Here is a 144,179-nt window from a genome sequence, read left to right as displayed (position 1 = left end):
GGTAAACCATTAAGATATGAAAAGTGTTGTCAGCCAGAATAGAATAATAAGATTCTACTGCTGCTGGGGGCTTAAGGGGACCCCCAGCCCTCTGCCTTTTTTCTGTCTCATTGGAGTGATACACATATCACTCCAATGAACTGAATTGTTATAATAGGCTACCTATGTTTTTTTTTTGTTTTTTTTTAAAGAGACCTTGCTGTGCTGTTTTGCTTTACTAAGTTTAACTTGGTTTGCTATGTTTTTTAAACTATTAATTTTACTATACCGTATGTCCTGAATGCATTTTTAATCTGAACTTTCATTAAACTGAACCATTTTAGCATAGCACCACGGCAATTAAAATACAATGACGCTCACTTTATCTCATTACCAAGGTGTGCCGGTAGTGTACCTTCCTATTTCTGTTGTAAACATAGTCATTCTTACGGAAATACCCTGAAGACTTTGGGCTCTTTGTTAATTATTTAAACAGTGCCATATTTAGATCTGCCATCATTAATATCAACGGAACATACCTCACTGTGTATGATCTGCCCGGGAAGCCTGAATATTTTATGGAAACTGTACCAGGTATATTGAGAGAAACAGATTGTCCACAAGGGATGGAGCATGTGAGTATAGACCACAAGATGAAAAGTGTGTTCCAGCAGGCAAGTGGGTTTGCCTGACCACACCACAGCAAACCCTGCCAGCAAGACCAGTTCAGACCAGCCAGGGAGAAATGTTGCCTGCAGTGTTCTCTAGTTATTAGCAAATTATTCCATTTGCAAACATTACTTTTTTTACACACCACAAACTCAACCTTTTTTTCTGTACTACAACAAGGGTACAAGCAACGTGAACAGAACATTGGGTAACTAAATTGGCTGTGACTGGTTCTCTGATATACTATCCCAGTTTTAAATGAGAAGCATTATACTGCATGAATATGTGTTTATTTAATATATAGATTGTCAATTTATTTTGGGGCAACCTTTGCTGTAAACATCCGATAGCACATTTAATTCTACCTTGCTTCTGAGAACAGTTAGAATATGGATGTGTGCCAGATTTTAGTTTTTCTGTTTGGGGCACGTGCAACTGGCTACCACTGGAGCACTTGGCTGCTGATTACTTGTGTCTTAGTATTATTATTATTTGCTTATTTAGCGGACGCCTTTATCCAAGGCAACTTACAGAGACTAGGGTGTGTAAACTATGCATCAGCTGCAGAGTCACTTACAACTACGTCTCACCCGAAAGACGGAGCACAAGGAGGTTAAGTGACTTGCTCAAGGTCACACAATGAGTCAGTGGCTGAGGTGGGATTTGAACCGGGGACCTCCTGGTTACAAGCCCATTTCTTTAACCACTGGACCACACAGCCTCCTATTCACAAGCAAGGTTATTGAAATGAAATGCAAGGAAAAGCTACGCTTCGAATGTGTGTGTGTAGACATACTGTAGCATCAGCGGTTTGATTAAGTTAAAGTTACATTTCTTTTTGTTGACAGTTTATTTCATGGCAGAATCCACCCTGAGTGTTTCAGCACCTTGCTTTAGTGCTTTCACAAATTCTGAATTAACAATTTTATCTCAAGGGGACTAAGAATGGGCTTCTTCTGTCTCTTTAATGCACAAACTGACTCATTCAAATTGACAGCACCAGCACAAGCAACAGCAGCATTATTAAGATCGGACTTAACCTCATGGATGCCAGTATATTCATCGTTGAGCACACACACTAGTTAGAGACATTTTGCAGCACTAAAATAACTCAGATACTTGCATATTATATTGACACGTATTTATAGCAATCATTTAAATCCTATTCATTTTAAAACTATTGCAGCAAATGTATACTGTACACACCCTCAAATCCTAACTATACTCATATTGAAATCCTAAAATGTTGATACTAGTCAGTCATATTTTACAAAAGGTTGCTGATGCTACCCAGTTTATTATATTTATGTATAGGGGGGTGTATATCCCTCTGATGTGTGCAGGTATATCATACTTTCATTGCTCTACATATTTTGATAACAGGTCCATAAGTTGGAACAAAACTTGGTATCGACATTAATTAGCACAGTAACTGAATCCAGATCATGGTAATTAATTAAACTCAAATCTAACAGGCTCCTTTTATCTTTTAATCTGGAGTTACAAATAATAACAATTTAAGATTAGGTTATTGATTTATATATGGTGTCTGGTTTCAATATTTCCAAATCATATTTTACAAACCTAAATACAGTTTATATAGTTCTGTTAACCGATGGGTGATGATCATTTTTCACTTCGTCCAATGACATCATTGACATCATCATCATCATATGATACCTCTCTATACAGAATAAAAGTTATACAAAATAAGAATACTGGATTAATTAAAGCAATATTTCTGTGTAACAATGGCATGGTTAACATGCAAAAATAAAAATATATGTCTTGTCTTTTTGGCACGCTCTTTTGGTAGTACCTTTCAAGTAGTTTGGGTTTACATGTAGTTTTCTTTTAGGGAGAGAAATTCTCCTTCAAAATTCAATGAACTCATTAATATTACAATGTGGGAGGGTATATTTAAATTTTTCTGTCAGGGTTCTAATTTGGCCTTGCACTACAACTGTTATTGTTCAGCTTTCTTAAACTGGGTTTACAAGAAGTTTTTAAGTTGTAAGCTGAAGACCCACAAGTGCAGCCTGCCTCATTTGGCCACCAAAAATCTAATAAAAAAGCATGGGAATCAAAACAAAAACCCAGACAGCGCATTACAGAAATACAAACACAAAATAAATTAGAAATAATAATATTATATACTAACATTCCATAAGAAAGTGCTTTGTACAATACATGCATTATTTGCTAAAAACATTTTTTGACTGCATATGTGTGAACAGGCTGACTGTAGGGGTGACGTCAGACCAGAAATGAAGGCAAGGATACGGGATATGGCGTGAAACTGAGTTGCAATGGCTGTGCTCAGAATTTATTAAACAGAAAATAAACGTTTAAACAAAACACAAAAGAAAACGGCACGTTGGCCAAACAAATAAACAATGAATAGCAACAAGTAGTATGCTGGTTGCCAAGCCAGCATACATAGCAATTGTTATCTTTTTTTTAAATCACTTTACCTCCTAACTCCATGACCATTCTCCACTCTGAGGTTATAAAGACAATAAAAAGAAAGACGCCATATGGTAAGAAATAACAGAACAATTGGAAATTGACAGTATGTCTATCTCTCTTATTTCACCCTAATTTTATTCAAAGTGATGGGGAGCACCACACTCTGGTTTTGAATTAAATTACGCTTCTTTGTTTTAATAATGTTGACCAATAATAATAATCACATTCACACACTAACTGAAGATTTTATTAAAACTGAAAATCAATTTAAAAAGTATATTAAACTAATTATCAGTATTTACAAAGAAATATGTGTAGTTGTATTCCTTTTGAATAATTTACATGTTAAACCAGATGACATATAAACATTCACTGTTAAATGTCTTTTTTTTAGTGTGTGGTGTACCCAGACTATTTCTTTGTAACACTAGCTACATGAATGCAGCATAAGTAATTTGCTGCCTGCTGCTCTTAATTGAGTATCAGAATACCTGGCCAGGTTAAGTTGATTCTCTATTCAATTGCTAAATAAGTAATTTTGTCCTTGTTTCTAAAATGGGCCTTTCAGATTCATAAGGTAAAACTTAGGTGAAGCTATATCAATTTACTGTCAGTTTTTGGTAAGGGGTTTATCTCTGCACTGGTCTCTCTTGTTTTAAATGAATGATCTTTTCCTTAATTTCCACATGGAAGTTCTAATTAGAGTCTCATTTTTGTTTATTTATCAGGGTTTAACACGCACACTGCTCAGAAGTCTCATTTTTTGTTTATTTATCAGGGTTTAACACGCACACTGCTCAGAAGTCTCATTTTCTGTTTATTTATCAGGGTTTAACGCGCACACTGCTCAGAAGTCTCATTTTCTGTTTATTTATCAGGGTTTAACGCGCACACTGCTCAGAAGTCTCATTTTTTGTTTATTTATCAGGGTTTAACACGCACACTGCTCAGAAGTCTCATTTTCTGTTTATTTATCAGGGTTTAACGCGCACACTGCTCAGAAGTCTCATTTTTTGTTTATTTATCAGGGTTTAACGCGCACACTGCTCAGAAGTCTCATTTTTTGTTTATTTATCAGGGTTTAACGCGCACACTGCTCAGAAGTCTCATTTTTGTTTATTTATCAGGGTTTAACGCGCACACTGCTCAGAAGTCTCATTTTTTGTTTATTTATCAGGGTTTAACGCGCACACTGCTCAGAAGTCTCATTTTTTGTTTATTTATCAGGGTTTAACGCGCACACTGCTCAGAAGTCTCATTTTTGTTTATTTATCAGGGTTTAACGCGCACACTGCTCGGAAGTCTCATTTTTGTTTATTTATCAGGGTTTAACGCGCACACTGCTCAGAAGTCTCATTTTTTGTTTATTTATCAGGGTTTAACGAGCACACTGCTCAGAAGTCTCATTTTGTTTTTTTTGTTTTGTGTTTAAACTGTTCTGGCTCAACTGCATTCTCAATATGGACCTGATATAACAGCTTGGGACTTTTAAAGTATTGGTGGTTGTTTAATTTTTTTCTATAAGGACTGCCTGATGGACTCTTTGGTAAACACTTTAATCAACATGGACATCTGTCCTATATGACTGGTATTAATGTGTGTTCTGGTAAACATTTTGACTGGTCCAAATGCTGTCTGATTAAAACCCATGTACACCAAATGTTTGATACCTCTATCTACAAGTATAATATGCCATGCATATTCAATAACATCTGCTATTTGAATTCTGGTGTTGCCTTCTGGTTTAATGTTCTTCCTATTTTCTATGTGTTGTAAACAATCCTGCCTTTACACAGCAATTTTTCTTGGTTCTGTCGCGCAATCCTACTGCTTTGGAGAGTTTATATTGTTCAGGGTAGTTTATTTGTATTTCCATCACAAAATACTAGTTATTGGATGTTGCTTAAGGATTGAGGTTGTTACATCTTTGTCTTTATTTTATTTCGTCTCCAAAAAAGGAGGAAAAGCAGACAGTATTTTCTTTTCATGACTTGCTACAGTTGTGTTTTTTTTTTGTTTTTTTTTTGTATGTACTCGTGCTCTATTTGGATGTCTTTTGAGGTATAATGTTAAATATTGCAATATGCACTACACAGTACCAGCAAAAGACGAAGCAGATCTGGAAGCAGTACTACGACCAAGATTGCCAGCTCCGTGGCAGGGCTGGGGCAACGGGAATGGTGAAAGTGATGGCCGTGGCTGGAGCTGTTGGTGCAACTAGTGCGGGAGGAGGGAGGCTGATGGTTCCAGACGAGTGACCTGATTTTTAAGCGTAACCAGATGATCAGTGACTGATGAAACTGTAGTGTTGAGTGCTAGAATGAGTTGCTTGATGTCTTGGTGATTTGGAGATGCATTTTGGATAAAAAATCTGTAGTAGCAGATGGATCAGGGAAAACAGAGCCTGGGACAAGAGCTGCATTATTGTTAATACCTGGGAGCTAGCGGGTTTGGAAGATGAAATGATGGCAATACTGGAATCCAAATCAGATAATGCAGGAGCTGCATGATAAGGGGCAAGAAGAAAACAGTCCTTTTGTTGATGATATTAACTGTAGCTTGGAATGGGCCCACAGAGAAACTGCAACCTTGAAGGGGAGAACTCAAGGAGAGTTGGCTCCTGCCCCCTGAACCACACTCAAAGGTTACAATAAGAAAATAGATTTTAAAAACTTGGTTCATACTCTAATGTTAGGAAGTGTATTTGACAAGCAATATGTTCTTTTGAAAACAAATATATGACAAGATACCAAGTCAAAAAAAGTATTTTTAAAGTGCCTGAAAGTTTTATGGGAAGCAGACAACTAATGCATTTTTTTTTTTTTTTTTTTTTACCTGAGGGGGATGATGACAATAAATTAGTTGATCAAATATTTGTATTCAACCTTCCTTTTTATATCAATTTTCTTTGCAGGCACTTCAATCACAATTTGTTTGACATCAATGCAGGAACATATTGCTTTAAAAACTAGAACAAAACTTACAGCACATGCTTTTAAAATGAATTAGTAATTTGCTCCCTTATTCCACAGAGCATTTTCAAACTAGGTTGTATTTCAAATGAGGTACAGTATATTGCTCATAGAAATTGCACACATTTAATATAAAATATATTTTGTAACTCAATCTAAAATATTTTCAAACAATATATTTACATTGTACTTTAAATGGAAACTGGTACACAGAATGGCACTTATACTAAAAAAAAATTAACAAACAAGGGGCCATAGTCACAAAGCTTTAACTTATAAGCTATTTAAAGTCAGTAATGCATACTGCATTTGGCTTTCTTAAGAGACTAGGAGAATTCCATGAATATCAATCTTTATTTATAAATGAAATGAAAGTGCTCCTGCTCATTCCAGTGACTGTATGAACAGTGTACTATCTTACAATTAAACAATAAATAAATTTTATTCCATTAGGATACATGCAAAGAGAAAAAAAATGTTTTTGTATAGCATCCAAATGTATTTCGGCAATTAAGAGTTACCCTGCAATGTTTTCATGCTGATGGCGGGTATCCTGCAGCAGGAGACTATCATCAGTCAGAATAATTCATAGTTGCCATATGGTCCATTTGTTCAGTAGTTTCCCTGGTTTGGGGCAGATTTCTCTGCTTAATGTCAGCTTTGCATTATAATTGATTAATCTGAGCACATTTTACCTAGTGACATTTAAAAGAAAGATTGTTAAGGGATTACATTTTCCAACTCTGAGGTCAGGCACCGATCTCTTAAGAAATAATATATAGAGGGACTATTACACAATGGTTCTAATACGTACCAATCAGGGTCCTGCTGAGGTGCTCACTGTCCTCTGGTTCCTCCCCGCCACAAAATTGTTTGGAATTTTTATTAGGTGGACTACTGTCATCACTGGGAAAGTTGGTGCTGTATCAGTTCTCTGGAGTTTCATCTCCAATGATATTAACGAAAATGGGTGGAATGTCACTCATTTTGTGGAAGTTATTTAACAAATACATTGCAGACCTATGCTTTCAAATAAAATTATCAAACTATCTGATTTATTTATTTATTTATTTATATTTCAAAAGTACAAAAGTGGGCAAAGTAATGATTAATTTTTAATCAATATTACAAGAATCGCACAAACTCAGATCGGCTTCTATAATAAATAAATTAATAAATCAGATGTAATGTATACATTACTGCATTAATGTTTATTTTTGTATTTATACTTTTGGGGCAGCCTTGGAGAATAATTCAAACTAGTCTTATTTGACATGAAGGGATGATCGGATCTTTTTCTGGTATCAGACCTTCTTCAGATCTGCTTCGGATAAAGTGATTTGTTGGTACACAAAATATGCTGTTTTACCTGATCTGCGTCTACTGATTCTTTCTCCTGCATGCACCTTCAAATCATTGTGACATCAAGCAACTCATTCTACCACTCAAGCCCACAGTTTCTTCAGTCACCGATGGCCTGGTCCTGCTTCAGAATCATACCAGCCACTCAAGCCATGGCCATCACTTCAGTTGTTCCCGTTGCACCCGCCCTACCGGCAAGTTGCCAATCTTCTCTCTGCTACTGCTTCCAATCTGCCTCCTCTCGTCTGCTGGCAGTCTCTTTCACCACTGCTACAACACAACATTATTGATTCATCCCTGCTCAGTCTCCACACCTTCATCCAAGACTACACGACTGCTGCCCTCACTCCTTCCACCCTCTCCTCCGTGACCAGCTGGTCCTCTTTACCGCCTTCATCCGGTTTTCCCCTTCAACCAGGAATGCCCACGCAAAAGACAATCCATTCCTTATGTTTTGGTGCAGTAACCCCAACAGCCAAAGTCAATGTCAACCAGCACCTCATCAAAAAAATGTTCGTTCCTCTCTCCATGATATTTCTTTTGCCCAACAGAGTATTGCTAGTATGCCTGGAGTAGGGCCATCTCTCCACCAGGACCACCAGTGATTTCCTCCCACATAGGGGGTTTCCTCTCCACTGATTAGTCTTTAATTACTCATTAATAATAATAAAATAAATCTATTCCTTTTCTATTTATTTTCCATTGCATTGGTGGCACAGTTGTGGGGAGCCGGGGGTCTTCTTTTGGGGACAAGTGAAGCTCTCTTCCCAACCTTAGAGGCCCTGCTGCGCTGGCCTCCGTCAAGAAGGTTCTCCACGAGCCAGAGGGGACCCCCCAGCCAAACCTATCCTCTCTTTCTTTTCATTTTTCCCCTGCTCATTGTACCCTTTTTCACCCGTGTCACTCTGGAGAGCAAAGCTTGTTCCCAGCCTCGGAGCCAAGCCACACGGCCTCGACTCCTCGGAGGTGGCTCTTTGACTATTTCTTATTTTTCTTTTTCCAGTGTCCCAGTCTTCCCCGGCCACGTCGACCTCACTCAGCAAAGGTGACCCTTGCAAGCCAGGGAGACCTCTGGACTTCTCCATCTTTTTCGATTCTTCTGCTATTCTATTTTTTCGTTTCACCTTGGGGAAAGCGAAGCTCATCTCCCAGCCTTGGAGGCGGGTTGGTCCAGCCTCACATCCTTGAAGGTGGCTCTCTTTTCTAAGTCACAAGCACTTTTCTCGCATTTCAACTCTCTTCCTTCACGCAGCCCCTGCTCCTGTACCATGAATAGTATATATAAAGGCAAAAATCTTTCAAGCAGTGTAGTGCTATACTTTAATAATTTAGACAAGGTAATTGTTAATACATTGTCACTATGCTGTGGTCATTTGATATCTCAGAGTATTAAGGTTCCAGTATAATTTTAGACTGTAATAAATCTAATAATGGTAAGTTCAAAGTTCAAATCGAATAACGGTAACTGCAATGTTCAAATCTAAAAAAAGTTACCTTCTGTTATGAGCCATCAAGCTTCAGAGGAAAAGGTTTTAGTTTAACTTTATTGTGAGTGACATTATTGACTCAACAAAATCAGGTGCAAACAAAGAGATTAATTACCATCCCCAACTAAACCATCAATTTAATGTAGTGTTGCCTTTTATAAAACTGAAGAAGCCAGATGAGTAGTAATAGAACGTGACTTCCCTTAATCAAAAACAAATTACATTCCCAAACAGAATACATTAAAATATGGGCTTTTCTGGTACAAGTGTTGGGTGCCCTTGACCATTTAATATATAAACATATTTCTGTTTAAAAAAAGGTAATAAAGAAGTACTGTACATGGCTGTTGCACCTGCTAATTTCAGCAATTCTCTTATATTACTTTATGGATCTTAAAGAGTAAGTAGTGTGTTCCGAAAAATATAGCGTTATACTTTCCCATGTGCTGCTACAACTGTTTAAATACCGTACCTATAATTTCTTTTCCTTGTTAACATCCTGACAACTTTTTACACTTATAACTTTAAAGTCTGCTTTAAAGCTCTTTTCAAAATGGCCGCTCTAGTGCACTGAGGTTATAAAACAAACTGTATATGGTGTGGCAAAGTGGGGTATTCTTTGCCACAATCAGGACATTTCACACTGGCTTCTAGTGTAAAATGAAGATTCTCTGGACCAGGTTGCAAAAACAGGGTGGTGCCTGTATATTTATTTTCATTTACAAACACAAAATAAATAATGTAAAAGCCTAACTCCAACAAGGAGTGCTTAGCTAAATATTTTAAAGTTCTAGCTAATAAACTGGACGGCTAAGCAGTTTACCAGTAACCAAACACCAACACTTATACACAAGTATTAAATACCTTTCAAGATCTGACCACAGGTCTCTCCCTGTGTTATAATCTAGGAAAAAAAAACAACTACGTTTAAATATAAATGAACACAACAAAAGAAATAATAATAATGCTTGAATGTGTTAATATCATCGTTTCTTATTGGGTGATTCATACATGTTACTCATGTAAATAAATAGTCATCTGTTCTGCAATGAGTTTGCATTTCACACCAACAAGCAGCACTGGACAAAACTGCTTCATTGTGGTTTTAATAAGTCATAGAAAAAAGCAACAGAAACACAAAGTGAAATCGAGGAAACTGCAACTGATATTAACCACTTCCAACCATCTTAAAACCGGTATTTAGATTACTTTCATACAGATAAGGGCTTTCAGAACTGTAATCAGTGGTAATAATCACATTGCACACTGTATGATGGCTTTGTCCTACTAATTGTCTTATGCTATTGTATAAAGCCCCTGATGTGATTACTCCTGGGAACAAGGAGTGAGGAGAGCAGAGATAGCAAGATAAACTTTGCACATCTCTGTCAAGTTGCCAAGCCACGTACAAAGCTGCCAGAGCTGCAGGATCAGAAATATCGGCCACAGCAGCATCTTGAGGTCTTCGTTCCTTATTCACATTGGTTATGATGATGAGCCTCCTGGTACTCAGAAAGGCTGCTCTTGAGGACTTGTTTTAACACAGTGTGACAGATGGTATAACATTGCACTCATTCCAAAGGATATGACTGAAATACCTTAATCTGTTCAGGGGCTGGTGAAGACACTTATGGGATAAGCAGCATGAAAAATGTATCTGTCAATCAAACAATGGGAAAATTGGCATAGAGCGCTGATGTGTTTCTGTTAAATAACTTCTGGAACCTTTTGGCACTTGGTACCAAACATATTGGACAAGACTTGTCACAGCTGGTACGCAATATAATTTAACCCAACTTGGCAATATTAATAGGATATTAGCTGGAAAACTAGAAAAGTTCTGGTTATGTAAATATCAATACACTCCTAAGCTATGCTCTCCTTGTAACCTGCACTCATCTAGCACCAGTAAGTTAAGGTCATCACCTTCTAAATGGGGCTGCTCTGTAAGCGGTAAGCTGCTTCTGTCAGAAACCAACCATATAGAAGAATATCCAAAAATAAAATAATGGCTTTTAGCTGTCCATGAGCCTTTGCAAAAACCATGGTAAATTAGCACAGTCATTTTGCAGTTCCCTACGCTTATGTTATGTATTTAAAAACAAAAACAAGCTTAATAAGGGGAACAGCATGGAATGCTGTTGCAGCGTTGTAGGCACATCAGAATCAGCACATGTCCATGCATAGGGGATGCAATTCGACATTTACATGGAGGAGTTAACAGAGACTAATACCATGACAGTGTCAACATGGATCATCACAGAGAGTGCATTCCAAGAGATGGTGCCTGAATGCAGCAGAATTTCTAACAGAAGATGGAATACCAGCTCCATCCTCACCCTGCAATGTGTCCTCTATGGCGATATGGGATTTAGTTTCCCATCTTATTATACTGTTCACAAAATCAATGCATTTGCTGCTACACTATGTTAAAGTGGCCTACTTTTATATTCATCCAGAACAGATATTCTACTGATCTAACTAATGGAAACCACTGTCACTTAAACCATTATAACAAGACCCTTTGAGTACTGACAGTATAACAACATATAGGAGTATATCTGAGGGCTCTGCTGCAATGGCTTAAACAAGACAACAATATACCAGTAGATGTGCAGGATATTCCTCAGTGCTTTTTCAAGGCTAGAGTACTTTTAGAGTAAATGTGAAGTTAACTATACTGTTTATTTTCTTTGTACTTATCTGCATATATACATAAAGGATCAATTCATTTTAAGACCTGAATGAAGTCTATAGCCTCGTAGGGTTGTTTTTTTATTTATGGTTGCTGTAGTTTTTATGCAGCCCCAGTTCATACATCCACTTTCTATCAATCCACAAATCACTGTACTGAAGAATGATTTACAACATAAATAGTTAAGGAGTCCATGAGGAAAAATATGCATATACATTCTTCTGTGTAAATTATTAAGGTAGAACTAAAATGTCACAAATGACATCTGTTGCTGTATAATAATAATAATAATAATAATAATACATTTTGTTTTTTAATCAAGTTCCACGACACTCTCAATTACAAAGCATTTACCACTGTTCTTGACAGTTCTGAAACAAAAAATTTGTAAGAGCTCTTGTTTTTACCTTCTTTATTTATTTGAAGCTTTTTAAAGTATCCTTTTTCTAAACATCACTCTTAAAGCACTGTTGTGTCTGCAGGTCAAAAAATACTAATACTTCAGTAGAAATGATTCAAATTGTAAAACTGAGTGTATTATTGAAATTATATAAATATTGTATTATTAATTCATTCATTTCTAATACTTATTTGAATTGATCAGTCATGGCATTACAAACATGTTGAAAAATATCGGTGAAATAAACATCTCTCTTGTCTGAGCCATTACACATTTTAGGCCATAAAGGCCATCCTTATGGGCGTGAAACAGACAGGAAACATTTACTTTGTGCAGTATTATTTGAAGAAAGAGAACATATTGATTTTACCGATGACTTTTTTTCCTCTAGTGTTTTCTTCTTGTTTGCACAGTTCTTATTGTTCTCCATGTGTTCTTGTTTTTTTACTCGGTTTATAATCAATTTACTTGCACTCATTCTATCTCTCACTCTCAAGCTAGCCTGGAATCATCATGGGTACTTGGCAGTTATGAATGTCTTCCCCAAGGCAGCACTAACCTGTACTGCTTGGTTCCTTACTTGGATTTGTGAGTCCACAAAAACTAAGATTAATGCAGCAGAGAAAAAAAAGAGCTGTTCTTTACATGTACCTACCAGCATAAAGTTCTGAAACAAATTGAAGTGAAGCGGAACACACAGTGAATTAAAAAAGCCTATGCACCAGGAGAATAAAGCGTGCAACAGGTTACAGAATAAGAAATGCATTGCAATTCATTAAAATAAATGCAGAACTTATTACCACAAAAAAAGGTTAATCTCATATGCAATCCATTCACACTGCCAACCTCGATTAATTAGTTTGTTTTAAAATATACAGATTATTTAACCCCACTTTACAGTAAAGACAAGTGTACCTTACTTTATCTTTTATTGTTATTGTAATCCAATCAAGTAACAGAAATGGGAAAATAAATAATGTGTTAATTGTGCAACAGGTGGCAGTAGATTTAGTACCGGATTAAGCACATTATTGTCGTTCTCTATATATATATATATATATATATATATATGAAATGTTATTTTTTAAAGAGCAGTCTGTGTTCAAAAAGGAAATTCTAAAATGAAATACCATAGAGCCTCAGCAACCAGGTCTTCACCTCCTGCATGCATGCAACTGAACTAATCAGTCATTCACCATGACAGCATTTTGAACGAGAATGGTGTCAAGAAAGTGAATGGGTAGTAAAAATGCAGCTGCTTGAGTCTTAAATGTTTGGTTTCATGATGTGTGGATTGAGCTCGACGTAATTGTAGTTTCACTGAGCTTTTAACACTGTATTTAATGCAATGATTTGCAGAGGTTTTACCGGCACCGGAAAATAACTGACTGAAAATAATTAATTTCTGTTATTGTGAAATCTATAACCACTACACCAAGAAATGGGAAAGGAGAAATGTACATATTTGACACTTATAATTGTTTATTCCTAATAACGGTCATTCAGAAATGGTTACCAGTAATTGTATCCCACATTTAGTCCTACCTTTCCTTGTTCATTTGAGGCAAATATGTATTTGTGGCAGGGTTGAGGCCTGCCATGGTAAATAATATTCTCTTCTTTGTGCTGTGTTGTGCAGTGCTGTGCAGTGCAGTGCAGTGCACCAGCATGAGGATTCATGACTGTGTGGATAGCCAGGGAGTGGGAACCATCTGCATGACCAATGACCACAGTGTGTTAATGGTAAGGATTAATTTAGGGGATTTTAATCCCACCAAAGTTGATTTAGTTTATGCAGGTAGGAGGTTCCTGAAGCAGGACCTCCCTTTTAGTGGGAGTAGTGCTTGGCCACTTTTTATTTTCTAGTTGTTTTTGTAGAGTTTTGTTTTACTTTTTGGACATGTACTGCATTGTAAATATCCCCCTGCACTAGGGCCACCAATCACTGCAACTCTCTAAGTCCTTGTTTATAAATAAAACCTGGACGCCTGAGCAGCGTTTCAACTTCAAACACTCCTGTGTCTCTCACTTCTCTCAGGGGATACCCACACTGTAACAGAACACCCCTGTTACAGTGTTAAAACAGCCACTGGCATAATTCGACCCACAGACCATGTCAGTTGAAGTCAGTGTCTACCCAGTGACACACACAGGGTAAAACAGAACGTTCCTTTAGGTTGAAAGTAGGGGTGAACTAGATAACAGAAATCAGAGAGGGAATTTAACTTAACAGGGGTCCAACCCAAATGAAAAGCCATAACCATGCACATTGAAAATACCTCTCCAACTTAAAAACATTGTTCATTTGTTTGTTTTATTTGATTGTATAAAAAAAAATTAAAAAAAACTGTTCTACAGCCTGCGCAGTATCGGAACAATTCAGTTTTACAAAATCTGAGCAGGAGGTTGCCATTCAGAGCATTCTGCTTTGTCACCTATCTGCATAATTGCATTGATTTCACAAAAGTGTCCTTTAAGCTTAAGAGCTAATACATTACAGTGAAACGAGCAATGCTGAAAAACTCAGCTGTGGAGAAAATGGAGATGAAACTATTTGTTTTCATAAACTGCAGAGAAGCACTAGACTTTCAAACTGATCCATTAACACAGTAGACAATATTCATGGACAAATTGTAGTCCCCAGACTTTATTTCCATAATGAAATCATCTTATGCTAATGAAGGCATAACACTTGTTTTAATTACAGCTAAAGGTTGTTTGCCAGGAGCACTCGTAGTTAGCATTGTACAGATTTCACTTGGGCAATAGGCATGTCACTGTAGTTTGTTTTGATTAAACTGATAATTACCTTGTGCATATGGAACTTATTGGGTGTCCCTCAGATTTTCCGTTATTTTGACGGTATCATTTAAGTCGATTCATTAACTACTTTAATGTATAAAAATTGAACAAAACATGTTAAACTTGATGTGCTGCTCAGTGGGCCTTCCATAAATTTGCCTTAACTCTGTCCTCATTTAGCCTAGTTCCACTGAGTGGGTTTTTCCCGCTGATTAGAAATGAAAAGGTAAAGGCAGAGAAAACACAATTTGGCAGTGGTGGTAATATCATCACTTCTCAGACAGGATGAACAACCACGACTGTCTGTGCTTTCCCCTGGAGTGTGCCAATCATTGCAGGCTTTTTCTCACTTTGCAGTTGCCCTCGAATGTGATACTACCAGCTTTGAAGCTTAGAATTTTGAAGTGGTTCTGATTGCTTGTTTCATTATTTTATTTACCTTTTTACTTTTTTCATATTTCTCAACTTTACCTCTGAACCTCTTGTGGACTTCTATGACTGGACAAATGTTATACATTACTTATCATTGCCATTCTGGGTCATTTAAGAAAGGCCCCAAAACACATTCCATACATAGTAACAAGGGAAAGGTTTTCTACTGAAAGCCACGTGCCAGTTATATGCAGTAGAAATCTGGTTAAAAGGGAGATAAATACAATACTGACGAGGTAACATACTTCTGAAAGCCAGTTGCTGAAAAATAACCCATGACATGTTAGCAAAGACATTGAGAACTGGTGCTCTCATTTCTGGTTGGGAGGTGTATAGAGTAAAAGTAAAAAGAAAATATGAATCAGATGTAGTTGCATAAAGTGTGATTATAGCATCACTTTTTGACATTACTAAACTGAAGAAGTTATCATGGCTTATTAAAGCCTAGTGGAAAATAGGATCACACTAGAATAATATATAGATTTAATATTAGAAGTAACAGATAATCAGAAAAGCAGTGTAAAATTTACTATACAGTATTTGGAACACTGCAGCTTTAAGAATAAGAACAGCTGTACTTTAATCATCCTTTTGGAAAACTAATAACAGGTTGTGAAAGTGTTCTTTCTAGGGTTGTGGGAATTCACTGGGCAAGGACAAAGAGATAGTAGTTTAATGTTGCCATGCTGCACAGGCACGTAGATTTATTGACAATCACACAATGTAGTGCAGTGGTACATGGCCGCCACTAGGGTACCAACAATGGTATCCCTAGTGCGGAAGAAAACACTCAGTGTTGAGACAGTGTAAAAACGAAACACATTAAAACACAGCTAATAAATAAAAGGTGACCAAGCTCGGGCCGTGCACTAGCTCCACTATAAGGAGTGTCCTACTGTTAAAAGGCTGAACTGAACCCTCGCTATACTATTGGGGATCGGTAACCGGATCCCACAAACTCATCCTGCTACCAACACCACAAGTCCTGGTTCATGTACCCGGTGATCTCAATCCTGACAATCCCGAGTCACACCCACAGTGACTTGTTGCTGTTGCCCACGGTCTTGTTTTATTTCGCTCGCCTGTTTCACTGATAACTTTCTTGAGCCGAACGCTGACTCTTTCCGCCAGACCGGGCTGCACACAGCTGACCTGCTATAGAGGAGATTAGGAGGAGGAGCGCGAGTGTTCAGTGCAACCTCCCTTTATGGTCGGGAGCACCTCAGGATACGCCCCTCCAACCAATTAGGGACTCCTGATCAACCAAACCCTGTTGGTGCGTCCTCGCTGAGCACCTGAGCTGCATGGTAGGAAGTGAAAATTATTGATACAGAACATAAACAAAACACAAACGAAACTTTAATTCCCTGTACAGGGCTACCACCCTGCCACACAGGTCCTGTTATGCGCTTACTGTATTTAGTAATGTAAATGGTAAACAATAAACAAGAGTTCTCACAGGACTGATAACCTCTTTTCTTGGTCCTCACCAACAAAGTCAGTTTTGAGGAAGAGGAATATTGCATCAGTGCTTGAAGTGCTTTCTTGTACATGTCTTCTTTTAAGATACCTGCATCAACATTAAATCTAACAACCAATAATGCATAGGTTGGAAAAGATGTCCAGATTATTTTAACATCATTGTTTGATGTATAAGAAACTGTCTGGTGAGAATGGCGAGTAATCTTTACAATTAATTTCTGCTTACTGCAAGTTCAGAAGTATACATGTTAGGTTTAGCTTGGTTACAGGTTAGGGATTATGTGAAATGAAGTAGCGTTCCTTTTTTGTCTTGTGTGAGATTCAGGGTGACAGAACTGAACTGCCTTTCTGAGTGACAGCTTAATGATGTCAAAACAGAAGTGTTGTGGGATACAGGAGCTCAAGTTTGCATTGGCTAGGAAGCCCCAGCTACAGATGTACGTATGTGTTCGACAGCTGGAAGAATTGTTAGACTTGACCTCAGGGCTGCCAATGGGACCCCAATTCCTTTCAAAGGATGGATTGAAATTCAGTTCCGGCTGGAACCAGATGATGAAGTCTTGACTGTACCTGTTTTGGTGAATAACCACCAATTAGAAATCCCTATTATTGGATATAATGTATTTAGGGAGATTGTTAAAATTAATTGTATTGGTCCCCAAAATACTTCACCCATGCTACCAATTAATAGCCTGGCCTCATGTAAAGCCTAAAGATGTTCACACTCTTCTAAACATCACCCAGAATAATAAATCCAAACATTTGTGTGTAGTTAAAGTTTGAAAACGAGGTGTGACAATTCCCAAGAGTAAAATGGCCAATGTAAAATGTTGGGCATGTACAGGTTTTGACTCGGAGGCAGCTCCAGCGGTCTTTGAACCAGATGTAACTGCCTGTAACCTGGAAGATCTGAACATGAGTGAAATCTTAGTGAGGGTGCCAAAATGGCCAACATGTTGTATAACAATTCCTGTTGGCAATCCTACTAAGCATAATATCACTCTAAGACGCCGACCCATGCTTGGAAAATTGCAGTTAATCAAATCCAAAGTTCCAATTGATGTTAAGAGGGATGGAGAAATGCCTACCACCCAGCCACAGCAGAGAGGTCTTGTAAATACTTTGTCTAAAATGGACACACAGTCCAAGATTGGAAATTTCTCTAGACCAAGGTAAGGCTTACCATCATGGTTTTATGGATGGAGAAAGTCAACCTCTTACTGCTTTTATCGGATACCATTCGAGTTAATGAATGCTCCAACCACATTTCAAAGATGCATGAAGGGATGTTTGGAAGGCCTGAGTGAAGTATGCATGCCTGCGGCCAGTGGTGTAGTCCTACCGGAATGCCAACAAAATTTAGATTTCTTAAATAAAAATGATACAAATTCCTGTTTTATTTGTTCATTGAGCTTGAGGTAACATTTAATAGGTAATGCATGAGTCTTGCATGTGACTTTTAAAGGCTACTTCCCCAGTCAGTGCTGCCAGATTTGGCAGTTTTCCAGCCAAATGTGTCTTGTTTTGAAACTTGCAGGTAAATACTGTCTTTGGTGGTTTAGTTATTTTTATTTTCTTGGAAGGCAAAGGCAGAGATGAAATCAGCTTTGTTAGCAGAAGAGTGACAGTTCCAGAGGGCACCAGAGAGAGTGCGGGAGGGGAGAGAGTGGGAGGGGGGTAGAGGCAGAGGGATGAGGTTAGAGGGGTTAGGGGAGCAGCGGCGGAGAGAGGACAGAGGACGGGAGTGAGAGGACAGAATAACAGGGATGTGAGAGACAGTCATAGCAGGACAGGTGAGACAGATCGGTACAGTAGTAGAGGGAGCAGGAGCGGTGGGGGGAGGGTACAGACCTGTCTAGTAATTGGCGTTTTCCAGAGCGCTGCTAGGTTCGTATTTTCTCCAACAGCCTCTCCTTGCAGAACTCCCACAGCTAGACTCCCGGCTCTTTGGTAGAGAGGCTCTTTGGCTGGCGCTTCGTGCTGGTGCACAAATAGGCTAGCTGTCTATTCTACTAACTAGATGGATAAAAGCTGTGTGTAAACCAATCAAATTGAAAAACAACCTCTATTCAATTTAACCACACTCACCTGGTACTAATCACAAACAGTAGATCACCTAATTAAAACAACACCACCTTTATAATGGTACTTACAAATAGTTAATGTTAATTATTTGAATCAGGATCACTTACCTATCTGCCTCTTAATCTGGGTACCTGTAGACTATTGATGTTGTTTTTAAGTTGTCCCCCAGCCTCTGCATCCACACAGGTGGACTATACAGATTACGTGCAGAGGTGCAAACAACAAATGATAGAAGCTCACGATCTTGTTGTGGAGTGTGCTAAGAAATCAGCCCCCTGTTGCAAGAACTACTATGATTTAAAAGTGTGGAGTACTGTTCTTATGCCAGGAGATTGAGTGCTTTTGAAAAATCTTACTGAATGCGGTGGACCTGGAAAATTGGGATCATACTGGGAGGATAAGATGTATGCCCAAACATGAAGATGGCAAAAGTGTAAAGGATAAAAAACGCTCTTTGTTATATATTTATTGTAAAGGGCTGCATTTTTTATTTGTTGTAACGTCAGTATTATTTATAACCTTGTTTATAAAACAGCTAAGCTATAATGCACGATCAAATGTCAATAATTTAAAACACAGAATAAATTGTGTCACACAAATAATAATAATAATTTACAAAAAAACACTGAATGAAGAGGTCCCTAAACCCTGCCCACCTTGGTCAAAGAAGCTTGCCAGGGCCACTTCCAGCAGATCTAATGGTAATAAATAATTGTATGGTACAGCCTTTAGGTTATGCTACAAACCGGGACCTTCACTGCTGAAATATCGTGAACATGAGGCACGGCTTTCGGACGTGTCATCCATCTGTCTTTGAATGACTATCAGACTTTAGTGCAGTACTTTACTATATTTCACTGTGAAGCTGAAGACTGAAGCTTCAAAGATGAATATTCTTCTGCAGAGGTGGATGTGTGAATGGTTTATTGATTCACCGCTTTGTTGAGCAGACTTGTACATGTACCCTCAACTGAAGAGGTCACAAGCTGAAATAAAACAGGTCATTTCACATAATGGAAATCTCTTGAGTTTTATATTTTATTTCATGTTGAAATATTAGCTTTAAGACATTCATAATAACAGAAAAACTACAATTTTGAACAAATTGCTTTCAGAGATTCATACCAATCCCCACAAGTATGTGAATTTGTATTAGAATTAATACTAATCGTTTGTAACTGCTCAGCAACTGTAAGATAGTACGACTACATGTGCCTCCTGTGGTTAACAAACACAAGCGTTATCACTGACATTGCCACAGAACAGTTGTACAAACCAACGGCAAAATAAACATGAATGACATCTACTGTATATTCTAAATAAATGCAACATTTTTTTTTAACATAAATGTACTTTTAGTGGGCTGGATTTCCCACTTCTCTTTATTAAGTTGTGTGACAATGTCCCTTCATTTAAGTAAAAGGGAATTTAAAAAAAAAAAAAAAAAAAAACATAATGTGTGACTAATTAATTAGTCTTGCCTTATTATTTCAGCACAGTGGAAAACAGGTCCCACTGTAACTCAGAGAAACTAAAGAAATTAAACAAACTAAACAAAGCAAACCCTACTTTACATATAAGGCTGGAATTTTATCAATGGGATCTGCTTTGCTCTTGTGGGTTGACTTTATCAGAAGAATGCCTCAATACAATTACAGCCTTCTTATGCACAGTAAGTTGTATTTTATCCTTCATTTAATAGGTCAGCAGGTTACAAAACAATGCATCTTATTGTTTTTGTTATGGTTAATTATGATTAGTATACAGTTTTGACACTTTCATTTGAGGTTACTGTACATCAATGTTATTGAGGTCTGCTTCCAGATCACGGAATATGTGAAGCTGATGTAAGGTGATTGTTTAGTCTTATTGGGTGCAGATGCAATTTTAGATACCAGAGGCTCATCTAGGCTAAACATAGAACTCCTGTTGAGTAGAAAATAGTCCTAGACAAGGTGTTATGAAGGAGGTTTACATTTAATTAGACTGAATATTTTACTTCTCCATAACTAGTGCTGATGTTTTTAATATCTGATGAAGATGAGATGATAGTTCTCAATTCCTAGCTAATACAAATCTATGAAAGTACAGTACAGATTATTTTCTTTTTTTTGTGGTAAAAATAGTTAGAATCTGCCTCAATGGCTTGGTTTACATATCATAGGAAGTGTGTGCGCAAAAAAATGGTACAGCTTAAAAGGTGGGTAAATAATTCTTGTGCTAAAAAGTCACGCAAACTTTTTTTCTTTTTTTTTTTTTTGCTTGACAACAAGAGACTCCAGCAGTAAAGATCCTGTTTGTGATGAAAACAGATGAGATCGGATGAAATTAGCCTGGCAAGCTGCTTTGATCAAGTTGAAAAAAAGGCATACAAGGGGTTTAGAGACCTCTTCATTCAGTGTTTTTCCCCCCACACCATTTATTCAACCTATAGCAACATATAAAAAAAAAACATATACTGTACAGTATCCTGCACTTACGTTATAGTTCCTTAAAGCAGCCGGTCCTCCTTGATTTTTTCATTGATTTCCTCTTAGACTAACCCTAACCCTAACCCTAACCCTGGGGTTTTGTTTTGTTTCCCTCACTTTTCTATTGAATTTTTTTTTGGTGGCCAAATAAGCTGCACAAAATGAACACTGACAGAAACATTGAAATATACCCTCCCATAGCTTGCCAAAAAGGTGAGACTTATTTTTATTTTTACATGTAAACCAAGCCAATTAAAACATAAATTACAGCTGAAAGCTCAAAACTATGTATCATAATAGTAGCCTCTCAGGTGGTAGCAGGTCTTCAGTTATTATTTCAATAATGCACTCTGTCATACTGTTGCAGCAGCAAAGGTCATTCAAAATGATCTAGACAACATTCAGAACTGGGCAGACACATGGCAAATTACATTTAATAGAGAAAAGAGTAAGGTACTGCACGCAGGCAATAAAAATGTGCATTATAAATATCATATGGGAGATACTGAAATTGAAGAAGGAATCTATGAAAAATACCTAGGAGTTTATGTTGACTCAGAAATGTGGGTTTAAAAGGCATGTCGTATGCAGACAGGCTAAAAGAATTGCATCCATTCAGTCTTGAACAAAGAAGATTACGCGGTGATCTGAGTCAAGCATTCAAAATTCTAAAAGGTATTGACAATGTCGACCCAGGGGACTTTTTCGACCTGAAAAAAGAAACAAGGACCAGGGGTCACAAATGGAGATTAGATAAAGGGGCATTCAGAACAGAAAATAGGAGGCACTTTTTTACAAAAAGAATTGTGAGGGTCTGGAATGCATATTCTTACCGCTGATGAGCGTAGGCACAATGCAATCATGCAGCGAGTTAGAAATTTACAGCTCAGTCACAACACAGTGTTGCGCAGGATCAATGAAATCTCAGAAAACGTGATGGGCTTATTTAAAGCTCGTCTGTCTCGTTCTGTTCCCATCGGCATTGAGCTTGATGAAAGTTCAGACATTCGTGATACAGCGCAGCTGTGTATCTGGGTTCGAGGTGTGGACCCAGAAAGCTTGGAGGCATTTGAGGACCTGCTGGCTCTGCGAGGCTTGCACGACCATACCACAGGTCAGGATATTTCTGAAGCTGTCAGAAGAGTGTTATTGGAAAATGGACTTCCTCTTGAAAACATTGTATCTACACCACAGACGGAGCTCCTGCAATGATTGGCAGTTCAAGCGGTTTTGTAGCACGAATGCGACAAGAATTGACAAATTTGCTTAATTTTCGGAGGAAGTTCACACAGAATACAGTGATCTGATTCTGCTCTCTAAAGTTAGGTGGTTGAGTAGGGGGAAGGGTCTTGAGCACTTCAATGCATTGCTTCCCCAGATCAAGGAATTCCTGGATAGCAAAAACATCTCAAAATATGATGAATTTCTCACAGATATTGAACGGATACATGATCATTTTTGACCAATGTGAGCAAGTTTTGTTGTATTAGTTATCTTTCCGTATTGGATAATATTATACAATTATTACAACGGTATATTATTATTACAGGTATTTAAAAAAAAAAAAAACACAAACTCATAACACATAAATAGCTTCACTCATTTAAAAAAAATGCTTGGGCATTACAGGGTTAAATCCAGGTAATTGTTAGTATAGCTCTTTGGTGGATCGCGGCGCCCATTGAGAGGCGGATGCCATAGCAGGGTGTCCAGGAGCAAGGGGCAAGGGACCATACGTAGCAGCACCAGACTGGATCGCAGGGGTGGTGGTCGGGCTCTCTCTTCTCTGACTGGAGACTGCCTAGAACAAACTCTTCCGATCTCCTATATACCCGCCTGCTAATCACAGGCAGGTGATAGTCATTACAGATTGGAGCCAGGTGATTCTCATCCTGGCTCCCTCCTGTGGCATTCTGGGGGATGTAGTATTTTGGCCCCTCCTGGACTACATTTTTTTCTCTTCCTCCCGCCAGTCTGTCACACAAGGTTTCCCATCTGTCTGTTGGAATTTGAATGCATCCCATTTCATTTGACTTGTAGGTACAGTGATAGATAGAAAATGTTTTCTTTTTTTAAATGGTATAAAAACCTGAAGCATTAGCTGAACAAAAAAAAAAGATTTACACTAAGGACCGACTAGCTGGCATATTTCACTCCATAAACAGATTGCACAGACTGACAGAAATACTCACCTTTTTATAAGCACTGTTGCATAATGTAATTATTTTCTGATTTAGAGATTACTATCAGAGATGATCATACATACCCAGTACCTATAGCACCTAAAAAATAAATATACCAGGGAAAGAGACAACTGTATCCATACAACATGCATTTTCAAAGAGAGTCCATCAATTTTAAATGTACTTCAGTGCTCGGTGAATATGAAATACTGAGTGGGAGACGCAAAGTTTTATGTTCACCTAGTAGCTACAGTACAGCATGTCTTTCATAGCAGTGAAGTGAATATCATCTATCATTGTAGCCGGAGATTCCAAGGTTTCTCTGTTTTCTGTTGAGAATAAAACATGGCGCAGCTGTGCCTCTCAAGAGTACAGCGCTATTCTATGCTGCTGTTGTATTTAACATTGTTTAGCTTTGACCTCAGCTCTTCTCCATTTGAACGAGACTGCAAGATAGATAGAAATCCACTCTTTCACAAGAGGCCTGGAAAAGGGACCTAAAGAAAATGACAGCAATCGTACACATCAAGAGAAACAAGCACAACCCATTTGAGCTTGATGTAGCCTTGTGACTTGGGTACAATGGCACTGCGTTAATGCTTGAGCCTGCTCGCACTGTGGGTCTGTTTTGATCTAAACAGTGACAGGTCTAAATACCACCAGTCTTTAACTCTCTAATAATCCAGCTGGGGTAATGTATTGACATTGCTATATATAGATTGTTTTTACCTGAGCATCTGTGCAATACCACTGAAAGTGTACATGGGAACATTTGAACTTCAAAAACGTTTCTGTTTCTGTGCCATGTATAGTTCTCTGCTGGGCTCCTGCCCGAGGAGTCCTTAGTTAATTGAGCATAATTATTCTGTAGCCTAATTTCAAATGCTACATCAGTTTCTCCTATCCCTGTAACCCAGTACGACTGAAAGCTCCAATTGTAGTCTGGTAGAGTACATGTGATTCCCCTTTCAACGGTTCATTTTATTCTGTAATAACATAAGCACTGTGTAGGGTGGTAATGATCTTTAAATATAGTGCATAATGGGGTGAATAAGCAATGGAAGTCAGACAGAGGTATTATTTTCAGAAACATGAAGAGCTGTTGACTTGGACACAAAGATTTATTTGCTGGTAAATCTGTCAGTAGCCATGAATAAGTAATTGAGGAAGTTGATTGGCAAGCTCATCTTAACCTGAAATCAGCAGACTGGTGGATGATAAGGATGCAACGGAAAGCTAGCTTTTACTGAAATGGAGACCTCATATACAGTATCCAGAACTGTCTGTCAGGACTGAGGTACCTCCTCCTGTAATCTGTTTGGAACATCCAGGTGACTTCTTGGTGTCACATTGCCACCTAAGTGCTCTTCTGTTTTATTTTCCTTGTGTTGATTCCAACACTTGGAATTAAAGCAGACTCTGACTGCAGGTTTGTTTAAGTGTATTTAGGCACTTTTTTTTAAGTTGTCCTAATTTACTGAATTGCAAGTTTGTTCAAAATTTTGCTCTGTTTACATGATGTGAGAAGGAAATGCACCGCGTTCATTTTTAAAAATATATATATTTGAGCGTTCATCCAAAAGGAGTGCTACTAACATTTTATAATAATTTTTCTTACTTCTTATAAGCACCAGCAACATTATCACTGCTGAAGATATCCCTAAAGAAACACTACAAAATTAAGTGGCTGATTTCTGTGCTTTTGCTCCAAAGGTCTTGCTGCAATTACACCCTATCTCTTTAAAGGTCATACATGATGATTGTGGCTTGCTACAGTATATATTTAATGTGGAAAATAATACCAAAATCAATCTCTAAATATACTGTACAATTGCATGGACGTTTCAGAAATAATGGGAACCTACAATTAAGTTTTATTTCCTCTGACAAAAATGACAATTCCTGAAGTCCACATTTTGTGTCTGATTCATGCAGCTCCTGAAATGTCTATTATTGGGGTTTAATGAAAGAATTACAGATTTATTGCTGTTAATCTCAGGCAATATGCAAAATCAATAAAAAATATGTATGCCTTTGTTGGATAAGGTGAAATGTTGAGACATGAAGACCAACTGTGCACCTCGGAAAGATATATCATTAATAATGCAAAGATTGTTTTGTGGTATAAATTCAGCCAATCCAAATCGTAAATTGAAAATGGTAAGGCTGTTCACCATTAGCCTTGCTGTTTGCAACATTTTCCCATGTCTAAAAAAAATGTATATACAAAAACAAGATGCCAAAACAATAAACACATAATTACTTGATACTAATTATACCTCGAAGTGTTAAAGTGAATTATTTATTTTTTTTGCTGTAAAGACTATACATTTAAAGCATAACGTCCATCATAATTACAAACCATCTAAATAATAATATCTACTGTTTTCTACTTCTGGCACAACTTGCTATACATATGTAACTTCTAATATTTAGTAAGCCACTTGTATATCTCACTGTTGGTCATTGACAATTATATCTGCTTGTTACCCAGCAGCACAACACAGTACATTCCAAAGAGATGCCTGAGCTATCCTGTTCTTATAATTGGCAACCAAGTTGGAAAGTACTGTAATGTGAGAAGTGTAAACTCTTCACTCTATTTCAAAAGTCATGTGCTTGAGTGTAAGCTCTACACACTTTGATGCTTTGTTTTTATTTCAGGAGTGCCAAAGCTAGCAGTGAAAAGTTCATACAGTACCGACATGATCTATCGTTGAACCTCCATAAATACCCACCTTTAGTCATTGCGTAGATTAATTATGTATATTTGTGCATGTTCACACACAGGGTACAAAGAGAGCTCTACAGCTACATTTTCAAGCTTTGAGGTTACAAAGTTCTTGAATTCTCATTGGCAATCCCATATACTGAACAATACAGTATATAATGTGTTGCTTTATGAAAACAGATTCTCACAGGAATACCTGCAGCTTTGATTGCACTGATTTGTGCAAAACATCATGCAATATAAGTGTGTACAGTTCAAGAAATGCATTGCATTATGCAGTCTTATATGTGTATAACTGTCTTTTCGTGAGCACTTTCAGTGGGTGCTTCTGTTACCTAAAGTATGAGTGAGAAGACAGTGTTATTCCACCAAAGCCTGAAACCTGTAAAACGTACAAGAACAACTAAACAAACAGCTGTAATAATGATAACTGGTGGTTTGGGGCATCTTGTGTAGTGCTTGCGAGAAGTATTACCACATAGTTGAGGTCAGGATTGAAGTAAGAACCAGTTGAGAAAACATGGGTGCACCTGTTTTTTGTGCATTTCATCTGACCTTTACAGCTTGTTCTGGGTTTGTCTCCAGTTCACATTGGGAGTGGTATATCTCTATATAGTCGTACCATGGCCCTTATCTGCAGCATTCCAAAGAGAATTCAGTTTCTCGTAGGACATTCAGCAGCACAGGAGGGAAAAAAAAGCAGAGACAGAGATTAAAAAAAAAAAAAAAACACTTTCAGCAACAATCAATGCAAGACAGGTTTACAACAAAAAAGGTTTCCGTAAGAGCAGTCCAAAGCAGTCTGTCTTGACTGATGTATCTTGGGGTTATTTATGGGGGATATTCCATAGGGATATGTGGGTGATTTTTTGCCTTTTACCTAGTGGCAATCTTGTTTATTTTCACTATACCATGATTTAATGGGTCTCCATAGATTGCAGTGAGTGATTACCTTTTATAAACTAGTGAGCTTAGTGATGTCTTTATTCCTTTTACCACTAGTGTCTTGGCTTTAGAACTGGATTGGGACACCTGTAAAATGAGCCCCCTAAGGAAAATGATCAGGATACAGTTTTGCACAATAGAATACATATTAAAAGCGTATTATAAGGATAATGGTTACTTCCCTTATTATTATTCCCCCCAAACTAAATTAAACACCAGGTAAACTCACCAGCTTGTTGCTGATGCTATACCAGTTTGCTGATCTTATCCTCCATCACCTCCACTTTATTAGCAGGCTGTGCACTCTATGGAAGGAAATGCAAGGGTTTGTCATGACATCATCAAGTCAAATCCTCTTTCAAAGGACAATGGCTTCCTTCTTCACATGATATGTGGGACCAGCATCCAAATAAATAACTAACACATCATATACATCCCAAAGAAGTGTCAATTATTATTTTTACACTATTTTGGAATAAAAATGACCATTTGATAAAGTTTCAACCAAAGTTGGAAGGTATATAAGGCAGAAAAATGCTAATAATTCATTAAATATTTAGTCAAATAAAAAATAACTAAACTAAGCCAAACAGTTGTTTACTCAACTAATGGCTCCATTATTAAAACATGAATGTATACTGTGCATTTAGTCTGCTCTTTTAATCCTTCTAGCAGTTTTCAATATCAGTCCCCATGAGCCTACCACAGAAATACATAATACTGCTTACTTACAATAAACAGTGCAGTATAATTTGTTTTATAGTAAAGATGTCTAATCCATCATATGCTGGAAACTGATTAAATGACAATCTGATTAAGCTTGTTCGATTTTTTTAAATGTTAATGTTCTGTCCTATTTAATTTTTGTTATTTAAAGTGCCCAATTATTTTACTGATTTTCTCCCAAATTTAGAATGGCCATTTACGTTACCTCACTGCTATACCTGAAGGTCAGTGGTGGACCAATTGCCTCTTTAAACTAAGAAACTTGAAAAGCTACTGGTTTCTGGGGACAAAGGCCAGCCCTGCAGGTGTCCACATGGACTCACCGGGCACCTGGCCAGTAGGATCATCTGTAACCCAATCAAGAGAACAAATTGGTGCTGGTTTTGCCTCCTAAACCCACTGGAGCACCAGAGGCAATGCAACTCTTCCCTCTGGAATCCCCAGCTGTTCTCCTCTGAGTGTATAATTCAACCAGCACACTATGTGGTCATGCTTTTGGCAGGTGAGCTACGGGGGCCCTAGCCAATAACCTGTTTTTAGCATGTGTATGTCAGTTTAGCTCGGCTATCTCCCACACCCTACTATTATTAATATTATTATTTATTTCTTCGCAGACGCCCTTATCCAGGGCGACTTACAATTGTTACAAGATATCACATTTATTTTTACATACAATTACCTATATATACAGTCGGTTTTAAGATTGGGCCCCAAGAGTTTTGTATATGCATCATTAGGATTTATTAATTGAAAACAGACTGCCACTTTAAGTAAATTATATTACATATGTCTATATTTTATTTACAAATCAAAGGAATTTGCACTATACTAGTAGCCTATGTGGAGAAGCTGAAGTCTTCTTTAGGACAGGACAGCATTAGTGTTTCATTTTGTATACAGTATTAAACTACAGTGGAGATCAGTAAAGGCACTATCTGGTAAAATATGAATCTTTAGAATACCACTACCTGTAATTACTATAGGTAATGATAGGGGAGTGAAAGAAACACTGGTATTCTTTCAAGGAAATCAAAGTTGTGCAGGAGTTATGGTAGGGAACGAGTATATGTATTTTAATGACGTACAGTAAATGTTGTACCTCCTCCCCTTTTCACCCCTTAAAATGTCCATGAGGATGGGACTAGTGCCTGCGCCCCCAAGATATTACAAATCCTTTAACCATACTGTGGTGCAAAGACATGACAAGTCGGCCACTGGTAGCTCCGTTATTGCAAAAAATAGCACTGCTGTTGAATAGAGGATATAAAAGGAGTTAACATTATCTTTGTTTCAGTATGTCTTCAACAATTACATTCTTGTTTTTTTTTTTTTTACAGTGGGGGATAAAATACAAATAGGGTAGGTTTGGACGATAATGACATTTTCAGCTATAGATTATCTGTAAATTATCACGATAACCTGAATTATCGGCCAAATAAAATATTAAAAATTCTTGTTATGTATACTTGAGCAGCATTACAACCACCAGTCTAAGTCACTGACTTTAGAAGAAAAAAAAAAAAAAAATAGTCTATGCGCATAGCTTTTAAATTTCTGGTTGGTGCCCTGAGCAAACATGAGTATAAAAATACAACTATTGTAATTTGTATATTAATAAATGATGTCGCTTTCCTATAAAATAATATAGGTTTTAAAAAAATAAAAAATAATAATAATTTGTGTGTGTCTGTGTCGAGTATACTATTAGGAACATACTGAGTTTTGCACATGGCTGCTTGTATGCAGACTGTTTTAATAAAATAAACCACCTATCCTTCCAGTAAAAGTAAACTCTCTTCTATTTATGCAAGTACCCTTTTTCACAATAGCGACGCCATGGGAACAGATATAAGAGGGTGCTGAGCACCCGCTTGGTTCCCCATGCGGTGCAGAAGCTGCAGTATAGTTACTCATTACTGTAGTTTAAAATAAAGAAGCAACAGAAAGAACACAGTTGATCAGGCTATAATAAACATTTGAAACTGATGGGATAGCAGCTTTATCCTAGAACTATTCTTTGTTGTATGTAGACAACTATGAACTTTAACCCACAATGAAAGGACTGAATAATGGGGTTCCTTTAATCCCCATTATGTACCTTCTTTAATGAGTGTTTATCCCTCAAATACACAGCTTAATAACGAGTTTCAGAGGTTTATTAAGGGTTATTAGTCCCTTATATATCCCTGACGTGTCTTAAGGTGAATATTTAAGGGGTTTATATTTCCTAATTGACACCTGAAATGCAGAATATATAAGGGACTGATAAGCCTTAATGAACCCCTTAAATTCACTATTAAGGGGTGTGTTTAAGGGGTAAATATCCTTTATAGAATGCATGTAAAATAAGGGGAAATTCAGATTAAATTAAGGGAAAAAATACATTACTTTTCCCTTAAATATGATTGGGGAGAATTTAGAAAGTAAGGTGAAATGAATGTAATTTCGGAGTAGATTAAGGGCTTTGGGTTCATAGTGATATGGTTGTGTTTTTTGTTTGTTTGTTTGTTTGTTTGTTATTGGGGTTTTTTGCAATTACATTCAATTTACGAAAAAAAAACTGTGTCAAAATGTTTAATAGTCAAAAGTTCCACTTTTCTACAGTAATTTTACAGTGAGCTAGTGATTTTTTGGTTTTATTTTACAAACTACATTTGTGTTTTTATGTTAGAAAACCAGTCATGCTTTGCCAGAGTACAACTTATTATCAAAATGAAACCATGATGTAAAGTTAAAACCTGAGTACATTGTTTAAAATCAATACTTAACTGCCTAATGTACGCAGTGCTCACACAGATCATGTTTTACGCCTCATGCAGACAGTTCAGTGCTGCTTACTGCTCAATGCAGAGACGCTTCCTGCTTCATTGGGTCACGGTCGATAATTATGATTAACGATAATAATTCTTCAAAAAATGATCGCTGTAAAAAAATTATCGTGACTATCGTTATTATCGATTTATTAAAATAGGGTCTACTGAAAGAAAATTTAAGTTTAAATAAGTCATAGATTTTTTTTACAAACAACTATAAATTAATGTTCTAATGCACTCAATACCAGAGCTTCATAAACACAATAATTATATTCTGTAGCTGAGTGCTGGAAATTTCTTAAGAAAAAAAAAATCTCATTGATTTTGGCATATCTTGATGTTTTCAAATTTGGTATTACGTTATTAATGCAGTGCATCTAACAAATGTATAGCTCTCTAATTTAAACGTTAATCCTATTCATTAAGCAGTGATAAATGTCAGTTTATTTATGTTTCCATCTTCCAAAACTGATACAGATTTGCATCACTGCATTCAATGGCTGGTAAATTCTTATCAGCAATTTTCCAAGTGTATTTTACTTTCATGTTGCCATCCATAGTCCAGTGTGACTATTTTTTAAAATGATTTTCCCTTTTCTGCAATTAATGAGTTTATCTTTTTTCCTAACAGCCAAGTCAGAGCTTCCTCTCTGTTTGATTGTGAGACATTCCCCCAGTAGAATGCAGCTTTTGATGTTTTTTCCCTCAAAAATGCATACAGAGTGACATTGGTGTAGTTTTTTTTTTGTTTGTTTGTCAGAGCATTTTTAACATCCATGTCTGAAAGGGGATTGTGATGCCTATTGGTCTAAGGCGTGTGCGTGTAGCTCTACTCCGAAGCTACACGTGTCCTTGCGCCTGAAGTAAAAGCCACTGGGCTCATGTCTTGCATTAAACATAAGACAATGCACTGAGACATTCAAGGATATTCAGTCCACAGTGTTGCTGTTAAAAAAAAAAAAAAAAAAAAAAAAAAAGTACGCATTTTAACTCAAAGAAACATATTTGCACACCCCCAACACTCATGCCGAAGAAGGCTACATGGAGCAACTGAACTTATCAATGGAACATAATATACCAATGCCATTTTAATTAACAGTGAATTGACAAAACCTACACACTAGATCTTAACCCGGGCCTCCAGGACCTCCAGAGGTAGAGTGCATGAATGGTTTGTGAATTAGCCCCCTGCACCAACTATCTCCACATGCTGTCTTGTTATGGTTCAATGGATAATAGCTTAAAGGTACTAAACTGTGTTTGTAGGGAATTCAATCTTATACTGTCCGGACTTCCCATTAAATGTCCTGCGTCCTGATGCATGATTTCTATATTTTTTCCTAGGAATTCATTACAGCTGTCTATTTCACACCCGGCTGGAATAAATGTTTACATGCTCATAATATGTTTTTATTTTTATTATGTGTACTTTCATCACAGTTTGCAGGAAGGCAGTCTCGGCAAGAATGTAACATGTGCAGACATAAAGTATAAAACATTAGCAGGTTAGCTGGCAGGTTTGCAATTCAGTTTAATTACGCACTGTACAGCATTCTTGTCAATCCTACACTTAAGTATTACACTATTGATCTGTGTTCTGAATGGTACCCTTTATCTTTGCTCACTGTTCTGACAGTGGGTCAGGAGAGTATGGCCCTGCTTTGGTAAGCATTTTGTTTCATAAACATGCATTTCTTTTAAAGTGTAGTTTTCAAATTCCCTGAGCTTCTGAGTCAGTTGATCAGAAATCTGAGCAGTATATTCTTGAGATCATGCTATTATAAAAAAAAAAATCCTAACCATAAATTGTTAAATAAATAAATAAATAAATAAATAAATAAATAATCAGGACTTTAAGTAACTAACCTCACTTCAGTGAACAGCAGGGTTTGGTTACTTTTATCTCAAGAAATCTAGACAGCACTAAAAAGAACAAAGCACCCTTTTTTTACGAACACAAAAGACTTCCTTGTCAATTCTGCAAAAGCTAAAAAAAACCAAAACATTATTGGCTTTTTAACATTAACCGGCAGCAAATTATTCTACAACTAATGAAAACTGTTTTTACAAAAAACTAAATCACACACAATCATAAAACCGAGCCTGTGTCACTGTTTCCATTGATGGCAGGGCTTGGGTCACTCTCTTCACATTGCTTTTTCCTGTTTTTTGGATTTCAGGCTACAACAACATTCCAAATTTAAAAAGCTCTCTCTCTTTTTTTATGAATTACTGTAAATGGAGAATAAGTCTCTGTATCTCCAACCCAAGCCTACATGTTCTGAGTTATGTTCAATTCAATTATGTTCTCTCACCCCAGCAATCCCCACAGCTGCTCAGGAGAACTGAAGGTCAGTGGGCATCCTCTGATCCCGTGACCAAGCTAACTGCTTCTTTATACCCAGGAGCTCTACAACAGATGTCAGCAAGCCACGGGCCCCTAGAGGACAAGTATTGTTAGTTTTTCATATATATATATATATATATATACACACTTTTGTTTAAGTACTGTATGTGGTCTATACACTTTATCTAAACAATGGCACATCTAAAGTTAAGCCATTTTGCTTACTTTGAAAACAAAAACACTCACACTCTGTTAAGAGACTCACGCACTGTTTGAGTTCCCTTCTTATAGTGATTTAGTTCAGTTTAGATCAATTGAAAATACCCCTATGTGTATAAAAACTTGAAAGGTACAAATCCCTAACACAAGTTACATTATAGATGCTTTCATTGAGAAAGACATTGAAAACACAGTTTTTGACAGTTTGGGGCTCTATATGGGGTACAAGAAAACCAAGAACTAAACCGAAAAGTTGTTTAACAGGATCCATGGCAAATTATTTTTTAAATGTATTTATTTATTTATTTAAGTCCCATGGCTCCTTCTTTTAATTTTATGTACAGACAGCTTGTGAGACACAAACAAGCCTATGCCATACAATGGGATGGTAAGTGGTATTGCTAATGTATTTTGCCTATGTGCTGTTAGAGTGCTAGAAAGTGCTTTCCTAAGTGGGTATGCATACAGTGATTGAGTAGAAGCTCCTTCATACACACTTCTTAATAACAGATATCAAGAGCAGAACAGGGAACATCTGCCTTCCCAGACAGAGCCTTGTAAGTAGGATGGAAAACGTTAGTAATCAAGTGTAACAGAAATGTAATGACAGGATTCAGCTGGGGCTTTTGTTCAGACCCCATTTACTCCTTTTACCCTTGCTCCATGTCCCACTCTGTCCCTGATCACTGGTATCCTCTCCAGCCCAGGCACTGATTCCCCATTGCTGCTACTGTGACAAACAAATTGCAGGCTTGAGTGCCTGCAACAGCTGAGCTCCCCTTCTAGCTGAGAGCAGTTGGTTGTTCAGTTAATTTGAGGCAGCTTGTGTTAATGATAAGGTTCATTATTTTTCTGCCAAGGCCCGGTGGCAGTCGCTCAATAGTTCCGACTGTGAACTAATGGGAGGTTTGAAGAAATGGCAAAGGGTTTCTTTGGAGAGAGCACTAACGCACCCACACACATAAAGAGCCTCCCTGGGAAGGCTTCATTAACCTTCAGACACACACCTCTCCCTGGAGAATTAGGCACCACTCATATTCTTTAAAGAATAATACAGTACGTGTTCTCACAAATTACAGTATGTACAGGAAGTTCCAAGCCAAGCAGATTCCCTGTGAATATAGAGAGAGCCCCTGTGAGGTACCTCAAATGTATGTATTAGAAAGGGTCAGTCTACATTAAGAATCCAAATGCATGGCTGTTATGCTGTAAAAAGAATCATATTTAGCATTAAAAAAACTATTAAGTCTCACAACATCTATAACTTAAGTCAAGCCTTACACAGGGAGTGCATAGGTGAATGTAAACTAGGCCCAGACTATGGTGGCCCAAAAGGGCAAGTCAGTGTCATCTTAAAAAGGGCAGGCGAATCTACAAAGATGCATGTCAAATTTACAGAGAAGGGTGGCGAATACAGAAAAACATAAAAATGGGGCAGCATTTCATACATTTATATTTCCGTCATGCTTTTTTGTATTCGCCACCCTTTTATGATGCCTCCCATTTTTAGATTCACCTGCACTTATTGAGATGACGCTGACTCGCACTTTTAGGCCACCGTACCAGACTGACTGCTTCTTGATAGCAGCTCGGGGCCCTAAAAATTTTTTTTTAAAAAATCGACTAGTCTTTAACAAAAACGTGTGTAGATGCTATGGGTTCCTGGTTAGGCAGGGAAGAGACAGTTTAACTGTAATTCTGAAAATAGCCCTCTGTCCACAGGTAGTAAATATGGCTTTGTTGAAAACCTCAATGAATTTCAGAGGAAGCCACCGACTGTTTTGGCTCCTGCTGGAGAGAAGACCTGATGTGCCACCAGCAGCTTAAGTTCATTGAAAGCCAGCATGGGAAATGCTGCCGACCCTTTGTCTGCCTGCCACCAAAGGGGTGCAAGATACAGTAAAGTTATTGTACCAGCAAACTGTCCAACGGGAACTTTAACTTTGCATTCAAAACCCTTACAAAAAGTATTACATTAAATAAAAAAAAAAAAAAAATAGGTTACCTGATCTGGCTGTGTGCTTTTATATTAAGAATATGATACACAAACTGGCTCTGATGATATTATTATTATTATTATTATTATTATTACTATTATTAGGTAGCGCAACACAGAGGACTGTTGATTTTGGATAAAGCACAGATTGTTATTCCACCAGCTGTTAGTCCTTAACAAACCTACTGGGGTTTTGCAGTTCACATTGAACAATGAATGCACTCACCTGGATTCTGCATCAGCAGGATTTGCATTTAGAATTTTACAATAAGGAGGGAACTGTCATGTTGAAAAGGAGACAACTTGTTCTTGTTTAATGTGGAAATTTAAATCTGGGGCACAATTACCAGGGAACAGTTTATTTAAATTTTTTTCTGTAATCATTCCTTGAAATTTTAAAAGGGAATTGTTGTGTTATGATACAGTGAACATGTTATCCACTGCAAGCTGTCAAGCAGTAAAACAAAGTAGTAATATTAGAGACTTCCAGAGACAATGTGTCATTGATGTGTCTTTTATACAGTTATGATCATGTGTTAAGAATTTCAATGATTTTTCATCAGATTCTTCAAATAAATCTCTCATTAAAGATATTTTTGGAAAACTAATATCCAGCAGTATTGCTTTGCAGTTCTGTAGATTGTAACAATTTACCAACAAATTAAAGTTTAATTATAAACTGCTAATGGTCTGTATTTTCTTTTAAATGGTTTTCCTTGTCATTTTAGATTAGGTTGTGTCTCCTTACACACAGCCATCAATGGGTTAAGGCCTGCATGGTGCTGCCTTTGAAGCAGTTGTTTGTGTTTTCTGTGCATATTCTGTATACTTCTTGGTAACCATGGTGCACATCCTCATTGAATTCCACATACAGCTGAATTAAAGCTTTCTTCCACCCACTTATACATGCAGACCTGTGTTCATGCCCTGTAGAGTTCTGAATTCTGTACTTGACTAATGTGAAAAATATGGATTTCTTGAAGGGGTTCTATTCACACAATAGCAACAAAAGCCAAACAACTAAATCACCTGCTTTATATATAAAAATGAAAGCAGAACGAGAACCGATTTTCCAACCAGTCGCTCGTGTAGAGACCATTTTTGAATCTCTGTTGTATCTACAGTACTAATGAATCTGGATTTAAGTTGAATTGCTGTTATTTTACTTTGTTCTTTTTAACTTTTTACCTTTTAATTCAGATTGTACAGTGCAGGGAATATGCATCTAGTATAATTACACTGAAGCCTCCATCCTTTTTTGAGGGGGTCCATAATGGAATCTCCAAGTATTCACACCATTAAGCTGTAGCAAGGGAAACTACTTTAATTTTGACCATAACATAAAAGGGCAACTTATCCCAACATGTTTTTGAATCTGACAGTTAATGAGAGAACAATCTGAATTTGTTACACTAGATAATAAGCATTTTGGTGCTAAGGACAACACATTCATTCATAAAGGAAGGCCTGTGGTTAATCCCCAGAAGAGTAAAGCAGGCCAGGCATAGCAGAATGAAGAGTGCATATATCTACCTTAGTAGTATGTCTACTACCACCTACTGGTAGTACACGTGCTTCTGCACCCCCCTTTGTAAAATAAATCACATGAATAAAACATAAGAACATACAGGACAAAGTCACTTGTGGTACATCCAGACATGCTTTAGCTTCTATATCAGACATACAGTGCTGTATTTTGGTGCTGGCAACATACCCTATAAACGATCTAAGACTTCAAACACACAGCTGTTTGATATTTTTCAACATTGAATTCATCACTCTGTCGGCTAGATAAGCAACAGCATGTGTGGGTACACCACAAGCCAAGCAACTTTCTGCCGACCCTTTGTAGTGACATACCAGTCAGGTTCATTAACAGTGTATTTAATGTCACTGATCTCTCCGTTTATCAGCATATATGTTTTGCATTCCTCATCATCTCCCCGTTCCTCTGCAGAAAGCTCTGTTTTGTTTTTGGGTTTTTTTTGTTTGTTTTTTAATTTGTAAGTTTCTTAAAAGTAGAGTCAACATAAATGTCATCTTCAATCTGAATAGTATTGACAGCTTGTGTTGACAAAGTCTTGACAAAGCATCTGCTCTGCTTAGTTGATCCCTTACACCACACATATACAAATCTTATTAAACCTCATGCAAAAACATTGAATTCTTTAGGAAACTGGAAGAGAATTTGAAATCGGTCAAGTTAAAGCAGAAGAACAAGACTTACTTTCGCTTTATAGTCGTTCTTATAGATCTTTTCTTTTGATAGTTTGTGATATGCTATGTATTTATTTGGCTTACCCATGTTGTATTTTTTTTTTTGTAAATTGTGAAATTGTAAAATTCTATTTCTCTCTCCCTAGAATTACTGTGGAACAAATTGTTGCTGTATCCTCACTTGATATGAGTTATTGCTGGGTATTGCACATTTCTCATTCGTCAAATTAAATATTCAGTATTCTTTTTCAATTGGCTAGTCTCCCCTAAATTAAATAACTTTAATTTGTAATTGAAACTCCAACTGAATTGTTGCAGTCAGATTACACTCTTAACTGTACTCGCCAATTAGCTGCTTCTATACCAACAGCATTTGCAACTTTGCTAAATATGTGTCTTTTCCCAGAATGTTTTCACTGTCAGATGCTTTCATGTTATCAAGAAGCTTTTAACATCCAGCACATAGTGAGTCACGGGGCTATTTGCAGTGTACAGTACATTAAAGAGTATTATTAGTCAACTTCAACTGGAGTGAGGAAGATTTTGAAAGGTTTTTAAAAGCAGTAAAATTGTATTCTGGTTAATCCAAAAGAAAGTGCAGAAAAACAACATAGTTTTTGCATTACCATCAAAGCACATGTATTATTTTCAGTTTTAGTTAAATGCATTTATATGCTTGAAGGTCATTAAATATAACCTAAAATATCCAGGTTGTTTGCTGTACATTTTGTTTCAGCGTTAGCTTTATTTTATGTTTAACTTTTGTTCAAACCCTTTCAGCTGAAAATTGGCACAGTTCAAAGGGAAGAATCAGCAAGAAGCTCCAATAGCTAAACCCATATCAAAGCATGCCATTAGTCTGAACCAGTAGTAGAGCCATACTGTACTGTTTGTGTATCTTGATTAAGAGAATCTGTCATAATCCAGAGCCAACCCTTGGAGACCAGCGTTTAAAAAGTGAACGGACTGAACAATTGAAAATCACGTGGTCCGTACTGCAGCATATTTGTTCGTAAGCATGGGCGAGTCGCCATTATGAGTAAGGCCAGGAACAGCACTGATTGGACTTGGATGTTAAGAGATTGCTTCTGTGCAGACATGAAAGGTCACATGGCTGGATGAGAGCAAGGGCATACGAGCATTTAAATATTTAATATAAAAACATGGATTAGCCATAAGCTGTTTCTTCAGTTTGCGGTGTTCATGGTAGCCTGCAACATATATTTTTAGGTTTTTCAAACAACTGAAATATTGAACAAACACTGAATTGCAGCAGTTTTTGTGTCAACATGTTTAATTTCTCTAACCAACAGATAACAGGATATGATCTGTTTTAAGCCTTTGAAATGATTTCTAGGGGTCTGTGGCAGCATGGAAGGGTGAAAGCCCTGCCAGTGCATGTGTGTGTGTGTGGCTCTGGCCACAGGTGTATTTAAAGGGTGATCACAGGTGTTATTGAGTTACTGATGGTGGTATGCTGTGCGGTGGTTTTGTGTGTTTGTTTTGTTTTGATGTATAATGTAAATAAATGCAGTGTAGGCTTAATTGCAACGTTTCTGTTCTTTGAGTCTCCTTGCCGACGCACCCCGTCACAGGGTCACAAAGGGTGACATAATTGTACCCTTATGTGTGGTTCGGGGAACAGTAGCTAGGGCATCCTCTGATCCCATGACCTTTTTAAACCCTGGAATGCCTCCTTATTCTTTGTCTTGCTTTTTCATTTGTGTATTGTCATGCAACTCTCCAGACCCCTCCTTTTTGTTTCCATTTTCTGCTGTATGTGCTTCCCTGTGCTTTACCAAACTTTCGCTTTGCATTGTTACAGTTTTCAATGTTTTTACTGTGGGAAACTTCCACCCCCCCCCCCTGATAAACACTCACTTACTCAATCCTTCCAGACCAACCGAACCATTTCAAAGCGGGAACCTCTCCGCTCCTGGGGTATTTCAATTTAACCATTTGCATTATTCCTCCAGGCAGGACCTTCATATCTGGCCCAATAGAATATTGCTAGTATGCTCAGAGTGGCATCAGAGGTTTCCTCCCACGGAAACGGGGGTCCACATAAAATCAGTAAAGTTCATTGACAAATCTCCTCAATGATTGTTTTCAGTACTACTGCCATTGTATGATGCTCTTAAGCACTGCACACAAATGAGTACACCAGAGAAAGATCCATGTACACTAGACCCTACTTCTCAAACCTTGTTTCCATGGAAACCTTCTTTGACCCAATAATACAATAAAAAATAAGGAGAGCTCCAAGGACAAGTATAGTTCTACAATATGTCAATTCACAGGAGAATGCCAAGGCATGCGTCAGTTTCTCGGTTTCTATAGCCTACTTCAGATTTATATCTAATACAGATGTATGGCACGGCATTAAACTTTATTTAACCCCATAATGATGGGTTGGCATTTTTGAAAGTGACTGTCACTCTGTAAATATTGTTCTCTTATTTTCAGCCAAAACAATAAGGAGACTGATAGAAATATTAAAAGAAACAAGTATTTGTTTATTTAGCAGACGCCTTTATCCAAGTACATGTCACAGGGTATGCTTGAATTGACACAGGTATGTATTGTATTACAGATTAACAGTTCTCTCTTTTCACCTCACCGGTTGTTTGGATCTCGTACTGACCACTGGCCTGACCAAAGAGCGCACAGGAGCCACACGGACCAGTAAGTAAAAGTATGTTTCTTTATTACAATGATAAATGCAGTTAACAATAAAAAAAGGATCACCACTATACAGCATCTATAAATGAATATCCTAAAAATGTTATAAACCCCTAAACGGCACAGTACAAGACTAAACTAAAGTGTACAGATTTTCAGCAGCAAGGTAAGTATTACAGTTATTACTGAACCAGACTATTTCCTCCAATGTTCCGAACCATGTACTTGAAAGGCAAAAGTATATATCCACTATACCGCTGTAAATCACCTGGCCTTCCACGGCCTCAGAGTGTCCCGATTCTCGATTCTTGTGGTCGAAGTTAACTCTCCTTCACTCGTTCTGAACGTGATACCAGAAAACCCTCAATACTGGGGTTTAATTGCAGTTAAGACCCAGTTGCCAACTCGATCCTTCTGGGTCCATGCTCCACTTCCAAGAGGCTCCTGCTCTCTCCCTCCACTCCAACGATGTCAACATGTTCTTTACTGAAGGATCATATGTAAACAACAAGCAAGCTCAAAATTAATCTCTGTTGAATTATTCTCTTTTTTAGTACTGTGTAGCAGCCTTTTCTTCTTTCCAGCCATAATTACAGTTCTCTCCTTCTTAAACAAGTGGGCCAGTCTGTTTCCTTGGTCCAGGATCCTATACCTGCTTCTCCACAAACAAAATGGCCACCTAGTTCCTTCCGGTGCTTCCCCTGTCTCCTCCCCCTTCCTGAACTTTCAGTTCATCTTTTATGGTGGGAATAATCAATTTGTTTCTGATGACCTGCACCTGGCCATCGTTTCAGGCTGAAAGCCTTGCAACCGTGCCTGTGGTAAAACAATTAAAACAAAATGACAGCACACATATTTAACCCAGCTATTTGGGTCTCCCTTTGGGTAATTAATATAACAGTTAAAAAACACATATGTAAAATATAAATAACAATAAATAGTGTCATAAAATACAATAAAAAAAGTGTACTAATTATAACCATAAAAAACACTGTGTAGTAAAAGTATAGTATTTTTGGTCACTTGTGACATACATTTCTTTGACATTTTGACTCTGTGTCTAGTGTGTCAATGTCTTCTAGTCACAATGTTTGCCAAAGAATGTTACTAATTCACAAATGTTAAGTGATTTAGACTAAGCATTGGTTTGAAAGAAAGATCTAACTACAAATGCAACATGTTCTGTAACATTCCAGAAACAATGGTCTACAGCTCCCTCTATTGAAAAAAAAAAAAAGTACATACAGTCAGTTAACCTCTATCACAGAAGCAATGGTTGGACACACACATTTCAAAGAAGATTATTCAAAATTCTCTTATAGATTATTTATAATGCACTTGTCATAACTGAATCAAACAGGATTAGCAGAAGGTTTTAGTTTTTTTGGTTTACTAGACATCATGTTTTTTTGTAAGGATGTTTAAATGGAAAGCAACGTGAATAAGGAAAACAGGATAGAAAACTAAAACTGACCCAGGCTTAAAAAGGTACGCACGTGTATTTCGACAGGTACTTTACCAGCATTCCTGTGTTAGAATATCTTCACACTTTAGGGGAAGGAGGGACAGGTACTGTATGTGGAACAGAATACCAAGAGCTGTACAGCTGACTGATAATAAGACCTTGCAGCATCTGGGTAGAGTCTGGCAACAAGCTCTGCATTGTCAAATGGCTGGATAACAAGGCCTCTACCTGGCTTTGTGTGAGTGGAGTAAAGGAAGAAGATGACTGAAAACGATGGTCATGTAAAAAAAAAAAAAAAGAAATACATCGAGGTCAAGCGTCCAGAGATTGTAACGCAATACAATAAAACAAAATGGGAGGAGTTGACATGGTTGACTGCATCATATCCTGCTGTAGCAAAAGCTATGACCAGGAAATAGACAGTGAAGGTGATCATTCACATGCTGGATTTGTCAGCAGCCAGTGCGTGGTTACAACATGGGCGCCAGAACTGGTGGGGCCAGAGGGCCATGGACCTCCCACTTTTTAACAAAAGAAACACATGTGCTGTTGGAAAACATGATCTCATAATATCTTTGGATCAACTCTGCCTTTACTTCCACCACGCTGTCCGCAAAGGATCCCTGCATGCAGAGTTCACTCGAGCTCTCTTAAACCGGGATCCTTTGTGCACAGCGTAATGGAAGTTCACATTGAAAAGTGGTAAAATTGCATTAAGTTTACATTTTTTGCTTAATAAATAATGTTTTGCTTCTATCTGCTATAGCCTGTTGATGGTGTTTGTTAGGGTTTTTTAATTATATATATATATATATATATATATATATATATATATATATATATATATATATATATATATATATATAAACATTAGAAACAAATCATATTATACTGTGGCTCTTATGGGACACTTGTCTGCTAGTTCGTGTTGCTACGGTAAACAGACTGTAGATGGCATTGTTACATGTTACTAATCCTGTTATAGGTATTGCTCTTAACCCCCGGATGTAGTGGAGTTGAGGAGAGTAAGTGTTTGTTCAGAGTACAGCGAGTGATGGAGAGTAATAAACCAGCCTGAGTGTTAGCAACGCGTCTTCTCTATTTTACCAGTCTTTGTTCCGATTATACCACAGACATGTTTACCTACCCTCAAAGTTGTTTATTATTATTATTATTATTATTATTATTATTATTATTATTATTATATTTGCCAACGCTTTTTTCCAAGAAGATTTACAATTTATGGTTACAATTATTAAAATACGATACATTATATATAAACAAAGACGATTATAATGTTTGCGCACTGTATGTTACAGTTCAGTAATAATATAGTAAAATGATACAATGCAAGTGAAGTACAGTACATTAAGTGCAGAAATAAAATGCAGTCCAATGTTTAGAACTAAAGTGTGGTTTTTTTTGTCGTTTTCGTTGTTCGTAAATATTATAACGTGGCTACATTTTGTATTCTGGTTATTTATGCTATAGTTGTACTCGGCAGGATATTTAAGTAGCATGTTAATATATTTCTGAGAACTCTCTGACCTCGAACGGACGCTACTCCACCAGCCCACCAGCACACACACACACACACACACACACTTTGGTCTTGGCCCCCCACTTCTACAAAGATTCTGGCGCCCTTGGGTTACAATACCGACAGGGTCGCTGTAGCTTGGGGGATAGAAAGAGAGAGGTTCTGGAGTATCTATACTTTAAGGTGGAGCTGGCCCATGCTCTGATTGCTTGCAGAAAGATTAAAAGTCAGACTACAAGCCAGTCCAGTGATGATTCCAATGAGGACCAGCTGGCACACCGGAGGAAGATCACACCATTCCCTGCAAAGGGGTTTCGTCTGCAGGACGCCAGCCACATGCAATGGTAGAAATAAAGAACTCTACATGTTGTCAAAATTTTGGTTGCAGGAAAAAAAACAAAGGTCCGTTGTACTACATATAATGCAGACAGAAATTGTCGAAGAATTTCACAAGTAGGAGGTGGTAATGTGGATTTGACGAAAGTTCAATAGATCTGTGACTCAACTTCCTGTGAACTGAATCTACGTGCTGATAGATGGATGGATGTAACTCATATAAATCAGTCTGCATTCCACTCAACCAGGGGCGCAGTTGAGGGGACGCCACTTTATTGGTTGTCAATTCTGATTTACAATTTAAACAGAGAAAATAGTTGTGGGATTCTCATGTACAGTGTTTGAAAACAGCTTTGATATTCTGTTGTACATTAGAATTTTTGGTTTAAATATGAAAGGAATTGTTAAACTCTGGACGCCCTGTGTTATATGGTTATGTTTCAGATGAATATTTAGATTCCTCTGGAATCTACCACACTCTCTCCCTCTTCCTCAGCTAAGAACCTTGGAGTCACCCTGGACCCCTGCCTCTCTTATTCCCAGCACATCTCCACTCTGGCACGCACTTGCCGATTCTTCCTGAGCAACATCCGAAGAATCCGACACTTCCTCACCAACTATGCTACCCAGCTCCTGGTCCAGGCCCTGGTACTCTCCCGCCTAGACTACTGCAACTCCCTCCTGGCTGGCCTCCCTGCGTCCGCCACCCGTCCGCTCCAGCTCATCCAGAACTCTGCTGCCCACCTGGTGTTCTCTCTGCCTCGCTTCGCCCACGCTACTCCACTACTCCGCTCGCTCCACTGGCTCCCGATCACCACTTACATCCAGTTCAAGACTCTTGTACTCGCCTACAGATGCCTTGACCAGACTGCACCCAGCTACCTCCAGACCCTCATCTCTCCCTACACCCCCACTCGACCTCTCCGCTCCGCCTGCACTAGAAGACTAGCTCTACCTCCGCTACGCTCCCCTGCCTCCAGAGCCCGCTCCTTCTCCACCCTTGCTCCGCAGTGGTGGAATGACCTTCCTACAGATGTCAGGACTGCCCAGTCCCTGACCACATTCCGGCGCCTCCTCAAGACTCACCTCTTCAAAGAGCACCTGTAGAACTCCTCTGTTTGTATCCTGGGACACTATCACCCTTCATGTAAATGTGCTTTATTTTGCTCTTATCTGCCCCCTATTTTACTGCATTTAATCCTGTACTTCAGAATACTGTAATCTGCCAAGTGTTTAACCTGTAGTACTTTGTATTTAATCACATCCTGATGTAACTATCACTATTTAATCATATCCTGATGTAACTATCACTATTATCTGCTGTATTATTGAATTGTGGTTTGTCACACTTGTACTTTGCTTGAACAAAAGTTATTGTATTTCTTGCTCTTATTGTATTACTTGTATTGTAACACTTGAAATGTATTTGCTTATGATTGTAAGTCGCCCTGGATAAGGGCGTCTGCTAAGAAATAAATAATAATAATAATGTAATGTTGTGTTGAACTGTTGTGAATGCATTCTGGTGTGGTTTATTTGTATTAAACAGGGTTTTTATTAATCATTGGAAATACTGAAGCAAGGCCAGCTTATCCATTTAAAAGGATATCCTGCCCCCAAAAAGTAAATGTAGAAATGTTAATTCAGTGACACATATCTGTTAACTCACCCATTAAAGGTCAAGAAGATACAGTTTATTTAAACAAAAAACTAACACGGGACCTTCGGGTCTGATGTTAGTTTGATCACATTTAATTGGTGCATGTTGGAGATATAGCAAAATATATTCTAAAATGCCCAACCAGTGGCAGGTTAATTTTAAAATATACAGTATAGTATATCGCACATGAAGATGCCTCATTTGATGAGAACATTCCAATGAATGGTTAGTGTGCCAATAAAGTCTCAACCAGGACCGGCGCCGTATAGTCTACTGGAATTGGAAAAAGCAACCATAGCAAGGTACTATTGGCGGAATGTCAATGAAAACACAGGAGCAGTATAAGGTGAAACTTGGCGGAGCCCCGCAGGTACAGCTATGGACAAAAGTCACCATGTGTTGCATCACCTACATATTTTCTTTTTGGATTGAGACATAATAAAAAATAGATTAACATAATTTAGATATTTTATTGAACATCATGTAATCAAATAAATTACAGAACGATATCACAAAAGTCTACCGGAAGCCAAAATAGTAGTACAGTACTGTATTTCATGTTGGATTTCGAAATGTCACATTTTTAAATTGTCAGTTTTTCATTATGTAGACTTTTGATTACATGCCCATAGTAAAGGGAAACAAATTAACCATGACAATGCATAAATATTGACTGAATGTAGAAAAGTAAAGAAAATAATATATATATATTTTTTAGACAGTTCCCCTTTAATGTCTGATAAGTGTTTGATCCCCATTCCTGCCATATAATGCCAAAGTAAACCTGGAAATATACAAACAGCTTAATGAATAAATCAATCACAGAGAGCTGCCCTATGTTATTTTTGGACAAGAATAATTTCAAAGTCTTTTTAATACACTTTATTCTTCTTTGATCTGCACACCTTTCATGAGATATCACATATTGTAATTCAGATGTAAAAATACTTCATGTAAACATGACTTCTAAATATCCAACTGCACATAATTAAAGGTTCCATTAGCCCATTATGTAATTTCAAATAGCAAAAATTGTAATTATTTAAGAAATAAAAACAATAATTTAATAATTACTAAGTATTTTTGATACCACTATGCAGGGAATTATGGAGCTGAAAAACCTACCACCAGAAAGTAGTTATATTTTGTAGTAAATTGTGTGTTTTATAATTGAGTTCTGTTTTTACCATGTGTGCTGATCAATTACTAGAAACAAAATACCCTGAGTTTCCACACAGCTGTTTAATTATAAACCTGGCAGTGTATGTTTATTAACTAGGTGTTCACTTGTTTGCTTTGCAAGGTAATATCTGTATTTGTTTTGTGGTATACCTAAGTGTAGTTCCTGTTAGGTGTCTTGGTTAAAGGTGTAGTGGCCCACACTGTTTTAAAATTTGGTTTTGTATAGTTAGAAGGTTGTTACCATTTAAACTGACACACATACACATTATTCTTTTCTTATGACTTTTCAGCATCTGTCGCAGTGGTTTGTAGTGCTATGGCAAGCCAAATGATCATTTAGAGATCTCGAAATGCATTTCAAGATATCTTAAATTGAATTGCAGATATCTCAAACTAACTCAATTTCAAGATATTTCAAACTCATTTTGAGATATCTCAAATTGACTTCAAATTGACTTCCTGTCCTGACTGAAATGTCTCGAATTGAATTTGAGATATCTCAAATGGACTTTTTGTCTAGTTTGAGATATCTCAAATTGACTTCCTGTGAAAATGCTCTATGTTTTGAATGGACTTCCGGCCCATTTCAAGATATCTCAAACTAGACAAGAAGTCAATTCTAGATATCTCAAACTAGACAAGAAGTCAATTCTAGATTAAATGAAATTCGAGATATCTCAAACTATTGTCTACAAGGTGCTAGAATTTTCAATATGATAATATGATAACCTAATTCTAGAGAAGTCTGGATTGTAGGTGAACATTCTTAGAGTATAAAAGGGTTAGGCATAGGATGATTGCTGTCATTACCAATAAGTCAGTATGGAGAAAAGTAAAGAGCTATCTGAAGACCTTAGGTATAAAATGATTTATTGTCATCAAGCTGGAGAAGGATACAAGAGGATTTCCAAGCATTTGAGTATCCCAATTTCAACTATTGTTTCTATTATCAAAAAGTACAAGACTCTTGATACTGTCACAATGCTCCTTCGGTCTGGAAGAAAGAAGGTTCTTTCACCAAGAACAAGTATAAGAATTGTGAGGAAGGTTAATAACAGTCCGAGACTGACTGCCAAAGATATTCAAAGTGAATTGGCTGCAAGTGGGACTGGGGTTTCCATTTCAACATAGGTTGAGTATTGTATGATGAAGATCTTAATGGTTGCAGGCCAAGGAAAAAGCCACTTTTAGGAAAACACCACAAGGACAATAGCTTAAAGTTTGCAAAACGGCATTTGAATGATGGATATGAGTTCTGGTCAAAGGTTTTGTGGAGTGATGACAGCAATTAGCCTATACCTAACCCTTTTATACACTCGAAGAATGTTCATCTACAATCCAGCATTTTCTAGAATTAGGTTCTGCATTATCATATTGAAATTTCTAGCACCTTGTAGACAATACTATCATAGCATCAAAGTGTATGAATACTTCACAATTAGCATTTTTTGAGTTTTGCAAATAAATTGCTGAAAGAAACAAAAATGCTGACCAGACAAAGGTATACTCTGACTTTAGTCAACTTGTAATACAGCATTTCATTTAAGCAGTTCAGTAGTATTTTGATTTGCACGCACGGCTGAATAAAATGATATATATTTTCAAAGAGTGATTTATATCATGTGGTTGGTGCAATGTGAGTATTGACTGCAGGAGAAGAGCCCTGCAGCAATTGACATCCACTGTCTGCTTTGCACGATATTTGAGGACGAGGCAAGTTTAAATGGCAAGATCTCCAGTTGGCTTACAGTATGATTAGATAGCAAGTCTGTGCATGAAATCTGAATCTGGACAGATCTGGAAATAGATTTCTTTGATTCATTTTCTGTGGCATACTGTAAGAGGGGGCAGACATGACAATTGTCCACCCTAGTGTCATTGCTCTCGAGGTTGGTACAAGTAAAGTCATCAATGTCCATGATAAAATGCATTGACCTTTAAACTCTACTGGACACATAATAATAACATGGAGAACTTGTGGCGAATGGAGTTAAAAAGGCACCCAGTAATGCGATTTCGCCAGGGTGTACTGAAAGGGAGCCGATGACGACCATCGCTGCATTGGGATTGTATTAGGCACAGATATGTAGCTTCTGATGCAGAGAAACATTCTGAAAATCCAATACTGGAGCAACAGAACTCTCAGAATCTAGACTTCTTAAAAACGAATCTGGGATAGGTGAAAAAAGAAATAAAGTAACATTCAACGTTACCGCTTAAGTAAGTGCAGCGCTACCATGTGGTTGCTGACCGTGACTGGAGTTATGCCTCCCGGGTCAAAGGGACCCTATTGCTATTAGAAAATGATTTTTCTCTATTAAAAAAATAAAAATAAAACTTTAAACCTTACATTTACCTTGAACTTGTCAGGTACCCTTTCGCTGAGAAGCGCTTTAGAACAATAGTCCAAACTTTTTATATAAAGGATCACATACCCCTTATGCAAGTTTACCATGGTATTTTAGCACAGTATTTTTACACTTTTCCCATGCTTTTCCCATGGTAATACTGTGATTTAACCATAATGTACCCTGGTTTACCATGTTAAGTAATACGTTTTACCATACCTCACTGTTCTTTACATTGCTTTGCTATGCTTTACCATACTTTCACTGTGCTTTATTACAATTTGCTATGCTTTTACTATGGTAAACTTTTCTAAAGGACATAATTAGAGAAAAAATTTTTATTAAACAAATAACTTTTTTACTTGTCAGAGCAGCTTATAGATACGTTCACTTCTGGTAACCATAATGAGCAATATTAAATAAAATATGTGTTGCACGATTAACTCTCTGTTCAATTATGTATGATACAGTACTATCAGAAGGAACGGACCCATTGAAACTTTCAGATAACTGTATCCCATCATACACACTTACAACTGCAAACTCCACAGTCATCTTGTGCAGCGGAACATTTGCTATTCCCTAGACATTTTTATCAGTGATTTTATGCTGACTCTAAAACTTTGTGTAGACATGCTGAAATCTTAATAAATGATCTGCCAGATAAAAATGTAAACATCAATTAAGACATTAGATACTGGTAACAGCCTATTACATGTAATATATTAATGTCAACCATTGCTCCTGAGGGCAATTCAATTCAGGATGTGGCACAGGTTCAATCTGTAAGAGAGTCGTTGCGATGTCATTCAAGTCATCGAAAATAAAGATTATTATTTCAAAACAAGAATCTACACAATCTACAGCTGCCCACACATGTAAATGGCCTTTTCCAAAGTAAACAGTAGGCCAGGCACATCTATACAATGTCAAAGCATTGTGCCAAGAAAATATAATTAACACCATAACCTTTTTCTTTAAATCGTGTTGTATATCCTAAAAAAAAAAAACCCTTTAAATAAATCACTATAGACACTTTCAACTCCAAGATCAGAAAAAATAAATAAAGCGTAAGTAATTACCTAGCAGTGTTATGTGTTGTTTTATATTTGACCCAAAATACATATGTACACCAAGGCTTCCTGTGTGCCCCGCTGGCTCACCTAAAAAAAAAAAAAACTTTGTTATGATAATAAATAGTAAATGTCGCAAAGTGAACAGCGAAAACCGGGCATTTAATCCAAACTGGATGGCAGATTTTCTTTTTATTATGCCATCTCATTTAAACTCAAAACATTTGTGTTTAAAATGCAAACCACTGTAGCAGTCTGCAAGGTCATCAACTTGAGGTGCTGCTTTGAATCAAAGCACAGTAATTTCAAAGTGTCCTATCCTCTTGGCAGTGTCTTAAGACGTGACAAAATTTAAAGTCTGAAGTATTCATATCACACGTCAAATTTGATTCTCACAACATCAGTGACTGTAAAAAGCAACAGCTGCTTCTCTTCGGGTAATAAAAAGAAAAAGCATTTCCTGGATTCTGAGCTTGTGAAGGAGTGCATGTTGGAAATGCTGGACGAGCTGTAGGCCGGAGATGAAAACAAAGACGACATTCTGAACCGTGTGAAGCAAGTCCCACTGTCTGATTCCACAGCAGCGCAGAGTGGTGGTTATTGGTGAGGGTTGTCTGTCAGCACTGCTTTCCGAATTGAAAAATACCAAATACATGTCTCTTGCAGTTGACGAATCGTACGATTTTACTGACACTGCCCAGCTATCATTGTTTGTTAGATTTTATGATGGTGAAATCTTCAGGCAAGAATTGTTGTGCTTAGTACCATTAGAAACCTACACTACTTTGATTCTTAATTATTCTTAATGAAAAGAGAAAGAATGAAATCACATCACATTATGATTAAATATTAAATACATAATTTAAAATATGAATCATTTTTTTTTATTCCTAAACAAAATTAATCGCATCTGCAATGTTGACATGACAACTTTCTTTGCAACAGCAGCCTGAGAAACCACAGGGGACTCCAGCTCCTTCAAGAGCTCAACGTGGTTTACGCAATTTACACAAGTCACAGTGTAGTCACGTACTCACTGCACTGCGCTAAGCGAACCTGTCTTGCTCTGAAAAACGATCTACGTTCATCATTTGAAAATACTGTGTCCCAATTAAACGACATAAATACCATTGGGAAGAACCATCTCCCAGTTGTATCCCATTTAAGCAGCAATCACGATTATCAATACAGTAATCTGTCACATATCCGCTCATCACATATCCACCCTAACCGTTTATCTGCCATGATCAACCTCTTCAGCAACGTTAGTTCTTTATTGAACAGAGAAGATTAGTTCAGATATTGTAGATCCTACCAAAGTTTTTGTTCACTGTTGTATGTGCTCCGTGCACTGCCATTGCTGGTAGTGTCACGTGAGCTGTTCAGTGTGTTGATATGTAAATAAATCCTGTGTGCCTGAATCTCAAAGCAATAATTGTGTGAATATAGTAATTGTACAGTGGTGTATAATGGTATTTAAAAGAGGATTCATTCATCTGACTTTTTACATATCCGCCCTTACTCTGGTCCCACCGCAGTCAGATATGCGATGGATTACTGTATCTCGATTAGGCAGCACCGACTGTATATTTAAAAAAGTTATTTAACAAGAAAGCAAAACATACATAGAACTAAATAAAGGACTTACTAAACTGTGAAAAAGGGTATTGAAAGAGCAAGAAAATGCTGTTGTATATAAGTAACAGCAGAAAAAGTACAGTACCAACAAACAAAAATTGTTGGATGAAAAAGTGGCTAATCAAAAAAGTGCTGGTAATTATTCGTTTTTTTTGGCTGTAGGATTTGAGGCAAGGCAACTGTGGAACACTTTGATTTACATTAAAGTTTTCCGAACTGTTCTTATTTTTTTAACAGAAATCCAAATTGTTTTTTAAACCATCAAAACTTAAAAAATCAGTATTTAAATGATTCAGGCTTCAGAAACAGATGAATCTACATTTGTATGTAAATGTAGATTCATACTGGCTTGTTTTTAGTAGAATGGTTCTTGTTTAGGTCGACAGCCTTTTCCTGTTAGTATGTATAAATGATTTAGTGGTTCAGAAATACCTGCCAGGTTCTGTGATGTGATTTCTTCAAACTGTTTTTTCTTTGTTTTTATTTTTATACCATTAAAGTACTATTGTGTGTCGGTGCCAATCTCCCTAAAGCACGCGGCTAAATACTATGCATGAACAGACTGATGTCTTGTTAATAACAGTTTCCCACCAAATTCCATTCTTCTTTGCTGCTGAGAAATGTATTGACCTTGTTGACTAATTGTAAATTGCTCTGAAACTACATGCTTGATATGAAATGTTTTATCTTGTTACAGAAGATTTGTTTGATGGAACTTTCTTATGGAAACCTGTTGTAATTAACTTGTCAAGTAGTTTCAGATTCACAGTGAAAGAGAAAAATATGAAAGGAGCCCATAAAATAACTATTGACGTGTCATGCAGAGCCTCCAACATGAAAGAAAGTTTTTAAGAATAGAAGATTTTAATTATGATTGTGAGGAGGCCATTCAGCTCGTCAGTGCTTGTTCAGTTCCAAGTTTGGTCTTAAAGGACCTCAATGATTCAGCATCAAGAACATGATTAGGTGACCCATTCAGTACCCTCACCACTGTGTAAAGAAGGTTCTCCTACCCCTTCAATCAAGTCCCCCCCTGTTCTTCATCCTATCTTCATAGCTCATTCCTTTCAGCCCTTGGATTAGTCTGGTTGCTCTTTGCTGGACTCTCCAGTGCCACGTTCATTTGTTACTGTTGTTACCAGAATTTAACACAATATTATAAGTGCCATGTCACTAGTGCATTGTGCAGCCTCATCATAACCTAGTCTTATTTGCACTCTAGACTTTTGATTACATACCCAAGCAATCTGTTTGCTTTCTTAATTGCGTCTTTTTTGTGTTTCTCTTGGTGGACTTGTTCATGTTTTATACCATGTTTTGACTTTTCAGTGTCGAAAAAATGTGTCATTGAATTAATGTTTACTTTGGTATTAATTTGTGTTATGGATTATTAATAGTTATGGATGAGCATGTTCTATACCACCTCTTTGGTATATGGATCATACATTTTTGTGGCCGACTTGTAGAGGTCTAGCCACTGCACGCTTCTTTGTTCAGCAGATTTAAGGCTGTGCTTCTGAAATGCATCAGTCTACTTTGTATTATCTAGTTGTTTCTAACTTGATCTCTGCCTTCAGTGTTCAGTTCTCCACCCTTGTCTGATATTCAATTTCGCATTCTGAATTGGAGAAGATAGACCAGATGACCCAAAGATGAAAACAAGAAGCCATAGCAGCCATTCAATTGCTCAATTCATTCTCAGTTTATTGATTACAACACTGAGTATTTATCGTTTTAACTGATCTATAGAAATTGATGTTCTGAATAGTTTCTATCAAGTTTTAGATAAGTCAAATTATTTTTCACATTTTGTTGGCACCTGAGTGTACTCCACGACACTTTCAAATTAGACTTTACATGTAGAAACTACACAAACTACTCCACATTGATAAAGTTAAAAAATGCCCTAAATCAGCTCAGGTGCAAATGATTTGTTTGAAAGGTCACACAATTAGTGAAATGGTTTCAGCCTGTGTGTACTCAAAGTGGTTTAACTTGTAGATAATTTCCCTCAGGTATATAAAGACTTTCAAACTGCAACTCACATAGTGATCCAACAAAGCAACCATGAAGACCAAGGAGCTTTTGAAACAAGTCAGGGATAAAGTGGTAGAGAGGCACAGAGCAGGAGAAGAGTACAAGAACATTTCAAAGGTGCTGATGACCCCTCTCAACACAGTAAAGTCCATCATTAAGAAGTGGAAGATGCATCATACCACCCAGACACTACCCAGATCAGGTCGCCTTCCCAAACTGAGCAGCCGGGCAAGCAGGAAACTGGTTTGGGATGTCACTTTGAAACCAACAATGACCTTGAGAGATCTGCAAAGTTCTGTGTCTGAGATTGGAGTCAGTGTTCACACATCAACAATAAGCCGGTCCCTACACAAAGCTGGCCTATATGGACGGGTGGCAAGAAAGAAGCCATTATTCAAAAAGCCTCATCTTAAAGCACGTATGGAGTTTGTGAAAAAGCATGTAGATGATACTGCAGACATGTGGAAAATGTTTTTGTGGTCAGACGAGACAAAAATTGAACTTTTAGGTGTAAATTCCAAGCATTACATCTGGCGCAAGCCCAGCACTGCACATCACCCAGTCAACACCATCCCAACTGCATGGTGGTGGCAGCATGGTGGTGGCAGTATCATGTAATGGGGATGCTTCTCTTCAGCAGGGACTGGGAAGCTTGTCAGGATAGAGGGGAGAATGGATGGTGCAAAGTTCAGGCGAATCCTTGAGGAAAACCTGTTTGAGTCAGCCAAGACTCAAACTGGGGAGGAAATTCACATTTCAGCAGGTCAATGACCCGAAGCACAAAGCCAAAGCCACACTGGAGTGGTTGAACAAGAAGAGAATTAATGTTCTTGAGTAGCCCAGTCAAAGTCCTGATTTGAATCCAATTGGAAATTTAAGGTGAGACTTGCAGTCCATCGACGATCCCCAACAAACTTATCAGAACTGGAGCAATTTTCCCATGAAGAATGGGCAAACATTTCACCATCCTACTGTGCAAAGCTAGCAGAGACCTATCCAAAAAGACTGCTTCTACCAAGTACTGATTTAAGGGGCTAAATACTTATGCAACCAGTAAACTTCATTTTCTACATTTTCTTTGCCAGTTTTGCTTACATTTAACCTCCTCCTCATATAACAGTGTACAGTTTAACCACTACAGCTATAAATAAAAAAGTTTGTTTGAAAAACTGTGCATTGTAATTCAACAAAATGTGAAGGCTTTGCAGGGGGGTGAATACTTCTCCAAAGCATTATATATATATATAAACACATAAATACATCTTTTTATTATGTCCATCCTACCCTACTGTTGATTCTATGTGCGTCAATATTTTAAGTGATGCCATTCAAGAATATGAGCATCCAGTACTTTGGTTTAGTTTATTCAATACAGTACTGTAAGAGAACACAATAATCATTGCACAGATATCTATATACAATCCTCATGAGGGGGATACTAATCCATGAACTGTATGCAGACTACAATAATCTACAATACAGTATTCATTCCAAAAAACAGCCACACACAAATACAGCATGTAGTTTTTTTTATTTTTTTATAAAAACCCCAAACCATAAATTATGCAAAAATGAGTAACAGTTTTTTTTGTTTTTTTTTTTACAGTAAGAAATCCAAACTGTATCAGTTTTACAGACAAGGCTCATTTTTGTTAAAGCTTTTACACAACTGTTTTCCTCGTTATATAGTTCAGTATAACAGACACTAACAGAGTATATCAGTCTATCGGCCATATTGCACAAGAATTCACAAAGGCCTGCACAGCGGTTAGCGAAGTACATGCTATAAAGTGCTAGCTTTACAAGTTATAAACATACAATGTTGACATCCTTTGAATATTTCGGTGAGTATTACCTAACTGGTGGCCCAAAAGACAACACCCTTAAAAAAAAAAAATAATAATAATATTGCAGCTGTAAAAAAAAAAAAAGCACGCACACACACACAAAATATACACTTATTTTCAACTCACTAAAAGTTGATTAAAAATATAGTTCTCAAATAACCCTAAGAAAATGCCATGCACAAAGCACACTATGTTTATAAGGTTAATTGTTTTGTCTAAGGAATTATATATCCAGTTTGTTCCCCTGATCTAGTACAGTGTGAAACTAAAATATGAAAACAAACAAAAAGAAACCCTGATTTGGTATAAAATTGCCAGAGCTAATACAGTGGCAATACAGAAATCTCCAACTATACTATATAAAAAAAAAATATGTCAGCTATGTTCTGGTTCTCTTGTTGGCCCAGATGAGTATGATTGTTGTTTAGTGTTCTGAAAATCTTTTCTGGGCATCTTTTCTGTTCTTAAATGCCACAAAAACACAGCAAACCATAAAAAAAACACAATAAAAGCAATGGTAGACTTCCGAGTATGTGTGTATCTATAGTTCACGTGAACTTTAAACCACGTGGTTACTGCTTTAACCAGATATGAAATGTCAGTGTTTAGTGAATAGTAAGCCCACCCACCTTAAACCATCAGATTTTAAAATCATGCCCAGCTTGTCCAGAAGTGACAAGGTAACCAAAGGATAACATTTTCCCTTTTTAAGTTGTGTATGCTTGGTCCCTCTGACAGCCCACATATGGTTAAAATATCAACTGATCCTGTATGTTAAGGTAAAAGTTATAAGTGAAGTTGCCATACATTTTGGCTAGTGCCTTCATGAGCGCATGTTTCTACAAAGATATCAGTGAACTGCAAAGTATAAAACTATACTTAAAAGAAAGGCTAAAAATCAGTTTATCACAAGCCTTCAGCATTGAAAGAGCGAATAGCTTTAATAAAAACCAATTAAAAAGTACATTGTTTCTAACAGCGGTTAAAAAACAAAAGAAGAGGTAGGCAGTGAGTGGCCCCCTAGGCCACATTGTGAAGCACCGCTATTAAAATAAAACAAGACATATTGTACTAATGTTCAAAGTCTTAAAATGATCACCTTTTTTACCCACTCACACCAAAACACACATGAATACTTTCCTAAGAAAGAAATGGCTTACTATTCCTATGCTTGATGCATACCAGTATCATATAGATTAATAGTGTATTTAGATTGGAAATGGACAACAAATGGACAATACCCTGAGATGCACGGATATGCCATTCTGTTAGGTTTTGGAAGACCATAGATCAATATATAAATAAATGATCTTGCTATAGCTGTGAATGACACAATAGTGGATACTCCATTGTGTTCTGCAGTATTCCTTAAGTCTCAAGTAGTAGATTTAACTGCCACAGACTTGATCAGGCTACTAATGAAACTAGTCTAGTTGTCCCTATACTTAAAGCCAAAAGATTTTTATTTTACATATCTTAAGTGTGTGTGTATTCAAGTAAAGCTTCCCCTTTATCTTTTATCTGTTTGGATGAGAGAATCCATGATATAACATTTAGTATAAACATGGATTTGACATCAATTTAGTGTTAGTAAATACATTATAATCAGTGTGCTGGCATTTTCTTCATTACTGATGTTACCTAGAAGACAAAGACCAATGTACTTTCCTCACTCAAGGTTTGATTTGTCTCCATTTGCTAATTTGCAACCATTTTTTAAAGGCATCATTCTTGTTGCTCTCCATTTTTGAGAAATAGGAAGGAGGAGTGTTCCCTTTATAACATTGTAAAAATGTAACCAAAGGCACGTGGTTCTGACCTCACACTTAATGAGCTGCATTTTAGATTTTGTGTCACTTAAAACTGTAGTGTTATAAAAGAAATAAACATAAATAGGTATCATATATATAGCTAACACATGTCACAGCAGCAGAATTTGTAGCACCAAATAGATCTAAAACATGCTTTTTTTCCCCACAAAAAGATTACTTAAAGTCACAATGTTTTTGCACATCTATTAAAAACAAAGTAATAATAAACGGCTTGGGAACTGGAGTTGTATGTTTTTACTACTAATGTTGCTCAATAAGGTGAGTGGTAGTGACTAAAGTTACTACTGAGCGTCTCCTGTATATCCTAAACGCTTGCCTAAGATGATTTCCTCAAGATGTACTCCTCCACTACCCATAAGGCCAAAAGCTGGATACATAGTGCCAGTGCAATCCACCTGACGCTCCCAAAGGCATTTCATGTTGTCTGCATCATAAAAGTAAACCCTCCCTTTCTCGTAGTCAAGACAGATACCAATACGTTGTGGCGTCGGCAGGACACGGTTGCTATAGTCACTGGTGGTGGCAGTCGAGCCCTTGGGGATGATGAACTTGCCCATTCCTATGGTGACCAGAGTGAAAGGCTGTGAGCTGTCATAGCAGGTATCTTCACTGCCGCTGTCATGACCACTGTCATGATCATACCTGGAAGACACAAAAGATCCCATCATTTAAATAGCTGGTGTATTTTTGTATTTATTGTATTACGTATTTTAAAACGGTACACAAGAAACGTGTATCCAACAGCAACGCAAGCTCAAGATGCAATGTTCACCAAATCAGACGTTTTCAATTAATATAAAAACAAATTCTGCTGTAAATTAACAGAAAGGCTTTGTTATCGCCGCGCCCTGCTCATGACAGATATTTTGTATGCCATGGTTTTTCATGGTTTGTATCCTCTATGAATAAAATATTGACGAACAAAGCATGTGTTGCCCACGTCTCACTTAAAGTCTACTAAAACATACTTGAGCAGGTAACCCGATTACATTTTAAAACCTTTATTAGTAAATTATTCAAAATGTAAGTGAATATAGATTTTTCTTTTGGGTCATGGAGCAGTGAAACCAGTACAATTTCATCTTTAAGATTCTGCATTTTAACACTGCACACCAGTACATGATGAAATCGTTTTAAGAGATTTATTTTCAACAAATATACAAGGACTGTCAGTGAACTCTATTTTTAAAAGGGTTATTAAGTAAAGAAGAGTGAAGTTAAGATTGCATGTGTAAATACTCCATTGTACAGGTTACTAACTGGAAATGTCAAGTTTTGAAGATGCAACACAGGCTTGATATTTTAAATTACACATACACAAGAAATGCATTAACCAAAATCAAATGTATTACTTACTGAAATTAAAAAAAAAAAATACCAGGAACTACAGTAACCCTTTTTACCAGCATAATTGAAACTAACCCTGCTTAATGACTAAAGGCTGGTTTATACTTCAGTTTTTTCAACCACTGAAAGACGGCCATGAGAAAAGCATCTGGCGTTCCAGTCTCCCTTGGATCGCCAGACAGACACCCAACTAAAGAGACTAGAAACTGCAGCCTGCAACGGTCACACAAACGTGTGAGTCAGCAATTCTGGGTCACATGTTTCCTGTGCCATCATAAAGTAAAATGCATCTTCAAGACAGGTCAGCATTGGTACATTAAAGTGTAATTTTGTATCCTTTACAGTTTATCTGGCCTGGAATCAAAATACTTACCTGGGACTGCTGGTGTCTCTAGGGTTGTGGAACCATTCCTGTAGTTTAGTATCTGAAGCAACGCCTACTTTAACCAAGTAAGAGTGGGGCTCCACACGGAAAACCCAGAAGTGACTCCCTCTGTCGATGCCGGTGTCCCCGATAATGTAATCCAGACACATGTAGCTCCCCATCTGGATTCTCTCTGAGCCCAACAGCAGGGAGAGGCCAGCCACGCTCTCCACAGACTGCCGTCTGTTCAAGATGAGGCGCTCCGTGTTGAAGCCACACTTATCATCAAAGAGAAAACTGAAAACTAAAGAAAGAAGGAAAAGGCTTTTAGTAAAACAGTACAGGTATGACATAGCACAGTTTTCTTAACTAATGTATTTCCTTTTCTGATTCAATCATCAAATCCTTGTAACTTTGTAACCCTCTTTTAAATTTAAAGCACCTGTGTATCCTCTCAAACTGCAGCTGGTACACCAGAGTGTATCCATTAACCTGCAACACCCTGCCATAGTGGACGTGAGCATATCCGAGAGCTCCACGGAGTCCACAGGGGTGCTTTAGACTGCTGTGTTTTAAAAAGTCACGAAGATTTGGTGACTAAAATAGAAAGGGATATACACTGGTTAAGATAACAAAAAAAGTTAGAAGGCAGTGATGATTGAAACAGAAAATTATATACCAAGTCAGTCTAAACAAGTAGAATACATTAGTTAAGACCCATTCCAAGTTGCTCATTAAGGTGATTAATCATCCATGACATTAGAGAAGAAATGTCTGGTTATCTACCACCTAATGTTACTTTAGATAAAGTAGTGCACGATTATTGCTAATGCGGTTCTGTGAAACCAGTCATTTGTTATAACTGAGTTTGTAGTACTGTTTAACGCGTTTAAGAACCCCGCCCCCCACCTGAAGCCTAGTTGTCGCTAATGATTCAACATCATTTTGTTGGTATTGTGTCCTGTAGTGCTGAATTATAGAAGCATGCTGGTTTTGAGCATGTAAAATGCATAACTTGTTCATTGTATCATTGTAACGGCTTTGCAAACTAAAGGTTAACATCAATCCTGGGGTTATAAAAAATGTAATTCAACAAAATTGTATGTGTGATTTAACCAATACACAATGCCACCAGCGGGGGGCGCTATTGTCTATAACTGTAGAATGGTTTACATCCAATACCTTGAGAACAAAGAAAAACAAATTTCATTTAAGAGATAGTTACCATTGCTAAAATTTGACACAACTCTTAACGTGTGATATAAAGCCAGTCATGTATGTGTCTAAATAAAATGTAGTTCATAGAAGACCTATGCAGTTTATGTCTAGTAGCATGTTTAATGGTGAGTTTTTAATAGGCTTGTCCTTATAAAAGTGTCCCATGGTAAATTTACAGTTCACCATGCTTTTTTATTTACACAGAGTTTTATACTATGATTTGCCATACTTCCATTACATTTACAGTGTTCGCTTGCCTGTGCATTACTACTTTGCTATGCTTTACTTTGGTTTATTGCAGTTAAATCTCTGGATATTCAGTGTTTTCTGTTCTAGTATATTCTTCTGGACTGGTAGTGAATTTGCACCATGGAACAGAACTGATTTAAGATATACAATCAGCCTATAGTCAGTGAATCTCTATTTTAACCACTATTTGACTAATCAAACTTCTATATAAATAATGAATCAGTGTCCTTTATTATAAAGCCAAATGGAACATAAGAATTGCAGTGAATGAATGCTTCACTTAACATGGAAATCGTTTATGTCAACAGACAGAATACAATGGATGAGAGAGACTTGTTGAAACCACAGCAGAAATGCAACCATCACTCTTGCATTGTCTATGGAAACTTGGGGTCAGTAGGGAAGCTTCTATGCATGATTGGCAAATTCATTGTCATGGTAACATGATTGGGCATAAGGGGCCCTGGATGTAGCACACTTAAGCACCTAGTAACCCAATTTAAATTTTCCATAAAGAGACACATCTTCCATCACATTCAGATCGGTATTCAGGCAACCACTTCTATGCTGCCTAACATATCTGTTACATTCTCAAAAACGCTTGCTCAGTGCTGCCCAACGTAAGAGATATGTCCTAATTAAAAACATGTTAAAAAAAAAAATAATAATAATAAAAAAAGGGAATTGCCATTTTTTCACTCAGGATCTATCTTATTTTTTTCACTTGGGATCGATCATCTACAAGTTTTTACAGATAATATGTGGTCTGTGGTTCTAATTTCATTACATTACAGTGATAAAATACCTTCGACGAGACACAGTTGTTAGACCTAATTTACAGCCTGCTTGAATGTTAGCGCTGGCCAGCACTATGATGCATTTGTTTCTCTGCAATGAGGATCGATAATAAAAAAGATCTCCTTTGATTAGGAGCTGTGTTACCAGCTTGTGTTTCGTGGAATTAGCTTTGAAGGGAGGCACGTGCATTTCTCTGCACTGTACTGCATTCTCTTTTGTTGACGATACAGAAACACCCTCCTACTTCTGAGGTTGTCATGTCGACATTATTGAAGCTTCTCACGTGTGTGGGGAGGCACTTGAAACATGTGTCCAAAGATACTCTATGATGTGGCTTCATTATTTTTTTCTCCAGTGATCAGCAATCAGAGGCTCAAAGGAACCACATGTTTTTTTTTTTTTTTTGTTACAGTCCCTATGCTTGCATTGAGTCTGGTAGAGTCTGGTTGAGTTGGTGTTGGGGAGAGTTCAGCTAATTTTCGATTGGTCCGCTTATGTAAAATATAATTTGACTATTTTAATTTTTTATAATTTTATATTTGATTATTGATTTTTATTTTTTTTCTCCTCTCCCCCACCCCTCTAAACCTTTCATGATTACTTTTTTTTCTCCCTTCAAATAAATAAATACATAAAATAATTGACTGTAATTGTTGGTTTCAATACATGGGTGGCGTGGGTAGGTCAAACCAGATGCTGGAGCCGTACAATGCTGCAGGAAGACCATGGCATGGTATAGAAGCTTGGCAGGTACATGGTCCAGATCTCATTTCTTGAATTTCAGACCTGTGATCTCCAGCCTTTTGTTAGATACACAAGGAGTACCAGAGACTGAAAGATCAGAAACTGTAGCAAGGCTCAGTGAACAGTATTTTATTCGAACGCTGCCACAGTCTGGGAGAAAAGCCTATCCTCAAAAAAGGGCATACAGAGAGATACATGGTACAACTGTCCACCCTGTCCCTCTCAGCCAGGCCTCTGATTGGAGGAGTGTTAATTCAAAATGGTGAAACTGACTTTCAACTGCACATCCGGCTTTCACTTGGTGATCAAAATACGCATGCGCCAGCGTGCGGTGTCGAAGCTCATCAAGTGAGGAAATGTCCTTGCAGTGAACATAAACAGTGAAAGAAACTGAAGAGAGACAAGGGGAGAGAAGAAACAATAATAAAACACCAATGAATAAAAAGAAGCAAAATAATAAACTTGTGTTTATTTTTACTTTCTCTTTTTCTTTTCATTTTTGTTTATTATTCGTTCTTCAGTTCATTCGGGCCGCAAAGTGTGTGTCACCCAGCATTTCACCGGAAGCCACACGTGAACTGCCTGGGAGCCGCGGGTTGGCCACCTCTGCCTTAGATCGTCTTATGCACTCTGATGCTTGTTGCACGTTCACAAAAAATGCACAAAAAACAAGCAGCACTTCCTTGCCACAAGCTAGTTTCTCATTTCGTCTACCTTACCAAGCAACCTGTATATAAATGTATACAAATCTAATTTTGAAAATAAATCTAATCAAACCAATCGTGGATTACCATTACCACCAGTTGTACCAATTTAGAATTTCAGGTCCCTGCTCATTTGCTCTTACAAGCCTAGAGGAATGAAAGAATTTGGATATGCTTCTAACTTAATGAAGACTGGGCTCTGCTCCAACCTAAGCTCACAGAAACCCTGCCAGGCACACAATTAAAAAAAAAAAAAGCATTTTTGTTTTTTGTGGGAAGCCCAAATCTTTAAAAGGTGCCTTTTCATTATCCCTTTGTGTGTCAAAAGAAAGGAATTGCTGCTTCACAGGATCCACATTTTGACACAGCTCTCTAAAGGCATGAGCTGGCGTCTGCTCTGTCCAGCCTCTCACTGCGGTGGTTTAAGTGAACATCCCTCCCCAGAGGCCCCTGGGATTCAGAGTTGTAAGCAAGCTATAGAGAGCAGATTGCTTCGAGAGTTTTCGGGCAGAAATGCCAAGGAGAAGCAACCAATAGGTTATTATCTTTAACCCTTTGCCTATGTCGGACCTGGTCCAAAATTGGAATTTTCTCTTTCCGGTCCAATGTCGGACCCTGTCCGACATCATCAAAAAGACGTAAAAAACAGGTCTCTAGTTGTTTTTTCTCCGGAAAAAGCAGAGAAAACCATTCAATGGCCGAGTGAGACCGATAGGAGCCGAGAGAAGCCAAAAAAAATTAAAAAAAATAAAAAAGGGGCATATCTCACGAATACAGATAGCCCCGACACCACATAGATAACACAGACATAAAACAAACAAGATAGCTGCTTCTGCATCCAGCGCTCAAAGAATATCACAGACATTTGCAGAGTTTTTTTTTAGATGTTATAGTAATAAAATAATGACTTGGATCGCATTATTGAGGAGTTTGGTGATAAAACGAGTGATCAGGAGATGATTTATCGGTATTGTGACCGAGCTGTTGTTGTAGTGACATGTGGGTAGTGATGTCACGGAGCAGGAAGTAACAGTAAACAAAAGGCAATGGATGGAATGGTGGAACCGTTTTATTAAATAATAGAACGAAACAAAAGGTTTAAACCAACAACAAAACAACACAACAAATAAAAAGGCGCGTTGGCCAAACAAATAAAGTTTTAGCAGTTGTTTGGTTTTTTAATTTGTTTTCTCTCTCCTTGCTCTCTCCGCTCCCCGTACTCTCCTCTGTACACTCTCCCCGCAGCACGGACAGCTGCAGGTTCTTATACTCTGGCCGAGGGGTTAACTAGCTGTTGATTATCTTATTACCCCTCGGCCACAGTCTGCACGAGTTTAGTAAGGATGCGTGACTGACAGCTAGTTAAATAAATCAGTAGCTGATCAGCCACGCATCCTCACGAGATTTTTAAAATATAAAAACAATAACAAACACAATAACGAACCCCCAAAGTTAGAGAATTAATAAGGCATCTACAGTATGATTGCAAGGGGACTAAAGCAACTTCTGCAGTCCGGTGACAGTTATCCATGTAAGCTTTGTGCTAAACATTTTTATCTGCAATGTTATAAAATAAAAATAAAAAACAGCAAAATAAGAAGGAATTGGAATCTGTTACTGTCCATACCTGGTGCAGGGGGTGTGTGGAAAGCCACCTCTTGACTGTACGAACTGTAGACAGACTTCTTGCAGCTTTTCACCCTGAAGTTGTATAAGCTGTTAGTGTCAAGATCGCAGACCACTTTGCTGTTGCCGTATATTTTCTCAGTGGCCAGCCATGTGGTTTCTGCTTTGTCATCCAGCTTCTTGTACTCCAGGATGTAATGGTCAGTTGGAGAGGAATCTTCAGGTAGCAGCCAGCAAATCAGACCTTCGTTGTAGACACGGCTCAGGGATTGGTCAATAACTGGTACATCTGGAACTGAAAAATATATCACGTTAATGTTGGGGAGGTATAAATTCTGTCCTGGGCACTACTCCCAAATACAAGTCTGAGACAGCTTTTGGCATTTACACCACAGTTTTTCAACCAACAATACATGTTGCAAAATGTTATGTTAAACTAAACATTTCTTCATCTTCTCATGAAAACATATTAATAATTTATATATATATATATATATATATATATATATATATATATATATATATATATATATATATAATTTTTAGTTCCTTTCCAGAGAAGTTTCCAAGAAAACTAATTAGAAATGAAAATTGGAACCAAACGATGGTAAAGGTGGGATTGAACAGAGTTATGAAGTAAATTAAACTGAATAATTTAGATTTTCAAACCTTAGTTGCCACACCTTTAAACATATTATCAAAAACAAAATAGTCATTATTTATCATTGAAAGAGTTAGCCGATTTCAAGAAATGTTAAAAGAATCCAACAGCAATAATTCTGGGTCTCGGCCGTGGAAAAACAATTCTTTGTTGCAGAACCAATGTTTATATTGAAACCGGCTTAGACTGTCAGTACAACTTTAGAGCCAAAAGAATGAAGCTGCAGATGTAGCGAGTGTTCAGACTGCACAGCATAGCTGTTCTTTCATGGCTAAGGAAGCTGATGGTTAGCCTTGAGGCAAAGAGCAGGTAAAAGCCAACTTGGAAAATACCACAGATGCTCTGCCAGCCACATAGTTCAAACAAAACCCCATTAGTGATGCAGGGGATCAGGTCCCAATGGGTTTGCACTGCAGGCAATACAAACTCTCCAGCATCAGCAGAGAAAAGCAGCAGACTCATGGTACTGTAAATTTGTTTTTGTATACCTTGGAAGTGCAAGAAAATGGTCTGAAATCATGCACACTTTCCAATTGAACCTTCTGGCTTTTACTTGTGAGTATATATTTTTTAGAGATTGTTGTATAGCCTGCATACACTGCTTTCAATACAGTGTGTTAGGGGTGGCAAGTAACCATTACACCAGCCATCTTTCGGGTTATTTCATCCATAATTATATAATAAATGTATTCATTTCTTTGAGTTATTTCAGTAAATTTACCAACCAGTGATATTATCAAGCAATTTTCATCAAGTTGTTCAAACCAAAATATATTTAATGTTGTAGCTTAAACTTTACTTATGTGACAAATGACTAGGAAATGTTCCAGACAGCATTTAATCTTCCTACACAAAGAGCTTTAAGATGCATCATCGACTAAAAAAAAAAAAAACTTGTTTAGTCAATAGTTACAGGCAGACAACTAAATGCTTGTTTATTTGATCAATAGTAACCTTTAAACTTAGCTATTGGCTCTTGTATTCTGTTTTTGTCTTCTCTGAATCACTAATGCACTCTAATTGCACCATTATTTCAGTGGCCCTGTTGCTAAATGCTGCCAAAGCAAAATGTTCCTGGAAGCACATGGCTCTCACCCAATGAAAAGGGTAGTACTCTTAAAAGCAGCACTAATCTAACTTCAGGTATTGATCTGAACTAGGGACACTTGAGTAAACAGTAACATGTGTGAACTCAAAATGAGTTTCTATTGTATGTAGCTACCTAGAATTACTGTGGTAGCAGAGAGAGCACTATTTTAGTTTAGGACTGACACAAAAGAAAAAAAGCAGAAATTAAAAGGGGTTTTCTTTTCCATGTCTCAATTTAGCAATGATGTAGCAATAAAGTGAAACTCCAATTTCCCGACACACTATCTTGTCGGCAACCCCTGGAGATTTACCAAAACAAGAATGACCCGTCTTAAAGAAGTATTCAAATTAACTATATACAGCAAGGTCTACTGGGATTTGGTTAAATTTATATATATATATATATATATATATTATATATATATATATATATATATATATATATATATATATATATATATATATATATATATATATACACAGTACTGTGCTAAAGTTTTAGGAAGGTGTGAAAAAATGCTGTAAAGTAAGAATGCTTTCAAAAATAGACATGTTAATAGTTTATATTTATCAATTAACAAAATGCAAAGTGAGTGAACAGAAGAAAAATCTACATCAAATCAATATTTGGTGTGACCACCCTTTGCCTTCAAAACAGCATCAATTCTTCTAGGTACACTTGCACACAGTTTTTGAAGGAACTCGGCAGGTAGGTTGGCCCAAACATCTTGGCGAACTAACCACAGTTCTTCTGTGGATTTAGGCAGCCTCAGTTGCTTCTCTCTCTTCATGTAATCCCAGACAGACTCGATGGTGTTGAGATCAGGGCTCTGTGGGGGCCATACCATCACTTCCAGGACTCCTTGTTCTTCTTTACGCTGAAGATAGTTCTTAATGACTTTCGCTGTATGTTTGGGGTCGTTGTCATGCTGCAGAATAAATTTGGGGCCAATCAGATGCCTCCCTGATGGTATTGCATGATGGATAAGTATCTGCCTGTACTTGTCAGCATTGAGGAGACCATTAATTCTGACCAAATCCCCAACTCCATTTGCAGAAATGCAGCCCCAAACTTGCAAGGAACCTCCACCATGCTTCACTGCTGCCTGCAGACACTCATTCGTGTACCGCTCTCCAGCCCTTCGGCAAACAGCCTTCTGCTACAGCCAAATATTTCACATTTTGACTCATCAGTCCAGAGCACCTGCTGCCATTTTTCTGCACCCCAGTTCCTGTGTTTTCGTGCATAGTTGAGTCGCTTGGCCTTGTTTCCACGTCGGAGGTATGGCTTTTTGGCCGCAAGTCTTCCATGAAGGCCACTTCTGACCAGACTTCTCCGGACAGTAGATGGGTGTACCAGGGTCCCACTGTTTTCTGCCAATTCTGAGCTGATGGCACTGCTGGACATCTTCCGATTGCGAAGGGAACTAAGCATGATGTGTCTTTCATCTGCTGCAGTAAGTTTCCTTGGCCGACCACTGCGTCTACGGTCCTCAACGTTGCCCGTTTCTTTGTGCTTCTTCAAAAGAGCTTGGACAGCACATCTGGAAACCCCTGTCTGCCTTGAAATTTCTGCCTGGGAGAGACCTTGCTGATGCCGTATAACTACCTTGTGTCTTGTTGCTGTGCTCAGTCTTGCCATGGTGTATGACTTTTGACAGTAAACTGTCTTCAGCAACCTCACCTTGTTAGCTGAGTTTGGCTGTTCCTCACCCAGTTTTATTCCTCCTACACAGCTGTTTCTGTTTCAGTTAATGATTGTGTTTCAACCTACATATTGAATTGATGATCATTAGCACCTGTTTGGTATAATTGTTTAATCACACACCTGACTATATGCCTACAAAATCCCTGACTTGGTGCAAGTGTACCTAGAAGAATTGATGCTGTTTTGAAGGCAAAGGGTGGTCACACCAAATATGGATTTGATTTAGATTTTTCTTCTGTTCACTCACTTTGCATTTAGTTAATTGATAAATATAATCTATTAACATGTCTATTTTTGAAAGCATTCTTATTTTACAGCATTTTTTCACACCTGCCTAAAACTTCTGCATAGTACTGTATATCATAATTTTAAAAAATAGCCAGTTGTTGTGGTGAATAAGAACACCCAGTTCCAGAATTGAAATCCCCCTAAACGGTCACCATGGATTGAAAAAATATTTATCTGCACATTAAAATACTGCCCGCTAAACCTACAGGAGGCTACAGAGCTGATTGTTAGCACAATACACAAACAAACAAAGACTACAATTGGTAAGACTGGTTCAAGTTTCCATTCTGTCACAATTTTCAATTATATTCAAAATTCGCTAAATTCTCCATTGAATTTCCCAGGAAGCCACTGTTCAGACAATTCCTGACAGCGCTGGAATCATCTTAAAACCCCACGAGCAGCGTTTCAGTGGTTCAGAGCAGTTAAAATGGTAATGGGGGTAGTCCCTTTTGTTGCAGATCTTTCAAAAGGGGTGGTGGAGGGGGGTAACATTCATTTTAAAAAGTCTTCAAAAGTCACACTGTAAGGGCCATTGTAAATGTATCTAACTTCAGACCAACTTCTGTGAGTACAATATACCCAACTGTTTTGGATCCCTTCACATTTGTGACCAATAACAAAACTGAAAAGTATTCAAACTGACAAGCATTGTTTTTCTGAATCCCTTGTGTCTTTTGTTGACTTCAAAGTTCCCATGCTGTAACAAAAGAGACTGATCTTCATTTTCCCCTTCCTCTGTCTTTCTTTGATCGGGACAAAATAATAAAATGCTTTCAGGTACAAGAGAATGGGTGTCCATGTGCCTGCCAGTTCTCAACATCACTATGAAATAATTCATTTTGCTAAATAAAAAGAAAGACATAATCTGAAAAGAAAATGCCATTTGATCAGTGGCCTTTTTTTCGTTTGTTTTAAAATTAATTTTGGGAAACTGGTACAATTCCCAGAATAGCAGACAGGGTTGCCTAGCAGAAGGAATGGAAGCTGGGAGGTACTAATCCAGAATCCAAACTCCTGTTAATGACAGTCTTGTTTTTATAGCTTGAACCTTCTTAGTGCTTAGTACTATTTCCTAATTTGGAGGGTTTGGTTAATTCTATTTTTTATTTTCTAAATAAATTCAATGTCGTATGTTTTTTATTATTATTATTTTTATTGGTTGTAGGTCGAACCATTTGTCTTTGTTACTTCCTCCCAGACTTGTAGTCGAGTCCTCAAACCTCGAGTCCGAGTACCGAGTATTGAGTCCGGGTCCAAGTCATCAGGGTCCGAGTCCGATTTTCGATTTATTTTTTCTAGCTAGATTATTCTATTTGCATGCCTTTTTCAACTTGTCTGTCACTGTCTTCTTTTCTTTTGGAAATGGAACACTGTTTGAATGTACCTGAAGTTTATAGATAAGCTTTAAGTTCAAGTTTGTGGACGTTGTTTTTCACTTTGATAAAAGCCATGATCTGGATTATAGAGCTGGTGTAGTGTTAGAAAGTGGTACGTCGAGAGAATGTGTGTGGTATGTGCACCAAAACTTGACTCGTGTCATATCAGAAAGTGGTACACTGTCAGATTGCAAGTGATGCGCTGTCAGATTTTGGTACAGGTGCAATCAATTGCGATCTGATGGGTGTTTTCCTATTGTCAAAAAGAGGTACATTCACCATTAATTATACATTAATTTCTCTAAAAAGAAACAAAACAATTCACGAGAAGTCCACAACAAAGTTGCACAAGTAAAAAAAAAAAAAAATGTACAAGACCCAATGTATTGCATATGACAAATATGCTCATACTATTTTATTAATGGTGGAAAATATGATAAATTCTATTAAAAAAAAGATGTAAAAGACCAAAAACAGCATAATGTACCACATTTGAATGGGCGCTTCCCTGCTGACTTAGCATAAGTTGTTTAGAAATGCACAGTGTGCCAAGTACCACTTTTTAACATGTACCTGAAAATAACACTATGCAGGTAAGAAATGAAAGTTACTTTCATCTCCGATTTATAGCATCTACTTTGACTTCAATTCAGGTAAAATCTGCCAATCTGATTTAGACATTGCCGGAACTGTATATATATATATATATATATACTGTGTTCTTAAATAGTAAATTTAGTATTATTTGTATTATTTGTTTTGCAAAACAGAAACGTTATGTTTCACTTTCACTGCATTCACACTTTTATTAAGACTGTAATACAACGATGCATTTACGAGATTGTGCTTCAGATCATGTATTTTTTTTATCTTTTCTCTTTTACACAAAAACATATCTGTGTGTATTCCCCTTTGTGTAGGTTCATAATGGAATGAAGTTCACACAGACAGATTTCTAGGTTGACGCTGCACAGCACATTGTTAATGTGTTTTATCACATCCGTAATAAATTGTTTTTGATTTGGTAAATGAAGTGGTATTAAGTTATTCTGTCGTTCTTTTTGTTGTTTTTGCTATCAGTCAGTCCTTCTGTCATATCAGTCTGATATAGCTGCCTGTTTGATGGTAGGCAATTTTTGATTTGAGACTTTAGTGCCTAGTTTTACATGGAATTTGTCAGGTGAATTCATTTACGTTGTTTGCAAACAGTGATGGCGTGTGCTGGGAATGAGTGGCTATTAGATGCAAAGCACAGAATATTTAACCACACAGCGACTTTCTGATATGAATTAAGAAGCTCTAAAAGTATGATATAACTTTTCATTCATTTTTGTTTTCAGTAAACTCAAAATTAGTAAGGTGACCAATGTTCTATTGTTTTCAGTGCAAACAAATACATTATATTCTAGAGATTCAGGGAGCTCAGCAAAATTTGTTTTTCAAGAATGCAGTTTTAGAAATGTATTTCTACAGGCTCATAATGTAAGACACAGAAGTCTCATGAAGTCTAAAAGTGGAATGGTTTTAGGACAATGACATTAAAATAAATCAAGGCATAAAACATGGCAGAATGTGTTGCATGCCTTACTTCTTAGGGAAGCATGACCTCATTAGCTTTTTCTTTTGTACATTTTCATTTACTAGGCTCAGCATCTCTGACATAAAAAAGTTTTACCAAAGATGGGCACGAACTGCTAGATAGAAATGAATGAGCACCATGCCTTAAAGCAGCCATTAAGATGAGTACCTCTGAAATTCTGGCTTTAAGCAAGTAAATAGCTTTTCACCTCACTTTAATTAAAATTCTCCCAGCAGTGCAGACACACAGACTCAAAGGGATTTGGTGACTAAGTAAAAAATGCCTAACAGCAGGAGGTCAGAGTAAAGAAGATTATTTAAGGTCACTGCAGAGAACCAAGGAAACAGAGAAAGAGAGAGAAAGGAGTTGTAGAGACACTTACTGCTGAAGCCCAACTCCTTTAGGAGAACTTCTTCCTTGGAAACATCAACGGCAAAATCACCAAAGGAGGGATCGGCAGCTGGGTGGAATGACCTTAGAGCCTCTGTGGCTTTCTGGATTCTGAACAGGAGGAGATGAACATTTTATTAGCAGGTTTTATTTGTGCTGGGACAAAACAAATAGGTAAGACAACATGAGGGTCTTCCCCAATGATCGAAACAGTGGAGGATATAAAAACTGTCACCTGTCAGCTCATAAGCCCGGTGTAACATGAACCTTATTACACTATTTGTTGTCTATGTATTTAAAGTGGGCTGATAATTAAACCCTGTGAGACAACTCAAATGGGATTTATATCAAGTTAAAGAAAGACAGTATGTAGATCTGCCACAGTTTAGATCATTAAACTAGACCCCACAGTTTTGTTATAGGTACACAAACACAGTAGTATTAACCCTTTAACACCAATATTTGACAGTTATACTTTCAGAATTGACAAACAAAATATAAAAATGCCACCAGTCCAACCTCATGCATCTGCTGCAACAAATTAATGACAATATAAAAATCCCCAGACCAGGGCACAAAAAATTTATTTGTACACCTATATGCAGCCACGGTCTGAGCTTTTTATTACTACATTTTTTTATTTGATTTACCAGTATATTGCAATCATGAAAGCAGAAGCAGGTATACACCATAGAAAACTAGACAAAATCAAGGGTGATGCTGCTAGACTGTCACATTAGGGGACAGACAGTAACAATAATGACAATGGAATTTTATATTCAAAAGCTTTTTGTACTTTTGTACCTTCAAACCCTAAAAGAAGTAAATCATTAAGGAGATGTCTAAGGGCAGTGCTAGACCGAATGCAAAACATCGGTCTAGCACTGATGTTTTGTATTGTTGTGATACGGACAACACAGGGTACTGGAGTTCTGTAACACTTTTAGAATCACCACTACTCATGAGCAAATCTCAAAATCTAGAGGATTAGCAGGCATTCGGAGGGAAGAATGTTTGGCCCCCAAGTGCACCACAAAGTTTACAGCATTCTAATGCAAACCTGCGGATCGTATTTCTTCCCCTACCTAGGGTACAGCTGCTTTGCAGTCTGGACGAAGCAGGACTGATCGGTCTCTTTCAGCACCTCCTGGGCGTAGCCCACCAGCCCGCTGTTCTCCAGCATGCCCTGGTACTCCTCCCTCTGACTCTTCAGCTTCTCCAGACGGGTGGTCTGGTTCACCTCAATGGTCCGGAGCATCTCAGTCTTCCTTTCTTCCAGGATGTTGAAGAGCGTTTCAAAATGAAGATTGGCTTCCCTTGTAGATGTTTCTCCATTATGCTGCCACCAAACAACACACAGACTTAGGAACAAACTATACACACTTTTGTTAACTGAAATATTGTAAGATAATTCGAACCTGTTACTATCGGACCGTGTTCAGATTAGTAATTTGTTCTGGGTAATGACTGTAAAATGTACCATACTAAAAATACCCTGTCTATTATTGGTTTTATGTGTTGTTTGTTTTTTGTTTTTTTAATTCTTATATTTAATTAAAAAATAAGCAATAACCCATTTAAAATACAACACAGTTATAAATGTTATAAACGGTTATCAGTTCTGATATTGAAGTTTTATTTCGACAGCTGCTATCAGTATGCGATTCATTATGACAGCATGGTTCTGATTATATGTCATTTCAGATTACAGGGGTTCCAACTATTCTCTCTTTGTACACTCCATGTGCCTTGTACTTATCTCTTAAAGCCACTGTCAATGTGACCTAGATCAGTGGTACTCTACTTTTCAATGGCCATTCAGTTCTAGACAGGTCATACATTATTTACTTGAACTTTATAGGAATAACTAAATAATGTATAACTTGGAGGACCAGAGTTGAGTACCACTGACCTAGTTTTGAATGCCCTCAAGAACTTGCTCGAAGTGTCCAAATTAGTGAGGCACCAAATTCATGCTTCTTAATTGTTAATGAAAACAATTCAGGCTCACATGGTTTAGCTTTCTCTGAGTTCCACTCCAACGTTTGAAGATTTTGTGGTGGCACAAACTAAATAATGAATTAGCATCCGAGAATGCATCCATTATGATGGCATCGGAGCATCCGGAGGTGAACCACTGTGTAGCTTTACTATCCTATTACACAGAGAACCTTCATGTGGCTTTACACTGTTTTGTCAAGCTTGGAAATAAGCCACACAATGTAAAATAATTTATCACATTCCCAATTTATCACATTAACACTTGTACAATAATGTTCATTCATGTAAACAATGCACATAGACAACTTTGTTATTTTTTTTTAAAGTATAGATCTAAAGAGAAGACGGTGTTTGAAATCCAATAATTGGTCAATTGATGCACTAAACCGAAGTTGTCATTATTGTTGTGATATTATCATCATCTAAAACTAAATATTCCAGTTTACAGCACATGTGTAACTGCAGCAGGGAGATGTGCAAGCCATTTAATTGTCATTTGAAATCAAGTTTTAGAATTGATGATTCATACAACAGGTGCCAGGGATTAAAGCTTTGAAGTACATAAAAGCCTGTTTTGTACAATGTATTAGACAAAGCGGCATCATCACTGGACAGAACCAGGGGTGGAAACTAAAAATATCAAAACACACCAGTTAAAAGAGCTGGCAAAAGCACGGCACAGTAAGTATAGCACAGTATTTCTGTACCACTAGCCCTATAAGAGATGCTTTTTGGTATCTGACAATCTACTTTAATATTTCATACTGCATGGAAATATCTGTTTAACACCCACAGTAACCAACTTTGACTGTACTGAATATACTTATCTAAGTATACACATATACCTAACATTCTCCTGTGAGGTTATTTGCATATATCTTTAGTCAAGCCATTACGAAACAAACAAGCCAGTTCATAAGACCTGGTTTATAGTAACTTGCTTTCCATAAATTTGGTTACTTACACTGTACAGCATATTTCCTCTTTTAGAGGTGCAAATACAGGAGTATAGATGGAATTTCCACTACACAGGACTGGAAAAATCCATAACATGGTAATTCAAATATGTACTTGGTCATTATTCTATCTAATCTTCCGAAACAAGTTTTGAAATATTAAGAAAAACACTATTTATACTTCTGTACATATTATGAAATGAAAGGGAGCTTTCCTAACAACAAAAACAAGAAATCATAATAAATAAATTCACCCCCTCCCAGTTTATCTTTATTTGACCAAATCTTTATCTGCAATTGCACTGCTGGAAATAAAGCACCCTTTATCCATGTCTAGCATAGTATCCAGAAATATTAACAGCTGGTTTCCCAGACATTAATTAGCAATAAACTTGGACTACCTAATCTTGATTATCAGGGTCAGTGGAACCAGCTAAACATGTTCATGTAATCCTAGTCTCAGGAACACTGCAGAATCCGGTCTATATTCATCCTACCTGGGTATGAGTAATCAATTCATCCAGCTCGGAGATCTGAGTCTTCACTTGGTCCTCCTTACTGATGAGGTAATGGATACTCCTGGATAGTTTTTCCTGTTGGCATAACAACAAAGTAGTACATGTAACATGACAGTGGAAACCCCACTGCTTCATTCGGACTGCATACAGTCAGAGCAGATCCATATTGTCAAGCAGAACTCAATATCTTGCAGGAGATGAATACCCACTATCTGGATGCAGCCAATGCATGAAACATGATCATCTAGGGGAGCAGGGAGACTGGGTAGCTTAAGCATTTTATTATTATAATATTTTTTTGTATGCCTAACACACCAAGCTATTAAATATTCAGGAGCTTAATTGTCTAGAAAAAGGAACAGATTAAGTTACAGAACAGGAACTTTTCATATGCTATTGAACTCTGAAATCCAAAAACCCATCAGGGGTTAACATTGTTCAGCAACTGTAAATACTATATGTAAACATGTAGCAAATGGAAAAGGCTATTATGTGCTCGGGATTTGACTGCAAATATTTATAATCAGATTAATTGTATTATGTTAAATAATTTGAAATGTCATCGTGCAACATAAGCAGTTAAGGACTCTGTAAGATGAAACCAACCTTAAGTAGTTTGTAGGCGCTGCTCATAGATGTCACTTTGTGGTTGGCATGAGAACCACCAAGTTTGCAAAGGTGGCAAACGGGCCTCCTGCAAACTTCACAGTACATGTTGACTTTCTCCATTTCATGTTCCGGGCACATCAACACCTGCAAAAATCAGCTTGCATTTTCACAGGGTGTCTATGGTTTAACTTCTTCAAAAGATTTACTACATATAGGCATTTATTCTGTAATGATCACATCAGTCCTGATTTATCATGGTCTTTAATATTACGATCATGCATTGCATTTTGATGTAAAGACCTTGATACATTTCTCCCAAAGTATTTTATTTTATTTAAAATGTATTTTACCTGTATTCAAATAATAAATAATAACCTGAAAATCATCTGGTTTCCAAGAGTCCCGGGTAATGGCGCAGAATTCACAGGATTTACTGAACTTAAGCACCCAAATGCTTTTTTAATTTTTTTATTATTACACAAAAAACAAAAACAAAAAAATTATTCACTTTAGTTTTTTTTTCCTATTAACCTGTATGTGAAGCCAACAACCAAACTCCAAGATACAGTTTACCATTAAAAGACTTTTGATAGTTTTTTAATGTTTCTATAATGGCTTACTAAGACACGTTTATTTTTTTTATTTTTTATATATATATTTATTATTATTAGAATTGTTTCATTTTCGTCCTACTTTGATTAAAGATCATCCCATTTGTATAATCTATCATAACCCTATAATCATAAGACTATGAGCCACATGTACTAAGCTTTTGCTCCAGTGCATGGTGTCACCACTTTTAATATTTATGTTTTTAAAAATAAATCACCCGCCCCCACCCCACCACCACCAATCACAAGTCCACAAAAAACCTACGAAACAGTCTTTATTATTAATGGCTGCAGGTCTCCTTAATAATCTGCTCAGCTAATACTCTTGTCTGACAGGCTGAAGGACTATGTTTGGCACACATCCACTGCTTTGTGCAGCCTGATTATTTTATGGTTGTCAGGGCGTAGGCGGTAAATGGTCTCACACCTAAACTCTCTGGTAACAGCAGCCCTCAGAGATCTGCACTCCTTTTTTGTGTTCCCCATTTTAAACCTCCGATTTATTATTCATTTGCTAACTACCCTTTTATATAAACTAATCAACAATAGTATTCTAGCCTGTCCTGCAGTTTAATTCCAGTCAAATCTGATGCACACTTAAAAAAGGGTTTTGGTGATCCTCCTATCCAAGCAGAAGGGTTATCATGTTTTTCCAACACGCCACTCAATTTTATATTTAAAAGTAACATTATAAAATGCAAGGATTTTGGCCCTCAATGGGATAAAAATAATTACTGCAGCTGACAAGCCTACATCAAGTCGATATAAATAATGATCTTGGTGTTTGGCTAGATCCCTTGCTGCACATTGTGCAGCCACAGTTAAACAAAAATGGGTCTCTTGTATAGAAACAGAATAGGGTATTAAATGCCAAGGCAGACTGGCCATCAACAACAGGCTGTCCCTTTTAATTACTTCAATTATGCTGCACATACATACCCTGGTGCCAAATTCCTGTTGGTAGATATTTCGTTTTACAGCATTGCAAGGCTTTATTTCAAACTGTGATTTTCATTTCTATTTGGTCCTTGAGACAGACCACTGGCTCAGCCAGGTCTGAAGGGAGTACATGGTACATGGTACAGTAACCCGGATATAGCATACAAGCAGGCATGATTAAATCAGGAATAGACAGGTGCTGTAGACAAGATTACCCCCCCCCCTCCCCCACAGCTAAAAACTGATCAGAAGCTTCTGCCTTTCAAGCATTGCCCTTAGAACCGACTGCCCACTGAACAGACATTATTAATATCTACAAGTTCTCATGGGAGATGGCTGTTCAAAACCTAGACACATACTCTTAACTGTGGTTTGTCCAAGCTCATTTTTAGTTTGGAAATCTGTCATTTTATATACATTTTTATAATCAATTTACATTAGGTATGCAATCTCTTTCAAAATGTGAAGTAAACAGGTTATTTCCTGATGCATTTGTAAAGAACCAAACTGAGAATCCAGAAGCTATTGCCGTGGAATGGTGTGGATGAGCGATTGCCATCAAGAACACTTAAAGGTGACATTCCTGAGGAGTTGATTAAAACATACTGGAGAGCAAAATATTGTTTCATAAATGGATGTTTTAGTATTTTCTTCCATTACTGCATTACGGAATGGCCAAAATAAACAAATAAATCATATCACACATCCCTGGTACAGTACATATGTAAATGTGAAAGAGTGACATACATATATATGTAAGTAACAACATCTCCTTCTCGGATGTTGATACTTTCAATAACCTTTGATAAATAATGTACACATCTAATGTGGGAATATACACTCCGCAAATTAGTTGTCAAGGCTTGTACAGAATATGAAACCTTCATTTTTTTGTGAAAATGTTATTAAAAAGTTTCTCACATTTGTTTCTTTTTTTTAAACAAATTGAAAGACCAAACAAGTTAATCTTAGCCTTGGACAGTCTTCTCTGGTGGAAAATTGTAAAGAAGGCGAGGCTTCATTTTGTTTCATCTAGCCTGAATAATTAAATATATATATAAAAAAAAAAAAAAAACAGTTTTCTATTTCCGCAAAGTGTTTTGTTTGGAAGAAGTCACCATATAAAAGTAGTTCTCTATTTTGCATAATGTATACATACACACAATTGTAGATATACAATTAACCCAGTGTTACTTTGGGAAGGCTTTCAGAGTCAGGTATGACATTACCAGAGGCAGTAAAACCATTATCTGAAGCTCTGTGCAGCACAACAATCTGTCTGCAACATCTGTTCCATGCAGGCTATACAGCTGCACTAAGTACATGTAGTATTGGCATGAGGGGAGAACCTAACAGCCATTCATCATCCTGATGATATGATCACTTGTTTTATATGTCTTCTCATGATAGGTATTGAATTCTACTTCATTATACAATTTGAAAAGTATAAATATGGATACATGATACATATCTCATTTGTTTATACTGTTTAAATATGTAAATGCCATTTAAAAAGAGATTTATTCAATATTAAGAATTTTAAAATGCAATTACTATTATTTTAAATAGTCTCGTCATTGTTGTTACCCGACCCCCCCCCCCCCCCCCCAAAAAAAAAAAAAAATTACATACCATGATTTCTTTATGAAGAATACTGTATGTATGTGTCTGGGAAATTTAGTTTCAAATAAATCATTTGTAGACAAGAGGTTTTAGAAAAGACATTTGAGAAAGCAAGCCACCAAGCACAAAAAAAACAAACAAAGAATGTGATGAAAAATCATATGCAAACTTGTTACGGATGTCTGCTCTGGGCAATAAACAGATGGCGATATCTGTTATCTTGGGACTGATATCCCATAGCTACATAATGGAAGGGTATTTTATTACACTAGAAGTCACTAATGAAAGCACGTAACTTTTTTCACAAAAGCGAACTGCCTCTGACAATGTTCCCCTAATTCTATTATCATGCCAATAAATGCATCAATGTAAATTTCTGGGGGTCTGGGAGTAACTGGCCCTCTAATTTTAACACAGAGAGTAAAACGTATTTTAGGTGGTAAAATGAAACATTACCTTGAAGTCATGAGTAATCTCGATAAATACTGTACAATCTTTAGTGGTCATAGGGTAGGCATTAAAAAAGAGCCTTCCATTTTAACTGCAATATTACTTTGAACTACTGTATAACCACATGTGTGTTCTACAAGGTTATTTATCGGCTCAGCGCATTTTTTCGAGGTATCACACTGACTTGACAAATTAAGTATGTTACTTATATTTTAACATTCATTACACTCAGCGAACATGTTAAACTGAATATAAAGCCATAAAGATAAATAAAATAAGGCAATGCATTAATAAGTTATGAAACAGTCCATTTAATATTATAAGCACCTTTTTTTAGTGGTTGCCTCTGACAGGTTCCAGTTGGATTTGTAGCTGGACTGGGGTGTTTATGCTTCAACCTGTGTAGCTTCGAATTTTTCTTATTCTTACTGTGATTGGCTGCAAAGACAACAGGGCTAGCCAGAAATTGGATAATGTTTGTTGGGTTGTTTTTTCTTGTGTACAGTTTCCTAGTAACTGAAGACATTGTTTTCTGGGAGATGTAGTTGTTAGTGGAATTTTTAGGGGAGGAGGGAGGGAAGGCAGACAAGCTGTGCAGCAAAATTGCTATGCATATTTTTACGCATTTAGTTTAAATTTGGTGTGTATTTCTTATTTTTTTAATGCATAAAAACAGAAGGTACGCAGCTTATCTGAACCACTGAGTAGAGGTTTAATTCACTTTGTTTGCCAAGGAGCTTAATGTGCTACAGGGACAAGTTCAGATCAAGTCCTGATTTTGGTTAGCTCGTCACTGGACATCTACTTGGGTATCTGAATAGGTTTTAACCGTTAAACACAGATAAATACCGTCAAAACAAGTAAAACCGTTGTTTAACATAAATTGTTCTGATCAGTGTTTTTATCCTACAGTATAAACACTGAAAATAACAGCAGATACTACTACTTATTTTGTGTTTACTTCTGTATTTTGTGGCAATACATGTATAGCATGCTCTGTGATGCCTGTTTTTTTTATTCAAGCAGTTATTTTGAAGCCATAACACGTCAACTCCATGAAGAGTACTTTTAGGAAATTTCTGAAACAAAACCCAAACATTCAATTCACTGTTTAATGAGACCCTTTCTGGGGAGGGGGGAGTAAGTTTCTATGGCTACTAGCTATAGCTTTTTTAACATAAATAGTTTGTGTTTAGTGTTGGACACAGATAAGGCTTTCTGGAGACAAGTATCTCTCCACTTCAAAAAATGTTCCTATCACCTTCCCATACTGCATAGCTGCAGTTCTTTTGTGGCAGTACTTTTGGTATCAATACTGGTGCAAGTAACCCACATGCACTGACCATGTGCCACCTACAGTATACATGTGCAGTGCATGCATGGCATTCCTCTGCAGTGAATACCAAGCCTGAACTCCATACCTTTGGTCTAAAGTTGGTGGTTGGTCCCACATACTCATGCTGGGCTTTTGGGGTCCCCCAGGGATGGTGCATCTTGAAACACTCGTTGCAGTAGCTGGCCTTGCAGTCCATACAGCTTTTGGTGGCTTCGACAGGAGGAGGCTTGCACAGGTTGCACATGATCGCCACAGCTGCCCTAGCTGCTTGCCTGTACCTCTCAACAATGTTCTCCAAAGTGAAGTTTCGGAAGAGTCCGCTGATCCCACGCTCCCCTAGATCAATATCATGCTGGCATCCCGGGCAGGGGAAGTTGGTAACCCGAGGAATCAGGGAGTTGCGCTTCTTTCCAGTAGGGGTACTTGATCCTAATTTAGCACAATAGCAAAAGAACAATCAAAGTATAGAAAACGTGTGGCACAAACAGAGAAACCTCATTCCCAGGCACCTCAGCTTACAAACTCTTTCACACAGGTTTTTACAAGATGAAAAATAGTGTTTCAGGTAGTCACAGTGATCTGGACTTCATGGGAGGTGTTGCCGTTCTGTTTATTTATTTCAAAAAGCCTCCCAGACTTCTACCATTGTGAATTTCCAAGTTTCATCTCCCCACTTGGCTTGGAATGCAAATTAAAAGGGAAATAACTACATGTATAACTATAGTAAAGACTTAAGAGGCTCTGTTTCCAAAAGGGTGTGATATAACTTTAACCACCCCCATATAAACAAAACAAGGTAAAGTTTGACTTGACGTTAACATGTACTGTATGTTAAGTAACTAGGGAATCATCTTTTTATTACAAACCTACTTCCATTATACTTTTCAGGTTTTAAATGCATCCTTTTTTGTATTTTTACAACTTTTAGGTTTGTGTTTTTTTTAACCGCATTATTAATCCTGTGGCATTCAAAAGACATTTAAGTCTGTCACTAAAACACGTCATACCAAACTACCTGTTAGAAAATAAAATATGACTGAAATGCACATTCTACTGTGAGCAAGCAAATTCACAAATCTAGATATGTATCTAAATATATATGTTTCGTGACAGTTCAGGATTTATAATAAAACAATACCACTTTATATTTCACGCATTAAACTCTTTCTGTTTCTAAACAATCAGATTATATGCTTCTTGCAAAACTTGTAACTTGCATTTAGTATTTCAAACGCAAGCAGAAACATAGCTCAAACAACATAATGCTCAGGAGAACAGCACATGTTTAAGTCTTAATCTATATATAGAACTTTGAAATCCCTCATCTCCTGGGGACCACCATGCACACAAGCTATGCTGTGGTATGTCACAGTGTTAACTTTAGAAAGATCTTTTTCACTTTCTTTCTCCTCAACACTGCATTAAACCAAATTAATATTATAAATAATTACAGGGTGTGGCCACACCCTAAATACTTGGTGAAAATCCAGCTTGGAAATAACTCCCTTCACACTGTTCTGGTCAATCAAGCTTTCTCATTCATGCATGCATTCATGCAAGCTTTTGGTTATCTCAAAACTGGTAAATATGTTCCGGGTTGGACCTTAAAGATGTGCAACAGAGTGGTCTGGTATTTTTTCTGGTGTAGTAGCAATCAGAGATAAATATGATCTGATGCATCATATACCCAATATCATGTCTTTTCAAAATACTGATAAATCATTGATTCTGCCATTTTACAGCCAACCATCAGCTCTAGTTCTCCATCGTGAAAAGATAGAGGCCTTGAGCTGTATTTAACCCTCCCATTGCAACTGTCCAGTTCATTGTAACAAACATACACTCAAAGTTTCTGTAAATATCGAATGAGAAAATGCAGTCTCCACACACAGTAAGACACACACTTCAAAAGTAAAAACAGTCCCAAATAAAAGAAATACAGGATACATGTTATCGGTAAATGGCACTGAAAGCACGAGGGTTGAGCAAACAGGACTGAGCAGCACAAAACCATCAAATAAATGGAGGTCTAACCAAGCACAAAAGCAGGAAACAGAAAACTAGCACTGCACAATATCACAACGCAAACATGCTGTGAACACAAACACCACAACTCAAGCAAGTGCGCATGTGAACGTATGTGTGCCATGGGTAATGACTCTGTAGTGGTCAAGTTGAAATAATGCCATATGTAATTAACAGATGAACAAACAATAGAGTGTACTTAGTCTCTTGGGTATGCAGCGCAGGAAATTGGCTGATACTGCTTGCATCACACTGTGCTAGGGCTTTCTGGTGCATCTAGATTCAGTGGTGCTTTGCAGTGCAAAGAAAGAGTTCAAATCAGATACACAAACATGGAAACGCATGGCAGCAGTCCCTATGTAGAGCATTAGAAGTAATGAATATTTGGCATCCTGCGTACCTAATAGGCACTATATAATAACCAAAACAGTAAGGAAGGTTTTGAGACGGTTGGGGCATTTTAAGATACACGGTACGTATATTCATTTTGAACGCCTTTTCTAAACTCCTTGAAATAATGTTCTGGGATTAGTGCTGCCTACCTTCAGTCTCTAAGTAAAAAAAGCATTAGCAAAAACCTTTAAACCTATTGTGTTATTTAAGCCATTAGACAGTGCGTAATTACAGAACATAATCTCATCATGTTTTGCCTGCTGTTTCCAGGCAGCTATTGCAGAAATCCTAACTAGAGTCAGACTTTGCATCTGAGGTTTCACACTATGGCAATTGATTTATTTTGAACTGCCACTACTTTGCCGTCTTAATAAGCCTCAAGGTATTTATTTTGCACAAATCAAGCCACTGAGATAACTTTAAACCAGTTTAGTTGTGAATGATTATTTCTATAATATTATAAAGTTAGAATCACAGGGCCCTATTTTATATGAAATTAAGGAATAAAATAAGTTGAACTGTATAAAACTAGTAAATGACTCTCAGAACAACAAACAACAATGTAACTGTTCCTCCTGCACATGAACTGTTTCCTCTTAGTTTTATACCATTACAATTATTATTTCCTCTCAGAAAATGTGCCCGCCTTTGCACTTACACTAGTTTAAAACACAAAAAGGTACAAATCTAATTATGTCAAGACCCCATGCACTACTTGAAGAGCAGTTTGCATCCTATAATTGGTGAAACATAACAAAAAGCCAAGACTTGGCAGCCTTATGTTCCAGAAAGCTATAAATGCCCATCCCAATCTAAGAATGAATGGGCTTTGATTATTTTAGCACACACTGTTTATGTGCATGTTCATGGACCTAAAGCTAATAAATTTTACTTGAATGCAGTGCTCTTCACTACTACTCAAATCTAATTCTTAACTGTGAAACAGACTTCATGGGAAACCTGGATTTATTTAGATTAACCAGCAACTTTATATGAGGAACTAGCCCCATGACTTCCTGGCTGCTAGAAATCACAAGAGTGACACAATCACATCATAGGAGACAGACCTGGGATTTAATGTATATTTCCCAGGACTCACTGAAAACAGCCAGGTTATAAAATAGATACCATTCCCATAATATCTGAGACAAGCATACTGACCAACACTGCATTCACATTAAGATTTATTAAAAACAGATTTATTAGCTTCAGTTCCTTTGAAATTATTATTAGTCAGGTGGAAGGCAAACTATATTTTACTACATTATCATAAACTACATACAAGATACAAAGTGTAATAAATAAATATATTTAAGACTTTGGCCTTCCGTTAAAGGAGCGAAAGCCTGCAAATGGGAGCACAGATACCCCAGAAAAGAAGTTAATGGTTCACACCTTGGTTCTATTACTTGACCACTGTTAGTTTTATGAGATAAACTACTGTGTCAGTTGTGTGAAGACAGATCTACACAGTTTATCATGTGGGTGTTTACAGGAATTTTAAACACTGTACTCACTATAGCTACTAAATAAATGGAACCCAATTCTACCTCTCCTTCCAAATGACCTTCTCAGTGAGGCTGCAATCAATGGACAGAAAGCTGGAGTAAGATGCAAGCAGATCTGTCAGCACAGTTCACACTGATACAAGAGTCCCCATCCCCCTGTGATAAAACTTAGCAAAGGAAGGTGAAAGCAAACATTTCACATAGAAATGAATTGACATGCGATTACATTTGTGATCTTTAAACAGCCACATTTGTGCTCATTGATCTGAAACAGGAAGGGTGTTAGTGGTGAACTGCATGCAGCATTCCACTCAGTCTCTGTGATACACTACAATGGTAAGAGTTTAGTAAGCTTAAAAACAGAAAGTCTTAATAATGTTCATGTCTTCATTGTCATTACGAAGATCCGTTTATAATATAACAAACAATGGAAGCTAGACTGTTAGGTTGTTCAGTAGGTCCTAAAACTTCGAATCAATGACATTTGTTATCAGAACAAAGGTTATATCGGTTACAATGAAGTACTGAATATAAAAAAAGTTTGTAAACATAGGCGAAAAGATATAACCATTCTATTACTTTTGTAACCTTTCACCATATCTCAAAATAAACATGTGGGTTGTTTCACTGGCAAGTAATTGTGATTAAAACAACTTCCCTTCCAGGTCATATGCACATGTATGCAGCTTTATTGTTTGATGAAACACAGCTAGGTTTTGACTTTACTGTACGACAATTACATTTGCATTTATTTCCATGTCTTGTAAAACATTATTTTTATTAGTTTCTTTACTAATGTAAAAGTGTCAAGGAAATAAACAGAGTGACTGGACTGCCTTTTTATACATACTCTGAAAGCTGTTCACTGCAAGCAATAAATGATTTACAGATACCAGCATAATTAACTTCTGCACCTGACTTCTCAACATCCTGATACACACCTTGACCTTATTTAGCACTGTACTATCTACAGATGTGTTATTCCAAAGTATTATTCTGCACTTTAAATGTATTTTTGGTATAAGGTATTCACATCCAATCTATTGAACTAGGCAGACTCCATGTTCCTGTATTGTTAACAACATACATTAAATGGGAAAAACAAACAACACAGTCTCTACCACTAAAAAAACATTTTGGTCCCTCTAGACTCCCAGTAAATAAGTGGCAGCCTTATTAACAGTTGAAATGTGAAGAATGAGTGTATTCAGGTTGTGCTTGTGTAGTTTGTTTTCTCTGTATACTCTGCAGCTGTGGTTAGTTGGGTGATGGCAGACCCAAGGCTCAGTAAAAGGCTGCCCTGTCTATCACAGACCCACACTGTTCTGCAGTTGTACCAAGACACATATAGTGAAAGATCTACATACATATTAATGTGTTCAGAATCTCATGAAATGGGATAAACTGTATGCTCAAGAGTTTTTTTTTTCGGGAAGTGTAAATCTGTTTTAGTTTCATTCTTGCTATTATGCAATAGACACATACAGTTAGGACAAACTTCATTTAACATTAAACAGACTTTGAGGGTAAATAAACAACCTAAAGAACATGATCATGTTTATTTTAGAATACAAATGGGTAGCAACTAATTTATATTATTATTATTATTTATTTCTTAGCAGACGCCCTTATCCAGGGCAACTTACAATTGTTACAAGATATCACATTATACATTATTTCACATTATACAGATATCAGATTATTTTACATACAATTACCCATTTATACAGTTGGGTTTTTACTGGAGCAATCTAGGTAAAGTACCTTGCTCAAGGGTACAACAGCAGTGTCCCCCACTGGGGATTGAACCCACAACCCTCCGGTCAAGAGTCCAGAGCCCTAACCACTACTCCACACTGCTGCCCTTCTGCCCTAATAATAACAATAATAATGGATAAAATTGGAGTGGACATAATCGACATGAAAAAGGCTTAAAGACTGTGTAGCTAGTAAAATATGTAACAGTTGTATTAAAAGAACTGCATGGCACATAGAAACAGGCTGGTAGGCTTTTACATACTGTTCAAAATAATATGATTTTTGATTGTATTACATTTTTTTATAACACTGTATTCTAACAAGAATACAAACCTGGCACCCACCTGATCTACCAAGACGGTCAAGTCTGTCAATGCTGGGAGATGAAAGGCGCGAGCGAGGGCTACCCGAATTGGAGCATTCTGAGCCCGCATCTGTAAAGGAGTCCTCATGGGTCAGAAGGAGCACCTCTTTGACACACTTGTGACAGACACTGTGCTGACAGGGCAGAATCAGGGGATGCGTGAAGAGCTCCTTACACCCTGGGCAGATCAGCTCCCGCTCAATGTTTTTAATGGGAACCTGAAGAGAAGGAGAGCATGCACAGTGAACACTGTTACAGGAGACAGAGCCAGGCCATTACATTGGCACACAGTCGACTTGTCTTTATATACAGTAATGTACAATTCTTTCTTTCAATCTGTTTTTTTTTTGTTTTTTTTGGTTTAGGTAAATGAAAAAGTGTATTGTTATTGGTTTTATTGTCATGCTGTTTTGTTATTACTGTACTTAATATTGAAAATACATTTTAGTTGTTTTATGTAAATGTTTATGACAGTACAGCAAGTTTTCTTACTGGATTGTCCATAAATTCTATCCTGGACAACAAAGTTGATTTTTTGTTTGTTTTTTTTGTATATAAAATAACTAATACTCAACACCTTTATAACAAGTTGCAACAGAATGTTTAGAAGTCTGGCTATTTGGATTACAAAATGAATAAACTTTAAATAAATAAAGAGATACTCTTGTTGGCACTATACGTTCTTTTTAGCAATGTGGGAGTTCTTTTCTGGTTGTGTTGGTCATTTTAAAAACGCTCTTCCCCAAATAGTAACAATGCTTCAGAAACAACCGCTTTAAATGAAAGCAAAAGGATGGCTTTTACAATTATAATGGTTTCATTACAAATACATTATTTACTTGTCTTATGTATGTATTGTGACTCACGGTTTGTTGAAATGGAGTATTGCGTTATGAAGATTAAAGGGCGTCCCATGTACAGAATTAAGAACAAACAGAGATTTGACTATACAAAATGAAACTAGATCTATGAACGTGTTGTCCTTATTTTGCCTTTTTATACTTATCCAGGTAAACTGTTTTTGTCAACAGAAACTTTTCAAGAACACCTTTTTCAAAAAATGTTTACATTTTTTTCAAAGCAGCGTTAAAAAAAAAAAAAAAAAAAAACATTCAGTGCATATTATGTTTAAACCACTCCTGCGGTTTATTGCAATACTGCTTTTAAAACAAACAATACAAGCCTACTAAGTCAATTTAGGATTATAAAAATAATCGTCACTTACCGATGACTGGCTACTTTGTACAGACCCAACCGACATTGTAGATAATAATAAGGCAAAACCATATAAAGTTTCACAACGCAAACAAAATATACAGGACTGGATTCACGCTCCCATCAGCAGAAAGAACTCGAATGAATTAAATAATCGATGAAGACCCAAGGCTGAAGCGAGCGAACAGTCGTGATTCAGCACTGAAGACAAACTGACTGTTTAAAGAGACAGGCAGTTGCAGCAGATACTGCGGGCAGACTGGGTGGAGACACGCCTAGGAATCTCCATAGAAACAGCCACTCTCGCTCCAGCGCTAAGTAATGAAGCAAGGGGGTTCCTAAACCAGCAAGTTGACTGATGCAGCTTTCTGAAAATCACAACCGGTGCTGTAATTTTACGTGTTTTATTTATTTATTTTTTAAAAACATTTGACAGTGCGTCATGATTTCGTCAAAATGGCATGTGACCTGGGAGCTGTCCAACAGTACTGAACTTTTCCTCTTACTATTTAAAGTATGATGTTAAAAATAGCAGAAAATGTGCCACGGCCGAGACAATTATCGTTTGCTACTGCAGTGTGGAACGTGTAAATCTACCCCCACCATTGTGATGTATGTGTTTACTTCGTTCTACACAACTGTGTTCTGTAGTTCTTACATAATAGTACTAGTACAGTATTTTCAGTTTTTGTTAGTTTTTCTTTAAGTATATGGAAAACTACAAAGCTTAATTCAATATGTAACGTAACATTATGCAGCAGGTTGCATTCGTCTTTAAAAGCAAAATTGTTTAATTATATAGGGTGATGCAAAACTGCTGGTCATATCTGCATTTAACGACTGGTAGACTGAAAAGACGAGCAGGCTACAGTAAAGATACATAAATACTGTACAGCCTATAACTTATAAGAAACCTCGCAGGATCACCTTCGTGTAATTAATGATGGTTTTAAATGAGTGAAGTGACCGTGTTGAACTGTGACCGGAAGATAAAGTAAAGATGTGTTACATGTGACATAACAAAACAGTGTGACAAATAACAGGTTATACCTTGTTCAAGTCACACCTCCTCGAACTCCAGCCACACACATCCGAATTTATTAGATGGCTACAAGTTTGTATTTTGAATTGCTGCAAGCGCTATACAATTATCAAGTTGGATGCATACACATACAAATATATAAATATACAATACATTGAGAACGTGAAATGTAAAAACATAAGGGCACTGCTAATATTAAGACAAATATTTTATCACATGATCCAGCAAAACTCTTCCCCTGTTGTAATTAGTGCATTCTACATGCTGCATATTTGAATATGTTGTTGTTGTTGTTTTTTAATTTTAAGATATTTCATTTTACAGGAGGATAAAACAAACATACTAAACATATTAAATATACTATATAGTTGGATATTACAATTTGTTTTATTATAGGGTTGCAGGAAGTAGCCTTTGTAAGCATAAATTACATGTGACAGGAGGTATTATAGTAATGCAGAAATAACACCTTGCCTATATCGGTCAAGGATTTTTAAATAATCTTCCCATTGAAAAAAAACCCTGTCCTAGGTTTACTTTCCCACCATTTATAGTCTTAATAGAGAGCTAACAGGAGGAGATTTTCAAGTTGTCTCCAAATCGAGACAGTGAAGCTGGTCTTCATGTGGACCCTGTCACAATGCTAAAATGCTTTTTTTTTTTTTTTTTTCTTACAGGTATACAATTTGTAGAATTGTATTATCCAGACTCGGAGATACTGTTAAACATTCTTTCTGTATAACATTGGTGTGATGGGGTGCTAGCTCGCCCCTATAAATTTGTGTTTTGTTATTGTTGTATTTTTATTATGGTTTTTGTGATTCTTGGTTTGTTTTGGATTGGCAGGGAGGGGGTTAAATTCCTCCCTGTAAAATGCATGTGAGAATGTGGCTGAAGCCTTAAGTGTATAATTGTTAATTATTAGTTAATTGGGCTCCAGCCACAGACTATAAAAGACAGCTGAAACCCTTTGTTAGAGAGAGGAGTTTTTGGGTGAGTTTTGTTTGTTGGTGTGCTGTTTAGTTTTTTTAAAAAGAAACTGTAGTGAAGGTGAATGCCCAGCCTACATTTCTGTATTTTGTTTGAACCTTTTTGTTGGCCCTTGTGCCTGTTTATTTGATTATTTTTTGTTTAATAAAGATCATTATTTTGCCCCTTACACTGTCTCTGAGCCTCAAACCTCTGTCATGCTGCCACAATTGGTTATTATATAATCCTACACTTTTACATGTTTTCATAGAGAGGTCTTCACAGAAAGTAAGATGTTCATACCATGGTCAAATCCCTGATCATTAACATTCATCCATTCATATCTATAAGAGCAATAAAAAGGCTGATGTTCTTTGTACTTTCTACTGTATATTTAAGATTTTAGGGTCTACCGGAACAAGTTAAAAAAACAGTGCAGTGTTAAATTGAGGAATGACAAATGGATATATAATCGAGGTGTCGACACATCCATCCATATGCAACACTTTTAGCTACAGAATGTTCATCCAATTCGTGGTTGTTTAAACAATGAAGACAATTCACCATGTTGCTGGAATGATATGACATCACAATGCAGCAATGTAATTGTACATTATGGCTGCAATACAGATTATAAAGGACCGGCACTTTGCAAGCTAAGTCAGACTGGTTTTACTCATTGCTCATTTCAAGACCCAATCTCTTTTGCCCCAATTTTGTTAATATCCTGACCATCCAGAATCCTCTTGCTTATGGATGTTGCTTTCAGATCCCAGTCTGACCAGCACAGGTGGAATATGATCTTCTAAGTAAACCTTTGAACTCGCATTTTGCTTGGATACAGGTCAAATGCAGCCTCTTACAGGAGGCCCCTTTCATGTCATACAGACTCTTGATGAAAAACAAACTTACATGAACGTTCTCATTGCTACTAAGGCCCAACCCCATGAAATATACTTACTAAATGATTCCATGCAATTAGCTTAAGAACCCAATAGTTGTGTAGTTGAAGAACTGTATTAATGTATATGTTTTTCAGCTGTTCAAAGTGTCTTATTTGAGTATACTTAAATATACTTACAGGGACTCTGTTGGTTTGTGGTACTTGGGAGCGGGACACTTATTGCCCGTTTTCCTCCACTCACACCCACTGTTTGCTAAATATCTTATTATTCCTGAATAGACAATTGTTCCCTCTTGAAAAATAGGCAAAACGTTTTAAAATAGCAAGATGTCTGCAAGTGACACACCAAATGATATATTATCTCTTTTAATACCAAGATATAATAATACCAAGTTATTGTATATCTTGCTCTTACTGTATTACTTGTATGGTAACACTTGAAATGTATTTGCTTACGATTGTAAGTCGCCCTGGATAAGGGCGCCTGCTAAGAAATAAATAATAATAATAATAATAATGTGTTCTTCATTTTACCAGAAAAAATGTGTTTCTCATAAAAAGGGAACAATTATTTATTTACTTTAGGTAAGGAAGCTGTCGAAATGGGATAAGCCGGCAACATTGTTCCATAATCTAGTATCACAAAACAGCAAATTTGGTTGAATACTTTTTTTCAGTCACTGTACATGTTTCAAAGAATACTTCTATGAGCTAAGAAAAGTGGTTGTGACCTTATTCAGAGAATGATATATATATATATATATATATATATATATATATATATATATATATATAGTTGCCTAAAACAAAACAAAAATGTCTGGAAGGAGAATGGTATCAATGTTTTTATATTTTATTTGCCAAATGCTGACCTATGGCCAAACAACAAGATGTTCATCCAAACAGTTATGACTTTCACTTCAATAAAACTCCACTGCCTGCAAGAATTGCCTGTGAGCACATTCAAATTATATGAAGCAGGGTAGATAAGGGACATAATGTAACCTTACAAATGGCAATTCACCACTTAAAACCACAACACATGTGGTACTAAGATGCATCCTTTGATCACACTCCCCAAGCTGTTTTCTTCACACAGAAGGGCATAAAGCAAGCATTTGAATCCCGTTACAGTGCAATACTAAGATCCTTCCAAAGCCTGCAGGCTCTCAGGACAAGCACTGTTAGCGATGTTTCTCTCCTTGGCCTCAGTACAGGCCGGGGGTGACGTGGCGAGTGTCATGACTGATTACCGTAGACCCCTCCTGAAATGCAACAGGGAGGAGCAGTGCAGCAGTAATAGGATCTGGAGTCTTTCACCTCTTTTCACAGATTTGTTTCCATTCCAGGACATTCACAATATATTTTAAACCTTGAAAGAAACTTAGGGGCTGCACTCCCTAATTTCCAAGTTGATTTCTAATTAATGTACTGTTAGCTAAATGAGACAATGCCATGTCCTTGTAAGACAGCATCAAAGACCCTGGTACCTTTCTGAGGCTTTTCATCGCAGTCAATAACTATCCTGGAGAGAACTCATAAACAAACACAATTGTGGACAAGGGCCAATGTGAACCAGATCACAGGGGTCTCAAGTTAAAGGAAACCAACTTGTACGACCTAACAATGACAGGCCGTCGATGAGAGTGCACTCCCTGCAGGGTGTGGAAAGATGAAAACACATTGGCCAGACAATGAGGATCCTCACCCTGCTGGCTATGGCTAAGCCCAGGACTGCAGTTATTGGTTTCTTCACATAAAATAAATAAACACTTCCCTGATTCAACAGCAGGTGTGCATTCTTCATTTTGACAACTTGGGATGGGGTCTTCTTCATTACAGTTCTACTGCATTTTAAAATAGATACTTGAATTTAAATATACTTTACTTCATATATATATATATATATATATATATATATATATATATATATATATATATATATATAATCGCCTGCACAGTGGCTCCTTCTCCCAGCTTCAATTGGTACTTTTTTTTCACAAACCTTTTGTAAACGAGCCAGTCAAATACTGCAGGACTAACATTTGTAATTGCATTTGTTTTAGGTTTGTTATACGATGTTAATCGGTGATGCTATACAAAATCGTTACATGCGTGTGCAAATTGAGAAGCTGACACATTCTGCAATGGGTTTGGTTTTTAATTTGCATTCTGCTTGTTATATGGATGTATAACTGTGCGTATTTGCTATTATCTTACTGTAGGCTACAGGAGAGAACTCGCCTGTAGAATAACATCATTACTTAATTAATAATCATGTGAACTACACTACTGCAGCATGTATTGCATGGGCGGCACATCTTCTGGTGTTTCAGAATTTAACTGTTGTCTGTTGTAATGAACCATTAAACTATAAATTGCTCAAAAAATGCACGTGCAGCAGCTTAACTGACTATTACATTATTCAACAGGTAGAACGCGCCTTACCTCGTGAATTTTGATTACGACCATATTTAGTAACTACAATAAAAATACAATTGTGTCAAATGAAAAGGTTTTAATCTGGTGTAAAATATATTTCACAGTGAAGGGACGCAGAATTCCGAGCTTACATGTCAAAACAGCTGCATTTACTATTACAAACCACAGCAAGAAAAACACACTTGTAGTCAACCTATAGATGTGAATCAGAAGACAATTGAATTAGATATTGCGTTCTGGTTAAGTAATTGCGGATTTATCTGTAATTACACAATTCTTACAGTTCCACTTACCTCGTCTTTTGTTATCCTTTCAATAATAGAACCAAGTTCACTCATGTCATCTGATTCAGACATTTTGAAGAATAAAAAAGGTTATACAGTAGGCAATGTAAAAATGTATAAATACTGTCTGCTGTGTTGTCTATATTCAGCACTAACTCTCGTTCCACCTATGTGCTACTGGCAGCAAGGGACTCATGCGCTTAAAGATGATGAAAGTCCATTATTATATGTACTATAAGATGTAATAACGGTAAACTGTGCTATGCTGTCATGACGCGAACATTTTATTAGAAAAGGAATCATTTTGCTCAAGAACCTCTGCAGTCGAAAGGGGCGTGGATTTCAGCCTGTCCGATCTAATCAACTGGATCCAAGAAAGCAGCAACCAGGAGGAGCTTGTGGTAATTGTGTGGATTACCTTTCAAGGTAAATTAAACCAAACTCTGCAACTGACATTAAACACATGGAAACGTATTGCTATACAAAAATAACGCTTTGTCTCACCTCAAGTGACACTATGTTACGTAATTTAAAGATGACGCTACTAAACCTATAGACTAGCAATTTCAACTATTAAAACTGTTAAAGTGATAATCATCCTTACACACTTAATTGAAGTAAGACATTTGGTCCAATGTAAGATGTATTGGTCAATTTGACAATCGGTTCTACATTGCCGTTGCTGTTTTTAACTTAAAACATATAAATCGTACAAGACGCATTATCTCATGCTACACCGGTAACGATGAATGAATTTATATTAAAAGTGTACATACAACCAATTCTACCCTCGAACACATTTCAGTTCTCTATGGGGAATAGTAAACTTGTGCATTCTTGTAGCTTGCGTCAAAGCCACATTGAGCAATAAAAAGATTAGGCTACTATGCAATGTTTTAACACGACCTAGTGAACTTTGCATCTATTGCAACATTATTAAGAATGTTTTTAGAAGCTCGTGCTTAATATTGCATACTAAGCAATTTGTGTTGTGAATTACTTTTTTAATTTTTTTTTTTTAGTTTCCAGTTTTTCACAATGTCATTTTAAATGTTTTGTTTCTAAATCAGAATATCTTACCCTGATTGTAGAGTGAAACCAATGGTTTAGCACACACATAGATTTGACTCAAGGCTCTGGACCAGGACAGCAGATGGTACATTTTAATTAAAGGGGTGTAAGATGTTCTCCAGCAGGTTGCAAAGTATTACTCCTCTTACATTGGTACAGGGAATAGCACTGTTGGAAACACACACATATGTCCATGGTTTAAAAGTATTTACCTTCAGAAAGATTTGTTATCTCTGGATAACGGGTTTAAAGATCTTACAGTGGCTATGTTATTAATAAATACTACTCAGCATGTCTGCAGGTTACACTTCTTGCATACAGAAGTAAAATAGATCTGTACATGTAAAAGTATTTAACAAATGCACAGTTTTTTAAAGGTTTTGAAACTCACATTTTAACCAGTATGCATATACCCTTTTGTCTTTTCAGAATGGTGTGCCTTGATCTACTGTAACATAATAAGGCACAACACACCAATGGTATAACATTACTATTTAACTGCAAGTCAGTGCTATAAAATATTTACACCAGACTCCTGCATCATCAGATCTCTTTTTCTTTATTGATGTTTCTTTTCTTTTTTGGGAGAGAACTCCAGTGTAGAATTATATATATATATATATATATATATATATATATATATATATATATATATATATATATATATATCTGTGTGCATTATGAGTGTAAAATCATTTAAAATTGAGACACACATTTTCATAAAAGGGATCAATCAAGTTGTTATTCTTCCTCGAAGGTTTTTCAAATATGACTCTCAAATTTATTTCTTTACTTATGTTTTATGAACATGGAATCATCTCTCTGCAACTATAGGGTAGCCCTCTCCTTAATTCACTTTTCTGTGTGCTTATATTTATCTTATCAGATTCAAGCTGCCTGTTCGAGGAACCGATCCCCAAATCCTCTGTACAGTATGTTCTGCATGTAAACCAGTCTGAGCTGGAATCAGGTTGCGGGTTCAATCAGATTTAAGTGCACGCAGGTTCAGAAGCACTGATTCCTCCAAACCCAGTTGGGTTTGGCATGTAAAGTGGTCTGTATTTCTTATCAGATTCACAACAGTAGGTTAGAAAACGACTGGTTTCTTGTGCATGTAAACATAGTACATGCTGGTCTACAGATTCTAAGTGTCGCCCGGTGATCTTTGGGCAGGACATTCTCCTTCCAGTTTAAGAAAAGCAGGCTAGCGTGTATTTTTAGTGGCGTTCTAAATGGGAAAGGAACTACCTGGCAAGACTCTCTGTCCAGCATGGAAAGCATGGGGGACTAGACTTGGATCAATGTAGGCGAGAGGGCTGTTTTATAGAGGTGCAAAGGCAAACTGTCTGAAATCAATATCTTGCTTAATTCATCAATACCCCTAAATATGTACACCAGAAACTCAGTTCAGTTAAGTCATGTTTAAAGTATTTGCTCAAAGTAAAGTCTGTATCATGCATGTCATTGCAAAATCTAAATTTCACATGTACAGCAAATAACTTGAAGTTGCCATATTTTACATATGACTCGCACACAATTGTAACGAAACATTGCTATAAAATTAAATACAATTATTTTAGATAGCAGAGCTAGAACAGGCAAAAAGCTGTGACAAGTTTATATTTAGCATGTGGTGATTTGAAGAAAATAAATTCTTCATTGTTTGTTTTACTGCACTGTGTGCATGTTAATCTATATACAATCAATGAGCTTGTGGCAGGCTAGACTGTTCCAACTTAACCCTCATTAAGCTTTTGAGTGTTCTTCTGTTTTTCAATTTTTTTTTTTTGTCAGCTTACTTCCCAGGCCCTCAGAAGTTTCCAGCAATACTACAGGGACACTGAATTATTCGTGCCCCTTTGGAGTGCTTTTGTGAGCAACATGTGAAATACAAACTTTTTAGGAAGTGATGGGAGTCACCTTCGAGAGAAGGTTAACTACCACCCCATCCCTTTTTTGTTTTAATAGTCAGTCTAGTTCTTAAAATTTGGTGCTTCTAAACACTATTGGCAGTAGAGTTATTATTCTACATATAGTTTCAGATTTGTGCATTAAGTCGTATACATTTCTGCATTACCAACAATTTACATACTTTGATTTCTTAACTAAAGCTTCTGTGAGGGCTGTCTAGCATTCTAATTTATATCAACTGGAAACATATTGATTATTAATTACATACTCCCTCATAGCTTAGTTAAGTGATTATTTTTTTTTTTCTGCTGACTAAGAAGACATAGACAGAGGCGCTGTCAATAGCCTATAAAAGATGGGAGAATCTACTCTATATGCTAACCCAAGAACACAGCAAAGTCCTAATACTAACCTTAAAAGGGTATATGAATCAATTACCTACAATTCATGGTTAGCTTATTTTTTTATTTTAATTTGTGTAGTGTAATTAATGGTGTTAAAAGTAGAACAAATACAACAGTTCAAATACGGGTGAACCAATTGTTTGTTCCCAAAGTAAATAGAGCAATATGGAGATAGAGTAGAATTTCTTAGTAATTACATTTGTGAAGTACAATAACAACTAGAATGAGGCTTGTCTAACATGGCAAATCACACCAATAAATGATGATTCTTATTCCCCCATTATGAAGCCAGACACATTTTCAGGTCATTCCAACGAGGCAGTCAGAAATGTAAGGCCACACAAGCTTTATTAGAAACAAACATGGAAGCAATAAAATGTATAAAAGCAGATATGTACAGTGACTGTCGTTTATTGAAATAACAAGGTCCAACATGGAGGAATTGTCAAAGTTCATTCTACTTACTCATTGGGCTAGGATTTAAACTGAAGTACAAAAGGTGGGATTTAGTGTATCTTTTGCACTTTAAACACATTTGAACCACTTTAAGACTCAAGTGGTACACACATTCTTGTGCATTGATTCCTGTACATTGATTGGTTCATTTACTTCTGACCCGTGCCCTGAATCTTGTATTCCATTAAGATTATGCCTGCTGCCATGGGAAGACCATATGACTTTGCATTTCCTTTTTTGTAGACCATTACTGTTTTTTGTAGACCAGACCATTTTTTCCATGCGACATGGGATCTTGGTTGTAATATTTAAATATATCAAAAAGTTCCTGAAATACACAAATTCAATTGGGAGTTTTTGTGGATAAGGGGATGTCATATTAGATCAAATGGTTGGGAAACATAAAATAAAATGGACATGTGAAAACGATCATATCCTTGATATTTTTTCAGTGGCACTGATAGTTCACTGGATGCTACCTGTAATGGAACTTTATTGAGAGAATAATACAATACAACTCTGTGTACCCACTATAAAAGATGTCAAAGCTTGTGGTCTCCATCATTGATAAAGCCTGAATTTAAAGCAATGCAGCAATGAATAATTACTGGACAACACTGGTAATGGAACGGAAGTAAGACCAATCAAAGAATATCCTTGTGTGCCAAACATTAAGACAATGGTGGTGTTTTATTCAAGCAGATTCTTGCAGATCTGTGCAGCCAAGAGCGAGTCATGGACAGCTGACTGACATCACACACAGCTCAAATAAGCTGGCTGCAAAGATCTTGGAGGAGAACACTTCGGTTCTTTGCTAGTAATATATCCATGTACAATATTTTGTATATATTCTTTTATTATTATTATTTGTTATCTAAAACAGGTCAAACTGAAGGTTGCTGCTTCCCCTGGCAATGGGTTGACAAGCTCATATAATCTCATATTATAGGGGGTGGTTCATTAAATAAGAAACCACTTTTCTATAGTTCAGAAAGCCTTTTTAAATGTACAGTATATTCTTAACATTCTACTGTTACAGAGTTAAAATATACTGCATCTCAGCTGGGCCCTGACTGATTTCTAAATACATGCAGTCAGTACTCTCTAAAGATAAGTCTACATATACACTCAGAATCAATGGATATGACAAATGCTTGCCTCTTAATTTCTTACAAAAGTTTACTAGAAGTTTTTTATTAAACAAACAGACTAGTTTGAAAACCTATTGTTTATACTAATTTTCTAAAGTAATTTACATTGATGTAGAATAGGTAAAAAATAATGTTTGTTATACATACCACTAATTGGAGCAAAACATTTGCATGTCTATTAGGAAAAATGCCTAACAGTAGCAATACAGACTAACCCTTTATGATTTACTTTGGGTAGCATGCATGTCATTATTTCTGGCTGAGGCACATTCAACATTAAATACATCATTTATATTGTTATCGTAGGTTATTTTAGGAAGAGCTGGAAACAAAAACATCCTGTATAAGTGCCTCAGTGAAATACTGTATGAGTGATTGAAGTCAATCAGCTTGGCATGCTGTCTAGGCTGTGTGACCCAAGCTTGCTTACAAAAATAAATAAGGTATGACTTTGGGACAAACTTCCAGGATTGAGATTTTTTTTTTTTTCAGATCGAGAACACAATCAGGTTTTTAAGCCTATTTTGTTTGCAAAAAATGAAAATGTTTGGCAAAGTATTTTTGACACAAATGTTTAAACAACTAAAATGCTCTTAAGAAATGTATGAAGGCAGAAAGTCTGAAAACAGACTCAAAATTAAACTGCCAGAAACTTTTACAGAAAAATTAGGTAGATCAAGAATCCTGAAAAAATATATATTCCTGGGTCATAAAAACTTTAAGTCATGAAAGATCCAGACCATGAATCTAATAAGTTTGTCAGGTCACCAAAAGGCCATTTTTACCTACAGTACACTTTCATTAACCTATAAAAGACGTTGCATACATGTTATTCATAATGTTCACTCCTTAATTTCAATCACAAGCAATTATGAACATGCCACCCACTAACCCTTGCAATACTGATATTATTATTCACAGTAATTGACTTGGTACATAACAAAATCAAACGCTAGTGAACTGCACACTTGGTTACACATGGCTTTTTAAATTGTTGCTCTAATACATTTCTTATTTAGATTTTCTCGTTCTCATTAGTCCATCGAAGTGTCATGTGCAGATGGGCACAGATTCTGTATGGGGGTTACTGTTCTGTGCTCTCCATGTCTGATGCAGGTGCTGAAGATGTTCAAAAGCCCTTCTGCTCACATTCAAAGCAGGGTGCACTTTACGCAGGTTGTACTCGCCAATCAGAGACAGAGCACAGATCCCAAAATATGCATGCAGCGCATCTGAAAAAGACAGGAGCTCAAATTAGAAAGCATTCACTTAGGTGCACATTCTTTGTAATTAATGCACAACTAAAAGTTGCCAGACAATCATAAAACAGGCAATCAGGAATGGGACACCTAGTATTTGAGATTGAAATTATGTCTAAATCCTAATATTCTAGGCGATACAAAACTATTGGCCATAGCTGTACATATATCTGCAGATATATTATACTGGGCAGATCTTGTGCACCAATACATACTTTGCCAGTATGGTGTCCCTAAAATAGAAATAAAGACATTTTACATTTTGAGTGAATTCTGACCTACATCATGAACCTAACATAAAATGAATGGAGAATGTCATTTTTAATTTCATATTACTTTTGTAACCTCAAAATTACTTGGAGTTCCACTGAAAGGTTATATAAAAATGAATTACTATAATACAGTAGAACATGGGTAAACGTTTTCAGAGGTTTAAAATGAATTCTGGCGAACACCAGTACTTTACTAAGAATATGAATAAATTAAAGAAAAGCAGTACTCTGGTGTGGGTTTATTTGTCAAAATGTTTGTTCAATTCTTAAGACTGAACTTGGTTTCAAGCTAATTTACTACAGTAAATGTAATATGAACCAGTTCCTCTCACTTACTTATAATGGCAAACTATTTGACTCCCGCAAAGCATTCAATTACTCTGTGGCTTCAGTTGTCACTTTGAAAATGGAAAACTTCCTCAATTCGTTTTTGTTGTTGTCTGAACCATGATATTATTTTACCTGGATGGCTGTCCGGCCATTTTGCAAATCCACCAACAAGCCGGTCCTGAGTTGACAAGATGTAGTTCCGGTTCTTTTCAAAATTTGTGTACTGGAAAACTTCTAGCAGCTGAAAAACAAGTAGTTCAGAATTTATGTTACAACATTTTCTGTTGTTAAATATCATTACAGTACAATACAAATTTTCACAAAAGTTAGGTATGTTAAGCTTTTAAAATATAACGTTGACTAGTTACAAAAGTGAAATTTACAGTCACTTAACAAATGGAGTATGTAATCCCTAAACATAACACAGTACTTTTTGTTCTACCAATTTTAAAAGTCTTAACTTTATCTTTGAAACTGTCATTTTTATAAATTCACTTTTTATTGGGAAAATAATTATTGCTAGTCAGTTCTCTTCAAAATAAAGAGTTTATCATAAATGTATCAAATTAACCCACACAATAAACAACAATTGTCATGCCAGTCTGTCTAGTCCCTGAAATATTTATCCTCTTGGTCTTTCTACAGTATTGATTACACTACATATCATTCTCAGTAGTGGTAAACAAGTGGCTTTGTAATTCACTGGATGTGATCAGTTCATTCAGGTTTAACTGTATGTAAGTTTAGTAAAGCAACTGGTAAGAAAATGTGTAAGAGGATATGACTAAGATAAAAAAAATTGTGTATCAGCATGCCAAATCTGTCAGGCTCTACCTGTGTACTGTATAATCAAAATGTAAAATGAGTATTTGACATACTAGTACAAACTAGTATACATTGGGCATTTAAAGCCAGTAAGGAATTTAGAGTCAAAATTCAAAATGAGGTGATCCAGGATTTAAAGTGTGACAACTATGGTTTTAAAATCCATGTTGTTGCCTTCAGGTTAGGATATACAGAAAGACAATTCACTGTATTTGTTGTAGTTCCAAAACACAAATGATACAACTGCTATTAGACCATGTAACCTACAGCAAAGGTACCAGCATGCACAGCAGTTTATCTGCAGAAAAAAAAAACAGAATCAAAATATTCTCAGCACTCCTTTACAATAATAATAACCGATTAATGATAGGCAAAAGTTTGTGCCACTTTACCAGATACAAACTTGAGCAATAATTAGCTACACCTTAAAGATCGCAGTTCTTATAGCTTTGATATGAAGGTGGAGGCTTTCTTTGTGATTTACCTCAAGGGTAGCTCCAACCCAGAAAGAGTAACATGTATCCACAGGTTTGTTGGGCCGCCCATGAAAACCATTTTGCTGCCTCATAATGCACCACCTTCTTATCCTGTTCAGTTCTTTCTCTGTGAAGATCTCCTCAAGTTTACCCATGAGACAGAGGGTAGCAATGGCACAGAATGTAGATCCACCTGAATAAATTAAACACACTGTTAGTCTTATGTACATCAGGAACAGGCTAGGTACTTGAACTTAAATTGTATTAAACACGTTTAATGAACAACTGTACATTTCAAAGCTTTAGATCACAGAGACTACCAATATTTGGTCAAATGCTGCTGAAGCAACCAATAGTTCCCTGATGCAGACCACCGCCCAAAGTCAAACATACACAGTCAACATAAAGAGTCCAGAGAGTATCATGATATTATCAATATTGTTTTAAATCCTCTTGTGAAATGGGAGTGGTCTTCGTGGAATTGGGATGGTAACTCGACAAGAAAATGTGTAAAACTGATTGGTTGTAAAGTTGAAGTAGTATACTCTGAATAAAACTTTGCAGAAAGACTACCCTCATTTGCAGTTTCTTATACAGAAAATGTAATACATTTGAACATAAAATATATGTATTAGTAAATAAGATTAGTTTACTGATCTGCTACAAGAGGATATGGACGAATAAAGACGTTATACAAAACCTGTTAGGATTCATACTGTATATGCAAATGTATAATCAAATGAGTACTTAAAATAGGCAGAGCTAAATCGATCCTAGCATGTAAAAATTAGTATACATTATGTATTGAAAGCCAGCAAGGAATTTTGAGCATCTTACGAGCTAGAATTCAAAATGAGGTGATCGCAACATAACTGGAGGTCCAGGATTTAAGGCGTGACAACTATGGTTTTAAAAATGGAGTCACCTTTCCTAGTCTACTTGAGCCGTGTGCAGTGTTGAGTGGAGTCATCTTTCCCAGACCTGTATACAGGTCTGCAGGATACCAGAAAACAGCAATTTTAACACATTGGTTCTTGCTCTAACAGTAGTAATTACTTGGGATAACAGTATGAGCCCTTAAAAAGGCTTACCCAGATTATTAAGTGAACACATAACTAATTACAAATCTTGTGACATATCCAGATGGATTATTTTAAGCAATTATGTACTTAATCTGTCCCAGGTATAATCCTACATGCCTTTTTAACACTTGTGCAGAACAGCATATTAAAAGTAGAGAGAAACTGTTAAATGATATACTTTGTATATTGAAATAAGCCTGGCCAAACATTATTTAAAATTCAGTACAGTGACCTTTAATAAAAGCTCTCACTCTATGGGCTGCACACTTGTCAACAATACACATAAAGCATGGTTATAAAATTAAATGGCACAATGTAAGGTAGCTGACAGCCCGCTTAAGATTATACCAATGCAGTCACATGACCATACTAAAGCAAACTTTAAACTGTTTAAACAAATCAGATATTAAACAAATATTCAACTGTAAGGTAAATCCCATTAAAGTAGGCTTTCATAGCTTGCTACTTACCATGTGATTCCAATCCCGCTCCTTGTGAAACACCATTGTCATAGGACTTAAAGAAAATACATTCATATAATTAGACTATTGTGAAAGTGATATAGTACAGTATGTTATATAAATGAAAATCTATTAAAACAGACAAATACATGAAAAATAGATTAACATGTTTGTAAGGACAGACAAAAACAAAAGCACAAGCAAACCAAATCCCCACCCACCCCCAAAAATAAAATCATTTTTCAAATGGTATATATTCAATGCCTATTTAGTGTGTGGGTTTCAGATCGACAAAGTGAGCTCAGATTCTTTTATATTATATGTTCGAGGTGTTAAGAATTATTAGTGTCCATGAACCTGCCCTGCCCGATCATACTAAGCAAGCTATTTTCCCTATGTAGTGCCAGTACCAATACCCACTCATAAAAGCAATATCCATGGAAGGTATTCAGGTACTACGGGTCATTATTACCCTGTCTACCTGGTCCAGAAGGTTTTGAAAGGACAGTGAAGCTGCTATTTACAACATCATAAAAATATTGGATCAGGATATACTAAAAATGCAAAAAGACATGGGAGGCATCATCAACAAAATGAATAGGAATCATAAAAAAAGATTCACACAGGAATTTAGTATAAATAGGAGGCTGTGTGGTCCAGTGGTTAAAGAAAAGGGCTTGTAACCAGAAGGTCCCCGGTTCAAATCCCACCTCAGCCACCGACTCATTGTGTGACCTTGAGCAAGTCACTTAACCTCCTTGTGCTCCGTCTTTCGGGTGAGACATAATTGTAAATGACTCTGCAGCTGATGCATAGTTCACACACCCTAGTCTCTGTAAGTCGCCTTAGATAAAGGCATCTGCTAAATAAACAAATAATAATAATAGTATAGTCTGGTTTGACATTATAATAACCTGAAGGATAACTACATATTTGTGTTGTTTAGTAAAGCATTCATCCAGCAGGCTGAGTGAAAGCACAGGGCTCATATCCTTTGGGTTTCTAATTAAATACAGGTCTGCACCTTACTGCAGGTAGAAATTTTGTGGGTTCATAAGCAGTGCTCAACAACAACATACCTGAGCATGTGGACTGCGAGCTTTAGAAGTACAGCTTATATTTACTTCTTGTGCAGCTGGTATTTGGTTAATTTGATCACACGTTCAGTCCACTTTGCAGCACAGAAACAACTGGTAAGCTGAGGTTTGGTCCATAAGGTTAACGGTAAAGAATCAAATTTAAAATAAAGAATCAAAATTAAAACAATGTCTGTAAAACAAGCCAAATATTTTGTGAAATTCTACGATGAGAGGTATTTTTATAAGCCTTCATTATTCCTTTATGTTAGTTTTTAAATTATTTTATGTCCCATTGAGAGTTTACTCTCATATAGAATGGTGTTCTGTTCTGTCAGATATCAGCTTGCATGTAGTTTATAAAACATAACTAATACAAACCTGAACGAATACAAACTCCTGGCGTTTTTTTGTAATGACTGAAAACAGATTACAATGTATTGCATGGGACCATAGCTCGACAGCAGAATGCTTGGTGGTTACAATTAAAGAACCACCAAAAAACAGATATACTATGACGTTGAGTGATGTGAGAATTTCAATTAATTTGCTTATGAAAACTATGCTTTGTTCAAAAGTACTCTTCAGCTAGACAATCCTTCCAATTACCTCTTACAATAACAGCAATTCTGGTGCCAACAATGTACTCCCTCCCACTACTGGCTGCAAGCACTGAGGAGCACAATTGAATTACAAACTGCATTAGCCGGCATACTTGGCCTCGCCTGTCTAGAGCCATTATAATATATATATATATATATATATATATATATATATATATATATATATATATATATATATATATATAAAGATAGATAGATACATAGATAGATAGATAAAGATAGATTTATATACACACACACACACACACACACAGATATAGATATATACATATATATATATATATATGGAACTTTGTTTATATAAATATTCATACCAAATATGATGCATGATGATAATCATTCACCTTAGTTGAACTGTATCATGTGATTTAATTTGGAATCAGGAAGAACTGAAAAGGAACCATCTACTACAGTTCTACAAGCACAGCTAGCGTAACGTTAGGCGACAGAGAGAACTAATAAATATTGGAGCACCTCAGAACTGCTCAGGATGATTGTGAACACAAAATAGTAAAAAAGGTGAAAAAAGAAAACAGCATTTAAACAAACTGACTAAAAACACACACTAGTTTGAATCGATTGAACAGATGCAGATATTGGGCAAGAACTTTGAAAGAAAAAAGTTAATTTAATGAGCTCAAGAAAAACAATTACATATTAAAACAATATACCTTTAGTGTAGGCTACATGAAGTTCTAGTAATAAAAAGAGAATTCGGGGGGGAAAAAAGCTTTTTTTTTTTTTAGGACCCCTAAAACCAAACCATATTCACAAATTACTTATACGTGTGTGTGTGTGTGTGTGTGTGTGTGTGTGTAAAATAGCATGGGTAGGACGAATCTGGCTTTGAGCAACTGCAGTAGTGACAAGACTAAAAATGAACCCGTAACAGGATTAACACACTACGAGACCTTACACCACTGCCAATTAAGTCAGTGAAGCCTATTTATAGACAGCCAAGAATAAATCGAGATTATAACCTTGTTACTCTTTCCACACAATCACACATTTCCCTTCCCCAAAAAGTATGACAACAAAATTTGTAAACTCTACTGAATGAATTCCATAATCCTTTTTAAACAATGAAACTTCTTACATCTGAGATTAAGAACTGAAGGTCACTATGAAAGTTTCTTAGCCTGTACATTAAACCTCATGAAATATCCATTAATAAATTATTTTACTATGTACTTACATCCAAGCATTAAGTTTACCTGTAATTTACCTGTATATGCTTTCTAGACCTACAATGTAATATAATTTAAAAAGTTATTTCCCCCTCACCCAACCCAAAATCAGGTCTTAACAGACCATTTTGTAGCAATAGAAAGTCAAGTGTTTATTTAATTTAGTATGGCTTATATGAAATAATTAATTTTAAATATCAGTACCAGCACCAGTTTTCGGTATTGGATTTTTAAAGGACCACTATAACCAAGAATCAATGAAGAATACAGACCTAGATTAAAAAGAAAATATACATATAACTAGCCATTTAAAATGACACCTATATGCAGTGTTTTTTGGTGCTTGAACAAAATCAGGAGCAAGTGTTACTGAAAAAGGGACACATTTAATTCTAGATATATCCTTGAAAGGTGAAACGGTGAAGAAATACAACAAAAGAAAACAGGACAACCCCCACGGGAGATCTGTCTCTGCCCTACAAACTACCACAGCCACTCCTCTGCAGCTGCTTGTGTTCGTTTATACAGTACTGTATAAGCAAAGCTAAGGTTTTCATGAACACAAAATACATACTTAAGATACATTAAATGTGTTTATTATGAACAAAAACAAAAGTATCCCCCATATTGAAAGAAAATGCACCAACTTACTGATCCCTGCACCAAAGCACAGCAAATAGAGACACATATTGCATTTGACACAAACATTGGTAAGTTAAGACTACCATATTGAACATAATTTGAAGGAAATCCATTAACCTTTTTTGTAGCTGTTCAAATTGCCGGACTTAAATTACGATGGCTACCAACTGGTCATAAGTTAAAAAATAAATGCAGCTAGAACTTGGAAAACAGAATATGCACAGATCGAAAAACAGCACGCACATGTTCAATGCAGTTAAGTTATTTATTTATTTTTATTATTATTTATTTTTTTTTAAATCAGAACTAGGGGCCTACATGTCAGACAGAAAATAAGGGTCTGCTGTTTATGGTCCCTTTTGCACAGATACTATCTGATTTCACGAAAGACGAGGGGATACGTCAAATTTAACTAATAAAAACCATCTCAATCTGCTGTTATATTTGTTTAGTTCTTTAACCACTGTAAGACTGCAAACATGAGAGAACGTGATTTATTTTATTAAATTTACTATGGGTAGCCAGTGTTAAGGATAATACTCCCTTTCCTATGACCCAACTCCATTCATCTATGTATGTTCTGAAACACTGTAGGCATCATATTTACAACCCAGAACAGTGATAGAATGGAGAGAGGGTTGAAGAGAAAGCAGGAAAGAGGAGATAAGAAGAAAACTAAACGGGAAGGCTTGTTGGGCCTAATGGCCTTTTTGCTGTTCATTAGTTCTTTCTAATATCTACTGTTACCATTCAGTGGCTAGAAAATATAAATCAAAGTATAGGTTTCTTTATAGTATTCCCAATTTAACATTCACAGTTTATTTATTTTTGAAGGCCCTTGACATTTTTTAACAGACACTTAGAAAACAGGAAGCCAATTTTATAATGAATGTAGAACAGACTTCGCCTCACACAAAGCATGGCTTTTTGGTTTTAAATTGGTGGTATTTTGTGTATAAATCGATGCAGATGGGAAAAATATAATCAGCTATCAAACACAGAAAGTAAAGGTTGTCATTCAAGCAGTTACATTAACCAAAATTGAGCCTCTATCATTTACACAAAATAACTATCAGTATAAGGCGCCACGGTCTGTATTTTTAAACAAGCAAAAATAAGAATATCATATCATTACCATACTTCTCCTGATGTAATCTATTGCTTTCTTGATATCCATGCCTGACCAGTCATCGAGCATGTAGCATATACAGGCAGCACAGTAGACAAACCGCATGTCATTCTCACTTCCTTCTGGGACAGCGTAGAAACTAAAAGACAAGCAAAGTCATTATTAGACTGTGTAAAATGCACTGAAATACACTTCCGTACGCCTGTTTGAAAGTTTCCTTAACCTCGTACTAGGATTTAAAAAAAAAAAAAAAAAAAAAAGGCATGCGAGTTTCTGTGAACAAAAACAAAGCACCACATGGGGACATAATGTAAAGGGAAGGGCATATCAGATCAAATGGCTGGTAAACATGAAGTAAAATATCAATCTCATGGATATGTCTAGAAGTTAAAATTATGTGGCAAGTGCAGTGGTTAATTTTAATCAATGATAAGGAAACTTTATGGAGAGAATCAAAGAATACAGCTCTATAACCGCTATAGAGACCCAAAGCATCTGTCTGTATCATGGATATGGCCAGAAGTTAAAACAATGTGGCACCAAAACACGTTATATATAAAGTATGAATGTGGAGGCAGATGACTAGAGATTTTCTACCAGACATTAAAAGCTTTAGAGACAAGCTTTACAAGACCCCCCTGTGTATTAGCTGTCTGAAATCCATGAGGTCCTGTATACTCTACCTGCCATCCTCCAGCTGGAGTGCTTTTAGTCCTGACAAACATGCTTCTTTATTCACTCGACTCAGATCATCTCCCAAGATAATCAGGCAAGCAAGACCTGTATAGGTCATTGCAACATGGCCACTGTCATAGGGGTGATTCACTCCAGGACCCTGAAACAGAAACAACATTAATAAAGAACATGTATGACTTCAGTGGAAGTCTCTGTTGTAAAAGGTGTCTAACCATTGCCATAAAGGGCAATTCATTCCAACAGGGAAATGTGTAGCCCAATTAATTTTAATTTGAGATTCAAATGCTGTTTTTATGCTAAATGTAAATAAAAATCTTAAATTAACACACGTCTTGCCACAACTGCAAATACAAAATTAGAGCCACCATTCTACTGAAAAGTAGATCACAATAATTTACACTAAGAGTTTACCTAGTTCCACAACAACTGAATGTGCAGTTCTCTGTATATATCAACATAAAATGAGCACTTGCTGCATGTTCAAATAAAATGGCTTGTGTTTATAACTTACATCTAGAAGGATGAGTGTAAACCCAATTGGAAAGTTGCTGTTGTTTCTGTACACAGAATACATAATCTCTCCTTTGCAAGATTGTCATTTATTTTTCCATCCCAGCAAATCTTGTTTTCAGGACCCTGAAGCCCAGCACAGGGTACTGTGTTGTCATGTGGGGGACTGGACACAATGTAGCCCTGGGGGCAGTCCTCACGTGATGGTAAGAATATTATTATTATTATTTTTATTATTATTATTTTGTCATTTAGCAGATGTTTTTATCCAAAGCAATTTACAGAGACTAGGGGATGAACTATGCATCAACAACTGCTGCTGCTCCTGCATGCAGAGTCACTTACATAGCCTGGATTCGAACCTGCGATCTCCAGGCTATAGGGCGCATCCTTCACTCCACGTGGAGTGCCTTTACTGGATGCTCCACTCGGAAGCCCTCATCCGAAGATTATACAGTAATAAAGGGGGGCAGGCTGATCAGGGCTGACAAGCAATGTATTTCTCACCTTAGATGGATTGTATGGAATTCCCAGATGTGAAGACCCTCTGAATCCACAGCGTCCTAGATTGGACTCTAAAGGAACATTCAGAACAAGAAAATTATTATCCATATCAGCAGTTCCAGCACATTTCAAACAAAGTAGAACCCCTCCACCCCCTCCTCCTCTCCCAGACAAGAATATCGGCCTCTCCATTATCCAATACAATTAACTGTCACCTTATACAGTTTACTAAATCATATTAAATAGACCATCAAAACACTCGATTATTAGATCAAATTGTGTGCAGCCAGAATACTTTGGATTACTGAGTATCTACCAGGTAGCACTGCAAGTCAGTAGGACTGCATGATGATCTTTCTGAAGTATAACACAGTATTGAACTCCATATGTATTCATGTTTTTGATTACGCATCTGGTTCTCTTCTGCTTTCTTGTGTTATACTCTTTACTGTTTTTATGTTTTGCCATTTTTCTTTCATCAATCACTTTCTTCTTAATTGGTGTACTCCAGAGGGATATCCCTATAGGTTACCCGAGTTGGACAGACCTGGGTAATTTTAAAAGGATTGTCTATTCTTAATAGCATACATCTTTTGTAACACAAATGTCAGTTTCTCATTCATAATGTAAGAATCATTTACAATCCCATACTGCCATCTAGTGGCACAGATACATAACTCACATTTTTGTGGCGCATGCTCTGAGACTATGGGCCTTATTTAGCAATGAGCAAGGCACATTTTTTTCAGAAGAATAAAAACATTTTAATGGTATATTAATTATTGTTCAGTGCAAACACTGGTATTTTTAACTGTTAAACTATCTTATGTTCAGAAAAAAATTATTTTGCATTCATTGCTAAATAGGAACCTATGTTTAATACTGTTTAATCCTGTATAGAGTATTTCCCTGTTATATTCGTGTATGAGCAAGCGTAGTAGTATATACATTTAAAAAACTGGTTTAACTGGCATAAATCATGGTCAATTTTAACCCTAAAATGGTCATATGGAAAGCATCTAGGAAATGTACATTCACCACATGTATAGGTTGTAAGTGAGAAAGTCAGAGGGGTGTGTGAAAGGCAAATATATAGACAGAAAGGATACATACAGTAAACAGAATCAAAACCCACAAAATACTGTTAAATGCATGGAATAAATTATGATTTTGTGCCTCATCGTTGTATATATATATATATATATATATATATATATATATATATATATATATATATATATACACACACACACACATACACATACATACAATAAATACAATATTATTATCCTGGAAGTTTCCAAAAACTGTTTAACTTGTTCTTTGTTGTGCAGAAAAATATATGAAAAAAATCTACCTACCTACCTATTCAACCTTAATCTTGTGACACTGCTATTACATGCGACTGGAACAACAACAAATGCTGGCAGTCAATTCAGAATGGAGTGATCGGTGAAAGGCAACAGTGGGCGGTAACTGCAGCTGTTTAATGATGAAAATGATGCCTTGGCAGAATGTTCTCCCTTCTTATGTGGAAGGGATTCACAGTGAAGGTCAAAGAAATCAATGAGCTGCTTGACAGCAGTTACATTTCTCATACACATTGATTCCCCTGTTATTCCATGACACAGCACTTTTGTTTCTTATTCACCAAAATGGTTACCTGGGGGCACTTCATTAAAATTAAATACCTTTAAATGTGCAACACACTTTGAAAATGTAGACGTAGTAAAATAGATGGCTCTAGGGGGTTTACAAGTCACTCTCTGACCTCATAACCAGTATAGCTCATTTGGGTAATAAAGAAATCCGAACCACTAAGATCAGATCATACAATTTGCCAGCACACACTTCAGTAGATACAACATTAATGAGATCACTTTAATATGAATTATCTGATTAAAAGGATAGCCTTCTTGGGAACAATTTTCTTTGGTCATTAATGTTTTACTGGCTTTAAATTAGGGTAGACAACCAACTGTATAAACTGACTACAACACTCTACAGTGTTTTGAATCTGTTTTTAGCACGTTAAAACAACAAGAATGGTATGGCTTATAACCACACTATAGTGCAAAAACTAATCCGGGCGTGCCTATGTAAAACCTAAAATACATAAAGGTTGATGCTGCAAGTGTATACTGTATAACAATGTTATACCAGTCTCTTTAAAAGGTAATTGTAATTCTCTGCATTATTATATTATAAACTGTAATGTTCTTTGTGAATGACAGTATGTTGTCTAGGATAACTCAATGCACCTGATTTGATTAAGAAACAGAAATCTTCTCTAAAGAATGGTCTTTTGATAATAAAGTAAAAATAAACTTACTATCTTCTGTGGGAAGGACTTGTAATGAATAGACATATTCTATTAGGCTTGGCTTATCCACCACATCCAAGGTATTCAACATGTCCAGGCCAGAAAGTGCAAAGAATACAATGGTTAGCCTGTAAAACAATGCATAGAAGAAAAAAGTTTTACAGTAGTGCAGAATGGAAGTTTAATCTAAGTACAACATTTCCATGCCTCCTTTAAGATTATCGTCTACAGTACAGTATCATTATTGTCATGGTACTGCAAGAAAAGGTTTTCTGTATTAATAATACATACCCAATCTACCTTTGAAGATCACTGGCTGTAATTCCAGTGATATTCAATAATGGTTTAATAAAAAAAGAAAATACAATAAACTTCCAAAAACAACAAGCAGTTTGAAATTTACTGAAAACATTATATCAAATTCTAATAACAGATGAGTTGCTACAACAGGGTCTTTGTACACTTACTATTGTACAAATGGATTTAACACTTCAATCTGAACCCTCTATCCTCAACATTTTAGGGGATATGGACTGTCCCAGTAGTTATAATTTTGGTTTTTAGAGATGCCTAATTACTGCCTAACACCCCTAGAAGTAAGTTTTCAAACCACCTCAGATATTTGGCATAGAAGTCATCCGAGCAGTTGAAAAAGATCGTTAGTTAGTAAGCCTGGTAATGATCTAAGCAGAAACAGCAACAGAGAATTAAGCAAAACACAAATAATGGGGCATTAAACAGCTAAAAGTCGATGCGAAGAATCACTAAACTGGTATTACAACATTTAAGCAACGTGCATGTTTGAACATTGAAACGACCATACTGCAGTCACCATCATCAGTTCGTTGTGCATTTAGTCTCTGGTCCAGTTGTTCGCTGCATAAATTCGGACCTGTGCAATGTGAAACTTATCCAGTTGAAAACGAGGACAACATTATATTTATACAGTATTATTGTTCAGAATAAACGAAAGGTCTACTGTGTCACCACAGTTCCAGGTCTTCTGTGAACGTAGTAATGTTAAAACTGTAACTGCTTCCTGTATGAATGGTTTCGCTACACCAGTGACATTTCCGGAACTGAAGGCAAAATAAACATTGATACCCTGCAGCACGTTCTCAATAAGTTTTCTTTGTTCCGTGTATGCCCACCTACTGTACTTTTGATACTAAATATGAAGTTGTTTTTAGTACCGTTTATATAATAATTAACACAAACTCTGCATTTTTAAAACTATTTATTATTTTTCATAACACAGCATCTCAACATTCGCTACCGAGAAGTGTTGTTTGGTTAGCGATAAGCTGACGAAACGTTAATCCGACTTATTCTCCTTGACCCATGCAACAAAATACATATATATTATTTTAAATGTTAACACAATCGGATAAATACCTATTCATTTCAATCAACAAAAGGCATGTCATTCACTGCTGAAGAGTTAAAACAGAAGAAAGCTACTGTCACATTACAGCTAGCCCTGACATTGCATTCATCATGTGCAGGTACATAGTGTACACAGCGGCTTCCCTTACCTGCTGGTTTCCAGCGAAGAGTATCTCTCCGGCAAGATTTGCAAACATCTCTGAAAAAAAATAACATGCCGGTCTTTCAGAAAGTCGATTTCTTCAAATTCTGCTACCGGATTCTCCTCTTCAGCCATCTTTGTCAAAAAAAAAAAAATCAAACTCCGTGTCAACTTCCGAAAACGTCACCTCCGGAGGTTAAAAGCGCAGTTTTCTGGTCAGTGAAAATACTATATTGACTGTTTGTTTGTTTTACATAAATAATGCAGTGTCATTGACCAGTCTTGGAGTTGGAACATGGTAAAAGAATTTCAAAATACTTTGTTTATGTATTAGGCTTAAGGCGTCCTTCCCATATGTTAAAATGATTGTTATACAACATTGAAATGTCCATTGTTGATAATGTCTTATATCCAAAATACCATACATACTAACAGTCCCTATATGGTCAAGACAGTCCCGATTTCCTAGCAAATGTACCGCGTCCCGGTGCATAGGAAGAAAGTCCCTATATTTACTCATAGAAAAAAATAATAATTTATTCTGCACAGTAGAGTTCGTGAAAACCACACACTGTGCACTTCATGCGGCTGATATATCTGCTGATCGCTAACTACAAAGCTAAGAACGCTTCATTGTGTCTATTTTTACTACCATGATGGTCGTGTTGAGTTGGGTGGGGGTGGGGAGGGGGGATACTATTATATGATAATGAGTGTTTGTTTTTTGCGTTCCCATGTGTATGATGCACATGACGACACCCTACCCCCCTCAGGTCGGAGCGTCCCTCCTGAACAGTTTCCAAATGTTGGCAAGTATGAAATACTGATTCAAAAGCTGATGAAGATGTCTCTAGTTCGCAGTCTGATGGGACCCCTGTGTTAAAAAAAATAATCTCAAACTACGATCTTTATATTTCTAGCTATGATCACGCCAAAACATTGCATTATTCGTGTATTACAAATGCACTTATATCACAGGATTAGACTGTCTGTAGTCCTGATTTCAGCATGTGCAGGTGCTGTATGAAGACCTGTCTTGTTCCATGAACTTTGTGTACAGTAACCAAGGTAGTGAGTATTTGGGGAAACAATCAGAACAGTCACAATAATTCTAAGGCAGACACTTCCGCTGGAGTTAATCAATTACTTAAAGCATAAACCTTATTTTTGACCACATCATCATAATAATAATAATAATAGATACATACAATACATAACCGGTAATTTTGGGTCAATATCTATATTAATAGATTTGAATGCAAAACTTCACTCTCATTTCTAATATATTTAATAATTATTAGATACACATTTCTACTTGCTTCCAAAAGGTTTGTATTTGTAGATTTTTATAATCTGTAAACCTCTCGAGTATACTGTACCAATACTTGCATCAGCTTGTACTTGCACTGAACCGCTCCGTATCTGCCATATTCTACTACTGCTCTTAATTATATCTATTTTCTTATTCTTATAGGTATCCGTATTCACGTTTTTTGTAATTGTTTTTATTTGAAATCGTTGTTATCTATCTACGGTACTTAATACGTGCTCTTAATGGACTTTACTCATATAAGCAGATATTTATACTAAGTTTAACTGGTCTTAGTCAAACTCGATCTTAAATGTAATTGACGGTATTCCTTATTTTGCTCTTATTTGAAATTTATCTTATTTTCTACTGATTGTACTGTACTTATCTGTAATGTGATATTTTGTAACAACTGTAGGTCACCCTGGATAAGGGCACCTGCTAATGAATAAATAAATAATAACAACAGAGCATTGCCTAACAGTGGAAATGTGGTATTCATGCTAATGTGACAATTGAACACTGTCCTATTGTGTCATAGGGGTTCATACCTCAATAAAATCAGTAAGTTACAGCTGCAGAATCTATCACAGGTTTTTGTTTCATTTTTACAAGTAATATAGAAAGATAAATCATCAACCTGAGCTGTACAAAACTGGCGCTATCCGTAACATTCAAACACAAAACACATAATTTGTCTAAAAGGGCAGATGGACAGACAGACAGGAAAGGCTCCGTCATATATCCCCAGATCCTGATAACCTCAGTAAATTGTGCAAATGATTGTCTTAAAACATTGTCACAATTAGATAAACGGTACTGGATATTTGTAAAACAGCGTGTGAATCCCCAGCAGTAAATAATAAAACAAAACACACACAAATAAAGGCAAAATTGAGCAGTTTGTTTTGCAATTTTAGTATTTACAAGATTAGATATGACATAGTGCAAAATACACAATTCATAAAAATAATTTACAACTCAAAGTGCATTCATCTGTTTGTAATATGGTTTGACCATTGTAAAATGTTTCTCATTGCACACCAATACTTCAGTTTTAAATGAAAACTACTTCAAAATGTAATAGTTGAACGAACTGTAAGATATAACCTAGCACATATATATTTAATAATATCAATTGCATTTGTGGATTTCAGAGCTGGAATGTTTCTGATAGAAACACAGAATCAATTTGTCTACACACTGCTACATCTCCATTTAGTTAGAGATCTAAGAAACTCAACCTGGCATTTAATGGATTACAAATGTAAAATGACAAGTTTTCATTGATGTTCACCATTTTTCACCAAACCTTTATCATACACTCCTACCCTCGAATAGAAGTTTCAGACTGCATTCGCATTTATGATCCAATAAACAATTGATTTTGTACAAATATCTTTAACCTTTCAGGTACTGTGCAATTTGTACGAGTTTATGAGGACCCTCTGTATCTGTGTACACTGGTTTGTTATGGTGTTATGAATTTTCACATTTGATTCCAGAATCAAAGTTCTTTAAAAAATAACTTACACATTACATAATTCCAAACATATAGAATACCATTTCCATAAAATGTTTGATGAACTCAGCCTTGATATCCTTTGGACTAATACATTTCTATAGTATGGTACCAGTTTATGCTGAAGATCTTGAAGTTTATTTCATTGTGATAGGAACCCTGACTATAAGCCTTGTCTCCAGCTTGGCACAGCTCTGTAAAAAAAAAAAAAAAAAAAGGTGCAATATTAGTAAAACAAATATTATTAAATTAAATCTATGTTTTGTTTTACTATCAGTTTACTTTTTTTTTTTTTTTAACCTTTGTGGTATATGTAACAATGGTCCTCCCCCAGTTGGTCCAATCTGTTTGGTGCGTTCTTCCCATCCCTTTGTAGGTCTCCATAGTCTAGATGGGTCTCTGCTTATGTGAACTTCAACCTAAATCAATAGTTTAGAGATATACAAATGATATTGGAGTGTCTTGATTAATAAACGGATATCAAATACAGACATTTACAAATATAACCCAAATGTTTAATTCAGGAAATAGAATTTATAGAACTCAGAAAAGACAATGTGTATTTCATTATTTCCATAGTTAATATTACATTAAGTAATGTTCTTTATTTTTTTTTCTTTAAATGAACATTTAAATGTGTTTATCCAAACTTACAGGACAGCCATGGTAAAAGCATTCTCCAAGTAGAATGCTTTTTCTTTAAACTATTAAATAAAACATTTGAGAAAAGTAGAGACAATATTAGCCTATCTGCAAATGTTGTCACAATAGTATGTACAAATCATGAAAGGAAAACAGTCTACCTAATTTAAAGCATAGTGTGTCAGCTTGAATAACCAACTAAATAAATCGAATGCCAAGTCATGAATTTATAATAGATCCAACATTAGCAAGAAGTCCTATTGATGCAGTTAAAACTTTAACACTTGCTTTTAAATACAAATGTCATAGTGATGGGGTTTTACAATATGTGCATTTCAGTTAAACCAGACATATTTGAGGCTCCTGAAGTTAGGAGTCCTGTTGGCGTCTGGTTTGCATGGATATTTCTTTTAGGCTGGGTACGGGTTCTTCAGGTGTGTCAATTACTTTACTATCTGTCATACAGCTGCTATTTTATGTCATTACCTTCTCCTTCAACTTGGCCAGTCTGTCCTCACGCTCAGCAGCTTCCTCCTCTTTTGCTCGTTTCTCCAACAGCTTGGCCTCTAATTTGTGCAAATCCTGGGAAAAACAAATAAATAAAAAGTAAATATTTAAAATTGTAGCCTTCACTTGCAATTGCAATATTGATCTTCTAACCAGTGTACTCCACTACATAAGGAATACTAGGTTTCCAATACTGCACAAAGACCCTTTAAAAAAACACAAATGGACACCGTTAAGAGTCACATTCTGAAAATCAGAGGCTTTGCAAATAAGTATATTTTATTGTTGTTTCTACAGACAACTGTGCCAAATGTGGCTACAGGTTAGGCCAGACTCAATATTTTAATATGTATGCAATATCCCCTTATTCCTTGTGGTAATAGCAACACTGCTAAGGCTTACTCTTTCTTGAAACTTGGTGATTCCTCTAGCAGCCTGTCTCCTCTTTTCATCCTGCTCAGCCTGCTCTTGCATCTCTTTTTCAAGACGAAGAAACTCCTCCTGCTCCTTCTTCTGCCGGACATACGCCTCCACCTCTAGCTTGACCTCCAGCTGCCGCTGCTGCTCCTCCTTGGCCTTCCTCCTTTTCTCTGCCTCTTCTCTGAGCTGCTGCTTCTCTTCCATGGTGCGCTCCTGCTCCTTCTGCTTCTTCCAAGTGTGGAGTCTTGTCTGTCTCTCTTTTCTTTCCTGCTCCATTTTCTGACGCTGTGCCTCTATATGGGCCAGCTGCTCTTGCCTCAGCTCTTCCTCTGATTTATCTTTCTGCTTAAGGAGTTCTTCTTTTTCCAGTTGCTTCTTAGCTTTCCATTTCTGAATAGCCTAGAAGACATTTTTAAATAGCTTTGATGTAAATGTATTGCCTCAAAAATAACCTTTTCACAAAAGTAGATTAATAAGATTAATATGAAAGAACTCAACATGGACATCAATTACAGTGACACATAAAATAGTAGATGTTTCGATTAGTTCCACTCCTTACTATTTGATTATTTTTTTTTCGCACACACCTCTGCTGAATGAGTGATGACATATTTTCTTAAGACAGATTCTTCATGACCATGGTTAACTGTGATCAGTCCCATCATTTTTAAAGAAAAAAAATCTGACTGTACAGTACATCAAAATCACCGCAGTCATTTAAAAATATGTACAGCTCACGAAGCTTTACAAACTAACATATGAAAAGTTCAACAAACACTACATTAATTAGAACAAGTATGTTAGTATGATCGATCTTTCACAACAACTGTAAAGCCTTCATGAAAAAGTACATCACAACAACAGACATCCACTGCATGCTAATATGCAAGACTGGAATCTATATACAGATTCAAATATAAAAGAATGTCCTGATTAAAATGTGTGTCCCCTACCTCCTTTTTGCTTTCTTCAAGAAATAGAAACTCTTGATACCAATTCTCATGGAGCTGAATGTCTTCCTGGGTTCTTCCAGGCAGATACAGCAAGGCCTCCTTCATATACCCAGTCTTGCCATTGTGCTTAGTCCAAACTTTTAAGAAGTTCTGATGATCGTAATCATCCCAGCCTCCCTGTCGCCCTCCAGTCTGCTGCAAGAACTTCTCAAACTCCACTACTTCAGCTGGTAGATCATCATCAATGGTTTTGGCTAATGGGACCTTAGCTAGGAGAGATGGACAGTTTTTTGGAGCAGCTGACACAGCCAAGGCCCACGTCTCAAACTTCTTTTCTAGAGCAATGATTTCCTGAGAGGAATTCTTCTCCTCTTTCATGAGCTCCTCATAACTAAAAAGAGACAGCTGATCGTATGAGTTCTTAAAATCAACAAGCTCCTACTTTTGTATTGATCAAGTAGGACAAGACTGAAAAATATCAAATTTCTGCAACATGTAGCATCTATGTACAGTAGATAAATATTATATGCAAATAAAATATGTATGCATCAATATGCTTTCCTTCCATGACTTCATAATGAAAAAATTAAAAAAAAAAAAAAAAGAAAATCACTGGTCAATTTTTATACAGAATGACGCATGAATTGTTCTCCACACAAGAAGATATTGTAAAATATGTATTCGTTTATTTATGAATTACTACATGTTCTTCATCATGTACAGTATTTAGTAACTTACCTTTGTCGTTGCTCTTCTTTGAAAGCATTTATGGCATTTTCAACTTCCTCCATTATTTCCTTGAGCTTTTCCACAACTATAAAACAATATTTCTGTTCATTTAAATACAGCCAAATTATTAAAATAAAAATATTCTTTTTTTTTTCTTCCCCATCTTTTACAATGCTCAACACAAATATTCTCCTTTTACCAGCATACAATGCTATTAAAACCTAAATCACACTTTCACAAGCCATGCATATATATATATATATACGTACACTCTGGGGTTGGCTTTACATCCTTCAGCTGTCTTTGGAATCTCTTCACACTGTTATGGATTTTGGCAAGTTGCTGTTGAAGCTTAGCCTCTTAAAGAAAACACACACACACACACACACATTATATATTATACATATACACATTATATCTATCTATCTATCTATCTATCTATATATATATATATATATCTATATATCTATATATATCTATATATATATATATATCTATCTATATATATCTATATATCTATATATATCTATATATATATATATATATCTATATATATATCTATATATATATATCTATATCTATATCTATATATATATATATATATATATATATATATATATATATATATATATCTAGCTAGCTAGCTATCTATATCTATATAAACAAACAATACATGGGAACAATAAGTAAGTTAATATTCAAGAGACTATCACTGAAAACATACTTTGTCACAGGGTTAATGAACATGTTGTAAGGCTAGACTTCATCCTGGAGTACTAATGCTACCACAACTAGATTTTATGGCTAATCTGTTTCTTTGCACTAGCGTCCTCTATTTAAAGTATTAAGCTTACTTTCCATTGTTCTACTATTTGTCAGTTTGAGTTCCAAGTCTTCCAGTGTTCCAAACTCATTTCTGACATCTTTCTTTTTGACATAAAGATGTGCATTTTGGTCTTTTTCAAGTTTTGCAATCCTGTAATTAAAACAATAAATGACAATGAAATCAATTGATCAATTAAAAAAAAAAAACGTTCTACTGAATTAGTTTGGAAAGCATCAGAACTTCATTCTACATTAAACATTTAACAGAACGTATGTGTGCCTCTTAAGCAGGACCTTAGTCTTAAATGTTTCACATGCTACAGAATGCAGTATTACTAATTTGTCATTTAGCAGACACTTATCAAAAGCGACTATAGAGACGAGGGCGCAAACTATGCATCAACAACTGCTGCCTCGGTTATACGTCTCATACGAAGGACAGTAGATGCAGTGTGTAAAAATATACAGAAAGGGTTGTGTAGAATTATGTATTTATTAACCAGGCTTTCATAGACCCAGCTATATTGTTCTGCCCACCGGACCTGTATATTATTGTATAAATGGACATACTGTTTTTTCAGTTTTTCTGCCTCCCGGATGAATTCAGCCTTCTTAGCCTGTGCTTCTTTCTCTCTCCAGTTCAGGATATAAAAGTGTTTGTCATGACGGCCAGCGGGCTGGAAAGTCTCATCATCCTCCAACAAATAGAAGTTAATACAGGTAAAACAAATAAATACATTGACAATTTGGACTGACATATTCAGCTGTTCAAATGTCACCATAATTAAACGATTTTTCACGATTTATTAATCGAAGCTTTATTAAGTTTAGGCTTGCTAATTCTTAATCAAATCCACTTTTTACGATTCCCTTTTCAGAATGTATCAGTTAACTCATACCCTCCAACTGTACCGATTTAACCGGTACAATACCTGATTTCTAACTTTGGTACCGAATCCCCACACATTGATTGTGTGTACTGAATGTTGAGCTTTATCTGAAGACTTTTTTTCCTGCACAGCCCTGCCAGGTCTCTAGAGGCATGCTTGTGCTAGCGTCACATCCCCATGGTACTGCCTGCTAGAGACAGATAGTTACCAGACAGCAAAGATATTGGTAGAGGCAGTCCATTCAAATATATTCTGTTATTATAGAACCACCCCCATTAAATGAATTTAAATGTATTTATTTTAAGGCAGTTCAGTCATTGCCTTCCTTACCCATTTAGATCCATAATTATCCCCGAGTTACTTAGTTTTAAAGTAACGACATTTAATTTCTGCACTTTATGACTAAGGCCCTTTGTAAAATCGTGAAATTAGCCCAATACCACGTTTTCTTTTTACAATATTCTTAAGAAATAAAAATAAATTTCATAATTATATGTATTTCATACAAAAAAACACATTATCGAAACTGTACAGCTCTGCTGTCTGCCTGCGTGTACTATTAGCAAAGCACATAGTGCTGTGCAGTGATTATGTCATGTGACTATATGCAATCTAGGCGGGAAATTAAAAAGGATAAAAATGTGTCTGCAGCAGATCACGTAAAGGAGTATCCAGCAGGAGTTTTACACAGCGATGGAGGTAAGCTCTTCTGTACGTCCTGCAATGTTACTGTAGCTCACTACCGAGAATCGGCTGTTGACAGGCATTTAGATTCAAGTATTCGCCGAAAACAGAAAGGCGGAAATCCAGAGCAGTACTGCGACTGCTTTACTTGCAAAGAAACAAAAAACGATGACTTCCATGTTCCGAAAGTCCACTGAAAACCGTTAAGCACTAAACACATTACATTTTGACCCGACAGAGGCATTTGTTTGCGCAAATATCTCTCTCGAAAAATTGGACAACAAAAAAAGTTATGTAAATTCTTCAGACTGTGTAGCAAAAGGTGGAATTGTTCCTTCATCAGCCCAGCTGAGACATGAATACTTACCTAAAGTTGCCGAGAGATTATGGAATTGGTAAAACAGTCTAGTTGCTTGTCAGTGACCACTGACGAGTCGACTGATGCCCAAGATCAGTAATGGGTTACACATTGTATTTATTTTGCAAAACCTAAATGGTGAACATGCATCTGACGTACTGGAACTATTGTAAACTATTGAAGCTATTATAAAGTTCTTGAATAACTTTAACATTGATTTTGATGATGACAGTGCATTTACCTCTATATTTGATGTTTTAAAAAAGAATACTAATCTGTGCACATCATTTATAAAATAGTTATGTGCACATTCCGCGAAATACTACTTTTTTTTTTTTTTAAAGAACATTTCCGTGATTTTCACAGGGCCTTAACTATATAACGTTACAGCTGTATTTTATTTTACGAATTTTTTTCTTCTTTAAATGAATATAATAAAGGTCAAGGATGAGAAATTTGTGTTTTTGAGTGTGCGAGTTAAGTTATTTTGCACCCTCTAGTGGCTACTCCATCCGACACTCGCCGCCCTGTACTGAAAGGTAATACGCAGTAATGGTTTTCACCTATATTTCATAAATAAATTAATACTTTTTGTATTTCTCACTCTGTTGTTCTTAAAATCACGCATTAAAGCATAACGACAAAATCTGGCAGGATTTTCTGTTTTTGAATGCGATGAAGTGGTCCGTACCCGTAAAATGTAATGGCAGCTGGCAATATTGGTAATAAAGAGGAATGCAATGAACCAACATTAAAAATGGTGTACTTATTCTCTGGTTATACTAAGTGAAATCCACATCACATGCCAACTCTACAGATTAAGGAGCTATACTACAAACTGGTAACCTACTCAGTAAGCTACCAATTTAGTACTGTTGTAGTCCTGCCACAATTTGCTTCTCATACAATGTATCCCAACAAAAAACAAAAAAAATACTAATAATGGTACCTGTCATTTCTTCTCTATATAATTTGTTAGTGAAATTTTGAGAGACATGATGAAACAGATACAGACTTTTGTTGTATCTAAATGTAAAAATGTACATTCTAGGTTGCAGGAAATTGCATATTTTATAGTTAACATTTAAAAAAATTCTCTGAGAGGGGTATGTCGTGTCAGACCCGCGTGGAAGCAGGTCGCTCACTACCACACTACGAGCCGCTTGCTCTCTCTTAATGTCACACAAGTGGACCTATTTTAATTTCAAATGTTGGAGGGTATGTTATCTACGTTTATAAATGCAACTGTGCAGAGACAAGAGACCCACCAACTTGTATTTAACAGACTTGCTCTGGTAAATTACACAATACAACAGTGCCTAGCAGCTACTTGACCTAGTCATATTTGATTTTATAACAAATCATCGTGCTCCCAGTCAAAATATTTACCAACAAAAAAAAAACATGTTTCAGTTTTAAACTGTATCATTAAATACTGTATTGGACTATATTTTAATTAAAAAAAAGTTAAATATCTGATTATGTTTACCTGGAACGTATCATTGGACGCTGTGGTCGTTAGGGCAGCCATTTTTATTTTGAATTGTAAAACTTTATTTCCACTAAATCGTGTTGCTGACGGTTAGCGCGTATTGATATAACCTGTGGTCCCAGTTCCTGTTTTGTTGCAACGCACAGAAACAACGAGAGTTAACAAGATATTGAAATGAACAACACCTGTTCCCATTGAAAGCAAATGGTATGGGTGCGTTGTTAAATTCATCGGTGCTCTGCATCGCTGCGTCGGAAGTGACATCACTTGGTGCGCAGCGGTGCGGGGAATTTAACAAGTTTGTTGAATCAACATAGCAGATATAATGGAAAGGTTGCTGCTGCGGCATGCAAGGCTGTGGTTGACCTGTGGGGGCTGAAAGCTTATTGGAACGAAGGTTTAGTTATCTTTAACCGACTAATTAGGAGCCATCTTGTAGTTACATTAAAATGTAGACAGCTAGCCTGCAACTGTGTGTGTATATATATATATATATATATATATATATATATATATATATATATATATATATATATATATTAATGGATACACTTTCATATACATATACATACACAACTCCATATCCATTTTCAAAAGATATGACGTATCTGAATCTACAATTACATTGATAATAGTAACTCCGTACAAGACAAACTTCCACAGTGGGAGCGGCCGTTTTGGTTGCAGTTCACCGACTCTCAACCCCGCTGAATTTAACAATTTCGTTGAGCAACCCCTGGTGAATTTAACAACGGTTTGGTGAGTCTGGTACATTGGTGCATGCAGCGGTGAACTTAACAACGCACCCTTTCATAACATGAAACTTTGAAAATATTTACTAACGCTACCGGCATAGTGTCTTCTGGGAATAGTCGTTTATCTGGTACACGCGGAAAGGTGTTTCCAATCAGCAGGAATGCAGAGGAAAACTACAACTCCCGTCATACACGCATGTCAACAACATGCTGGCTTCGTATTTAACTTCCTGTCAAGTTTTAAATTTTTTCTTGCTGTTATGATGAATTTTTTTTCTGGTCACTTTCTAAAATCTCCTTCAGAAAACTGAATGCGAAAACAGAATAATGCAATTTCCATTATTCAACACCACTCATCATCATACTCAATTGAGGTTTTTCATGTGACGTTATCACAGCACGGTGCGGCCACTGGAGGTCAAAAATGCATTGGCGGGCAGACAACTTATAACTAAGAGCGGTCGTTACACTTTTGATTTTACAATGCCAGATGTGTGTTGTGCTGTTGGGTGCACCAACAGAAGAGGAAAACAATTCAGAGTATCCTTCTACAGGATTCCTGCTGAGCCAGACAGGAGGGAAAAGTGGATTTCAGCCATTAACAGAGTAGCAAAAACTGATTCACGGAACCCAAAAAGTCGAAAACCGACTGGACTCCAACTCAGTACACACGTTTGTGTAGTGAGCACTTTATAAAAGGTTAGTATCAGCAATATATTGGAAGGTAGTTACGGTCTTACGTTATTATTATTATTGTTGTTGTTCATATTCTTAAAGTGTAACACGCTTAATGTATAACCGATTTTTCAGAAATATTTATACACTTACGGAGCTTACACTTAAGCGGGTTGTTGATTCACAATCTTTACTTAAAATATAACAGAATGCATTAAACTACATTATTTTACTTAACTTCAGTATGAAATCACAGAACCCTCAGTTTATAACATATTTAAATGCCCAGTAATGAAAACTGCATTCGCCTACATGTAATTGTAGGCTACTTAAAAAAAGCTGTTCTTGTACTGTGATACTTGAAATGTATTTGCTTACGATTGTAAGTCGCCCTGGATAAGGGCGTCTGCTAAGAAATAAATAATAATAATAATAATAATAATAATAATAATACTTAGTTGAAAACTGAACAGAAATCGTTATGCACGTACTTTAACTAACATATTGTTAATGCTGCGCTCATTTTTACACAGCATAGTTTAGTACAGTCTCTTGGCTTAAACGTTTACCTGTCACTCGCTGAAGTTGATTTTACGGGAACATAAAATCTACAGATTAGTTAATGATTCTTAGTAGAACAAATTATGATGTGTTTTTAAAATCCCCATACAGTTATAATACTCTAGTCTGTACTAAAAATGCCATATACATTATTTTAAGTCTATTTGACGAAATATGTTAAAAGTTTACATACAAACAACATATAAATACTGTATATAATTCACATTAGTACTGTATTTTTAAACAAACTATTGACCATTTGTATTTTCTTAATTGGTAACATATAAGCAAGGGGGGGGGGGGGATAATGCTTACATTTAATTCAACATAAAACTGATATTTCTGAGCTAATTGCATTTTGTATGTCTACAAACTGTAAATAAGTAGTGTCTCTACCTTTTGCAGGGAAGAAGTCTGATAACCCCCTGTCCCCTGACTATGTGCCGTCTATCTTCAACCATACACCTTCTACTAGGAAGAATAAGAGGGCCAGAGACATGGAGAGGTTTGAGGGTAGGGAAATGAAGAGGAGGAGGAAGAGGCGAGAGGAGGAGAGTGAAGCAGTGGCAGGGCTCCTGGATCTATCAGCCAGACAGCAGGAGTTACAAGACCCTGTACCTCCTGTGCAAGAAGTAAAGGCGAGGGAGTGTGAAAGTGAACACTGTAGAGACTGTATTCGATCTTTAGAAAGCGAACGTCAGACCTTGAGAGGAGAAAATGATCGTTTAAAAAGCACAATCAAGTCATTTTCATTTGATGAAACATCTTTTAAAGATAATGATTTGAAGGTGAGGAAAATGGCTGGACTACCTTCATTTGAATAATGAAATGCCGTCTTTCATTTTATTTGTTATTTAAAAGAGCAATCATCGAAAACTGCTACAATCGAAAGACACTTTGAAATTTTGAGGCGGCACTTTCTCCCTTGCCTTCTCTAAGGAGCTTCCACTGATCTAATGGTGCCTGCCTTTTTGTAGTGAAAGCCATTCACATTGTGTTTCTTATTGCCTTCAATTACTTGAGCTTTTCTACTTAAATACACATAATTATAAATGTATTATTTGCATCACGATGCAAGATGATTATTTTAATTCCTTAAAGAGTAAGTAGCGGTTTTCTGAAAAAATATAGCATTATACGCAGCTACAACTGTTTAAGTAATGGACCTGTAGTATCCTAGCAACTTTTTACACTTATAACTAAAGTCTGTTTCAAGGCTCTTTTCAAAATGGCCTCTCTAGTGCACTGGGGTTAGAGATCTGTCCTCTAAATCACTGCAGGAAGAGCGAATAAAAATTTTAAAAAAAAAACATTACATGAAGTGCTCTGGCTTTTCTGTTCATACCACATCATGGATAGTTATTGCTGTGTTACCTGTTTGACAACATTTTGAAAGCAGTCTTTAAAGTTATGTGTAAAATGTTGTCGAGATGTAGCAATGAAAAGAAAAATTACAAGTATGTTATTTAAACAGTTCTAGCAACACGTGGGGACGTGTAACACTATTTTTTTTTCAGAACCCCATGGGGGACACTGCTGCTGTACCCTTGAGCAAGGTACTTTACCTAGATTGCTCCAGTAAAAATCCAACTGTATAAATGGGTAATTGTATGGAAAAATAATGTGATATCTTGTAACAATTGTAAGTCGCCCTGGATAAGGGCGACTGCTAAGAAATAAATAATAATAATAATAATAATGGTCAAGGGGTTTGTTCCAACCAATTACTGAATCGAGCTGAAGAGAGTCTTACTTTATTTACCAAAGTGTTCAAGTAGTTCAATGTCTGTTTGGAACATGAAAAAGAGCCACACATGAGTAGCACCTCATCACTTACAGCAGGACACATGATCTTCCAGCAGGGGGTGCTGATACATAAGCATATTGAGACCAGTTTCACAGCTGAGTGTTTGTTTTTTCAAGCAGGTTTGTTTGTTCTTTAAACTGCTACAATTATTTTGGATTACTATGGTTTGGTGTTTGGTGTTTTTTATTTTATTTTTTGGAGACCGTTATTACGAAGCACCTTAGATTGGGTCCTGAGGGATTTACCAAGCGGTCTGATTTGTGAATTAATTTAAACTGGTTCTCTACAGGATTATTTGACTAACCGTCAATTAACAGTGTGGTCAAGCCTCAACCTTAACAGTTTGGCGAATCTACTTTATCCACACAATGTAAACAGCAGGAGTTCTCTATGGGTCTATTTCGTCACAGCTGTAGCACATCCTTTTTTTCTGTCTGCACTTCAACACACATGAATAAAACTGGATTAATGAAACAGACTCCTGCCACGTGCCCACAGGACCCTGGTTTGGATCCCAGCCCTCTCAAAATCTAATTGAGCAGTGACAGACTGCACACTAAGACTTCATATCTGTCATCCTGTAGCAGAACCATATTTGACTTGTGTGTGTGCACTGCTCCCATTTAAATGATTACTGTCTCACCATACCTGCTTCTTGACTTCTTGACTGGCTGATTTCAGTACTAAAAATAGAAATGAGGCCAGCCAGGAGAGGACAACTTAAGCATCTGGTCCTGTACCACTGACAAAATGGGAAGCATGGTTTCAATACATGAGTAGACAATAACTGTTTCTGCTTAACACTGTATTCAATAAAGACAAAATACTTTGTGCTACTAAATTTAAAATGATATAACAATAACATTCAGCAAAAAAAGCCTAATGTAATATTCATAATGCAATATTTATTTTTGATTCTTTATAAACAATAAAAAATAACTTTAACATGTAAACAAAAAACATGTTTACCTTCACACAATTATTTCAAGATTAGTTTTTGATTTCACAACCTTCAAATCAACATTATCGTGACTTATTTCTATTAAAATTACAAAGCAGTCTTGACTTGCGCTGACACTGGCAGCATTTGTGATATTTCTAAGGTGTTTATGATGATTAATTTTCTAAAGCTGTAAACCACATTCATAGATAAAAACAGAAAGACTGTATTGTACTGGAATCATTTGTCTTTTTATTTTATGTTTCTTGATCAGGTTGAAATGCCAGGTACAGTCCAAGGTTTCTTTTCAATTACACAGGCATCCAAAACAACTGTGTACACTACGGAAATCTACAACAACATGAAAGGCAATAAGTACTGGTATTTTAAATTACAAGGAATGTGGGTTGCACAACTTGGGGCTGGCAGCTGACAAGACATGCCTATCACATGATCACCACCTAATTTAGAGCTATGCCATTTTCCTCTTGATGAAGCAATACATATATAGTAAATGAAGGTGAATATTCATGGAACTCAATATAGTTATAAAGATTGATATGAGTTGGATAATGTAATTGAATTCTGTAGTACTTACATTTTGTCCATGATGTTAAAGTTTACTTGGCCCCCTGTGACTTTTAAGGACTCAAGGCAGTGACTAGCCAGACTATAACAACCTACTGTACATGGCCTTGTGAGAACATGTTAAGCCCACAGTGCTTTTTTGCCTTTTGCTCAATTTAATGATTCATCCCGTAGCTACTCATCCAAAATCCCTGCTTAGAGCTTTGTACTTCAGTTTCATGAAACTAGACTATAGCTCCTCTTGAGAGTTTTCCTTCCTTTTGTAATAATACTAATAACCCACAGAGCTAAATGGATTCTAATTTAGAACATCAGTCAGACCACTTTAACCTCCTTATAGCATTCTCTCTTAACGTATTTTCTAGCTCTGGTGCTCATTAACTTGCACAAATTTAAAATATGAATATCTAACATATTAGAGTTTTTTTTTTTTTTTTAATTATGTTTTAGTTAAAATGTCCTTGGAATTAGACTGTCAATAACGATAGCTCAGTACCTCTGGAATAGCTTTAACTCAACTCAAAGTGATGTACTTATATTTCAGATTTAAGCTAAATGTCAGTCTGCTAAGTTACTGAATATGTAAAAAAAAATATCCAGTTTTGCCAAAAATCCTGTGTAGTCTACAATAAATATTATTATTATTATTATTATTATTATTATTATTATTATTATTATTATTATTATTATTATTATTTTAAAATTATATTTTGGGTTTTTTGGTTCCAGTCAGTATCCGTTTGTGAATATATTGGTGAAAAGTAGACAGCCTTGAAACAGATCTGTTGAGAAGCATGGCAGAATATAACCCCCAGACTTGTGTATGTGTATGAAAGGCTTGTAAGTTGTACATGCTATGCCTAATCATTTAGATGTTTTAATAAAGCCAAAGGAGCTCACATGTTTGCACTTGCTAGCCAATGGGATTGCTCCATCTTTATTTTTATTTTTTATTTTTTTTAAGATGTACTGTATATATTGACACCCTTAGGTTTCAGATAATCAGTCATTTGATTGTCTGAATGTATAGTACTGCTACTGGCTAATTAAACACCCAACTCTCAAATAAATCATTTTCAGATAATACAATGTTTTTACCCATTACTCCAAAATAAAAATGAGAAAAATATATATATTGAGTAAAGAAAAAATCAGAAGGACTGACAGCCATTCTGTGAATCTTCTATGCAATTTGGTACGACTCACTTTGGGATTAGTGTGCCTTCTGGAAAACGTGTTATAACATGTACAAGCTATTTGTGTAAGCCTGGGTGGATAAACTGTCATTTTCCATACTTCTCAAGAGATCGGTTTTAACTGCTCAATAATTCTTGTTTTCACCAACCTCTTCTACTCGATTGAGTTAAATTACATTCAGAACTGGAGAAACGTGATCTTTCAACTCCAGTGTTAAAACATTAAATGTTAAACATTACATTTTAATCAGAAACAGCAATCACTGCATGCATTAATATTGAAATTAATAAAATGTGTTGATACTTGTGGCCACTACTGTATATTAATCTAGGTCTAAGATGGATTTAAATTGAAATTTAAATTGTGGTCCTTTGTTTATTGATATTGTGATTTAAAGTGTGGTTAGTTTCAGCTTGTCAATTAAAGCTGAGTTCCCTAAGGTGTATTGGCACATTTCTATACATCATTAAACGAGTCTGTAAAGCCCAAGCACATTCCTATATAAATATGGGCTTCCACCAGTTCCTGTCTGCATTTAGATATCACATAAAGGTTACATTCATCACATTTTTGTTTTATTTCCATTATGTTTATTCACCTACATAAAATATAGTACATATTTTATTGAGATCCCTCAGGTCTATCAACATTTTTTCTGTTCAAGCTTTAACAATGTCTCTGCCATTTATAACCCCAATATTAGAAGTTTCTTAATTTAAAAACAAAAAATAGAATCATGACTGGGGAGTACCCAGTGGCTCAGCTCGTAAAAGCAGCCCTGCTTGGAGTGCCGATCTTGGCTGAGGGAGGATCATTCAATGGGGATAGTTAAGCTCATGCTTCAGCGACCCCTATTGGTCAGGCATATGGGTAAATAGCAACAGAGATCACAGAACCAGAAATTGCCTGTGATGTACTTTATTACATGTATGTACTTCAAGGGCATTAAATAAAATACCTTAACGGTAGTCATTTACTTACAGGAGATAACCTTTCTGAAAGTTTACCACAGTAAATTTTCACAGTAATTTTTCATTTTCCCATGCTTTTCTGATGGTTATGCTCTGCATTTACCATAGTTTAACATGGTGTGCTGTGTTTGTTTTAATATGCTTTACCATACCTCTATGGGCTTTCCAGTGCTTGACTATGCTTTACCATGCTTTCAGTGTTTTATTACACTGCTATAATTTTACTATGGTAAGCTGCAGCAGATGTTAAAGTACAGTAATTGTAGCCAATCAAATAATTAGCATTAGAGGATATCTACCTGTGTGTTATTGCCTTGGCACTCCTTAGATTGGCTGAGGCAATTGGGGAAATAAGCTACAACCAACCTGTGACACTAATATCTCCAGCTGCATGCCTACTAATAGATAGCTGACCTATAGAACCCCAATCCTGTTCAATGACCCATCTATCTGATACAACACTGTCCATTACACTAATGGCTGGCTTAAGCTATAGTCTTATCTGCAAAGTTGTAGTTTGTGTATGTGGAGGATGTTGTACAGGTGTGGTGGGAATGAGTTCAAGTTTATTCCAGTCAAGAGCTGTTGTTTAGAGTCACCCATGCTTCAAGGCATTTCCTAACACAGGAAAATCTTACCATGACTTTATTTTAAAACAGCTTGGGTGTCTTGAGCAAATAATAACATATGCCAGTAAGATTCGATATTACATACACTCCATTCCACTCAGTAAGTCAGTATATCTCTGCATAGCCACATAATCAGAAACCGTGTGTTTCCACTCCTGGGACTCGGTTAGCAATTCATATTTATGAGGCATTACATTTTCTGTAGTGTTTTTCTATTAGCCTACATAAAATTATCTGTGTCTACCCGTGTTTCAGCAGCTTAAAACTGTTAAAAAATGACATGGGTGATTCACCTGGTGAAGGCACAACTGCATGGTGCGAAGGGTGGGTGATACAGTCAGAGTAAACAGGTAGCAGGTTTATATCCTAGCAAAGTCACTGGATATTACACAGAGAGTGTTGCATATGGTGCTCCTGCAGGTTATGGAGGTAAAATCAGGAGTGACTGGGTCACCTCACCACACTACAGCAAGCCTTTCTGTCCTTCAGGGGCCAGTAGCTCACTGTAAAGGACATGAATTCTCATTAATAGATCTCTTGAGTTTAGTGCTGTAACATAACAGAATGAAACTAGGCCATAGAAAATAATCCTAAGGACCTGCTAGGTTTTTAGAACCGCCCTTAACAGGATTCTCCAGTGGCTCTGTTAACAAACTTGTACTTAGAGAACGACATCTCTTGGAACTAAATTCTTTGAAGATGGATCACTCGGCTTTCAATACGTGACTGCAAGTAATGGTTTATGCTTATAATCATCCTGTCAATATGTCATTTTAATAATACTACTCTACCACAGAGCTGAATGGTCTTGACTGACAAATACCAGCTATTTAAGCAATCAAACACAGTTACAGCACTCGGTTCAATGTACAAAACTGGTACAGACTGGTTCATTCTCAAGAGGTTGTGTTAGTCATGTATTCATTATGCAGGGTCCCTGCAGGTTTTTTTTTTTAGCTGTGTAAATGGTACATTGTGTTAGTGTGTTCTGAATCCGTAAGTAGGGGGTAAGTCATCTCTGTGTTAAAGGAACATCTAATGATACTAAAACAGTATGTAGGCATTTTTAATCATTTTCTTCAGCTAACTATGCCTGTTGCTTGGGTCTTTAAAATAAGATAGCTAAATATTTTATGAGAGAATAACAAACATAACTAACCTTTTTTATTTCTTGTTAGTACTGTTTTAAAAGACATGCAATTGGATTTTTTTGTGTGTGTGTAATCTTTTTTTGTTATTGTTGAAAGGCTCAAAGGTGCATAATGACTTTGCAGGAAGAATTGAAGTTATGATGTCCAATTACAGCATTATTGCATTTAAAGTTACACATGAACTCAACTGAATTGCAGGCTGTGCATAGACTTAAAGGAAACAGTCTAAATATTGATATATTGAGTAACCCAATGCTGCGTATTTTCCAACCTATTTATCTCTGTTCATAGATTCAGCTAACAAAGTTTGAATCCTATTACAGACAACCTTTAATTCTGGCCTAAAAAAAGCTCCTAAAAATCTTGTCGTCAATCTCTAATGTTCACTGCTCTTGTAATTTCTACAATAATAGTTTGCCTACAGCAGAGTCTCTTTTAGTATGTTGTGTTCCAGGACCTTGTCCCACCCAGGTCCCTAATTATTAAATTGAACCCCTTGCATTTAAATAGTATATACTTATCTTAAATAAAAAATATGTAATATTATTCATGAACCATTTCTTTGTCCTTTCTTCCTTTGTCTTTTTTGTGACTAAAGCTTACAGGCACACCTTAATATTCTGTGTCTGACTCACTCGAGTTTTCTCTAGTCGCCTTAATGATGTGTGAGGTGTTTCCCAGGAAACAGGCAATTTCAACAACATGATTTCTACATCTGCACTTTGGTTTGTTTTCTGTAAACTCCCACACTGCTTCCAAGGTTTGAATATAAATGAGGGGCTAACACAAGTCAATGGCTTAGAAAAGGCCATGTGGTTCAAATGCAGCTCAGGCATCTCTTTGCGTGAAGTGTGGGGACAGTAATGAGCACTTGCATACACATTATATTATATTGTTGTGCAAAATGAAAGAAAGAAACATTTTAAGATGGCTTGGACTGTGCAAATGGAACGGCTTGGACTGTGCAGTGGTTGAGTTAAAAAGGCCCTTTCGTTTAAGTTAAATAGTCCAGTTTAAGGGATATGAATATGAAAATAAATGTAATTTGCAAGTAAAAGTCAAATATGAAACAAGTGCGATTAAAGCATAATATTGACCTACTAAATTAAATAAGCATTCCTTATTACAGCACAGTGGTAAATTCTCACGTAGGACAAAAATAATTCTATAATTTTCTGCCATTTTCCAAAGGACTCACTGAAAATTACAGTTATCTAATTAAGAAATATATCAAAGTGTAAAAGAATCCGAAACCACTGATGCTTGAGGTGTGATTTACTAGTTACAAGTGATAATATTACGTATGTTTTTTTTGGATAAAGGTGTCTGCTAAATAAACAAATAATATAATATATAAAAAGTGGTCTAGACCACAGGATGAAAGGGGTCTTGTACAACAGGTTTAAATTAATGCAATAGACTGATAGTGTTCTGAAATGAACTGGTCTTTCAAGACATGTGGTTTTGTACAACATGTTGTACTGTATCTGTATTTTAATGTCCAATTTAAATGGCAGAAGTTAACATACTGTAGCAATCTCGGTTTACGCAGACAGGCGCCTCACACTGAGCGAGGTAATCCACATACAGACAGAGGGTGGGCGCGAACCCGGGTCCTCTTGCACTAAAGCATTGCGCCAATACCGCTGTACAAAAGAGCCGGCTCATTTGCAAGGAGCGTATATCGGGCTTATGTCTTCGTGTGTGATTACGTCACCTACCAGCCCTCCTGCTGCCTTCCCCCGTGCACGCTACACTACGTTTGCTAATTAAGAAAGTATGTATTTTATATCAGAACTTAAAGGGATGCTTTATATTATTTATATTACATAATATTGAATTCTGCAGCTGATTAGTGTGGGTGTTCCAAAACATATCTGTTTTTCATATCTCAATGGCCAGATTGTAGAAGTAACATCACAATCATGGCTTCACCAAGCTTCACACAGTGACAGCAGTGTTTATTCCAACTTGTTTCAACTAAAAAAATAATCAAGTTGTGAGTAATTACAGTGTTTGCCATTGCTTACTAACTATTCCAGCAAAAATAAAATACTCCTCAAAGCTGTTTGTAGGGAAGTGAGGTGAGAAAGCATATCAGTGCTGCACAGGCTTCAAGGTACAATGGTTCACCTATGGACTTCAGTGCACATTGTAACACTAATATGTTCCCGACCTCACCTCCCCACAATCCGCACAATTGAGTCTTTGCTGGAAAAGTTGCTGGCAAAAAATGATCTAAGCAGAAACAACACTAGAGAATCACACAGATCACATTGTACATAATATAACAGAGAGAGAATGAATCTTGGTTATAAATCTCCCTCCCGACCTGTGAGGGCGCTGTGGAAAGGGAACAGTGTGCCCTAGACTGGATGGTCTGACAATTCATTCCAGGGAAAGGTGGAAGTTGGCCATCTGGAAAGGGGGCGGAGCCACAAAACACCATGTCATCGCGCTGTCCTTACAACGGTACCACCAAATGTTCCTGTCAGGACACTACACTCTGATTGGTTATCATATTATTGTTAATAAAACAATTACTAATCCTTTCCCACCAAAACCCTAAACCTAAGGTCAGTGTCCTATACAGCAGCCATTACACATCTAAAGTAGTTCATGTTTGACAGTGAATAAGCATTTTTGTTACTTAAAAAAAAAAAAGTGACCAGAGGTGCTAGCTTTCTCAGTTGTCCTGACAGGAACATTTCGTGGTACCTTTGTAAGCACTGCAGTCATCGCCCCAACAGGAAGGAGAGAAAGAGATTGCACTCGCTAACCAAGGGGGCGTGGCTGACGGTACAAAAGGGGGCGTGGCCTGCAAACTGTCATTTCTAATTGTACTTGTTTGTTGTTGTTAGATGGCTAACACTTACAAGGAGCTTTCGCTAAAGGCCAGCACCAACCTGGACGACTGTTCACCTATAAATGTATTTCACCACTCGCACTTAAAGCACTCACTCTGGTGTGACCGTGTCTGTGTATTGTGTGTGTATTTACACTATTATTGAACCCCCTGGGTTTTAATGAGCAGTACACATCATTGTGTATAGCCAGGTATTATTATTAGTTGTCAAGTGACTTTGGATTATAAATAAACCACCATTGCACCGTGAACGTTGTTGTTTGTCATTACTTGAGCACTGCATCACCTCTACACCTGCGCACTGCAACCCACTTTGCCACAGACCCTTATAAAAGTTTACCATGGTATTTTTGCACTGTACTTTTGCAGTTTTCCTATGCTTTTCCATGTTTTTAATATACCATACCTCTCTGGACTTTACAGTGTTTACCTATGCTTAACTATGCTTTCACTATGCTTTATCACACTTTGCTATGCTTTTACTATGGGAAACTTTTATAAGGTAATATTAAACAAGGAAGGAATTTAAATATTTGAAACTTCTTTATGGTGTAGTATCCTTTTAATTGCTATACTAAGTGAAATGTTCTCTGCACTTTATTTACACCCTGGTAACTCTGAAGAGTCACGTCAAGAGCCGTACAGCATTTCTACGGGCTCTGCCAAGCACTAGATCAAGTTCTTGTGCTGACAGAGTTAACATGCTCTCAAATGTTGTTCACTGAAATTATGAGGAGTGGACACAGTAAACATATTAATATAAGTATCACATCCCAAGGCCCTTGCACTATTCAATCAGTACTCTTTTTTTATTATTATTATGGTAGATTTCAGTAGCAGTTCTAGATCAGATTTATAAGCCATCAATCCTGTGGTTGTGAACACTAACGCATCAGCAAGGCAATAACTGTAATCATCACAAAGCCTGCCATGTGAAAAAAACACGTCAACGGAGATGGGAATGGTGGTGTCTAGCAAGTTTAAATCTGTTCCCCAGCCTCAAACAGTCATAACAAAGGGAGACCAGCACTTCAGAGTTCCAGGTTTCCATGTGAGCATTGTATCTCTTGGTATCAACTAAAAATATACAAAGTGGGGGACAATTTGTTTTTGTCTCAGGAAATTGATTTTGAAACTTAGAAAGAAGCATCACAGAAACAAGCACAAACACCTCTAGAAATTTCTAATTGTAATGCTTGTGATGTTTGAGTTTTATACAATATATCTAAAACATAAATGGTTAACAAAATGCAGTCATCTATGTTGTGACAAAAATCTAAATGACCAGCGATATACTGTTCCACTCATTGGTACAGTAAGGTACAGTAAGGTACAGGGTGTACTTTTGTTTATAAAGCTGAAAGGGTTTTCCCATTTTTTCTTTTTGCTTTACCCCAGAGTGTGCCTTTGCTCGATGACTGCTGGTAAATTATATGAATAACAGACTGCGCACGAAGGGAGAAATTGCTTTTTTTGTCATTTCAAACAAAAGCAGTAAATTAGTTCGGATAACAACTCAGATATCAAATATTTGTGAAAATATTTGTGCAAGTAATGTTCTCGTAATAAGAGTAAACATGATGCTGTGATTACGATGGGTACTATAAGTACTTCTCCAGAGGGGTTTGATACTTTAACACATGAAACTTCGGTTCTATACTAACTTGAGCCACTTTGTTTTGTACTTTGGCTAATGTAGAATTTTCCTTGCACATTAAAAAAAAAAATACCTTCAAACCGACAGTATGCATATGTGATGATAAATACATCAACAGTATGGACTTCCAGTCGACAGATAGTTTGCCAGGTAGATGGAAAGACTTTGATGGGTTCTCAGCAACCAAACCAAAAAAGTTTCTTTACACTTTTCCTGCATTTCCTATTTATTTTGATGAGCACCTTTCCAAGCCTGACAAACAACTCAAACAGTGAGATGCTTAGCAAACTGTTTGGGTGATTATCTTCCTAACATCAACAGCATAGCTGTGCGGACTGAGGGACTGTGTGAAGCAGCAGTGAACCCATAGCTGTCCGAGTTAGCTCTGTTCCCTGTCAGTTAGTCAACTCATTCTGGAACAAAAGTGCTCTGTTGTTTGGGTCTAATAGGCAACAACACAAAGTACCTCCATTAGGGAATAATCTTTTATAGTCTACCAAGCAAAGCCTTCTCCTCTTGTTAACAGTGTCAGATCAGATCATGCCAGTTTCTGCAGGCTTTTAAATGAGTGAGTCCATGCGATTCTTGTGGTGTCTTCTCCTCTATGGCAATGTATTTTATTATAAACCCTCATTGTGTTAGTCCACACTATAGCTTTGTACAGAGGTTGTACTAAGGTTCTTAAAAGTGTGTTGTTAATGGCATTGGAAATCCAGCTGCAGGCATGTAACACCATTTATGTGTCAAGGTCTGGCTTCATATGGTGATTGATAGAATGACATTCTTCTAGTTAGGCAATGACATCTGAACAGGCAGACAATGTTGTTACATAATTTCTACAATGGAGCAGTTGAAGAAGGGCACTTGACAGATTGAGAAGGTCATACCTTTATTATGAAAAGCCTTGAGGACGTTAGTGCTGGTACAAAGTTAGTAGAAAGCCTGAAAAAAGTTTTAATCAGAGCTATGAATTGCTATATTAGGTTACAGAAAAGAGAGTTTAACTACAGGACACGTGAATGAATACACAAAATCCTAATGGAGCCCTGTAATGAATATCCTTATGTGGTGGTATTTTACCATCTTTTACAAAAATGCTGTCGCCTGCGGCTGCACACAGCTATCCTGCATCGTTACAATTTCTGTGCAGCTCCACCAGTCTTCCGTGTGCCACACTTTCCTGTTGCTAAAATTGAATTTAAAGTTAAATACCCTTTAAGGAATGTGCGATATAAACAATAACAGTCTGGCTTTGTATAACTACCATCAGTGAAACACTGTCTGTGTAAAGGGTTAGTATAGCAATACAGTTTACTGTATATTATGCATACAGTTAAGCCTACGTTGCCCTCACAGGTTATTAAAATAATAAATAGCATTATAAAAATGCAATGTCATAAATTAACAAACATATAGCAGGGTGGAACTTTGTGTTCCTTATGAGAAAGCAGCTTTTAAAAACTAGCCTTTTGTTTTTAAAGGTATTTTCCATTTTCAAACAAATAATATTAGTGTGCCTTAGCTGGCATGTTTCATGCATTCTCTTCCTGTCTCAGCTCTCTATGGCGACTGTAGTATAGCTGGCACCAGTGTACCCTTTCTTCAGTGACGAAAACCCCCAGCAGCCATAAATAAAATGGTTTTATATGGGAATCTGATTCCTTACAGCACTGGCACCCCCATGTGCGCAATAGACGTGTTTCCAATATGATGACTAATGTCATTTATAGCTTTTCATCAAGTGAGCTAATAAAACACACCTGTTGATATCTAAACCCAAGTACGTTGTCAAGGATGGGACAGTGTTTTATATCCCAGAAGGATTAAATATGTGTACGGTGGGAAACAAACATTTTGTGGAAACTATTTAACCTTAGTGAGTTAAAGCAGGATATAAGGCATCTACTAGAACATTGCCAATAATGCCATTCGTGACCAATTGTAAAAATAGTCCTCTGTTTTCTCAGTTTCACTGGTGCAGAACGGCATGCTGTTGTGTTTTCTGCTCCTCCTTTAACTGAAACTGCATTCCATTTATGGCGCTGTTCTGATGGATATTAAACTAATTCAGAACCAAAAAGATGAAAAACAGAAGTGATTTACAACAGCGTAACATATGGAGCTGGTAAATGTAGATATTTAGTTAAACGTTTATTTTGTTTATTTTTAAAGTTACCAATGCTGGTATAAAATAAATGGCAAACAGTTGTAATGCTTGTAAATTAATCAATCAATGGCAAAGCCCTAAAATGATAATTAAGAAACCTTCCAGAGAGTCTGCATACACTGCTGTGTCGCCGGGTATCTGCAATATTCTTTATTGAAATTAAACTAAGACTATTTCCACATGTCACAAGAAGCTCTTAGTAATATGTAGAATTCTGTAGCTTCTGTAATATAAAGACCATTATGGAGAACCTGGAATCCTTTAGGGGTTTGCCTTGTATACACCATACTTGTATATCAATTTCTTAACAGACTATATCTTATATGGAATACCTTATGTGGAACTCTTTCACTCAAAATGGCAGTCAGCCAGTGCAGTCTAGGAAAAATAACTCCACCAAACACAATAGCTCAGTTTATCAGTCCAGGTCTTTGGTTTACCAGTACGAAATCTTGCTGCAATTTAATTCCTTTCACCTTCCATAATATAATTAGTTTTTGTTCATTTTAATGATATTATTAGGAATTTGTGGTTAACATTATATACTGATACATACATACACTGAACTAGTGATTCCCAAGACACTAAATGTAGCACAGAGAGAAGAACAAGGGGGTTTCGTGGAAGCTGAGTAAAAGTAATTTTATAACAAACGGTAGGAAGCACTTTTTAACAGTTAATAATGCATGAAATAGCCTACTAGGTGAAGTAGTAGGATCTACACTGGGAACAAAAAGACTAGATTCTGTGCTTTTAAATGAGCTCCCTCCAGTAGGGGAGTGTGCTAACAAGGGATGAGCCTTGATGGGCTGAATGGCCTTTTCTCGTTCTCAAACCTTTCTTAGGTTCTTATAATCTAAAAAGCACCAGGGGTCGATTCAATAAAAAAAGATTAATCCCTTCATTCATTCATTATTTTATGCAAGGTTCATACATTTACACAGATCTGCAAAACGAAACAATAGTGATCACACAAATGCACCTGGAAATGAAAATGTTTGAGGTTTAAAGATATCTTAACAGGGATTACAAGCCCAAATTGGTTGTATGAATTTATAAAAAAAAACCTAAAGCATGGATCTATGGAAATCCATAAAACTAATAAAAACCTAGTACCTATTCAGTATGTCGTTATGGGGTGGGTGGGGGGGGATACATTTATTTGATACCTTGCCTGGTCTAAAGCACATGCAAGCAGAGACTTGCTCATTCCCACACAATCCTCCACACTTTTCCGGAAGTTGCCAGTGACAAACAGATGTAAAACCCCCAGCAGTTTGTCAGCTGGAGAGTGACTGCGTGGGAATCACGTAAACTAGTAATCTGCAGTGCTTGATGATGATGATACAGATTCCTTGTCTGTTCTGATTTTGCACACGTAAATTTGCTGCAAAGTTAATTACACCCCTAGGCTGAGGCATATATATATAGCTTGTTGAAGCCTCACAGTGACCCACTAGGACACAAAAGCAATAAAACATTGCACTGAGACTCATCAGAATTCTGGTTCCTATGAGGAGGCTCCAGTCTATGCTTTCCGTTTCTATCAAAGATACAGTTGTTGTCTTGAGTTTTCCTCAACTGATTGAAAAAGCCTTCTGGGAGATCGACTTCTGGGACCTGGTCTGAATCAGGTGGACACACTCGTTCTTTCACTTCTTTAGAACTGGCAGGTTAGATAATAACCAGCTTAGAGGGGATTTCCATTTGCTGGGATACTTTGCACTGACTTCGACCAGCTTTCCATTGTCTCCCAGAATGTCTGTTCTTCAGACCCTTTAGTTATGTGGATCCTGCTGTTTATACAGAATATATAGTCTGTTCTCATCTGCATAGGCAAAGAGCCCCTGACAGTATGTTATTCAAGGTCGTGCAATATTCAAGGTTGTGCAATCTATATCGAAGAGTTATGTGTAACCTGTAAATTGTGTTTCTTGTTAGTCTCCTTTTGTCCTCATTGGCATTCTACATTTGCTTATTTTGTTCAATGTTGATCTGTGTTAGTGATGGTGGCAGGTGCAGTGAGGCTTTGAAGGATAATGAATGGGAAACTCCTTGTGTCAATCCCCCTTAATTTCTGCAATTTCACTGGATCTGACACCAGCTGACCAAAGGGCAAGCCACTGAAAATATAAACACTGATGTTAACAACAAGTCTAGTGTGATAACATATTTTAAACAGAATTGTACACAGTACACTATAAAACGCATTACCAAAGTCAAACCTGCAGGAGATACTGTATCTATTTTAAACATACTCCATAATGTAAAGAAAAGAGTCAGTCACTCAATGAATGAAAGGGAATACCACTTCATTAATCTAGATACACTTAACCCTCCTAAAGCCCCAGCAGCTGTTAATAGTTACAGTAATGCATACATAATGTGTAACAGTCCACCCTGCAGTTTTTAAATGATGCCAGAGATACCTTGCAATGCCTGATATTCCTGGAATTATTACATAAGGTAATACGAGTGTGGGGTTGAGCTTGAAAGCAAAAGTGCTCTGTGTAGAAATATTAGATTATGGCTGCTTGGATTTAGTGTCAGTGGAATGGGTTATTTATCTTGAATAAAGAAATAGGAGCACGCTGTAAAAAGCATGTGCAGCAATGTTCTGTATTCACGGGGAGCTGAAGGCTCAAATAAATGTTCAAAATTAAACAATCAAACGCCAAGCACTCACCAAATGTGAGCTATACAAGCTTGATAGCTGACATTTGGTGAGTTCTTGGCATTTGATTATTTCATTTTGATTATTTAAAACCAGCTGGTGTGGGACACAGCAGAGAATTGGCTCATCACCTTTACTGGTGATTGGGAGAATAAACAGTTGGTGCCATCCAAGGAAGTTAAAGTATTGATTGATCCATTTATGCAACCACTTAAGTACTGAGGCAGTGGAAAAATACAACAGAGCAATGATACCTAGTAGGCAGAAGCGCCAGACAATGGGTAGCATATCTTGATATTTTTGATGTTACCCTTAAGATGTAGTGCACATCATGGCTATGGTAATTTACCAAGTGAGTTCAGCCTTTGCACACATGTTCCCTAACATTCACTTCATCGTCTTACAGCCAGTGCCTAATTCTAACCAAACTGTTCACATCTCCAAATAACTTTCATCTGTTTGTCTTGGGTTAAACAAATTGAATAACAACAACACTCATTATAACAAAAACACAATGTTACAGCATAGAAACAAATTGTGCCCCTCTGTTTTGCATTAGGAGAATGTGCCAAGACGTTTGTGACTCCTTTACATGTTAGGTTATAAAGTTATTGCTTGTAACTACAATACAGAATGTGTTAAAATTAGTTATTTAACAGATGCTTTTATCCAAAGCAACTTACAGAGACTAGGGGGGTGAACAATGCATCACAACTGCTGCTGCAGAGTCACTTACAATAGGACCTCCGTTTTACACTCATACGAAGGAGAGCACAAGGAGGTTAAGGTTGAGCTGGGATTGAGCCGTGAACCTCCAGGTAACAAGGCCCTCATGTTGTGGATACCTTGTTTTGATTTTATAGGTTTCAACTTCATTACTTTCCTCCACACTTGTGGCAGCTTTATGTTTTTTAATTAAAAAGCAAAATGTGACTTTTATATAGATATGATGGTGTAATGATGTATGTTTTTATTATTATTTTTTTATTAAAACTTTTAAATGATGCCCTCTCATGTTCCAGCTCAATCCAGAATGTGTCAAAAAGCAACTTTGAGATTACTGATTAGCAACTGAATGTACATCCCATCAACATTTAGCTTAGACAATCAGTTATTAAGGTAGGGATCAACACAGCAGCTAGTCAAGAGACTTAATGCTGGTTAAGCTGGTCCAAGGAAAAATTGGCCTATTAAGAATCCATTTACTGTAAAGTCAACTGTTGTCTAAATCACTGTATTTGCTGTAAACCTTGCCTGGGATTGTATATACATGCTGACTGGCCAGTTACAAGCTAATAAGTAAATGTTCCATTTCCCAGCTGTAAACTGGTCACCAGTAGTTGCTTGAATTTTCAACAGGGAACTGGGTTATTTTTAGAATTTACTACTTTATTGGGATTCATGTTGGGAAATAGCTTTCCTTTCCATATATCTAGGTACTTGGATTTGGAACGTGATATTATAGGGCCATTATATGAGGAAGTTAATGTAATTAATTATATAGGTATGAAGCCATTTGGGTAACATATGGTTAGAATGTCTTAAAAAATTAAAGGATAATTCTAAAACGCCTATAATAATCATCATCATTACTGAAGCAGGTTATAATTAGATTGTTGCAGAGTGCTAAAAATGTGTTTCTGACATTTGCAAACAAAGGAGTGTTTTGCCCACAAACAGAAAATAGTCCAATTCATTTGCATTCATAATTATGTGGGCTTCCGACACCTGCATGGATTAGAAGCATATGATTGTTCAAATGAATTATATATATTTTTTGTTGCTACATTTTGGTGTGTTGTTTTCATTCATTATGTGGGGTTCTTTACCAGCGTTTACGTGAATCGCCTTTCCTAGCTTTGAATGTTCAGTATCCACGGTAATGAACTGTCAGTATTTTTCAGTGGTGTTGCATTTACACTAAATAATGCAAGGCTTTTGAATCAAAAAATCTTTCCAACCTACCCATTTGTAGTATATGCTATACATATACCAATGCCCTGACATTGCCTGGCTGGTCATGGCTCATAGGAAAGAGATAGAGCTACAGTACAGTCACTACCAAAATCTTTTCTGTGCAC

At 36.6% G+C, this 144,179-nt stretch overlaps 3 protein-coding genes across 8 annotated transcripts; all 3 read right to left on the bottom strand.

The window, feature by feature from the left end:
* Positions 1-54,957: 54,957 nt before the first annotated feature.
* Positions 54,958-93,583, bottom strand: LOC117409534 (E3 ubiquitin-protein ligase TRIM36-like). 4 transcript variants are annotated; one of them, XM_058992715.1, is made up of 11 exons: positions 93,223-93,583; positions 86,338-86,575; positions 84,245-84,307; positions 80,395-80,738; positions 75,348-75,494; positions 74,721-74,816; positions 72,352-72,605; positions 71,259-71,377; positions 64,174-64,467; positions 58,843-59,137; positions 54,958-57,764 (listed from the first exon to the last, which is right to left on the bottom strand). In XM_058992715.1, exons 1-11 carry the CDS (start codon positions 93,283-93,285, stop codon positions 57,404-57,406), a joined length of 2,274 nt encoding a protein of 757 aa, XP_058848698.1. In that variant the 5' UTR covers positions 93,286-93,583; the 3' UTR covers positions 54,958-57,403. The 4 variants fall into 4 exon arrangements, with proteins under 4 accessions (XP_058848698.1, XP_058848706.1, XP_058848704.1 ...); XM_058992723.1 differs by having other exon boundaries at positions 84,278-84,307; XM_058992721.1 differs by lacking the exon at positions 93,223-93,583 and adding an exon at positions 87,583-87,917.
* A 3,345-nt stretch (positions 93,584-96,928) lies between these two features.
* Positions 96,929-113,308, bottom strand: LOC117409288 (geranylgeranyl transferase type-1 subunit beta-like). The gene is made up of 9 exons (XM_034015104.3): positions 113,137-113,308; positions 111,611-111,729; positions 109,282-109,349; positions 108,252-108,403; positions 107,575-107,707; positions 102,921-102,966; positions 101,377-101,561; positions 100,200-100,308; positions 96,929-99,438 (listed from the first exon to the last, which is right to left on the bottom strand). The coding sequence occupies exons 1-9, from the start codon at positions 113,262-113,264 to the stop codon at positions 99,257-99,259; spliced, it is 1,122 nt and encodes a 373-aa protein (XP_033870995.1). The 5' UTR covers positions 113,265-113,308; the 3' UTR covers positions 96,929-99,256.
* Positions 113,309-115,420: 2,112 nt separating this feature from the next.
* Positions 115,421-123,698, bottom strand: LOC117408660 (coiled-coil domain-containing protein 112-like). 3 transcript variants are annotated; one of them, XM_058992704.1, is made up of 10 exons: positions 123,458-123,698; positions 120,607-120,731; positions 120,066-120,187; positions 119,481-119,570; positions 119,221-119,296; positions 118,483-118,873; positions 117,512-117,928; positions 117,089-117,184; positions 116,261-116,379; positions 115,424-116,154 (listed from the first exon to the last, which is right to left on the bottom strand). In XM_058992704.1, the coding sequence occupies exons 1-10, from the start codon at positions 123,497-123,499 to the stop codon at positions 116,124-116,126; spliced, it is 1,509 nt and encodes a 502-aa protein (XP_058848687.1). In that variant the 5' UTR covers positions 123,500-123,698; the 3' UTR covers positions 115,424-116,123. The 3 variants fall into 3 exon arrangements, with proteins under 3 accessions (XP_058848691.1, XP_058848687.1, XP_058848680.1); XM_058992697.1 differs by lacking the exon at positions 123,458-123,698 and having other exon boundaries at positions 120,607-120,833; XM_058992708.1 differs by lacking the exons at positions 119,481-119,570; positions 123,458-123,698 and having other exon boundaries at positions 115,421-116,154; positions 120,607-120,833.
* Positions 123,699-144,179: the final 20,481 nt, after the last annotated feature.

Source organism: Acipenser ruthenus, chromosome 2 (assembly GCF_902713425.1).
Source record: "Acipenser ruthenus chromosome 2, fAciRut3.2 maternal haplotype, whole genome shotgun sequence".
In the NCBI taxonomy this organism is placed as follows: domain Eukaryota; kingdom Metazoa; phylum Chordata; class Actinopteri; order Acipenseriformes; family Acipenseridae; genus Acipenser; species Acipenser ruthenus.
The sequence above is the reverse complement of the archived record's forward strand: the minus strand, read 5'-3'. Positions and strand labels throughout refer to the sequence as shown.

Bases quoted from the DNA above. Each gene is read 5' to 3' on its own strand.
- LOC117409534 (XM_058992715.1), bottom strand. From the start codon at position 93,285: ATGTCTGAATCAGATGACATGAGTGAACTTGGTTCTATTATTGAAAGG. The intron at 80,739-84,244 runs GTGAGTACAGTG...GTGCTAAATTAG, and splicing joins CCATTTATTTAGTAGCTATA to GATCAAGTACCCCTACTGGA. The intron at 72,606-74,720 runs GTAGGATGAATA...GTTTGGTGGCAG, and splicing joins AATTGATTACTCATACCCAG to CATAATGGAGAAACATCTAC.
- LOC117409288 (XM_034015104.3), bottom strand. From the start codon at position 113,264: ATGGCTGAAGAGGAGAATCCGGTAGCAGAATTTGAAGAAATCGACTTT. The intron at 101,562-102,920 runs GTAAGTAGCAAG...TAATTTATTCAG, and splicing joins AGCGGGATTGGAATCACATG to GTGGATCTACATTCTGTGCC. The intron at 100,309-101,376 runs GTAAATCACAAA...CTTGTTTTTCAG, and splicing joins GGGTTGGAGCTACCCTTGAG to CTGCTAGAAGTTTTCCAGTA.
- LOC117408660 (XM_058992697.1), bottom strand. From the start codon at position 120,818: ATGGTGACATTTGAACAGCTGAATATGTCAGTCCAAATTGTCAATGTA. The intron at 118,874-119,220 runs GTAAGTTACTAA...GTCTCTTTTTAG, and splicing joins AAAGAAGAGCAACGACAAAG to TTATGAGGAGCTCATGAAAG. The intron at 117,929-118,482 runs GTAGGGGACACA...AATGTCTTCTAG, and splicing joins TTGAAGAAAGCAAAAAGGAG to GCTATTCAGAAATGGAAAGC.